The sequence below is a fragment of the Stegostoma tigrinum genome, chromosome 14 (assembly GCF_030684315.1).
Source record: "Stegostoma tigrinum isolate sSteTig4 chromosome 14, sSteTig4.hap1, whole genome shotgun sequence".
NCBI lineage: Eukaryota > Metazoa > Chordata > Chondrichthyes > Orectolobiformes > Stegostomatidae > Stegostoma > Stegostoma tigrinum.
In genome coordinates, this window is record NC_081367.1 from 45000163 (window position 1) to 45144341 (window position 144179).

The window sequence follows — 144179 nt, forward strand, 5'->3', positions numbered from 1 at the left end:
TCCGGTATCCTTTCACAGTCCAAAGATGTGCCGTTAGATGGATCAGCTATGCTATGCTAAATGAGGGGTTGTGGGGATACAATAGGGAGCTGGTTTGGAGTGGAACACTCTTTGGCAGGTTGGTGTGTGCTCAATGGGCCAAATCACCTTTTTTGCACTGCAGGGATTCTATGATTCTAGATGTTGTAGGCAAGAGATTGCCAAAATGAGGGGGTGGATGGAAAGTTTGAGGCAAGTGCAGGGATATAGCTTTGAGTGGTGCCATCTTTCTTGCAATGCTAGATACCTCAAATAAACACTGCATGCCTGTCAGCAAGAGGCACCGCTTCTGATGGCACGGGCAAATTTGGATGGCTTTCTGGATGCACTGAATGTTGTGTGGCTCATGCTAAATCTGAGCCACCACTAATTTCTGATAGGTTGAGGGAAATTCATTTTAATTGGGCTCATTAAATGAAGTTGGGTGTTAATATCGAGGCATCAAGTTCAAGCAAGGGTGCTGCAGTTGTCAATCCTTCTGTGGTGAGAAACTGTTACACTTCTCTAAAGTCTGAATTCCTGTGGCAATGTGCATCTGTTAGGATTTGGACTCTATACTAAAGCCTGGAGTAAGAAAGCAAGTTTTACCAATCACTAGCAGGGAAGTAGAAAGCAATTAAGCTGAAAGATTCAAGCAGAACTTCTTTTGCAGAGCAAGACTTCTTTTACTTGGGTATAACGGGAACAGTAGTGGCAGAAAACAGAATATTAGAGATCTGAAATAAAAACAAAATGCTGGAGAAATATATCAGATCTGGCAGCATCTAACAGGAGTGAAACAGAGTTAATGTTTCAGATGCAATGACTCTTCTTTGGAACTGAAGAGTCGATGGTTTGCTTCAGCAAAGCCAATTTTGACTTTTCACACATAGAAGACCATAAGATATAGGAGTGGAAGTAAGGCCATTCGGCCCATTGAGTCCACTCCATCGTTTAATCATGGCTGATTGGCATTTCAACTCCACTTTCCCACATTCGCCCCATAGCCCTTAATTCCTTGCAAGATCAAGAATTTATCAATCTCTGCCTTGAAGACATTTCATGCCCTGGCCTCCACTGTGCTCCATGGCAATGAATTCCACAGGCCCACCACTCTCTGGCTGAAGCAATGTCTCATTTCCATTCTAAATTGACCCCCTCTAATTCTAAGGCTGTGCCCACAGGTCCTAGTCTCCCCGCCTAACGGAAACAACTTCCCAGCGTCCACCCTTTCTAAGCCATGCATTATCTTGTAAGTTTCTATTAGATCTCCCCTCAACCTTCTAAATTCTAATGAATACAGTCCAGGATCCTCAGCCATTCATTGTATGTTAGGCCTACCATTCCAGGGATCATCCGTGAGAATCTCCGCTGGACACGGTCCGGTGCCAGTATGTCCTTCCTGAGGTGTGGGGCCCAAAATTGGACACAGTATTCCAAATGGGGCCTAACTAGAGCTTTATAAAGTCTCAGAAGCACATTGCTGCTTTTACAATCCAACCCTCTTGAGATAAGTGACAACATTACACTCGCTTTCTTAATCATAGACTCAACCTGCAGGTTAACCTTCAGAGAATCCTGGACTTGCACTCCCAGATCCCTTTGTACTTCGGCTTTATGAATTTTCTCACCATTTAGAAAATAGTCCATGCCTGTATTTTTTTTTCCAAAGTGCAAGACCTCACATATCTAAACATTTACTTTGCATCTCAATCTCTTTACTACCATTATCACCTACTTTGTCTTTGCAACTGTGCACCCTCACCATCTGTCTCACTGGCCCCTTCTACTCCGTCCACAGCATGGAAACTTATCATTTCCAAGGAGTCATTTACTCAAATTAACACTCACCCTCTCTCCGCAGATACTCCAAGCCTACCGAGTTTCACCAGCAATTTCTGTTTTTATTTCAGGTTTACAACATCTGCAATTCTTTGTTTCATACTTGGAGGAGATGTAGCAGTGAATTAAACACTCAAAAGCAAAATATTTCAGATCTTCAGCCTCTGCAGTAAGAAAAAGTTCTGGAGAAACTCAGCAAATCTGGTAGCATCTGTGGAAAGAATGCAGAGTTAACGTTGAGTCAGCTGATTCTTCAGAGTTAACAGTTGTCTTCCCCAGGTATGATCGACGAGTCAAAATTGCTGGAAAAATCAGCAGGTCGAGCAGCATCTGCCAACAGAAATCAGAGTTAATGTTTCAGGTCTGGTGGCCATTCCTCATAACCAGACCTGAAACGTTAACTCTGATTTCTCTTCACAGATGCTGCTAGACCTGCTGAGCTTTTCCAGCAACTTCTGCTTTTGTTTCTGAGTTACAGCACCTAGAGTTCTTGGTTTTTGTGTCCAACTAGAAGTTCTGCTCTTCTCTCCAATGGGATTTCAGTTTGAATCTAACAGCTTGTTCACACTCATTGCTTCCTATATCCTTCCTGGTGCTTGATAACAGTACCAATATTCACTTCCACAGGATTTCTCCTTCCTTAGTTACTGCCTCCAGCTTTGATTTGCCCCTCATAGATGGAACTTCAGTTGGAATCGTTCATGTTTCTAATCCACCCAGTATTACAGGTATTTCTGTGGCAAATAATGTTCCTTAGATAGTTCTCATCGCATTCTGGAATCCAGGCTCAGTGCCTTGTGTTCTATATGCATACTGTTAATCGCTCTCTTAGCTCTGCCTCATGCTACTCAAAACTGGCCTGGCCCTCAGCTCTGTTTCATTCATCTGATGTGAAAGGAAGATTAAAAGTTTCTTTACAAGTGTTAAAGAATACAAGCTTCAAAAACACTGACACCAATGCCCGTGTGGATGATTCCATTCCTTCACTTTCCTCTGACTCCACCCCTTTTATCCAATCCCAACTCTTCTTGTGTATTTGCTATGTACACATAAGGGAATGTCATTTACAGTGCTGATTCATGATCACAAAACATTCAGTAAACTGGAATGACAAGCAAATCAGGATGAACAGGAAGAGAGATACCCTGCCAACTACAATGGTCGGCTTAGGGCTGATTGTGGCAGGTGATCAGCTGCAATGTTACAATTTGGAGAATCATGGCACTGAATTGAAATGGCAAGAGCCGAAGAGAAAATAACAATTTGTTCAATGTGTAGGAGGGCTCACCTCTCATGGAGGCCTTAACATTTGGCACAATCATTAAACAGAAAACAAACTATACAGTAAAGTCCAAAGGGAGCATGCAGTCTGATGCTCCAGGTGCAATGCCCTCTTACAAAATTAAAAACAAATCGTATCCAAACTATGTGAAAAGCATAAGGCGTATAAATGTGGAATTATTATAATGTTGAGTGACCAAAATGCAAGCAGCATTGTGAAGATACCATCCAAATCCAGTGAGCCCAGAAGAGGAGTACTTCATAGAGTTGTTTGAACCTCTTCAGCGCAACTGTACTCAGGGCTTTCATATTGATATAAGCTCTTCTCTAAATCGAAGCTTTCTTACAGGAGTCAGACCTCCTTGCATTAACTGGTGGCTCCCTTATGGGCACCAGACCCTGGCATGAACCCTCAACCCTTCCATTAACTGGGGAAATGACTGAATTTTCACCATTTCTTACATACCTTCAAAACTACATGCTGCAAATTCATTGGGTCTCTATCACTGTAAAAAGATGAAAAGCCCACCAAGAACCTTCAACACTGCATGGATAGGAGCCAGGACTACAACTAGCACAGAGAAAATGGTAGCTCCCCTGGGACTACTCATGGCCTTGTTACTGATTTTCTAGGCTTTCTGATATTTGCCCATCTTATTCTGCTTCTTTTCTTTGGCCTCCTGGAGAGTACCAAATGGTTAAACATATCGCCCATCAGCTGGTCAAAAAGCAGAACAGCCAAAAATTTCCTTCATGACGACAGAGGGACTGGCCAGAATAACTGTTCTGAACCTATAAACTCAGGTTGAAATGCTTCCCACTCTTGCTGCTTCCTCAAACATAGATTCTGTATCTGGAGGAACTGCAAGTGCAGGAGGGAGGAAACCTGTGATTGAAGCTTCTGGAGCAGAGATGAGGGAGATAGAATCTGTAATTGGAGGACTAGCTGTGACTCCCACCCATGCTGCTCTTCCAAACATCTCAGAAGCCAGTTCTCGTTGTAATTGACTAGCAGCTGAGTTGGGTTAGCCTTGAAAATCAGAGCTTGCATCGAAATTAGCACATTTCTGAGATGCTGTGATAAATTTGCCAGACAGTGAAAATTTCTCATTTCTGGTGAACCCAATTGATAAAAGAGGGATCAAATGACAGTCACTGCAGAAAAGAAAAACATGAAATTTTGATGTTTTCTGCAAAAGCCAGGAGTTAAAGTGATTGTGAAATGTGATGGTCCAACTGGAAAGCAAACAACTCCTATTGGCATCCAGCCATTTGTTATGGCCAACACCAAAGGACTAATGATTAGTGCTAAGTATGATTTGCAAATCATCACACAAACATATCGCTCTTCAAAGCATAAAAAAAAATAAGCAATATGTCTGATACAAAATTGACATCTCTGAAGAACAATAAGTTGAAAGAGATCACACCTAATATCAGATGATATCCTACTTGGGACAGGAGACATTCACCATACTCAAGTGCCTATGTTGCATTCATTGGACATGACAGTGCCTAACAAATTAATAGAAAAGTTAAAATACATAGTAGCGTTACACCAGTTCAATATTCACCGACTGCTTAGATTAATTATGTTTCCCACATTGCTGTGTCCAATGTGCAGTGCTGATGAGATTTTTCTTTAAACAACTAGTTAAACTTCAGCAATACCCCTTTACATACAGGCAAGTTCCGAGCATGATTGTTGCTGATCTTATCTTTCAATCTCTGCAATTGTGTAACTAGAGTGTGTCCCAAAGAGTGTACTACTTTCAAAATAAAATCAGGAAAATGATTAATTTGTGTGGATTTCCCACTAAGTTAATTTGGAAAAATCAGATATCAAGTTGACAAAAATGAAAGGATGCCTATTAGTTTGCAAATTTGAAGAAACTGGATTAATCTACTGAGGATTCACTATTTTCTAAGTTTAAAATGCATTTGCAATTCACCCATTTTATGACTAGATTTTCTTCAAAGATCCTAGGCTTAATTCTTTGTGTCAAAAATTTTCTGGAATGGGTAATATTAGATGGTAGAAAACAGAGGGTTGTTAAGTCACAGGGCACCCCATCAAAACAGTGATGGAAGCACCATTAAAAAAGCAAGGAAAGGGGAAGAACAGGTGAATGGTATTAAACTCATTATCTTTTCAGAGAGCTAATGGATACAATGGGCTCTTCTTGTGCTACAAAGTTCCATGGAAAATACCAAAGCCTGAAAAAATTTGAGGGGCAGTTCAACCCCCAACTAAGGGAAAGCAGAAGAGAGAGGAAAATGACAATGACTCTGTTCAGCCAATTTTGCTTTTACCTAACATACTCATTTTCCAGCTGTGGTCATGAAATTGCAATCAAGCTTTTATTTTGCTTATCCTAGCTCAAGGTTATTCCTTGTTTCAGTGCAAGGTCAAAGTGAGAGATAATGTTCAGAATTCATGCTACATTGTACTTAAATAGGAGCAGAGTTCAAAAGTCTTGACACAGATACATGGTTGACAAATGAGAGGTGCTACCCATTCAGAGAAATGTGGGCCAATTAATCTGAAAGCTATGAATGGACTAATAGGGTTTTATTACACAGTTCCTTTTCAAACTGTATTGTCAATTAGCAATTGTGCAAAAGGAAGCATGTGACAGAATTTTTATTCACTGAAATTTCGCAGTCAATGTATAGCTGTTATCAGAATTAACCACAAAATCACATATAAGTAAACACAAGGATGCATCTCAAGGACTTTTGAGCACAAGTCAAAACATGTTATTCTAACCTTCGACAGATCACATTCAAGGTCATTTTTGATATTTTCCATCAGTCCAAAGAGCATTGGGCTGAGTAAGGAAATTCAATGCAGAGCTGCAATAATAGTAACCAGGCTTGGACTTCCAAGTTCCAAAATGGATCAGACCTAAATTGTGTTTTAGCACCGGATAGATCATTATGTTATACCAGAAGAGGTGAAAATGATAGGAAAACAAAATAGACAAAAATAAATGTAAATGTCCTCTAATGTCTTATATATAAAAGATATCTTTACTCAAGTAATGCAAAACCTAATGCAACATGTTTGAACAGTGACTTATGCTAGCAAGTTTTGAGATTTGTAGCTCAGGTTGAGGTTCTGGATGTGAGTTTGCTCGCTGAGCTGGAAGGTTAGTTTTCAGACGTTTTCGTCACCATTCTAGGTAACATCATCAGTGAGCCTCTGATGAAGCGCTGGTGTTATGTCCCACTTTCTATTTATCTGGTTAGGTTTCCTTGGGTTGGTGATGTCACTGCCTGTTCTTGAACAGGAAATGACATCACCAAACACGGGAAATGACATCACCAACCCAAGGAAATCTAAACAGATAAATAGAAAGTGGGACATAACACCAACGCTTCATCGGAGGCTCACTGATGATGTTACCTAGAATGGTGACGAAAACGTCTGAAAACTAACCTTCCAGCTCAGCGAGCAAACTCACATCCAGCAACTTATGCTGTATTAACTCTATGTACATCAGCAATCACAGGCTAAAATTATTCTCAACATTGCTTGGCTACAGAAGGAGCAAAAAGCAGCCCAAGTTCCTGATCCCACTGTGTCCCACTGGTTAGTGGGATACACGAACCAGGAATTGGAATGGGATCATAAGGGTCTCAACCACCTGCAGATGCCTCATGTTATGATTCTACTGACAAGTCAGAACCCAGAATGAAAACTGGCTTCATTGATTGTGTGTTTAAGGTGTAAATTAATTAACATGGTGGTTAGTAACAAACATTTACACAAGGTTGTAGGTATTTTTTAGTTAAAAAACTCCAAGTTTAATGACATTAAAGAAAACAGATTAAACTTTATGTAAGTGTAAGTGAGAAAGATTTTGATACAAACATTAAATAAAATTAACCTGTTTCCCATCATCGTACATTAGAGACAATTCCAGAGAAATTGTGCTCCTATCTGAACTTTTCAGCTTCCTACTGAAGTAATTCCTTCCAGGTTCTTTCCCACGGACTACAGAGACAATCTGATGATTCCCTTCAGTGTCAGCTGTTTCACAAATCAGAGTCTAAACTTCCTCGATTCTAATAATTTGCATATCTCCATCCAACTCTCTGAACCTGCAAGCTTCACAAATTAGACTCTTCTGCTGTGGTAACTGGCAATCTGGAACCCCTGTGAGAAAAGAAAAACTAAAAACTTGCTTCTGAACTCAACTCCACCATGCTCTGAACTGAAAAAAACTTGTTTCTCAACTGAAAATAATGCTAGTCACCTGAAATACATTTTAGTTTATCATAATCTCAACAGTGTAAACATTTTCCATGAACAGTACGGGGTCTAAAGTAGCATGCTTTGAGCAATATAGAATTTAGGTCACTATTCCTTAACAAATTGTTTGCCTGCGATTTAAAAAAAAACTTCACAGCAGTAACCAAAACACACTGCCTCTCTTAAAGCACCATAAATTCCAAAAATGCTACATATTAGACATCTTTTTTTCTGAAGAACGGTCTAGGCCAAAAACATCAGCCTTCCTGCTCCTCTGATGCTGCTTGGTCTGCTGTGTTTATCCAGTTCTACACCTTGTTATCTCTTATATCACCTTGGTCTGTGATTCGGTTTGCATATGAAGTCATGGTAGAACATTTACTCAGTTAAAAATCAACACAAGAGGGCAAGAGTTATGATCCCTACTGATATTATTACAGGACAAGACAGATTCCAGGCAGAAATCTGCCTTGCTAAACCCTTTTCTAAAATAAATTAACCTGGTAATCTTTCACTGAAACATAAGCATACAATATTGCAGATTTGGTTTTAATAAAACAGAAGTTTATTAAGCAAAAGAAATGATAAAATAGAATAATTCTAGGCATTTACATATAACATCACTTCAAAGATTGAAACACGATAAAATCTCATCCTCCCAACATCACCACATTATAGCACCAAAAGACCAGAGAGAGTTCACCCCTCAATCTTATCCATAGGCTTAACAGCTTATTTTAGTTCCCGGACTTGACAGTGTGGTAGATTAGTTCCTTGAGTATTGACGCAACTGAGCTCAGATCTTCTCTGCTTTGAATAACCCTTCAGGGTTCTAACCAAATGCTTCAGGTCTAGAATTTGCAAAGAAAATTCCTTACAGTGAGTTTGTCCATTTCCTTATAGTTCTAAACGATCTTCTCTCATCAGAAGAACCTATTTCACATACCTAACTTTCATTAAGAACTCTGAATTGAAAAGCAAAAGCTTTCAAAAGTATGGGTTCTTCCCCAGCCAAAAGAAAAATTCTGATTCTTTTAAACAGAAAGCAAGCTAAAGTTTCTCAATACTCCATCCGCTCAAAAATAAAGTTCCCATTATCAGCCAAGATGTTTTTCTCTCATATTGGTTAAAACTAAACATGGCTCCAGGAAACCAGACAAGCTGATCATTAAATCCCTTCATAAATACAGAGCAAAACCCACATCATTAGTTCAAATACAAAACTGTAAAATTAAATGATTTTTAAAAAATCTGTATACAAAACCACATGCCTTGCATCAAACAAGGCAGACAAAATTCTATTCATCGTGAAACAATGGTTTGTTTCTCACCAAGGTGGGAAAGCCCAATCTAACTGGAGTAGCAGAATGATGTTGAATAATAATAGTATGAGAATTAATTCAGTTTCAACTCATCACTCTTTCAGCACACCCATGGTACATTAAATAACTGAACTGTGAAAGGAGAAAGTCACTTTTATTCCACACAGTTATGTTCAGCACAACATGCAAGCACACAAACTTTAGAAATCAGCTATCACCTCCAAGTAATGGTGTACCTATCAATACCCTTTAATCCACTGCTACTAAGTCCAACATGAACATTTAATATTGTGTTTCAGTTTCAAGTCCCAGGGTTTGTGTGTAAACATGATGGCCTAAAATTTGTGGGACAAGGCATCAAGCTGTGTTCATAAATATGAGCTGATAATGACACAGTGAGATAATTGGTGAATGATCGAAACAACAAACCTACTTTTTAACCAAGTGGATTTAAAGATAGTGAAACGAAGGAAGGAGAGGCAAGAAAATGTGGTGAATTAGATTCAAATTCAATACAAGGAAATGAAGGAGGAGGAGGGAGAAAGTTTTAACAAAAATCCTCTAGGGCCAATTTACTATTCGCAGGAATGAAACTTCACACATTTTGTTGCGTCATTTCTGGGCTGGAGATTAAAAGGTCTTGCAGTAATATAAATCTCACCTTCAAAAGCTACTTACATTATTAAGTGCTAGCCACAACTTTCTGCCACGAGTTTTATTAATCTGAGCATTTATAAGCTAATAGCATTTTCTATAAGAAAATAATTTCTCTGGAATTAGAAGTTAAATTATGAATCTTTAATTTGTAGGTACTAACTGGAGAATATTTCACTTTGATGCAGAATTAAACCTGATTTGGCCATTTTCATATCCATATATACGTGAAAATTAACAATTACATCAAAAATGCTGCTTTCACAAATTACAGCATTCATACAGCAATGTGAATTCAATATTACATACAGAGAAGTCATAACATGCTCAAACTGATATAAGAGCTAGATCTTTTAGGAACAAAATTAGGAGACATTTATACTAAGAGTGGCAAAAAAATTGAATTTTCTTCAGTGAACAGCAATTTATGATAGATTAACTGCTCATTTTGAATCTGAGATTAATAACCAACAGGTATAAAATATATATAGAACAAAGGTAGAAACTGAGTCACAGATCAGCCACAATCTCAAAAGAATGGGGGAACAGGCTCAAGGAGTTAAGTAGCTGACTCCTGTTCCCTGTTTTCTATATCTTATCGTTATGTTAAGGAGTATAATGGGCAAGCCAGTAAAGAATGAAGTTTAAATTAGTTATTTTACATTCAGTATATTAGTCTACCATTTAAAATGCAATATAAGCATGAACAACTAATGCAAAAGACTACATTACAAATATCATTATTGGTGGTCAAGAAATAACTTTATTTAGATATTGCTGCTTCATAACAAAATTTAATGAAGTACATCCATCATGCGGTAAAGTAAATATAAAATACAGAAGTTCTGAACCAACATTTAAAACTGGCTCAAGGGCAGACTGATGGCCATATTTTATTCATGGACCCACAGTATTTTTTGAGAATGGATGGTGACTACTCTAAAAGAAACTCCATGTACAAAGCACCAAGAATTAACCACAAGCTACACACTATAATTAGGATTTTTGCGTAAAATGACAAACCCCTCAAGGATTGGAGTTAGCGGCACATACTCTTCTGTTGCCAATTCAGCTCTTTCGCCATGTGCTAACAGCACAGGTGTAGTGTGTGTCTGGAATCCTGTGATGGTCTTGGGCTTCCCTGCTTGGCCTACAACATCTACAGCCTGAAACACAACGAGAGGAATTAAGAGGTCTTTTCCAACAAATTAACACTCAATTTAGATTATTAGCCCTATGTCATCCAAGGTAAGAATTCAGTCAATCCAACAGTTCAAATGTTTCTAATATTATTGGCACTGGGTGATGTGGGAGAACTGCATAACGTAATTGCTTCTAAGTGTTAGAATTGTGCCTAAATCAACAACAGGAAGAGTAGATTTTGGCTAACACCAGTGCTACTGTTTAAAAAAGGATATAAGGAAAAGCCAAAGAACTACTGACCGGAGAGGCTTACATCAGTGGTGGTTAAGTTGTCGGATGAATTCTGAGAAATAGGATTTACACGCATTTGGTAACACAAAGCGTGATTAGGGATGGTCAACATGGCTGTGTGTTTGGGAAAGCATTGAGTTTTCTGAAGAGGTGACAAAGAAGATTGAAAAAGGCAGAGCAGTAGATATTTGTCTATATGGACTTCAGCAATGTATCTGAAAAGCTTCTGCATGGTATACTGGTTAGTAAGGTGAGACCACATGGGGTTCGGAGGAACTAGTCAATTGGGTACAAAATTGACGTGAATGTAGGAGTCAGAGTGGTGGTGGTGGTGGATTACTTTTCAGTCTAGAGATCTCTGACTATTGGTATGACACAAAGGTCGGTGCTGGGTCTACCTGCTTTCATAATTTAGTTAAATGATTTGGGTATGAATTTAAGAGGGATAATTACTAAGTTGAAGATGACATCAAAATAGGTGGTGGAGTAGACAGTGAAGAACATTACTTCAGATCACACCAGAACCTTGATCAGATGGGCCAATGGGCCGAGGAATGGCAAATGCAGTTCAACTTAGATAAATGTATGTGTTGCACTTTGGTAAGGCAAACCAGGGCAGAACTTGTGCAGTTAATGGCAGGGCCCTGGGGATGGTTGCCAAACAAAGAGACCTGGGGTGCAGGCACACAGTTCCTTGAAAGTGGAGTCACAAATAGATACTGCCGTGATGAAGGCTTTAGCACGCTTGCTTTTATTGGTTCAAACATTGAGTGTAGGGGTTGGGATGTCATTTTGAGGTCACAGGCTTAAACTGAGAGGGGAAAGATTTGAAAGGACTTGAGGCGTAACATTTTCATGTACAGCATGGTGCATGTGCGGAATGAGCTGCCAGAGGAAGTAGTGGAGATGGGTACAATCAGAACATTTAAAAGGCCTCTAGATGCGATATAGGAATAAGTAAGGTTTAGAAGGATATGGGCCAAATGCTGGCAAATGGGATTAGGTCAGATTGGGATGTGTGCTTGGTGCAGCTGAGTTGGGCCGAAGGCTCTTTTTTGTGTGTATTACTCTGACTCTATGGCATAATCAACTCTTTCCCTTGAATGTGCTGATAGTACATATGGTGTCTGAGTTGTTTTGCACAATGCTATCCACAAAAAAGTGCACCCTAAAGTTTTGCTTTTATTGGAATGAAAATTTTCCCAAACTTTTCAAATTTTCACCAGGTTTGCTGGGGGCTATTTGTATTGCTATGCTGCTTTCCAAAGGTTCTGGAGTATTAAAACATTTAAAGACTCAGAATTCTGAAATTGCCAATGTTTGAACCATCTTATCTTCCCTTTTGAGAATTTTGAGCAGTTAACTTGCTCAAAATTCTCAACTAATTTTTCCAGATGTAGTCATGAACTCAAGAGGATATGAAATCACATCCTTCTGTTCCAATGCAGATAGCACGAAACCAAAGCAATTGTAGCAGCATTCTTATGAATGCAGACAACTCAATACTGCTTTACTTTAGCATTTATATTTTGAATAGACTAAACACTCCCTTCACAAGAAAGTGAGTCATTTTGCTAATTAGTTTGCATTCTTGGAGATGATTACAAAATAAAATTCACAGCTTTAATTAATGTAACAAACTTTCAGTTTCATACCTGGCCAACACGAACTGACACTGGCAATGGTTGGAGCTCTTCATCAAATGTAACTAGCATACGAGGCTGCATTGCAGCAACCAGCCCGTAAAGAATATAATGGGACTTTCCAAGAATTACTGTAAATAAACAGATTCATTCTGAAATCATATTGCATATTAATTGCTAATTCCACAAATATTTTGATTTTCTACATTTTCCAACAAATGGAAATTTGAGTTAGTCAAGTCTGCATAAAGGTCTCTTCTTTCTTTTTCAATGGTTGCTGCCTAGTTAAATAAATAATGTTTATAAATTGTTTAAATTAATTGCAAAAGTCTGGGTTTAGTCCTTTACTTATTGGACTGTGAACTGGTGTTAAGTTCCTTTTTAACAATGTGTCTTCTAAATGTAAACCTTGTTTTAGTAACCAATTCAGCTACGTTATAAAAACTTTTCACTTTATTTTGGTTCAAATCCTTTAGATAATCAATGTAGCAAAATACTGTGGATGCTAAAAACTGAAATATAAACAGAAAACTGCATCTGAACTGATGAAAGTTCTGACAACCGTTATTGACCCGAAATGTTTGTATTGTTTTGTACATTGGAGGTTCAGATTTGTGAGGATTAAAATTTACCTATGTTAGATGTGACTACTGCTTTTAAAGCTGAAGAATAATTGTAGTGCTGTATTAAAATGAAGTAAATAACAAATGTATTTGATTATATGTAACAACTGACAGCATTTATACAGTACTGAAATTTCAATTCAGATTGTTCACTTCTTGCCAACCCTTTGCAAATGTTTAAACCAGATATGATAATAAAACAAAAGGAAAAAATTGAAAAGCTTGAAGCCTCAAGTAGGTCTGGCAGCAAATATGGGGAGAGAAAATAAAAGCTAAAATGTTCATCCAATTTTCTCTTTATAGTAACAAAATGAGGTGTGAATGCTTCTGAAAATTGAAAGTTACATACACACAGATGTGTATTAGGTGATTATGCCAATAAAAACACTTTAAAAACCAAGTACATTACCACTGAAAGGTGATACTAAATACATCAATTCTCATGTCAGGCTCAACCTGACAAATCTTCTCAAAACTCGCTCAACCTGACATCTTAGTGCTCTGGTGCACTAAAGAAAAGGCAAGTTTCTTTGGACCCCTGTGATGCAGTGCAAGTGGCAGGTCAAGGTTCAAGTCCTATGCATCCTGGATGTGTGTCATTACTTCATGTCCAAACAGGTTGATTAAAATAGCTATCAGGCTTGATAACAGATTGACAAAATATTCAGTGGGCGCATGTCATTAGGCTTAATCTACTGCACTGCTAGAACTGTCTAAATTTTGTTCCGATCCCAAATCGAAAAGGGAACAGATGAAAAGACTTGAAAAATTGCTAAAAAGGTGTTAATACATAACCTTTACTTCTCCCACAAAACTTCAAACTTTAAAAATTCTGTAAGAAAATGATACATACTAGTCATTAAAATGTTACTATGAATGCTATCAACCATGTAGAGCTCTGAAAATTAAACTGAACAAAACTTACTGTTCTTCACGTCAAGGAAAGAGACTAGTACAGTGAGAAGACCAGCCACTGCCACTTGGCTCATTAGTTGTCTGTCACTGTGATATGGACACAATGTGAGTGTTCCCTTTCCAAGGTGAGTCAAACCCTAGACACAGGAATACAAAACAAATTTGAGTTTTAAATACTTTATTTTCTTTTGATATATATTACTCAAATGAAATGTACAATACTGACAATTAACACAATTTCAGCTTTAGTCAAATGTGAAATAGTCATTCTGACTTTATATTAAGAAAATAGTTCTCACTGTAGTTTGACAAACAGCTGCCAAATGCTGTGTTGGCTTTCCTTGAGACAAAATGGCTACTATCATGTTCCCTTCCAGTCAATCAAGCTATTCCACTTATTGTCTTAATTAAGGAAGGAAGAAGCCATTACCATTAAAAATAAACATGTTCATAACTCCTGAACTCAAGTAAATAACCCATCAGACCACGGGGAAACTGCACATTTACTACTCATGGCATAATACTGGAAAATTAATCTTATAACTAATTGTCTTCTACTAACCATGTATAAAAGTTAATCTAGTCTAGTACAAAAAGTTAACAGTGGTTTCAGTTGCCTACCCCAGATAATTGTGTCATTTTCTGGAGGCACCTGACTTTGGCTACTGTATACTGTTTCACTGGGGCAACATACTAGCTTCTATGAGTTATTGCTGTAACTTCAAAGGGCTATTATTCACATGAATCTGGTCAATGAATGTTAGGAACCATTTGCCCATGGACCACTTCAAATGACCTGCTTCCACACTGTAGAGAATCTATGATTTTATCTTAAATGATAAATTAGTTTATAATTATGAACTGGAGTAATTGCATACCCACCTGTGCTATTCGAACCATAAAAAGGTTATTTGGATCCTTGGCATGATACTGTGCTAACTGTCTCAGCATGGCTGCCAACCTGGCATTATTAGTACCTGTAAATAGAAGGAATTGTCAACTTGAGAATTAACAGCTAATGTTTATAGAGCATTCCATAACACCTTCACCACCATGAAAAGCTTTTGAACTGCATTTTTTAATATTGGCAACTCAATTTGCATACAAGGTTCCTCAAACAGCCAAAGAATAAGCAACCAGATAATTTGAAAGAAATACTGCTATTCATTTAGTGAATTATGTCAGATGTCTCAGAATGCTTCATTGCTAAAGAACTTTTGAAACACTTAAATGGAGGAAACACACCAAACAATGTGTGCACATAAGCTCCCTCAACAGCAAAGTGATGACGATTGGGTAATTGTTCATCATGATGATGACTGAGCTATAAGTTTTGGCCAGTACATGGATACAATTTCTCTATTCCTTATCCTCAACAGACAATGCAGCTTACCTTCAGTGCTGCATTGTGTGTCAGCCTTTTTGGATGCCTTGCAGCTTGAACACACAACTTTGTAACTCAAAGAAATGAGCCATAGTTGACAATGGTAAATTCAGCTGAGGAAGAACTGGAAGCAAGGATACTGGCAAACTGTGCTGCTCCTCCTTGAATAGTGTTATTAGTTAATTCATATTCAACTAAACAGTCGGACCTAAAATTAAAACATCACCTGAAAACTACACCTCCGACAATTCAGTATTGCAACTACAATTCACCTAGATCACTTGCACAAGTCCATACTTGAAACTAACAAATGACCATCTAATTCAGATGGAAAGAGGTCAACTGAACTAAACCAAAAAAGTTACAGCAGCATTTAACAAATTTTACTTCTTTCAGAATGTGATAGGTACATCTAATTACAAATTACAGTGTTCAACCATCAATGTGTTACTATCAAAATATAATCTAGTGAGCTGTTTACAAAGGATTCCAGAACAAGTGGCCATTCCTTTGGTATGCATAATGGAACAACTAAGTAGAATTGTGCATAAGTAATGATTATAAATCGTTAGAGAGAAGAAGGTTGAGAGGTGACTGAATTGAAACACACAAAATAATCAGAGGGTTCGATAGGGTGGATAGGGAGAGCCTTTTTCCTAGATGGTGACGGCGAGCACAAGGGGGCATAAGCTTTAAATTGAGGGGTGAAAGATATAGGACAGATGTCAGAAGTAGTTTCTTTACTCAGAGAGTAGTAAGGGAGTGGAACGTTTTGCCTGCAACGGTAGTAGATTCGCCAACTTTAGGTACATTTAAGTCGTCATTGGGTAAGCATATGGATGTACATGGAATAGTGTAGGTTATACGGGCTTCAGATCGGTATGACAGGTCGGCACAACATTGAGGGCCGAAGGGCCTGTACTGTGCTGTAATGTTCTATGTTCTATAAAGTGGCACATGACAATTATAAATTCACCAAATACATGAATGGTTCTGTATATGCCATCAATAGAAAACCCAGAGTTATTCGTTCTCTGCTTGGTATGAGATTCAATTATGCACATCAAAGTGACTTTCACCTTGTCAGTGCATTGGCACACTGCACCTGCCAAACTGACTTATTTTAAATACAGTACTTTGTCACACCTCAAATAGCTTGGGCCATTAAAATAAATAAATAAGGGAGACTGCATTTTTCTCTATTCTCTCACAAGATGCAAACATTGCTGACAAGGCTAGAAGTTGTTGGTCAAGCTCAGCAGGTTTGGCAGCATCCGTGAGGAAAAAAAAAAATCAGAGTTAACGTTTTGGGTCCGGTGACCCTTCCTCAGAACTAATTACCCTTGAGCCGAACTGCTTCTTCGGCAAGTTCAGAGGGCAGTCAAGTGTTATCCATGTCAAGCTGGATGCACAATTTCAAGCTCAATTGAAGAAAGGATCAAGCTACCAACAAAAAAACCCTTTAAAGTGAAGAATGATCACTTGAATCAATACCAGAGATCTAATAGCAAAGGCAAATTGGTGTTTTAAACAAAAATTCGGCATTGATTTCAATGCTTCCTTTAGACCTGCATGATATACTTACTTTTGCTATTACTTAATAGGATGTGCAAGATAGTGATCAGAATTAATTTGTTATAGCTTGGCTTCCCAGACATCTTTAGTGCTTCATGAGACTGTTTAAATTTTAAGTATTTGGGCAGAAAACTGAGCTAGGTATAGTAAAGAGTAATTCACTGCACCCAAAACAGTAAGACAGGTCATCTCCATCACTTGTCCCGAGTCATAAGGATATTCCAGGAATAAGAACTCAAAGTTGTGGGTTGTGTACACCACAGGGTACAATTCCCTTTGCAAACAGAAAAAGAGTAGTACTTAGCACAGATCAACATGAAATGGTTCAAGGGATTCAAAGAGATGTTAGGATCAGACACAATTTAAGCCAAGATGCTCAATTTTCAGCTTCGGTCAAAAAGGGGCAGAATATCTCAAAGTTCTAAATACAATTGCTTTCATGAGGGAAAAGGTACTGGGAAAGTTATTCACACTAAAGGCAGAAGGCCTGAAGGCCTGTATCCTAAAGGTCTTAGGAGTTGCTATAGATATAATAGTGACATTGGTTATAACCTGCCAAAATTCCTTTTTTTGTAATGCATTCTTGGGATGTGGGCTTTGCTGGCTAGACCAGCATTTGTAGCCTATTCACAATAGTAGCGAGTTTTGAGAAGATTTGTAGCTCAGGTTGAGGTTCTGGATTGAGTTTGCTCGCTGAGCTGGAAGGTTAGTTTTCAGACGTTTCGTCACCATTCTAGGTAACATCATCAGTGAGCCTCCAACGAAGCGCTGGTGTTATGTCCCGCTTTCTATTTATCTGGTTAGGTTGGTGATGTCATTTCCTGTTCTTTTTCTCAGGGGATGGTAGATTGGCTCCAAGTCAATGTGTTTGTTGATGGAGTTCCGGTTGGAATGCCATGCTTCTAGGAATTCTCGTGCATGTCTCTGTTTGGCTTGTCCTAGGATGGATGTGTTGTCCCAATCAAAGTGGTGTCCTTCCTTATCTGTATGTAAGGATACGAGTGATAGTGGGTCATGTCGTTTTGTGGCTAGTTGATGTTCATGTACCCTGGTGGCTAGCTTCCTGCCAGTTTGTCCAATGTAGTGTTTGTCACAGTTCTTGCAAGGTATTTTGTAGATGATGTTTGTTTTGCTTGTTGTCTGTATAGGGTCTTTTAAGTTCATTAGCTGCTGTTTTAGTGTGTTGGTGGGTTTGTGGGCTACCCTGATGCCAAGGGGTCCGAGTAGTCTGGCAGTCATTTCGGAAATGTCTTTGATGTAGGGGAGAGTGGTTATGGTTTCTGAGCCCGTTTTGTCTGTTTGTTTGGGTTTGTTGCTGAGAAATTGGTGGACTGTGTTCATAGGGTACCCATTCTGTTTACTAGGGGCAGTAATGCAGAGACTCGAACAAACAGCTCTGCCAATCATCCAACCCAAACTCTGGGTCCGCTATGTGGATGACACCTTTGTCATCACTAAACAAAACAAATTAGAGGAAACATTCAAGACCATCAATAATACCCTTTACTGGCATAACATTCACAAAAGAGAAGGAAAACAACAACAAACTGCCATTCCTAGATGTCACAGTAGAGCGAACAGCCAATGGGGAACTTCAAACCAGTGTCTACAGGAAAACAACACATACGGACCAAATACTGAACTACAGGAGCAACCATCCCAACATCCACAAACGAAGCTGCATTAGAACATTATTCCAACGAGCCACCACACACTGCAGCACAGAGGAACTACGCAGAGCAGAGGAAAATCACCTATACAGCGTATTCAAAAAGAACGGGTACCCTATGAACACAGTCCACCGATTTCTCAGCAACAAACCCAAACAAACAGACAAAACGGGCTCAGAAACCATAACCACTCTCCCCTACATCAAAGACATTTCCGAAATGACTGCCAGACTACTCGGACCCCTTGGCATCAGGGTAGCCCACAAACCCACCAACACACTAAAACAGCAGCTAATGAACTTAAAAGACCCTATACAGACAACAAGCAAAACAAACATCATCTACAAAATACCTTGCAAGAACTGTGACAAACACTACATTGGACAAACTGGCAGGAAGCTAGCCACCAGGATATATGAACATCAACTAGCCACAAAGCGACATGACCCACTATCACTCGTATCCTTACATACAGATAAGGAAGGACACCACTTTGTTTGGGACAACACATCCATCCTAGGACAAGCCAAACAGAGACATGCACGAGAATTCCTAGAAGCATGGCATTCCAACCGGAATTCCATCAACAAACACATTGACTTGGAGCCAATCTACCATCCCCTGAGAAAAAGAACAGGAAATGACATCACCAACCCAAGGAAACCTAACCAGATAAATAGAAAGCGGGACATAACACCAGCGCTTCGTTGGAGGCTCACTGATGATGTTACCTAGAATGGTGACGAAACGTCTGAAAACTAACCTTCCAGCTCAGCGAGCAAACTCACATCCTGTTCCAATAGTACATGAAAAGATAGTAGTGAGCTGCCTTTCTTGAACCACTGCATATCTTGTGTCTTGTAAACACAGACGTGGGAGGGAATTCCAGGATTTTGACCCAATGACAATGAGGGAATGTTACATACTTCCAAGTCAGGATGGACAGTGGCTAGGAGGGGTACATGCAGATTTCATGTATCTGCTCCCTATGTCCTTCGAGCCAGAAGTGATCACTGTTTTGGAAGGAGTCTGATAGCAAGGTGGGTAAAGGAATTGCAGATGTGTGTGTGGACTTCCAAAACATTCTTGATGTCTTATTAAAGGTTACTACATAAAATAAGAGTTTGTGTTGTAGGGATAAAACATTGACATAGATTAAGAACCATTTAGCTAACAGGGACCAGAGGGCAGGGATACTGGATCTTTTTCAGCTTCGCATGCTATGACTATTAGAGTGCCATAGAAATCAGTGCTGAGAACTGTTTACAATCTTGGTCAATGATCACGATGAAGAGACCAAAATATGGTTATATATGTGATGACACCAAGGAAAGAAGATCAAGTTGTGAAGAGGACATGAGGAGTCTGCAAAGGGAAACTGAAGTGTGAGTGAGTGAAAATAATTTGTAGATGGAACATAAGAAAATGCAAACTTGCTCATTTTTCCAGAGAAACAGAAAAGCAGTTTATTATTGAAGCAGATGGATTGAGGAATTTAGTGGCACAGACGGGTCTAGGTATACTGGCTTTTTAGGACAAAATGGGAATTCTTTCCCTTTAGAAAGCAGTTAGTCTGTGGGATTCCCTTTCTCTCAAAACAATGTAGGCCGGGTCATTGAATTTATTCAAAGCTGTATTAGTTTAACGTCCTTGTCTATCAAAAATCTAAGATTTTACAACAAACAAGAAAACGAAGGTCAGGACCACAATCAGATCAGCCATGACATTAATGAATTGTTGGACAGGTTCAAAAGGCTGAATGACTTAGTCCTGCTCTTGAGTCTTATGTTCCCAGTTCTAAACCAAACAGCATCCTTTTTGAAACTTTAGCTAAAGGTATGCCCTCTGTTTTTTGAGTCTAATTAGTTGAAGTGTCAATGTTGGCTTGGTTGGTGGGACATTCTCCCAAGTCACCAGGTTGTGGGTTTATGTTCTGCTTCTTGAGCTGAGCAAAAATCAAAGATGACCTTCAGAATAGTACTCGGGGTGCCTTGAAATATTAGAGGCGTGGCCGTTTGAATCAGATGTTTCGTCAAGGCCCTGTCTGACCTCTCAAGTAGGTCTGAAAGATTGCCTTACACGATTTCTAACAGTTGAGGGGTTATCCCTCGTGCTCTGGCCAATACCTCTCTTTCAATCCAAAGAAAAGATTCATGATCACTATCATTTATGAAGTTCCTAGTATGTAAACTGGCTGCACATTTCCTACATTACAACAGATCCATGATGCATTAAATAGTTATAAAGTGGTTTGGGACATCCTGTAGCTTTAAAATTTAAAGCTTTTTAATAAAAAAAAACAGTTCCAAGTAGTTGCATCCAAATCAAGATCTTGGAACTATACAATGACAAACTATAAGCAAAAGAATTCAGATGATGTCCAGACCTGAAGGAATAAAAAACAAACCATTTCAAAAGCAAAAATGTTCCCAAATAATAAAACCTAACATTTAACATGACAGAAGTACAGTCTGATTTTTTATTAGGGACAAGAAATAATTCCCAAGGAGAACAGCTTGTGAGATTTGCAAGGTAGATGTTTTGCTGTCATGCCAGCAATAATTCGTGTCTTAAAAAAGTTATTGTTGTTAAAACTCCTATTGGTGAACTCAGTTTAATCTTGCATTGTGCTATGTGAATGAAGAATTTTAGGTATACAAAACAGTACGATGCCAAGCATTCGGATTTTAAATAAAAGGTGTCTAAATAATTTAAAGAACAGTGAAAACAATGGTATAGAATCAGAGTTTCAATTAAGTAATTATCTGTTGAGATAAACAACATAAGAAACATTTACTTTCATGAAATGGCAGCTTATACAAAACCTAATTTTGTCATTACTAAAAATTGACTTGGGATATTCCCATTAAGATTTCACACAGAGCTAGAAAACATTACTCACCACTTCCAACCATGCCCATTGCAAAGATAGAATTGTGAGACACTTCTGGGTCAGCATCATGAGAGAACTTGCTCAAAGTGTCCAGTATACTCAACCGTGGATTAGAGACCGAAATCAATGCCAGCGCTAACGGTACAGCACGTCTTAAAGTAGGTTCACCATATCTTAGCTGCCACAAAAAGAAAACAGTGATAAAAGCTTTAATATATACTGCTGTATAAAGTGCTATCTTCATAATACTGTACATTACACAGGCGATGTTCTAATCGACTAAGAAGGATGGTTAGCTACCAGGATGATCAAATAATCACTTCTGTGTTTCTTCAAATGCAATCTTCAACAGCTAAAGATTAGTACTGAACAGCTCAGAAGGGCTTCTAAATACATAACTACACATAACAAGTACAACTGACCCACTTGTTAACAGGTATTAGGGATTTTCAGCAAACTATAGAGAAGATTGGAATTTTCTTCTACCTCTGTCAAGAGAGGGACTGACATATGTATACACCATGGGAAAATGTGAGGACATGCACATTGATAGGAAGAAGAGGAGCTGAGCATTATTTAAACAAATACTGCAGTCTTACAGTCTGACACAGAAGCACAGGATGCCCTCATATAAAGCCAGGGTTGCATTCCTGAAATGTAAAGCACTAATTGCCCATGAGTCAAATATTAACATTAATTAGGCTCTGTACAGTCCTTTACTAGGAGAAAAGCTTTTAAAACATTACATCTGTTCCCACCAAGTTGAAACATAGCATGATCTATATTTTAAATGGCTAAATTCCTATATTGGTAAATTAAATAATTTAAAATAAATTTTCAAATATAGAAGAAAAATTAAACATTCTATGTATGATACGTCCTCTAATGGGCCTTCCAGGAGTACAGCCAAGGAGCTACTGCCCAGGGTCTGCACCAAATGGTTTTTTATAAGCCGCCTGGTGAGGCTGCCTCTGGTTCCTGATCACATCATTGCTGATGTCTGGTTGCACATTTCTGGGTGTTCTTACTGGCTCCCTCTGCTGGCAGGGGCAGAGGGGTGGGAGGTGCTGATTTTTACAACACAAGCTTCACAGATCTCCTTCAATTTCCTATCTCAGCTAGCCACTGCTGAGCTCAGCAGCTTTGCCCTTCCCCCTACAGTGTTTGAGGCAGTTCAAAGTAGGTTTACAAAAAAAAATACTGAAATGGGGTATTGTCTTACGAGGAAAAGTTGGACTGCTTGCATTTGTATCCACCATATTTTTGAAGAGTAAGAGGTGATTTGAGGGAAAAACAAGTCCTTGACAGAGTAGATGAGAAGGTGACATTTCTCTTATGGGAGAATCCAGAACCAGAGTCACTGTTTTAAAAAAATTCACGATCGGCCATTTAAAACACGGATGAGGCAATTTTTTTTCTCTAAGGTTCATGAGTCTTTGGAACTCCCTTCCTGAAAAGCAGAATCTGAATATTTGAAAGCAAAGGTAGATTAAGTTTTGTTAAGCAAGGGATGAAAGATTATCAGGAGAAGGCAGGAATGCAAATTTAAGATTACAATCAGATCAGTCATGATCTTATTAAATGATGGAGAAGACTTAAGGGACTGAAAAACCTACTCCTTCTTCTAATTCCTATGCGCATACATCTGGAAGGCAGCAGTCAGGACAACAGTGTTCTCTCAGTCCCAACAGTGCCATTAAAATGAAACAATACTAAAAGGGACAACTTTAATCATAGACTCTGTGAATTCATAACTGCTGTATCTAATCACTTTTTCCAGATTCAGATTAACTCATCAGATGATTATATAAATGATTTTACACGATTATATAAATGCAGTTGAAAAGCACTTCACATATAGAAATAGGTAAAGATGCTCCAGAAGTTTGACGAATAAGTTAATTTTGAGCATTTTCTGAGATTTTTTACTATAAAAGGAGGACAGGAATGATCTTGGTCCAAGGACATTGGGCTTACCTGCCAGAGTACTTGAATTTATATTAACTCAATTTGTTAATGGGTCAAATAAAGCTAGGGGCCAAAGTAGGGGACAAAAGGGTCACCCACTTGAATTTGGGGAGCATGTTGTATGTATGAAGTCTTTTACTTTCCCTCATAGGATCACTCGTACACAATAATATCCCAGAAATGGCATGGTGTAGTGAATGCTTGCAATCTTCCAATAGTGTTATGTACTTCAATGCAAAACTACAGAATCATTCCCAAAGCAAAATAAGATTTGATACAATAAGATTTTAAATATGTCTGGAGACACCTATGCTCACCTGTTCACCTTTAAGGAATCAAGACAGGATTTTGAAACAGAGGTTCTTAAATTGGATATGGTTCCCAGCTTTCTCTTTTCCCCTTCAAGAAACCGAGAATATGCAGAAAGAAAGGTGCTGAGTGCTTATGGGCTTTTCTTGCCCCAAAAGTAAAGATGAAGCACAGAAAACGTGATGCAGCAGAGCTGTTCATACAGGGAGAATTCCAGAGAGTGCAGCGCATGTAGCAGAAGAGACAGCATGATCAATGTGGATTTACAGAAGACCTCTGACAAGATGTTGCACAGGAGGCTGCTAAATAAGATAAGAGTCCATGATGTTTTGGCAGGGTATTGGCTGGGATAGGGAATTGGCTGACTGGCATATGTCAGAGAAGTGGGACAAAGGGGTCTTTTTCAGGAAGGACGTTGGTGACGAGTGGAGTTCTAGGGGGGTCAGTGTTGGGCCCACAACTATTCATGTTATACATTGACAATCCCGATAAAAAGTGGGGAGACTGCAGAAGGACTTGGACAGACTAGGAGAGTAGGCAAAGAAATGGCAAATGGAATACAATGTGAGAAAGTGAGAGTTTATGCACTTTGGCAAGAAGAATAAAAGTGTAGATAATTTTCTAAGGAAAAGGCTTCAGAAATGTACAGCACAAAGGGACTTAGAAGCCCTAGTTCAGGATTCTCTTAAGGTTTAAAATGCAGATTCAGTTGACAGTTAGCAAGGCAAATGAAATGTCACTACAAGGTTAGAATACAAAAGCAGGTATGTACAGCTGAGGCTCTACAAGGCTCCAGCCTGTCCGTTTTTGGAACATTGAGCAGGTTAGGGCCTCGTTTCTAAGATAAGATGTGCCGGCCTTGGAGGGGGTCCAGAGGAGGTTTACGAGATTGATTTCAGGAATGAACAGCTTGGTTGAAGATTCTGGGTATGTACTGGATAGCGTTTAGAAGGATGAAGGAATGGATCTTATTGAAACATAAGAAATGCTGAGAGGCTTGGATAGACTTGTAGGAGAGACTTGGACAGCCTCAGAGAGAAGAACTGAAGTAAGGAGGAATTTCTTCAGCCACAGGGTGAATCTGTGGAACTCTCTATCACAGAATGCTGAGGCCAACTCATCCAGCACATTTGAGGAGGAGATAGATCAGTTCTTGGTTAGTAAAATAGCATCAAACATTATGGGGAGGAGGCAGGAGAATGGGGTTGAGAAACATAGACATGATCAAATGGGAAAGCAGATTTGTTGGGCTAAATAGCCTAATGCTGCTCCTTTACCTTATGGGCTTATGCACAACAAAGTGCATGTGACATAGTTAAGCACTCAACAGGCATGCTGGGTACAGAATTAGAACTGAACAGTTAATAGGGTTTAACAAGATATTGGAGATTTCAAATAATTATAGCATATATTGACAAATTTTAAGAGTGAAAACCAAAAGAACATTGAGCTGATGAAACTATCAACACTGCAAAGATATTTCTGATCAATACTTGACGGTAAACATTAATTTCTCCTTGCATTACTGTACTAATAATTAAACAGCAAATATGGTAATATAACCACAATTTCAAAATGACCGATAGTTGTTAGGATCCTGTAAAAGTAATTTTCAAAAGCACAATTTTTTTTTACATCTCTCACAATAGATCTTACCAGGTGTCCAAATGTGCGTAGAGCCATTTCTGCTCCAATTTCTTCTCCCATGGCAATTAAAGCAATACCAAGCACTGCTACTCCCTACAAGTTACAAATGGTAAGTAATAGCTTTAGTGGTCGATCGTTACTAATGTAAAAGATTATAAAGCAAAGCAAGAAGCATACTTTCAAATTATACATTTTTCTATTTAACTCATTTCATTATAAAGTATAATATTTAAAAATAAAATTGTGTCAAAATTTGCTATACATAAAAATGTACATTTTGCACCCTCGGCCACTGGGAAACTCTTTTTGCCAAAACTTCAAATTAGAATTGCTAATGTAAAAACACATGGGCACCATTCTTGAAAAATAATTTTCACTCATTAAAAATCAAAGGCCCACCTTCTGATGGCCTGTTTGTTACTTCTGCAATGTGGATGGCAGTTGCACATTGGGATCCTGCAGAACCCCAACGTAGCAGACTCCAAGGGAACTGCTCAGGATATTGAAGATTCTGGTGATCATCTCCCCAATATCTGGAACCATTGAAAGTACTTAATTAAAAGCTTACAAAACTGGGAGGATTCTGCTGCAGTTAATACCCAGGAAATGTTACAATATGTATGAACTGAGTTAAACTCCCAGGTAATGGTTAAATGGACAATCACGAACTACACCAACTCAAGACTCATGATATCACCAGACCTTGAAGTGACACCATCCCTCTGCGCTACTGGGCTTGACAAAATCCTCTACACCTAGGACCCAACAATGCGTCCCCTGCCAAAAGATCTGACAATCATCTTTCCCCCCAGGACCCAATAACTGAACTCCGAGACTTGATGCTCCCACTTCCTTCTGGGATTCAAAAGTTAATCCTATTCCCCTTACCTTATGCCAAAACAGCTTGTCTACTTAGCATCCGAAGCTCATACTTGCCTTACAGACTTAACCTTTTACAGTAGCTGTCTAAGTGGCTGTCCATGCTGTTGGATATTTCAAATATAGAATAAGATCATAGATTCCCTACAGTGTGGAAACAGGCCCTCTGGCCCAGCAAATCCACAACATCTCTCAGATGTCCCACCTAGACTCATCCCTCCTTATGATCCACTTAATCTACACATCCCTGAACACTGGGCAATTTAACGGGAACAAACTGGAGCACTTGGAGGAACCCCAAGCAGACATGGGGAGAATGTGCAAACTCCACAGTCACCTGAAGATTGAATCAAACCAGGGCTCTTGGCGCTGTAAGGCAGCACTGCTAACCAGTGAGCCAGCGACAGTCTCATTAAGAAAAGGAAATGGGCCAAGTGGATCAAGTGCCAGTGGGAGAACATTTGAAAACTGTGATCACTGCACCATGATATTTTGGGTGACTATGGAGATGGATGCTGAACAATTCGGATGCTGAACAATTCAGATTAAAGAACAATTAATTGAGGGAAGGCCAACTTCAAAGAGACAAGAATGGATTTGGGTCAAATAAATTGGAGTCAAAGGTTGGAAGAAGAAACAACAGAATAGGCAGTTTAGACATAGTCATGGCATGTTCCCTCAAAACAGAAAAGTAAAACAAATAAATCCAGAGCCCCCGGATAATAAAAATCATAACAACTGCGATAAAGAAGAAAAAGTGTGTTTATGAAGGATGTCAGGTAGAAGATAAAATTTTGAACCAAGCTGAATATTTCGTGTTTAGGAGGGTGGTGAGTAAGCAAATAATAGAAGCCAAGGCAGAGTGTGAAAAGAGACTGGTATCTAAAATGAAAGGTGGTAACAGGAGGCGTGGTGGCTGAATAGGGACCACAATGGGGATTTACAGAGAGGGAGTGGCTGACATATCAATAAATATCTTGCATTTGTCTTTAGAAATGAAGATGCTGTTTCTAAGGCTACGATGAAAGCGGGGGGGGAATCAGTCATTGCAAGGGTTTAAAATTGATAAAGATGTATTGGCTAGGCTGCCTTTATTTAGCATTGATAAGGTGCCAGACAGAGTAAGATGTATCCAATGATACTGAGAGAACTGAGAATGGAAAGTGCAGAAACATTAGCAAATTTTTCTCAACATTCCTTAAATCCAAGTGTGGTCATGTTTAAAAAGGTAGCAAGGAAAGAAAAGCAATTGCAGACCAGTCTGTTTAACTTTTGGTGATTCAGAAACGTCTAGGAACAATAATTCAAGACAAAATGAATAGTAACATGACAAATGTTTGCTACTGAAGGAGAATCAGTTTGAATTTCTTAAAGGAAAGTCAAACTCAACTAACTTAGATTTTTTGATGAGGTATCAGTAGTTTGATCAGGACAAACTTGTTGATGTAGTGTACGTGGGCATTCCAGAAGGTATTAGATGCACTGTTGCATAGCAGACATTGTGAGCAAGTTACAGAATAAAAGGGATAGCAGCAATTTACTATAAAATTGGCTGAGAAATAGGAAATAAAGCAATGGTCACTTGATGTTGTTTGGGCTGGGGAAGATTTACAGTGGTGTTCCTCAGGGGTCAATGTCGTGATCTTTGCTTTTCCTGACATACATTCATGATCTAGTCCTTGAAGTAAAGGGCATAATTTCAAACTTCACAAATAATAAAAAAAAACTGGAAGCATTGTACACCAAGTTCAGATAGCACAGAACCTCTGAAGGACATGGACAAGTTGGCGTGAGGAGACTAGATGGCAGATAAAGTTCAATGCAGAGAAATGTGAGGTGATACATTCTGCTAAGAACCTAGAAACACAATTCAAAATACAGAGTACGACTCTAAAAGGTGTGCAGCAGCAGAAGGGCCAGGGTGTACATGTGCACAAGTCACTAAAGGTGATAAGACAGGTTGAGACAGTAGTTAGTAGAGCATACAGACTCCTTGATTTTATTAATCGGGACACAGAGTACGAGTGAGGAGGTTACATTGAACTTATATAAGATGCTAGTTCAACCTCAGCTGGAGTTCTATGTCCAGTTCTGGGCACCAAAGTTTAGGAAGGACATGAAAGCACTGGAGTGAAGAACAAGTTCATAAGAATTGTTCCACAGATGAAGAATCTCATTTATGAAGAAGATAAACGTGAGACGATGAGACTATTCTGCTTGGAGGAGAGGGCTAAGAGGAGATCTGACTGAAGTATTCAAAATCATGAGGGGTCTGAAAAATGTAAACAGACAGAAAATGTTCCCTTTCACGCAGGACCAAAATAAGTCTGCACATATTCAAGGTAAAAGAAGCAAAAGTGAGAAGCAAAGATCTTTTTACACAGCAAATGGTTAAGGTCTGGAATGCACTGTTAGTGTGTGTGTGTGTGTGTGTGTGTGTGTGACAGAAATAGATTCAATCCAGGAATTTGTATGTGTCACCTTGTAGGTGCTCCCTTCTGAACCTTGCGCCTCACCCGAGGCATGATGACCCTTGATTTAAGCCACCACAAGTTGTCTCTTTCTAAAAGCAATCAGCCCTTTAGCCCAGGTGGTCCATGGCAACATAACCTTTCGATGGTTATTTGAAATGGAACAATGGGCACCTTAAGAGAAGTCAGGGCATTAGCATTAGGTAAGATGGTGAACTTGGAGGGATGTCACAGGCACAATAGGCCACACGGCCTCCTCTGGAATTGCAGTGATTCTAAGATTCTGTGAAATAAATCATGGACATTCATCCAAAGCAATTACCTCATCCTGTTTTTGCCCCAACAACTATATCTAACTGCTGCATGAGAACATTCAACATTTTGACCTCAACTGCTTTCGGTGGCAGATAACTCTAAAGACTCACCACTCTCTGGGTGAAGAAATTTAACATCTCAAAAATTTGGTGTATTCCCATATCTTTAGACTATGACCTCTGGTTTCCCAGTCATCAGGAGCATCCTTCCTGCATTTACCCTGCTTAGTCCCAATAGAATTTTAAAGGTTTTGATGAGATTTCCTTGGTAGGTATTCCTGCTAGTAAACAGGCTACATAAAGGAAGCTGGGATCGCTTTAAGATATTTTGCTAGTATTTACTGTGGAGCATGGAGCATTTATCTGCTGTTAGAACATCAACAAGCTCTTCAAATTTCTAGAAAATAAAGACAAAAGGATGGCAAAATAGTCAGAAGAATCACTAAAACCACCAAGATCACAATGTCTTTCTGAATTTACACCAATATGCTTAGGCATCCTGTTATCAATGCAGTGTTTGGAAAAATAAAATGTTCTGGTCTTAAAATGAAAGGCATTTTAACCTCCAGATAAAGGTGGCCAATGGGGCAACGGTTATCCTGACATTCTAAGTAGGTGTTCCATGGTCAGTGGCCGACAGGATTCAAAGAAATCTATTAATACAGGCAAGACTGTCAGTCCAAAAAATAAAGTATATTAACAGAAGTTGGTAGAAAGGTAGTTATGGGGTCATCCAGGGGAACGAGACATAATCTCCTTCAGAAGAGACCATAAATTCACAAGAAAAACAAAGATTGTTACCACCAAAGACTATCAATCAAGGGCTGAGAAGTTTCAGAGACTGAAACCACACCACTCGAAACTATAACGGCGCACTGCCTCTGCTTCTCCATTCTATAGAATGGCTTTGGAACCAGTAAAGTAATTTAATCTGTCTTAGGTTGTGTTTCTCCTTTCTTTGTCTAGCAAAATAATGTGTTGTATCTAAACTGCAGTTTTTAATCTGATGCCTGCATCCAAGTAAACAAAACAAAAATCACAGAACTGTAAATTACCTATGATTCCCCTAATTATATTTCTGACAATTGAAACTATTCCATTTACATAGAATACATGAATTAATAGTTATAATTAGCAATTACTCAGTTACAATATAGAAACAATTTGATATTTAAATGTTTTTAATGTCCCATTTATAAGATTTGCAAAACAATGGATTTTCATCCTGCAACTGAAGCATCAGCCATTCAATGGTAGTATTTTCCAAATAGATTGCCAATATTTTCTGATTTGTATTATACCTGGTGTGCTCCCATATCTGCTGCATTTTCTTTTTTGTCCTTATCTTTCTCCTTCTTTTTATCTTTATCCTCTTCCTTCTCTTTTGAATCATAATGTTCACTGCAAATATGGAGTAACTGCTGGACCTTCAGTACATTTCCAGAACCTAGAGAATTATAAATGATAATGGAAACATAGAACATTGTCCACAAGCAAATTAAAATCATGCATGTCTAGGTCACTGTCTAATAAGAACTTGCACTTTTTTCCCCTCCCTTTTTTCCCCCTTTATGCTTGCACACTTGTTCAAATAGCGCCTTGACATTTGCTGCAGGGGAGTTCAAAACTACAGGGCATAATCTTAAGATGATAGGGGAAAGATTTAAGGATGACCTGAGGTACAATTTTTTCCACACAGAGGGTGGTGCGTATATAGAATGGACTGCCAGAGGAAGTGGCAGTAACAGGCACGGTTACAACATTTAAAGGATATTTGGACAGGTACATGAATAGGAAAGGTTTAGAGGGATATGAGTCAAATGCAGGCAAATGGGCTACATTACTTTGGGAAACACGGTTGGTACGCATGAGTTGGACCAGAGGGTCTGTTTCCATGCTCTATGATTCTAGCTGGTTTATTAGGAAATTTTAAGCTTAATTATGTTCTAGAGTATATATGTCTAATAATTATCTTTTCAACGGGAATATGTTTTGATAAAAATTAGGAAGTTAATGCACATTTGCTCATGGATATGATGCTATGCTACTGCATGCATTGCTACACAAATTCCTTTGTGAAGGAAGGAGATTGGATTTTCCCATGCTACATTGTCAAACAATCAGAAAGTTAAACAATGGAGAAAGATGGGCTGTGTCTCCCCATGGCTGAAGTCCTGCCTTGCCAATACCACCAGTAATCTTTCTAAGCATGTCAGCCATGCTCAGTAGCTAGCATTGTCATTTCAAACTTTAAACTGTTGTCAAAATATGAGAACTGTATTTTATTGTCAGGTGAATAAAGACACAGTGCCCAATCATAACCCCAAAAGGATGGTAGACACGATAGATTAGCCATACCAACCTGCATATGCACAGACATCTACCAGAGTATTAGCAAAACTGCGGAATGGCTCAGAAACCACTTCCAGGGCAGCCAAAATAGCCTCAATAGCTTCACCTTTTCCTGCGAATCAGAAATACATGACATCAAGTATCTTACACACGACACTAACTTCACTTTGAAGCATGGCATACGCAGACATTTTATACATACTTAAAAAGACCAAATTAGCAAGTCTAGTTTTGCTGCAAAAAACACACTTGGACACTAAATCAAATCTAAAAATTGCAATAAGTTGCTGGTGAATTATCAGTGTTTTGACCGGGAAAGGAAAGTTACATGTTGGCCTGGAACCAGAGTTCAAAAAGACAGTTAAGAGACTAAATATGCATGTATTACAACACAATAAAATCATTAGTTCAACTAGCTCACTCCACCGCTTATTCTCCATGCAAATAAGTACTTGTCATCACATTTATCATTTCTGCTTCATGTCAAACCTCTCCTCTTTTCCCTACATTCATGAATCCAACTTAATATTTGCTGTTGTATCGGTGATAATGGGAACTGCAGATGCTGGAGAATCCAAGATAATAAAATGTGAGGCTGGATGAACACAGCAGGCCCAGCAGCATCTCAGGAGCACAAAAGCTCTGTGCTCCTGAGATGCTGCTGGGCCTGCTGTGTTCATCCAGCCTCACAATTTATTATCTAATATTTGCTGTTGATGGTTTCAGCCTTGGCCTTCAACACAGGAATGAAATGTATAGCTTCACAACCCCATGCAGGGAATGTTTTTCTTAGTGTTAAGAATCTTGTAATTTTCCCCCATACTTCCCACAAGAAACTCTGCAAAAAAGACTTCTGACGTCCATATGCACCAAACCAAGTGCACTCAACCATCAATCATGGCTCTTAACTGGTCGAAAGAATTGCAAGAGGTTTATCACACATGATGGTCCTTTGGGATCCTCAGTGTTGGCTACTTGTATCTATTTTCTCTATCCAAATACAAAAAAAGTCCTTTCAATATAAAATCTTCCCCAACTCAGTTGTTTAGTTGTTTGACGTCTTTAATGACCAGGTTTTGTCAGGTCTCAGGACTGAGCCACCCTTTACCTAACATGCGTTGTCCAAAATTTTTCTCTTCACTGATGGTGCCTAACTCACTCTCAAACACTTCATAGAGTCTCTTCACTGATATGCTTCTGTTTAACATGGACTTACTGAATGCTGCCATTTTTATCGCCTGCAAATTAACAATCTCAAAGTCCACCCTGTCTTTCACAATTCTCCTTTCACTAATACAAATATAAAATACTTTACTTCTTTTTAAACTTCATTTTCATTTTTTTCCTCTTAGTTTTTATTGGCTCTCTTCACACTTGGTTGGGTTTTAAGTACTTTTTAATCACTCTGTCTAACCAGCAGTTCTCTTTTACTTAAAAAAAAATGGAATTTACTTAATTTGTAATGCTCCAATTTCTTACTAAACATATTTCACTATTACTCTGCAGAGCCCTGTGTCATATTCTCCTTTTACCTAACACAAAAAAGCAACGACTTTAGCAACATGAACTGCTAATTTAAGTGTATCAAATGATTTTACTCCACTCTGAAGCTGAGAGAAGCAAAACGTACTTCAGCACAATGCTGAAATGATTATGGCCCACATGCAGTCCTACTTTCAGCAAATCTATCCACCACAGGAGCCATCCATTTCTAAACCAGTTTTATCTCCCACCTAAAATAAAGAGTCAATGAATAGCAACCGGCTACAGAAAAATTATTTGTTACTTTTTAGCTCAGAGATAAGCAAGCCTACTTTTGCTCAAGCCGAGTTCAGTTAAATAAGCAGAGTGTTTATCTGAAGCCTCATTGGTATGCATTTCTGTTATCCACTTTCCCAAAGTCCAATTTAATTTTAAACCTAAAATGCAAAGTAATAAAGCTTTTACTGTAAGTGTACAACATTTACCAATGAATTAAGAGCAGATCCTCAAAAAATGTGTTGAAACGGCCTAATTTTGAGAAATTATGAACAAAAGAGAAATGGAAATTAAGAAAATGATTTAAAACAAACTATTTCATTGAATAGCTCTTGTGTTACTACAATATTTATTCTTACCCAAATGGTTGAGGCCTAGCCCCAAGGGTAGCCATCTCGCATAAGTGTCCTTCAACTCCTGCTCTGATTTCTCCATTATAGTTTCCAAGATGGTGGAGGTAACTTCACCATTGCACGAACCCACTGCAATCATGCCACATGCCAGAGCAGTCACACCTATAACCTGCAGGTTACATTTGAAACCAAAGCAATAGGTAATTACAAAAAACATACTAATGTCAATGAGTTAGCACCAGTAGCTGAATTGAAATAAAAAAGCCACAGCCAAGGAAGCTACTTTCAATAAAATAAATTATATGCAATGTTTAGAGATAACAAGGTGCAGAGCTGCATGAACACAGCAGGCCAAGTAGCATCAGAGGAGCAGGAAAGCTGAGGTTTCGGGTCTAGACCCTTCAGAAATACAACGTGTAAGTATTTTATTTAAGTTTCAATGGAATATTACTCAGACCCATGCATAAATTATTTGTAACAGGTGGCTGTTTGCTGTAGCCACATGAGCTTTCACCTTAATTTAGTTAGAAAATTCTGTGTCATTTTGACTAACAAAATATTCCTCTTTCTACAAAAACTCAAGTGTCAGTTATGACAATTTAAAGTTGGATCCCTGTTTAAATCAACTCCATGTATCTGTATTTATATCACCTCCAAATAAGTGTAGTTATTGTATTGTCAACCTTTGTAATGATATTGTTATTTGAGAACTTGAGCTATAAACATGAGGAAAAGTAGTCTTGAGTCTTAGTTCTGTGAAAATTTGACCTTTTAAGGTCAGAAAGTTATTTTGAGTAATAAATTCAAATCAGCTTTTACAAGAAGTCATGTGATTTTAGCTAAATGACCATCAAGCCACTGGGGAAATTATTAAAAAGTCTGCTGTCTTGAGTTTTGGTTGCTGATCAAAAGCGAGCGAGTGAGAAAAGGAGATGAGGGCTCAGAAGTAGGTTAATTCAGAGCGAAGTTCTTAATAACAGAACTGCTGTTTTTTAAAGTCAGGACTGGCGATAAATCCTCAGTTATTTAGACAGCAGAAAGTGATAGGTGTCAAAGAAGACAGCATCTTAGAAGGCTGTTGAACGCATCAGTTTAAGGGAACCAACACAGAGAAGTAACAGTGAAGTAAAATATCAAACATGCTAACTTTGATAATATCTTTGAGTAAATGCACAGAAATCTGTCGTCGTCAGCCAAGGAAGAAAAGCAGAGACTAAGATGATTCATTACTCAGGTTTGAATGTTCATAAGGTTACTGCTGTGGTGAAAGGGATGAATGTTTCTTTCTAATATTTGTAAGGAGATTATTCTAATAGTTATTATATAATGTAGTCTAGAATTAGTTTGTTTCTATTTCTTGTGTGATCAATGTTTGTGCAATGTTAAAAGTCCATAGGTAGCCCTTGTGAATATAATTATTGATTCACCTTCAGTCGCAAAATCAAAAAGTAAAACTTATGACTATCAAGCCAGATTTCAGTATTGGATTTGATCTCTCCAGTATTAGTACCAGCTGGGATCATAACGCTATGCTGCATCATTACAAATGCAATTAATCAATGGAATATGAAGGCACAAAACTCAGATTAACAAGCAAAGAAATAGGTTTGCCAAAATGGCTCTCTCTTGTAGTGGTTGTGATGGCGGACGGAATGTAAATATATTCAGACAGGTAATGAATTAATCCATTTTTTAAATGTTCTTGGAAAAACCAAAAAGAACAAATGCTCTGAGAATGGTGCCAAAAAAGTGTTCTGTTCACATATTGCTCACTTAAAAGACTCGAAAATGTTAACAAAATATTACTATCGAACCAACTCAATGTCATTTTGTTTCCAGCACTAATTTCACCTTTACTCGCAAGAGCAGTATCATATAAATCATATGGGGACACAAGCTGACACAATGACCAACTTACTTGACAGAGATCTGATGAACAGCGAGCAATATTTACTCCTATCAATCTATTTAAGACAAAGATTTACTACATCTACAGAACTAAGCAGCTGTTTGAGTGGCTTCGCAGTCACAATTCTACAGTTAAAATGTTTTTCAACATTCAATGTTAGGATTCCCCTCTGCTTAATCTAATGATCTCTAAAGATTTTCCAAGTGTTGCATTTGACAACACATTTTTTTTCCCCACATTTGCCAAAGTAAAAGTTTCTTTCCATTTCGATCACTCCAGTCTATTTCCTTGCTTTTGAATTTTGTTTCTATTTTGTTTTAGAGTCTGCCTTCACAAATTTAACGGGGTTTTCAAGATTATCTTCGCTTATTGTTCTGTGTTAGAAAACTTGGGCTTCAACTATTTAATTAAAAGCTTTTAAAACAAAATTAGCGGAAGTATCAGACCCAATGTAATAAATACATACTGCATTAATGTAAGATTTAAAATAATGTTTAAAATTGAATACAAGAGAAAATCATTTTGTTTGTTCATTATCATTCCATATAAACTTGTGACCAAAAATCACATCCTGAAATTCATTCATTATTGACTGCAGCCTGCACAATCCTATCCAGAATAGCATTCCAGGTATAAATAAGTTTTATTTTTGAAAGAGCTACCTAATTAGTGTTAAATCCAACTCTTTACTTCCACTTCTGTGTAATGTCTTTTAGTGAGAGTGAGAGAAATGTAGAATGCACACCATCTCAAACTTTTCTTTCCTCCTCCAGGCCATTCTGGGTTAATTAACCAAGGTTCCAAAGAAGGATCTTAATTTGATTTTAAACTCTCAGTTGCCAACAGCAACATATCTGTTTTCATGCAGATTTTAACAGGCAAAGTTTCTTCTTACCTCCATGCTGGATTTAGAATCTCGGGTCACAGGAAGAAGCAGAGCAAGTACATCTTCCCGATTCGAGCCTGCATAGGCAAGACCAAGCCTGCCAACCAAAAAGTCAAAGAAATCACACAAAGACATTGTTTACACAAACAATACACAATTATCAGAAAGACAGAACAAAAATTTTCACCTTAGGTTTAAAGTTATCTGTTCTGAGGAAGGGTCACAACTCAAAATATTAATTCTGATTTCTTTCTACAGATGCTGCCAGACCTGCTCAGCTTTTCTAGCAATTTCTATTTCTGTATGCTCTGACGCACATTTTGCCTCTAACACAGTATTTTTAACAGATGCAGCAATACTTATATTAACCCCTGTAACAAAGTGGATGTGGATAATGTGGTGTTCAAAAATCCAGACATTTATTTCAGCTAATATAAACAAATATTACATTAACTGGCAATTCCATGTCTGAGCTAGATTAAGCTACCTGGTTACAAAGAGGAGCAAGCAGTTATGTCATACTTCAGGTGACTCGTGGTAAGGTCAAGTCTGAAAACTTTACATTTTCATGCTATGATATGTTGATGAAATCATGAGCACTTCTCTGAATAATATGCTAACTGGGAGCAATGTAAAGTCACTATAGAGCTAAAGGGCCACAGGGCCATTCTCATTAGAAAGAGACTACTGGTGGAGAATTTAATCTGAAGGTCACCACACTACAGGCAATGGGCAAAGTTGAGAAAGTGAGGTCTTTGTGACAATCTCAGTCAGAGTGAGAATTGAACCCACACTGCTGGCTTCACTCCGGATTGCAAACTAGCCATGCAGCCAAATGAGTTAACTGATCCCCAACAGAGCATAATCAGTGTATAACAAAACATCATTCTCCACCCCCCCCGCCCAAAACGAAACAAAAATGATTAAACCTAAGCGCAGATTGATAATTCAATAATTAGAATCAGCACGATTAAAATTCAGAATTCAATATAATGCTTTGGAGGGTTGACAACTCAGCCTGCTTTGGTTTGGTATACACCTCAGGAGAGGTAAGTGTTGTCTGTTGTGTTGTTCTTATGTGATACTTAGTTGTGCTGCCACTGATTGCTGCCACCCAATAGCACCACACATTCATAGGCGTTTCCTGCCTCAATCTTTAAATGAATGGTGTGCTGTATCTCGGTCTGAGTTGGTTTCCGTTCCTTCGCAGTGAAGCACCACCATTGCTGCATACTGTAATAAACCTTGCTGGTATCAAAGTATTGTATTTGCATTTCCAACTCGCAATTAGACCCCATGCACAGTTGTGGTCATTTTTAGCTTGCTTGTCATGCATTCTTTCATTCTGTGTCTCGGAAAAAAAGTCTTGTGCCTCAGAATGGTTGCTGCGCAAGGGCGCTCACACTTGTCTTCCAAGCGTAACCTAAGCTGGAGATAATAGTCCATTTTCCATTGGTGTGACACAAAAATGCAGAAATGCACTGAAAATTATCCTCTCTTGTTGAGAAGATGACACTTGATCATTGATTTGGCAGCACCTATAACATTCTCTACGAGTGTTTCAGCATGGGATGACAACATGATACAGATCACTCCCATCTTAGCTGATATGCTTTAAATCATTTGAGTGAATTGCAGCTATTGTCAGATACTATCTATTCTGGTACGACGAATGAACTGAAAATAGTTAGCGGCGTTTGGGCTCATTGCATTATGGAATCACCAAATAAAGGCAAATATGGATAAGTAATCCATCACCAAGAATCTAATCTTCCCTATGCACTTTTCTTCTATTATCAAAGGAGCAACTGGAACAACTTGGCAGTGCAGAGGCTCCCTCAGCAGTTAAGGTTGATACATTTAGCAGGGCTAGCATGCGTTGAAGGACATTGAACATCCATATTCATCTCTGGCCTGTACAAGATTCATGTGCAAGCCGTCTTATGTCTTCAGATCCATGTTAGATTAGGGGCATATGAATATGATATCTTGAAGTACTACTTTCGGTATTAGGACTTCTTTGGCTTTGAAAATGATTTGCTGTAAGGTACCAGATTTGTCTGGTCAACATGAACTAATGCTGGTAAGTATTTCTGTAATACTGTTAGGTCATTTCTGGTAAATGTTTTGCACTCTTATGGGTGCTCATTTTTGGCAGTTGCTATCTGTAGCAATTCACAATGGCTCCAGCCAATGTGTAACAGATCACCTTTGAAAATGTCTTCAACTCAACTGATCTGACTTCCACACATGTTCTGCTCCAACAAAGCGAGTGCAATTTGAATTTCATGTTATGAACTACAATTCATGTATTATACCAAGATCTGTGCAAATTAGTAGTCCTGTTGCTATACTGTTCATATCTGATCAGTGAGGAGATTTCAGGAAGTGAAGTATACATTGGATGGCAGCCTGCTGTAGGTTATTTATGACTTGCTGAGGTGTGTCTTTCAGGATGCATTGCAATAATATGTCTGCAGTGGCTTGTGTGTCAATTGTAGCTTTTCAGGCTTGTTGGTTTACCATTTCAGGGCACATGATGTCATAAGAAGTATAAAAAAATGCACAGAGTGGCAAAGATTTGTGGAAAGCCACATGATTGGGGAAGTTTTAAAAGCAAATGACAAAAAAGAGTGAAGAGGCAGAAAATAAACTTTGAGGGTAATCATGCAAGTAATAGAGATGGACAGCAAGAATTTCTTGGAAGTATAAATAGGATGAGAGATGTCAAAGTGAACATAAGCCCCTTAGAGAATGAGTATGGGCAAATAATAATAGGGAATCAGGAAACGGCAGAGGAGTTGCCATCAGTCTGCATGGTAGAAGACATTAACACCATTCCAAAAGGTTAAGAAGAAATAAACATAGCAACTATCACTAGAGAAAAAGTATTAGGCAAACTAATGGAGCTAAAGCTTGGTAAGTACCCTGGAGCTGATTACTTGCATCTTTGGAAACTAAAGGAAGTACCTAATCAGATTGTGGAAGCACTGGCAACAACCTTCCAAGAATCCTTAGATTCTGGAAAAATTCCAAAGGATGTAACTTCTTTGTTTAAAAAGGGAAGGAGTCAAAAGCAGAAAACGACAGGCCAGTTACTTAACACCTGTTTTTGGGAAAATGTTAGACTCTATTAAAAAGAATGAAACAGTAGAGCATTTAGAAATACATAATCAAGTAGTCAGATAGATCCCCATCAAGGGAAAATTGTTCCTGACAAACATTAGAATTCTGTGGTGGTAACACACTGCTTGGATAAAAGGGAAGCAGTGGGCACAATATATCTGGGTTTCTAGAATGTGTTTGATGAGGTACCACATATTAGAGTCCAGTGTTGGAGGTGATATATTAGCATGGGTAGAGTATTGCCTAACTAGTAAAAGGCAAGGTTAAAATAAGGGGTCATTTTCAGGATGTCAACCTGTAATTAGTGGAGTGCCACATGGAGCAGTGCTTGGGCCACAATTATTTACAATACATATTAATGATTTCAATGAGGTAAGTGAATATAATACTGGGTAGTATAATTGGCTGACACAACACATCCATAATCGCACAAGCCAAACAGAAACACACCAGGGAATTCCTGGAGGCCTGGTATTCTTACGGAATTCCATCAAAAACACATTGAATTAGACCCTGTGTACAAACCACTGAGAAACAGAACTAGAAGTGGTACCAAACATCCCAACAAACTGAGGCATATAAATAACAAGCGAGACAGAACACTTCTGCGTCAGAGACGCACTGACGATGTTACTCAGCAGGGTGATGAAACGTCTGCAACCTGAACCTACCGGTTTGGCAAGTATTTCTACAACCTCATCCACAATCCAAACTACAAATCTTCTTGAAAACTTTGAATATAGTACTGTGAAGTTTGCAGATTACACAGAATAAGTGGTAAAACAAGTGGTGAAGATGACACAAAGTCTGCAGAGACATATATACAGGTTAAGACTTAGCACAAGGAATATAATGAGGGAAAATATAATGTGAGATTATGACATTTCGCAGAAAGAATACAGGCACTGAATATTATTAAAATCTGAAAAACGGCAGAAAGGGACAGCACTGGGGGTTTCAGGAGTCCTCGTGTATATATTACTAAATGCAAGAATATAATTTCGGCAGGTTAATAGGGAAAGCAAATGGAATGGTGGCCTTTTTTTCCAAAAAGGAATGGAGTATAAAAATACGGAATTCTTGCTGAAGCTGTACAAAGCACTAGTCAGACCACACCTAGAATACTGTGAACAACTTTAGTCCATTTATTTCAGGAAATACATATTAACAATGGATGCAGCCCAGATAAAGTTTACTAGGTCAAGCCTAGTGATTAAGTTTGAAGGGACTGTCTTCTAAGAGGTTGAGAGACCACTGGAGTTTAGAAGAAGAAGAGATGGTCTCTTATTGAAACATACAAGATTCTTATGGGACTAGACAGGGGTCATGCAAACTGATCACTTTCCCTTCTGGAAGAATTTAGGACTAAAGAACATAATCTCAAAATAAGGGGTCATCCATATAAGACAGAAGTGCTGTGAGGCAGCAATGATAACCACTGAGCCACCATGCCCTATTTTAAATTTAACATAAATTAAAGATAGTGTACAGAATATCAGCAAAATGATGACAGAAAGGAACAGGAAGCAACAAAACTAATATCTGAAATATTAATTTAAGGAACACAGATGAAAAGTTAAACTTTATCTGGCTCTGGGAGATCCGAATATCATAGCTGACTTCTAGTCTTCCTTTAGGTGCTTTATTACGTGATTCTAGTAACCCCTGCTGTCACTCCTTTGTATTAAGATTTTTGGTTAAGCATGACACAATGTATCGCCGCACAACTGCTTTTCTGAAATTTAGGCTTTTAATAATTTAAGTATATTCAGAAAGGTTGTATGTAACAGAAACAATGTCATTTTAAATTTTCTACATTTAAAAACAAAACACAAATTTCCAATGAAATTCCGGAGTGACATATTTCCTAATCTAGTGTGCTTAGTCAATTATTTTTAAAAACACAGCAGCAAAAAGAGACCTTTGTGTTCGGTTTGAAGAACAGTTTACAAATGCGTAAATTAAGAAAAAACTTACCCAAAGATGGCTCCAATTCTCATCGTATTACTGCTGTGAAGGACATAGTCTGAGAGAAGCGCAAGTGCTGGATCACATTCATTCCGGACACCAGAATTTACAATACCACATGCGAGCAAGGCACCAGACTGGAACAGAGTACATTGAGGATTAGCAGCTTGAACAAATCGACACGTATATGTAATATCACTGAGGATTTCGACTTTTCTGAGCACCATTTACAGGGGAAGGAGGCGAGGGATCCCACACGCTGCTCACATTACTGGACTAGTAAGTCCTAGAGTTACAAAAGAAAAGTTCACATCCTGCCATAGAGCTCAGGTTTTACAATTTCAACAAGTTTCAACTTTCACAAATGCAAAACTTTTCTAATCAAAAAATGGACAGGAAGAAAAATACAACTTCCAACACTGTAACAAACTACAACATCTCAGATCTTTAGGTCATTAAACATACAGACACATGATGCAGAATTTACATAAAGATGTAAATTGTTCAATGGAATTGGAAGAAAACAAATGGTTTTTCCCAAAATAAACTGATGGACTGAAAACTAGGAATGTTAACAAATTTGAGAAAGAAACAATTTAGCTAGTAGAAAAACCACGATTCTGATAACAATGGAAGCAACATTGGTGGTATAATCAAACAACTTAATTCTTTCTTTGAGCACAATAGTATATCTGACCATCTTCTCTTCAAAACACTTTAAATAGAAAATGCAAGTATATAAATTACTGTTCATAAACAGATCACTTAATTCATTAGTATAACTGGGCTAGCATGGTGGCTCAGCGTTTAGCACTGCAGCCTCACAACACCAGGAACCCAGGTTCAACTGCAGCCTTGGGCAAATGCCTGTGTGGAGTTTGCACATTCTCCCTGTGTCTGCGTGGGATTCCTCCGGTTTCCTCCCACAGTCCAAGGATATGCAGGTTTGGTAAACTGGCAAAGCTAAATTGCCCCTAGTGTCCAGGGATGTGCTGACTAAGTGGATTATCCATGGGAAATGCATGGTTACAGGGCCAGGTTAAACGGGTGGACCTGGGTGGGATGTTCTTCGGATGGTCAGTGTGAACTTAATGAGCCCGAAGGGCCTGTTTCCACGCTGTGGGGATTGAATGAACTGTATTAAAGTGGAATCTTTTTTTTAAAAAAAGTGCTGATGACAATAATTACCAACTGCGAAAAAGCAAAACAAGATGAATCTATCAAATAAGTTTAAACAAATTAAATATATTTTGAATACGTGACGCACCTTAATATAATCTTCTGAAGAATACAGGTACTTGTCAATTTGTGTTAAGCCACCATCAACATCCCAGAGTAGTATCATCCCTAATGACGCTGCAGCACTTAGCATACCTGAAAACAGACAAAACAAAATATAAGGCATGCAGCCAGCACACCATATTTGGCATTTTAACAGCTTTCAAGAGATACTCACCATGGTCTTTGTTTTTGTACAGCCATTTATTACCGTCTTCTGTCAACAATTTATCTTGTCCAAATGCAGCATTTACAAAACCATTGACAAACGAAGAAGCAAGGTTCATACGAGCAGAATCAATCTGGGAGCCAGTGCTACCAAAACCTATAACAAAAGCAAACTTCTGCTTTAATTTCTAAGCAGCCTTCCAAATGTAAAATAAAAGCAAAATACTGATGCCAGAAATCTGAAATAAAAACAGAAATGCTGGAGAAACTCAGCAGGTTGGCAGCATCAGTGGAAAGCAAAATAGTAAATAAAAACCAAAAGAACTGTGGATGCTGGAAATTCAAAACAAAAACCAAAACGCTGGAAAAGCTCAGCAAGCCTGACAGCATTTGTGGAGAGAAATTAGAGTTAATGTTTCAGGTCCATGACTTTTACTCAGAACTGGAAGTAGAGAGGTTGTTTTTTATGCAGACGAGTTTGTTGTGGGGGGGGGGGGGGGGGGGGGGGGGCAATGAGTAAGGAGTGAAGCTGCCAGCTTTGAGCTTTTCCGGCAATTTTAGATTTTTGTTTGGCACAGATTGGACTTAAAACATTAGCTCTGCTTCTCTCTCCACGAATGCTGACAGACCTCCAGAGTTTCTCCCACACTTTGTTTTTTATACCAAATGTAAAATTTAGCTTCAAGAGCAAAAACAGAAGTTGCTGGAAAAGCTCAGCAGGATGTGAGTTTGCTCGCTGAGCTGGAAGGTTAGTTTTCAGACGTTTCATCACCATTCTAGGTAACATCATCAGTGAGCCTCCGACGAAGCGCTGGTGTTATGTCCCGCTTTCTATTTATCTGGTTAGGTTTCCTTGGGTTGGTGATGTCATTTCCTGTTCTTTTTCTCAGGGGATGGTAGATTGGCTCCAAGTCAATGTGCTTGTCGATGGAGTTCCGGTTGGAATGCCATGCTTCTAGGAATTCTTGTGCATGTCTCTGTTTGGCTTGTCCTAGGATGGATGTGTCGTCCCAATCAAAGTGGTGTCCCTCCTTATCTGTATGTAAGGATACGAGTGATAGTGGGTCATAGCCACAAAACGACATGACCCACTATCACTCGTATCCTTACATACAGATAAGGAAGAACACCACTTTGATTGGGACGACACATCCATCCTAGGACAAGCCAAACAGAGACATGCACGAGAATTCCTAGAAGCATGGCATTCCAACCGGAATTCCATCAACAAACACATTGACTTGGAGCCAATCTACCATCCCCTGAGAAAAAGAACAGGAAATGACATCACCAACCCAAGGAAACCTAACCAGATAAATAGAAAGCGGGACATAACACCAGCGCTTCGTCGGAGGCTCACTGATGATGTTACCTAGAATGGTGACGAAACATCTGAAAACTAACCTTCCAGCTCAGTGAGCAAACTCACATCCAGAACCTCAACCTGAGCTACAAATCTTCTCAAAACTCGCTAAAGCTCAGCAGGTCTGGCAGCATCTATGAAGAAAAAAAATCAGAGTTAACATTTAGGGCCCGGTTCTGAAGGGTCACCGGACCCAAGATGTTAACTCTGTTATGAAATGTGAACTTCTGTTTTTGTTCCTGATTTACAGCATCCACAGTTCTTTCAGTTTATATGTAAAATTTAGTTTCTTTAGCCATTTTTTTTTCTTCTGCTGCACACTGCAATACTTCTAAATACATCATAAATAATGGAGTAAATGTTCTGCAAAAAGATGTCTCAATAACTTTTTGAAGATTACACCCTTGTGTTGAAATATTCATTTTTCTTCATATCAGGAGCCCAGCTGATGTGCGAATACTCGAAACACTACTGCCCTTCTAGAACCTTGCTTAAACAAATACCTTTTGTTTCTAAATCCATCAATGTCCACAGCCTATTAAGTCAGGACAATGTCACATGTAAGTACAATAGTGCCTTGTTGCAATATCTGCACATACATTATGCAGCTGGTTATTGGCAAGTGTGTGTCGCATATCTTGCTGACAACGATATTGTAAGCGACCCAGGGTGAATGAAATGAATAAGACACAGGTTGTGTGCTGGGTCAGGAACAGGGTCATCTATTTGGCATTTTTGCTGGAAAATATCTGAAAATCACAGCAACAGTATGTATGTTTGCATTTTGGCCATTGTCATAAGGAAGGAAATATTAATGGAGTATTACACACAGGAACAAGCAAACATTAAAGGTTATACTAAACTGATTTAATGTATTGCAAATGACAGCAGGAAAAGATCTTATACTTTCTGTCAATAAAATAAAATCAGTTATATGCATATTTTGCCTTCCCAGTAAGATTTTTTGACCTCCAGATGGTTACCATGCACATTTCTCATGGACAAATTAAACTTAACCCACTGGATGAAACTGAAAATACAAAGTTATTTACAATACATATACTCGTGAATGTAATCTCTATACATCTTTCTTAATTTGGCAGGAACAAAAAATGTGTTGTTCTACAGAAGCTGTTCAAGTGCTGACTCATTGAGAAAAAATACGCTAACTGAAATCAATTGACACTTAAATTAATTGAAAAGTTTTTCTATTTACTCAAATTGTACGTTGCTTTGTTGGAAACCTATATAAGCAAGTGATATTTTTTATTTAAAGAAGAAACATACAGGCACAGAAAATAATCAAGGAGCCAAATGGAATGCTGGCCTCCAAACCCAGAGGACTGGAGTGTAAGGACACAAAAATTATACTGCAGCTATACAGAACACAGGTTAGGTATTTTTAATCAACTTGGTCAGGAATGTTATGGCACACCTCTACAGCAGACTGGCCTTGATCCGGGGTCTTCTGAGCCAAAGGTAACAGCACTAAACACTGCCTTACAAGAGCCCAAGGCTCTGTTTTATAATAACTTTTTATATTATATTACTTAATTGAAACATATAATATAAAATAATCAGAGGGTTAGATAGGGTGGATAGGGAGAGCCTTTTTCCTAGGATGGGGACGGCGAGCACGAGGGGGCATAGCTTTAAATTGAGGGGTGAAAGATATAGGACAGATGTCAGAGGTAGTTTCTTTACTCAGAGAGTAGTAAGGGAATGGAACGCTTTGCCTGCAACGGTAGTAGATTCGCCAACTTTAGGTACATTTAAGTCGTCATTGGACAAGCATATGGACATGCATGGAATAGTGTAGGTTAGATGGGCTTGAGATTGGTATGACAGGTCGGCACAACATCGAGGGCTGAAGGGCCTGTACTGTGCTGTAATGTTCTATGTTCTATTATTAATGGGACAAGGCTGTCACAGACCAAGGAGCATTTATTGCCCATCCCTAATTGCCCAGAGGGCAGTTAAGAGTCAACCACATTGCTGTGGGCCTGGAGTCATATGTAGGCCAGACCAGATAAGGATAGCAGTTTCCTCCCCTAAAGGACATTTGTGAACCAGATGGGTTTTTCTGACAATTGACAATGGATTCACGATCATCGTTAGAGTCTTAATTCCACATATTTAATGTATTCAAATTCCACCATCTGCTGTGGCAGGATTTGAACCCATGTCCCCAGAACATTACCTGGGTCTCTGGATTAACAGTGCAGTAATAATACCACTAGATCATGCCTTCCCTAATCAACAGTTGAATGTTTATTAAAGTAAACTATTGGGTGGATATTTTTATTGCAATTCTATAACTGAGAAAACATATGATTGGCCGAATCAGGAACAGGGTAAAACAAATATATTTATTTTATGACCTATGGAATAATGGGACTGGAGAAAGACCATGCACTTCTGTCTTCATCATAGACACAAAACATCACAACAAACAGGCTGCACGAAAATATCTGGAGAATAGACATTGAAAAAATTACTTCAGGTTTACTCTTAAAATTCATGATAGCAGCTGAACTTCAATGTTTTACAGATTTACAAACACGCAAGCCTACACTAATAGAAACAAAAATTGTGAGGATTAAAATATCCCAGCTTCAAAACTAATACAACTTACGGTTGTTCTCCAAATGTGTCTTGTATATGTCTTCTGGCACTTTAGGCTCCATAATGTCCAACTGGAGAGAAAACAAATATTTCGCGCGTCTTAAAGTATAATTTAAAATGTTCACAGATTGTAGTTTCTCCCTTGGTTTATTTCCTTTGCTCCTAGAATAATATTCACCTTCCCATTCCCATCCCTAACCTTTTTAACATCCAGAAAATACATGCATCTTGTGCAAACTTCATCTTTTCACTCCACTGTTGTGACACTACCATCAGCTTTTACATACACTCGACAGTCAAAAGTTCATTTTGGCTCCATCCTCAAATTCTCTCCCATACCTTTCCAAAAACCTTTACAATTGACCTTAAATCCCACTTTTTCCCAGACTTCTGGTCCCTTCTTCTAACTTTCCTGCTTTGGATCAGTAACATTTTTCTTGACAGCACAGTGAGTGCCTTAGTATACTTTTCTACAGTAACCACTGTAAGAATCAAGCAATTGTTGATATAAATGACCACACAATCGAAGCAGAGCCCAGCTGAGCATTCTCAATCAAGCAACCATAAACCTAACATGACACTTTTCTAGGTGTGAAGCTGTTCACCAAACAGCTTCTGACTGAAGAATAACCTATCACTGCAGTGACAACATTTGACAGAGTGGGCATCAAAGGGCCCTAGTAAGACTGGAGTCAACAAGATTTAGGATAGAGGGAAAACTCTCCATTCACTGGAGGCTTCCCTAGCACAAAGGAATCTGAATGGAGTTCCATGACTTCAAGCACATGATATCACTGCAGGCATTTCCCAGGGCCTTTACAATTATAGGATTAGAGGTGGGGATGATCATTGACAACTGACAGTATGCAGTGATATTCATGACTCTTCATATACTAAAACATTCCATGACCAAATGCAGCAAGACATGAACAGCATTCAGACTAGTGCTAATAAGCGAGAATTAACATCCTTGCCACAATGCCAGGCAACAGCCATCTCCAATAAGAAAGAATTCAACCATCACACCAGGACATTCAATAGTATTACTATCACTGAAATTCTCCTTATTAACATCCTGGTGGGTTACCGTTGACAACAAACTGAATGGCACCAGCCTTATAAATGCTCCATCAAATTACTCACTTCCTGATCAGAGGTATAGATAGAGTGGACAGCCAGAGACTTTTTCCTAGGATGGAGGTAGCTATTACAAGGGGGCATAGTTTTAAAGTGAGTGGAGGTAGATATAAGGGAGACAACAGAGGTAGCTTCTTTACTCAGAGAGGGGTAGGGGCGTGGAATGCATTGCCGGAGAGGGTAGTAGAGTCGGCCTCATTAGGGGCATTTAAGCGGCTTTTAGACAGGCATATGGATGATAGTATAAGGTATGGGTGGAGGTTAGATAGACCTTAGGCTTAGGGTAAAAGTTCAGCACAACATTGTAGGCTGAAGGACCTGTACTGTGCTGTACTGTTCTATGTTTCTGACTACTCAAAACCTGTCCATCAGGTGGCTGCACTTCCAACAACACTTGAAGCTCAATGCCATTCAGGACAAAGCAGAGAATTTTGACTAGTGCCCCATCAACATCTTTAACATTCACAACCTACACAACCCTGGCAGCAATGTACACAATTCACAAGATGTAACTGGTTTGTTCCTTCTTTTCCTGCTTTTTTTGAGAAGGAGCCACCAACTTGAAGAGTTCTAGTCACTGTGGTGGTGTAGCTACATCCACAGTGCCATTAGGGAGGATTCTGAGGGTGCTTACCACACAGCAGAGAGGGAATGGTAACAGAGTTCCATGTAAAGGAGTCAAAGGCTGGAAATTCTGTAGCTAGTAACTCATCTCGTGACTCCATAACTGTACATCATCTACAAGTTACAAGCCGAGCTTAATGGAATACTCCTTTTGCCTGAGTGGGTGCCTTTCCAACAGCATTCAAGAAGCTCAACACCATCTAGAGCTTACGGTTTGGAGAGCAAGTAACGCTCACACACATTTGATCTTTCCCTACTAGGTGGCAGAGGTTAGGGATTTGGAAAGCGTTGCCCACGAGCCTTGATGAGTTACCACAACGCAACGATGATGAACAGACTGCTTAATTAAATAGGCTTTGCTTAGATGGTGTAGAGCTTCTTGAATGCTGTTGGAAAGGCACCCACCCAGGCAAATGGAGTATTCCATTAAGCTCGGCTTGTAGCTTGTAGATGGTGTACAGTTATGGAGTCACGGGATGAGTTACTAGCTACAGAATTTCCAGCCTTTGACTTCTTCCTTGGTGAAGATCATCAATGCCTGGCACTTATATGGCACAAAAGCAACTTATCAGTCCAAATGTGAATGCTGTCATGGTTTTGCTAAATATGGATATGGACTATTTCAGTATCTGAGAGATTACGAACAGTGCTGAACATTATGTAATCATCAGAGAACATCCTCACTCCTGATCTTAAGATAGAGGGCTTATTGAAAAAGTAGCCAAATATGCCCTGAGCAACTCCTGTGGCTTTGTCCTTCGACTGAGATAATTGACGTCCAACACCAACAACCACCTTCCTTTGTACCACATTTCAGTCCAACTAGAAGAATTGGTTTCATTCACACTGACTTCAGTTTTGCCAAAGGTCAATCTTACACTCAGTCAAATGTTCCTCGATAACAAGGACAGTCATTTCAGGTTCAGCTCTTTTGTCCGTGTTTGGACCAATGCTGTAATGAGGTTAGGAGTTGAGATACCCCGGTGAAATCCAACGTGAGAGTTAGCGAGCAGGCAAATGTTAATTAAGTATGGCCTGACAGCACCATCAGCAATCTCTTCTAGTATTTTGCAACGACTAAGCTAATGGGAAAGCACCATTGTTAGAATGCTGTCGGGTCCTATAACGATTATAGTGCCTTCAGCAATTTCTTGATATCACATGGAGTAAATCAAACTGGCTCACTGGCAGCTCTGATGCTGGAGACCCAAGAGGAAGAATCAATAGACCACCCACTTAGGCAACTCTGAAGAAGGCTGCAAATACTTCAGCCTAATCTTCTGAAAAGATGGGGAAGGCTTGCATGTCATTGAGGAACAATTTTTGCATTAAAGGTAACTGCAATTCACTCTACCTCAGAAGACTGTGATTTCTCTTTTCCACCACAGCATTAAACTGCATGCAAAGTTTCTAAAGTTTGGGTTTAAAGGGCTTTCCTGTGAATTTCCACCCAATTGAGGGGGGGCGGGGGCGCGGCGGTGTCAGCATTCATTATCCAGAATCCCTGGCTGCCAGCAAACTAATGTAATGACCAGAATACCCTAGCGCAATTCACTATTCTCTTTAAAAGGTCTTCACACTTAATCCAAATAACCCTCAACTTAGCAGCTACCAGCAGATCCCATTTATTAAATGACTCAGTCTTGCATGCACACACACCAAAGTCAATTTAACATCAGCCAAAAAATAGTAAATATAATGTTTATCTGCCAAACTGTAGGCTCCATAACAGACAACTGTTTTCTACAAGGACATAATATTTCACATTTGTTTAAGTTCAACATGGCACCAATACGACACTGCAGAACACTTATTTTTAACTACTTATAATTTTAAAAATTTTAATAATTTTAAAAAGAAACATTTGCCAAATTAAAATGTGGTTTACCTCTCGTGCAAGGGCCAGGAAGTTGCTGTTCAACTGAACATTTGACATTATCTCTGTCAGATCTTCATAGTCTTCCACATCCTCATTTAGCTCTACGAATACACCATGGCGACCCAACATAAATGCTACCTGTTTTTGAATAACACTGTAAACCAAGATAAAGGAACAATATTAAACATTAATTTGCATGGGATCCATGGTGAGCTGGCAAGTTGGATACAAAACTAACTTAGTCATAGAAGGTTAAGGGTGGTTGTAGGGGGGTGTTTTTCTGACTGGAGGTCTACAATCAGTGGTGTTCCACAAGGCTTAGTACTGGAACCTATAGTTTATATATATTAATGACTTGGATGAAAATATAGATGGTGTGATTGGTAAGTTAAGAAACACAAAAATTGATGGAATTGTGAAAAGTGGGAAAATTTATAAAATGCTGCAGTCAGATATGGATCAGTTGGGGGTGGGGAAATGGCAGATGGCGTATTATTCAATATAATCAATTTGAAAATGTCAAGAAAAGTCAGTCGGGTAAAATACCTGAAAAATGCAAACACGTGGAAAATCATAGCTTAGTACTTTTAAATTCAAAAGGAAAATATAAACAAATTTGTTGATAAAGAATCAGCTGACAGTAAAATGTGCTACTTTCTAGTCTGTATACAACTGTTTCCACAAGGGACCTTACATGATAGACTTTAACAATTAATCAAACAGACTGGTTTAAAACAACATACACATCTTTACAGGAAGTAAAAATATCTTCAACCAATTCCATATCATTTAACATCAGTGCAAGACGCAGAGCCTCAGGATAGCGATTGAATTTTCGGAATATACTAAGAGCACATCGAAGCAATGCTGAATTCTCTGGTTCAGGAACGTAACTGACACAGCTGAAAAATTGAAGAAAAAAGCCATTTGAAGAACAAGTTTGAAATCAATACACAATAAACAAGCATGCTAAAAGTTCAAATATTTAATCACAAGGTCTGAATTTTGCAAACTAAGTAAAAGAACACCTCATAAATTGTAACAAAAAAATTCCAGCACATTCTTTCCACAAACCTAACATGTTCAATTTATTAAACATATAATGGTGGTATATATACTACAATCAAGTACAACAAAAAAGTGAAGCACATACTGGTAGAATCTAAAGTGAGTTATATAAACCTTAATGAGTTGAACTAAAACTTAGTGAGGCAACATGTGCAGCATCAATTTCTTGTGTACAAGTTCCTGTTCACCTCCTAGAGCTGTATATGCACATGAACCTGAATTTCTTAACCAATCGGCAGAGAGAAAACACTAACTTTGTAACTTGCCACTGAGATATATAAAGTCAAGTTGAAATGCTACCTGCAAGGGAAAAGGAACTAGAAGTTGTGGGAATAATCATACTGGAGTCTTCTAGCATTTAGTCCTCAATTCCAAGTCACACATTTGATGTTTATAGTTCTTTGGCTGGCAACTGTGAAGTGGAGAAGTTAACTTGGTCTGGTATAGGAGTATTTTATAGGTGTTTTTCACAAACCTGTTCAGTTGTATTTTGACACACCTCTGGATCAGGTGGGACTTGAACCTGAGCCCTCTGCTAAAAAGTAGGGATGCTACTAACATGCCAAAAAACCCTCTGGGTGTTTGTTGTAATATTGGCCAAGGAGCTGTAACATACATTATCATTGAGATGTCTCCTTATTAGCTGAATGGCAGTAACAAGTTTGTACGGATTACTAACATAAAAGTTTACAGCAAAGGCATAAGAATTAATAGAAGATACCAAGTGTAAACTTAACATAACATGACACGTTGAAACAAATTTTATTTAAAACCTTTGATCCTATTGAGGAATCTTTCATCTTTCCAATAAGGCAGAAGCTAAAACTGTGCATATTGAGCAAATTCAGCGTGTATCTAAAGCTTTACATAGGGTAACTTACAACTAATTCATGTTATAACAGTTTCAGAATCATGACAACACACCTTGTCAAATATAAGCAGACTTTAGAATATGCATTTTCATCAATATAATCTTCCAGCATATTGAGATGTTCAATCTCCATGAGGAGGTCACATGCTTCATGCTCAGCATTATGAGCCATATTATAGGGGACTACCTCTTTTACCAGAGCAAGCAGTATTTCATGCTGAGCCTTATCATTTTCATCCACTTCCTGCCATTCTTTTGCAACCTCCCCTGCCAGATGCCTAGAAAAGGAAAATAACATTAAGGTACCAAAAAACTTACCAAACAAATGATCTGACCACATTTATCAGAATAACTATAATCCCTTCCTAAATAAAACTTGTTCAATGACAGCATAGAAAAGTAACATATCCACGTATGAAAAACAGGCTTCCATCAAACCCATATAAGAAAGCATAAAAAAACATGGAATAGTCAAAATAACATGAAGGCATGTCCAGATATGGGTATCAGTTACAATTCACCAGTCAAATTGATTATGTTATTTACAATGTCTCATTCAATTCCAAACGAATGTCATGCCTATGGGCTGGATAGTCTGATGTCAACAGTACAAATGCAAGGCAAATACTGAATCATCAGGAACAGAAGCAGATTGAAAACAATAGGCAAAAAAATTCCAAGAAAAACGGAGAAAAGGATCATCAAGGAAGCCAAAAAAATGCTGTTATGCAATTTTCAAACATGAGTATATAATACAGCCTAATTATGTTATTTTCCCTCCCAGGATACCCTACTTAAGAACACGTTACTTTGAAGTGTATATTTGCTTCCCTTTTTGTATTTATTGTTGTAGCATAATTTCCAATGTTCAGTGCTCAATTAAAGATGACTGTCAGGAAGGTCCACACCTCCTTATCCTTATAAGTGACAACATAGTGCCCAACAAGACATACAAAATGAAATGCCTTTTTCAAAGGGTCAGATGTGCCTATGGTCCTTTGTAGACTATGACTAAGTACTTATATCAGCAGCTTGAACATTGCACACTACAGGAGAAAATGGTAGAGTGTCAAAGAAAAACTCAAATATTTTCAATTCTCAAGTTTCCTCCCTCTTAAGATAATTACATTTATGTAGCACACTATCACAGCACTAAAATTATCCAAAGATTTTCATTATGATTTACTCTGAAGTATGACTGTCATTTCTTTACAAGGCAAATACTAGCTATTTTGTACATCGAGAACCCTTGAGTGAATAGCCACATTTAAAAAAGAATTACAGATGTTTAATAACAAATAAAGCAGTCCTGTCCTATCAGGTTGTAATAATTTTTTACAAAGGAAATTTAGCTCAAGTTACACTGTTAGTAGGCAGTATGCTTTAACTTTATCCTTCTAGAATAACCAGTTTGTCCCATTATCATTGCACGAGTTTAAAATTTTTAGTTTAGCTGCATTCATACAACATATGCCTTTCAAAATAGTTTACTCATCAAAGAACAAAAATTATATAATATCCTCAACCTACTTTGTAACCTATTCAACATTGGTAAAACGCACCTGACATATTCATGTCCCCATGATGCCAGTTCTTCCTGAGATCCCTGAAGCCTATATTTCAGACATTCACGGTCTCCACTCATAGTCATGGCTAATACTGACACAATGTCAGCACAAAATCGCTGCAAGAGAAAAAGGGCTTCCACTTTATTTAACATTCTGACTTTTCTCTGAAATTTACAATTCAAATAGTTCCTTGAACGACAGGAATGGAGGTTGAGGAAAATATGTTATTTCAACTTACAGAATATAATGTATTAATGCTTTATTTCTGATAAGGTAGGTTCTACAGAACCCAAGTAGAATTTCTATATTGGCTGTATTAGGAAGCGTAGATTCACTTAATGTTGTTTAACTGGCAAGTTACACGTTCACTAACTATACTACCAAAGAATTACTTAATCCAAAATTCCCTATTTTAAAAAGCCCAAGTTATGTTTTCTCCCTCCATATACTGCATGCTCAATTAATGGAAATGCTCCCTTAATGACACTGTTCATTTACACCCTTACATCTTCTACCTGCCTAATATTTCCATTAACCTCTCTACAGCTTTCTAATATATTTCTTAGGTTTACAAATCTGCTACTTTCACCCCTTCACCCAGGAATAAACATTCTATATACATACAAAACAAAAGCAAACCAGCATAGATTCAAGTATCAAATATCATTGTAAAGCTTTAGGAAAATTAAACTAAATTAATATGAAATATTCAAAACTGAGCTGTCACAAAATAAAAGTTATACGTGCAATACAGACTTCTTCAGCTGCTGTCAGAACTACTGAATTTCTCCAAAAGTTTCAAGCTATGCTTTTTGCATTTGAGAGAGTATTCTGATTTGTGGAAAAGTAGGAATAACATTTCCAAGATACAAGAGCAACAGACAGGAATGAGAATGATGTAATCTAGCGGGTTCTGAGAAGATTTGTAGCTCAGGTTGAGTTTCTGGATGTGAGTTTGCTCGCTGAGCTGGAAGGTTAGTTTTCAGACGTTTCGTCACCATTCTAGGTAACATCATCAATGAGCCTCTGATGAAGCGCTGGTGTTATTGTCCCGCTTTCTATTCATCTGTTTAGGTTTCCTTGGCTTGGTGATGTCATTTCCTGCATTGGTGATGTCATTTCCTGTTCTTTTTCTCAGGGGATGGTAGATTGGTTCCAAATCAATGTGTTTGTTGATGGAGTTCCCGTTGGAATGCCACGCTTCTAGGAATTCTCGTGCGTGTCTTTGTTTGGCTTGTCCTAGGATGGATGTGTTGTCCCAATCAAAGTGGTGTCCTTCCTCATCTGTATGTAAGGATACGAGTGATAGTGGGTCATGTCGTTTTGTGGCTAGTTGATGTTCATGTATCCTGGTGGCTAGCTTTCTGCCTGTTTGTCCAATGTAGTGTTTGTCACAGTTCTTGCAAGGTATTTTGTAGATGACATTCGTTTTGCTTGTTGTCTGTACAGGGTCTTTTAAGTTCATTAGCTGCTGTTTTAGTGTGTTGGTGGGTTGGTGGGCTACCCTGATGCCAAGAGGTCCGAGTAGTCTGGCAGTCATTTCGGAAATGTATTTGATGTAGGGGAGAGTGGTTATGGTTTCTGGGCCTGTTTTGTCTCTGTTTGTTTGGGTTTGTTGCTGAGAAATCGGCGGACTTTGTTCATTGGGTACCTGTCCTTTTTGAATACGCTGTATAGGTGATTTTCTTCTGCTCTTCGTAGTTCCTCTGTGCTGCAGTGTGTGGTGGCTCGTTGGAATAATGTTCTAATGCAGCTTCATTTGTGGGTGTTGGGATGGTGGCTCCTGTAGTTCAGTGTTAGAATATTATTCCAATACTGAACTACAGGAGCAACCATCCCAACACCCACAAATGAAGCTGCATTAGAACATTATTCCAACGAGCCACCAAACACTGCAGCACAGAAGAACTATGAAGAGCAGAAGAAAATCACCTATACAGCATACTCAAAAAGAACGGGTACCCAATGAACACAGTCCGCCGATTTCTCAGCAACAAACCCAAACAAACAGACAAAACGGGCTCAGAAACCATAACCACTCTCCCCTACATCAAAGGCATTTCCGAAATGACTGCCAGACTACTCGGACCTCTTGGCATCAGGGTAGCCCACAAACCCACCAACACACTAAAACAGCAGCTAATGAACTTAAAAGACCCTGTACAGACAACAAGCAAAACGAATGTCATCTACAAAATACCTTGTAAGAACTGTGACAAACACTACATTGGACAAACAGGCAGAAAGCTAGCCACCAGGATACATGAACATCAACTAGCCACAAAACGACATGACCCACTATCACTCGTATCCTTACATACAGATGAGGAAGGACACCACTTTGATTGGGACAACACATCCATCCTAGGACAAGCCAAACAAAGACACGCACGAGAATTCCTAGAAGCGTGGCATTCCAACCGGAACGCCATCAACAAACACATTGGCTCCAAATCATTCTACCATCCTCTGAGAAAAAGAACAGGAAATGACATCACCAAGCCAAGGAAACCTAAACAGATAAATAGAAAGTGGGACATAACACCAGCGCTTCAGCGGAGGCTCACTGATGATGTTACCTAGAATGGTGACGAAACGTCTGAAAACTAACCTTCCAGCTCAGCGAGCAAACTCACATCCAGAATGATGTAATCTGTTAGCAGTCAGGTCAGTATTTTGGACAAATATTTTTAACACCAGGAAGTGTGGAATCTTTACTACTGCATTCACATAGCCTGTGTGATGGACTAAGTAGACCACAACAGGATAGCTAAATTCACCACTCAAATTTAAAATCAGAAAATGACTTAATAATCTTATCGGTGATCAAGTTTAACTCATTTCATGGTGCATCTTGAAAATACATTTCAAAATGCTTACATCATAGGAGACAATTACAAGTTATGACAGCTAAGTACAGCAAGCTTCTCACTCACGCAGTGGAAATATCTAAATTATTTCAATAGACCAGATGTGATATTGTTGAACAAAGGGTTACCTTATTTTCTCCTGGTGGCATTTTTTCATAGATTTCTTTAAGCTTTTCATAATGTGGTCGAAGGAATTTAAGAGGTTTAGGGACAGATGTCATGGATGTTGTGGATGAACGAATCTGCCTCCTGAGCTCCTCCAAAGCTGCCCGATAAAGCTTTGTGTCAGGTTCCTAGTAAGAAGTTAAAATCGTCCTGACTTAGGAAGGGGGTTGCAGCAAGTGTTGTTTTAAACTAACATTTACAGTTCTACTCAAGGTGACTTCTATCTCAAGTTGCAAAGTACACATGTTGGATTCAAAGAAATTAAAGTATCAAAAACATTTAAGAGGGTTACTTGGTGAATAAAGGAATTTTGCAAATTTCAGCAAAACATAGTATGAGAACAGATCTTTACACGTTTGTCTCCAAAGTTAGTTATTTAAAACTTTACCATCAGGCATTTTAAAACTGCAAAAATGGGGACACAATTCACTGGTGGTGAACCAACCGAAGCAAAAGGGGAACAAAGTAAAAGTAACTTACACTCAGCCTTTCTACAAGCATCTCTAGCTCTTCCTGTAGCTGCTTATCTTCGTCAGACTAAAAAGAAATGAAATCAAGAATGGAAAATTTGCACACAAATGTTTTTATGTTTGTAAGTTTGACTTATTAAAGACCATACATTGGATGCATTGCAAAGAAAGAGAATTTAGTTCATAGCTAACATTAGGAAAAATCAAATTCATTGTGGAATTTCATAATGTTTACAGTAGATTTACTCAAGATGTTCTAAATGCTAGTAAATTTGAACAGAATATATAGTGATGCATTATCACTTTCCCAAAGAGCTGAGTTGAACAAATGTTACAATGTGAGCTTACTTCACTTTAAACTGTTTTTCAACATTGTATTCACACTACACATCTGTACAACCAAAATCCAACTGTGAACTGTCGATCTGCAATAGTTTGAACGTGCGATCTTACTTGTTTACTACGCCTTCTTAACTCCCACCGATCTCAAATGAAAATCTTAGTCCATGGAAGATACTAAAACACAACACTATAACGTTCTCAAGATCATCTACTTGGATGTTACTTTAATCAGCCTTTTCATTCAAGATTGGCGTCCACCCAGACATCACCGTATTCCATTAGTGCTTCTTGTGCAAAGTGATATTATCTGTTTGACGTCACATGAATGCCGAGGATGAGAAGAGTGCCTGTTCCCTCACATAGCTAAGCTGTGACATTACATACCAAGTGGACCATTTGCAGACTGGTGAGTCTATACTGAAGACTGCTGTGTTCTTGGGGCTATTAGTACTTTAAAAGCCATTCAGACATCCTAGATTTCCTTCTCTGCAAAATGGCACAATTCTCTCGTGGCTGAGGTACCAATCCACAACCTACTGGTCTTTAGTTCAAATACATGGTATGCCATGAGGCTACGAGCCTGATATTCCACACCACTGGTTGAAAGAAAGCTACGAGCACAACAAGGGATGTGCTCATTATCTTTTCTAGTATCGGAAAACGAAGAAACATCACAGAATTGAGCTCCAAATCCATTAAGCATTTCAACTGGTCGTAATAGTTCAGTCAGTTTTCATGCGATCTCGCGGCCTAAGAAAATCACGCAATAACAGTGCCATTTAAAGTAATGGAGATGGAAGGCATTATAGCCAATACAGGTAGGGAAAGTTCGCATTCTACAAGTATCATTCTATAATTCTTCAACTAAATTACTGTTGAAGAAATATGGATTGTATCGGAACCAACTGTACAAAAATACCTCAAAATAATTTGGATTTTTTTGCAGAAATTATACATCTCTGGACTTGGTTTACTTTGGGGCACAAGAAAAGGACAGATGAGAAGCTGTGAAATTCAATGAAAATATTGCATAAAATTGTAATAAAATGCGGGAATAATGCTGAGTGTTTCAAAGATGTAAAATGGCCTGGAGAGAAAGAATATCTGTAATTAATGTCTTATGATAGATTTTCAGTTTTAGTTGACTTTTAGCATTCAGACATCAATAGAATCACAATTTAAAATATATCCTTCTAATAAGAAAGCTGGATAGTAAGAGACTAAAGGAATAAAATCAAATATAGTGCATGTAAGACCCAGTTTTCACAGCAGAAGACACTAACAGCATTCCAGAATTACTAAATATCCAAAGGACAAAAGAAGGAATGAAAATAAATACAATATCACTGGAGAAAGTAAGCTATGGCAATCTGTAACTGGCAGTGTGCCACAGAGATCAGTGTTGCATCCAAAATTATTTACAGTACATGAGGCCAGAAAAGACCGATAAATATCCTGGGCTTCATGGGATGAATCCTAAGATAGGAAAGGTAGTGGCTTCCGAGGTAGTGGATAAACTGGTATTAATCATCAAGGAATCCTAAGACTCTGGAAAAGTTCCAAAGGATTGGAAAACTGTCAATGCAACACTTTCATTTAAAGAGGCAAGGAGACAAAAAAACATATCTATAGGCCAGTAATCTTAATATCTGTTATTGGGAACATAGTAGAGTCTGTTATCGAGAATGTAACATCAAAGCATTTAGAAATACATAATATATTCAAGCAGAGTCAACCTGGCTTCACAGAAGAAAAATTATGCCTGACAAATTTACTAGATTTCTTTGAGAAAGTAATAGAGCAGGATAGATTAAGGGGAAGCAGTGGATTAATATACCGTATTTGAATTTTCAGAAGGCATTTAATGAGGTGCCACACATTAGGCTATTTAATGAGACAACTGCCCAAGATGTTGGATGTAGTATATTGACATGAGTAGAAGATTTGTTAACGAGTTGGGATGATGGGGGTATTTTCAGGTTGGCAATCTGTAACTGGCAGTGTGCCACAGAGATCAGTGTTGCATCCAAAATTATTTACAGTACATACTGACAGCTTGAATGAGGAAATGTACTATAGCCAAGTTTGCAGATGACACAAAAATAAGTGAAAAAGCAGTGGTAAGGCTGACATAAAGTCTGCAGCACAACACAGACAGGCTAAGTAACAGACGGGATATAATGTGGGAAATGAGAAGTTATACACTTTGGCAGGAATAGGGGAGCTCAATATTATTTAAATGGACAGAAACTGCACAAAGCTACAAAGCAGAGGGGCTTGGGAGACCTTGTTCCTGAATCACATAGAACTAGCATGCAAGTTCATAGGGTAAGAGAGAAAATAAGTGGCCTTTATTTTAAAGCGTATAGAGTATAAAAGAAAGGAATGTTGCTAAAACTGTACAAGGCACTAGTCAGGCCACAGCTGGAATACTGCAAACAGTTTTGGGTACCTTATCTAAAGAGAGATCTAATGGCATTGGAGACAATCCAGAGAAAGTGGACTAGGCTGGTAGAGCCAGAGAGTTATACAGGACGGAAACAACCCTTTCGGTCCAACCAGCCCATGCCAACCATATTCCCAAACGAAACTATTCCCACCTGCCTGCTTCTGGCCCATATCCCTCCAAACCTTTCCTATTCATGTATCCATCCAAATGTCTTTTAAATGTTGTAACTGTACCTGCATCCACCAGTTCCTCAGGACGGTCATTCCATCTGCAAACCACCCTCCATGTAAAAGATTTGCCTCATGTCTTTTTTAAATGTCTGTCTTCTCACCTTTAAAATATGGCCCGTAGTCTTGAAATTTCCCAATTTACGGAAAAGACAACTACCAACTACTCTATCTTCACTTCTCATTATGTTATAAACTTCTGTATGGTCACCTGTCAACACCCAAGCTAAACTGAACAAAGTCTCAGCCTATTCTGCACTTCTTTATAACTCAAACCTTCCATACCTGACAACATACTGGTAAATCTCTTCTGAATCCTCGGCAGCGCGATAACATCGTTCCTGGACAACCAGAACTGGGTACATTCCAATGTCCTGACAAACCTCAACATAACGTCCCAACTCCTATACTCAAAAAAGCTGAGTAATGAAAGCAATCGTGCCAAAAGCCTTTTTAACTCTCCTGTCAATATGTGATGCAAACTTTAAAGAATTATGTACCTGCATCCTTAGGCCCCTCTGTTATACAACACTACCCAAGGCCCTACCATCAAATTGTATAAGCCCTACCCTGTTTGCTGTACCAAAACGCAATGCTTCACATTTATCCAAATTGAATACTATATGCATTTCTTCAACACACTGACCCATTTGATCAAGATCCCTTTATAATCTTCGAAAACCTTCATTGTCTTCAATGATGCCTCTGATGAAGGGTCTAGGCCCGAAACGTCAGCTTTTGTGCTCCTGAGATGCTGCTTGGCCTGCTGTGTTCATCCAGCCTCACATTTTATTATCTTGTCTTCAATGCTACCTATTTTGGTGTCATCCACAAATTTACAAACTGTGCCTTCTATGTTCTCATCCGAAACATTTATGTAACTGACAAACAAAACAGGGGTGGCACAGTGGTTGGCACTGCTGCCTCACAGCACCAGGAACCTAGATTCAATTCCAGCCTCGGGTGATCGCCTGTGTGGAGTCTGCACGTTCTTTCTGTGTCCGTGTGTGTTTCCTCCCACAATCCAAAGGTGTGCGGGTTAGGTGGATTGGCTAAATTGCCCATAGTTCCAGAGTGTCAAAGTTTGGTGGGTTAGCCATAGGAAATGTTGGGCTACAGGGACGAGGATAGTTCTGGGTGGGATGTTTTTCTGAGGGCTGGTGTAAACTTCTTGGGCCAAATGGCCTGTTTCCACACTGTCAGGATTCTATGAAAAGCGAACCCAGAACCAAACCCTGTAGAACACAGCTGGTTACAGGTTGCTGGTCTGCAAAGCAACCCTCCACAATTATTTTGTCTTTTGCCATTTAGCCAATTGGCCTAACTTTACTAATCAGTCTACCATGCAGAATCTTGTCAAAGACTTTACCAAAATCCGAAAGCATCTACTGCTCTTCCATCAATCTTTTTGCCAACTTCCTCAAAGAACGCAATCAAGTTTATGGGACACGAGTTTCCTCACACAAAACTATGCTGACTATGCCTAATTAATTTTTGCCTCTCTAAATGTCCATAAAATCTTATATAACCACCTCCAACTGACTCACACGTCTACAGTTCCCTGGTTTCTCCTTACAACCTTTCTTAAACAAGGTACAACATTAGCTACCCTCCAATCATCAGGCACCTCACCCATAATTATACACGATACAAATATTTCTGCAAGAGGTCTTGTAATTTTGTCCTTTACTTCCAACAACATGCTGGGACACATTAGATCAGATCTTGAAGATTTATCTGCCTTTATATTCTCTAAGACCTCTCCAGCTTCCGCTTTTGCACTGTGAACTGTTATTAAAACATCAAAATTTTATTTCTCTGCATTCTCTAGACTCCATTTCTTCTTCAACAGTAAAAAACTGATGTGAAATATTCATTTAGTATCTCTCCCAGCTCCTGGAGTTCAACACAAAGATGGCCACCTTGATCTTTAAGAGGTTCTACCCACTCCCTAGTTACCCTCTTGCTCTTAATGTATTTGTAGAACCTCCTTGGATTATCCTTAACCTTATCTGCCAATGCAAACTCATATTCCCTCTTTGCCTCCCTGATTTCTCTCTTAAGAATGCCCCTACACTCTTTATAGTGATTAAGAGATTCAATTGAACCAAAAATGATGCCAAGTAGAGTGGGATTGTCTTATGAATTCAGGTTAAGTATATTGGGTCCATACTGACTGGAACATAGAAGACTGAGAGGCAACCTTATTGAAACATATAAGATACTTAAGAGGACTTGACAGGGTAGATGTGGAACAGTTGATTCCCCTTGTGGAAGAACCTAAGACCAGAGAGCATTACCTCAGAATAAGGGGTCATACATTTAAGACAGATAAGAGAAAGAACTTCTCCCAAGGGTTGAGAATCTGTGGAATTCTTTATTACAGAGGGTTGTTAAGGTTGGATCATTCAATATTTTCAAGACTGATGTAGACAGATTTTAAATCAGCAAAGGAATCATGGGTTATAGGGAAGAGATAGGAAAGTAAGTAGTGTTGTGGATATCATTTCAGTAATGATCGCATTGATTGGTACAGCAGACTTGATGGGCTGAATGGTCTACTTATGGTCTCAAGTCATTAGACCAAAATGTTTCTTTTCTTGTATTAGCTCTAAATATCAATAATATTGGCACACTTGATTCAACCTACTCAACAGCTAAAGTTTCATGGATAAGTTTATTTGCATGGCAACCAATTTATTAAACTTCCAGTGGACAGAGGAAATATGCCATGAAAAAAAAAGACTGAGGAAACATTTAGGCACATTTAGTCTATATGCCATTCAATAAGTGCTGTCTTGAAGTTTAGTTTAATGTTCAGACAGCATACTTAGAAAACAAAGTCTTACACAATCAATGTTATTTGGTCAGTCATGCCATTTTGCCTTGTGAAAGCTGTCCAATTTAGTCCCATGCCCATTCTTTCACTATTAGTACAGAAATTTGTCCTCTTCAAGTATGACCAACTTTTGAACATTCCTACAGACTCCCATTTGAACTTTTTGGGGATTACAATCAAGAATCTCAACTACTATCTTTGGGGGGGAAAAAAAAAAAATCGATCTTTAATTTGTTTAGTTCTTTTCGCAATCATTTTATATCTATGATCTTTGACAATCAATTAACTGTCAGAAGCTATGTTTCATCCAATTACAAAAAGCATTAATCAGTTATCTCCTTGATATAGTCAGCACTCGATGAACAATCCCAGTTACTCCAATCTGTCCAACTAGCCCAAAGTTGATCATCCCCTCCATCAACCTGGTAAACCTTGATTCCTTCAGATCCTTCCTAAAAAAAGGAGCGATACTCAGAATTATGCACAACAGGTGAGCAGAAACAAGGATTTTAAAAGACTTAGCATGACTTTCTTGCTTTTGTATTCAATGTCCTAATTTTCAAAGCCAAATAAGCCATATACTTTCAAAGATTGACAGACATGGATCATAAAATCCCTCTGTTAATGACCCCCACAGAATGGTCCCATTCTGAGTATAGTGCCTCTTGTTTCTCCCAAGGTACATTACTGCATACAAATTTACTTTACTTGCCATGAGCCAGTCCATTTCACAGGTTTCAATATTCTCCACAACGTATTGCTATCCTTCTCACTATCTGCCACACTGCCAAGTTTTATATAATTCAAAAACTTGAGAATTTTAAGTGAAAGTAATGGTTGGTCTGTTAGTCATGATGGTAACAGAAACAACTTCTGGCAATGAACCAAAACTTCTTTTACATTATCTTTATGCAGACAGTTTCTGATGCTATGCTGCAAAGCAAATACGATAAGCTTGCTTTGATTGGCATTTAGTGAGGTCTTTTTAAAAACACAGGTGTTCCAGGCAAATCTGGCAAGTTCATACTCAAACTTCCAGTTGTACATAAAAATATCATCCAGTTTAAGCTTTAACCATGCAATATGAAAACAGCTCATCTGCATTAAACAGTTCATATCAAATCTGAAAGCAATGGCTCCCAAGCTTGGGTGAACTGAAATAACAACTGGGACGAGTCTCCTGTCCTTGAAAACTGTCCTTTTTGCCCAGCTGAACTCCCAATTATAGGACTATTCTGCTTTTCTAAAATCATGCGGGGAAGGAGGACTTATTATGATGAATATACAGTTAGTGGAGGAGACGGGTTAGTAAGTGATAAATGGCAGGCGCCATGGTATGACAACAAATACTTTTCACTGTATATTTTTCTATTTAAAAATACAACTGGCAATAAATGAATATTCTATTCTGAATTCAAGATCGGCAGGGAAGGGTTACAATAATACATCTTCTGCCACTGGGGAATAAGGAGGGTTTAGCTAAAAAGCTTATGAAGGCCAACGATAAAAATTATTGTATGTTTCATGCCATTTCAAACGCACTCGAATTTTGCTGGAGTGGGAGAAGCAAACTGCAGAACCACACAAGTTAAATGAGTTTTATTTTGAAGACATGTTTTACATATACTGGAATCCACACGAAACTGCGATCTCTGCAACTGTAAACACAACGTCTAAGCTGAAGTGCTGAGTGTTTGGGAGAGAAGTGTTTAAGGGGGGAGGAGGAAGGAAGACGGTGTTGGGTGCGGGGCGGGGGTAAAGAGTGTCGGTGTGGACAGTGTTGGGTATGTTGGTGAAGTGATAGCGGCGGGTGCGTGGGTTGGGAAAAGAGCGTGAAGGCCTCAGCCTGACTCCAGGTCCCGAGCCTCCGTGACTCTGCAGGAACCGGCATCATGCTGCCGGCCACACAGTGAACCGCCCAAACAACGCCCGCAGTGCCATTACCAACTCCTGTTCCTTGTCTTCGTTCTCTTTCTTGTCCTTTGCCCCCGCCGCCTTATCCTCGCCTTTCCGCGGTGGCGGCATCACCTGCTGCTGCTTCTGCTGGCCTTTCTTCGAGTTCTCCATGACGCCGCGCAGCTCCACACCCGCAGAACGCCGGGAAACCCCACCCACCGGCAACGTCACCGAGCCACGGCAACCGGCGGGCACCAAATCGCGATCTCGCCACAGCCGCTTCAAAACACCCGTCGCCCCGCCACCCCTCCCCCACCCCAAAGCACACATAGTATGGTTACATTCGAAACATCGAATCTGTCACTGACCATTTTCAACAAGAACATTTCAGCTTGTACTGTGCTCCTGCCTTTTCACTTTAAACTTGCACATGATTCCTTATTAAATAACCTTCCAAACAGTAGACCACTTCCAACGAGAAGGACAAGGGCAGCAGATATATGGGATCACCAGCACCCACAGGTTCCCCTTCAAACCTCTCACCACCCTGGCTTGGAAACATATCACTGTTCCTTCACTGTTGCTGGGTCAAAATCCTGGCATTTCCTCACTAAGAGCATAATCGGTCAACCTACAGCACATGGACTGCAGCAGTTCACCACCATCTTCTCAAGGGCATCGAGGGACAGGCAACAAATGTTGGCTGGTTAGCGATGCCCATATCCCACAGATGAATAAAAAAGCTCTCTTATGAATATGCCTTTGCCATACTGTCAGAAACAGCATTCCAGGCCCTAACCATTTGCAGGATGAAAATGTCTTTACACATGAATTACGTTCAATCTTTCATGAGTGAACATAGAATATTACAGCACAGCACAGGCCCTTCGGCCCTCGATGTTGTGCCAACCTGTCATACCGATCTCAAGCCCATCTAACCTACACTATTCCATGTACGTCCATATGCTTGACCAATGATAACTTAAATGTACTTAAAGTTGGCGTATCTACTACCGTTGTAGGCAAAGCGTTCCATTCCCTTACTACTCTCTGAGTAAAGAAACTACCTCTGACATCTGTTCTATATCTTTCACCCCTCAGTTTAACGCTATGCCCCCTCGTGCTCGCCGTCACCATCCTAGGAAAAAGGCTTTCCCTATCCACCCTATCTAACCCTCTGATTATTTTATATGTTTCAATTAAGTCACCTCTCAACCTTCTTCTCTCTAACGAAAACAGCCTCAAGTCCCTCAGCCTTTCCTCGTAAGATCTTCCCTCCATACCAGGCAACATCCTAGTAAATCTCCTCTGTACCCTTTCCAAAGCTTCCACATCCTTTTTATAATGCAGTGACCAGAACTGTACGCAATACTCCGAGTGCGGCGCACCTGAGTTTTGTACAGCTTCACCATAACCTCTTGGTTCCGGAACTTGATCCCTCTACTAATAAAAGCTAAAACACTGTATGCCTTCTTAACAGCCCTGTCAACCTGGGAGGCAACTTTCAAGGATCTGTGTACATGGACACCGAGATCTCTCTGCTCATCTTGACTACCAAGATCCTTACCGTTAGCCCAGTGCTTTGCCTGTATGTTCCCTGAGTTGGAATATTGTCTTCTTGTTTGTCTATATTTTGAATGCCTCAATGAGATCTCCACTTGGTTCTCTCTTCCCAGAAGAAAACAGTCTTAAATTCTCCAATCCATCTTCATAACTGAAATTCCTCACTGCTGGAACCATCCTCAACTGCATCTTGTGCATCCTCTCTAATGCCTTCAACTCTTTCCTAAAATACAATGTTCAGAATTGTACATGATACTTCAGATAAGACTGAAACAGTTTGTCATAATTGCATTACTTTTGTATTCTGTGCCTCTGTTGATAATGTTAAGGAATTCACATGACTATTTAATCACTTTTTCGTGTTGTCCTGCTACTTTCAGTGATGTGTATTCATATACCTTCAGGTGTTAACAAGGTGTAGAGCTGGATCAACACAGCAGGCCAAGCATCATCAGAGGAACAGGAAAGATGACGCTTCAGGTATACACCCTTCCTGCTCCTCTGATGCAGCTTGGTCTTCTGTGTACATCCAGCTCTGCATCTTGTTATCTCACCTTCAGGTATTTTTGTTTTCAAATCTCCTTTAGAATTGCACACACACTTTATGTTGCCTCTCCTCAATCTTCCAACCAGTATGGTGTCATCAGTCGTAGCAGCTTCGGCTCTGGATTTTGGAATTTGAGCGGAAGCTGGTGTCATCCACGAAGGTCAGATGTGATCATCCTATGATTTAAGGATACACATGGAGACAGGGAAAGGGTAATCATGGGCAAAAAGAAACAGGTAGGTAGCGAGGTGTCCCCTGAGGACATCCCATTTTCCAACCAGTGTTCAGTTTTGAATACAATGAAGGTAATAGCTCCACTGTGGGTACAGCCAGACCCAAGTCTGCAGAAGGTGGCAGCCTAGTGTATTATTGCAGCGCTGTTAACCTGGAGACACAGATAATGTTCTGATGACCTGGGTTCGAATACCACCATGGCAAATGATGGAACTTCAATTCAATACAATCTGGAATTAAGAGTCTAATGATGATCACAAATCCACCGCTGATTGTTGGAAAAACCTGTCTGCTTCACTAGAAATGTCATCTTTAACTGGTCTGGCCTATATGTGGCTTCAGACCAATGTAGTTGACTCTTAACTGACATCAGGGCAATAAATGCTGGCTGAACCAGTGGTGCTGCCATCCCTTGAATAAATTAACAAAATGTGTGGCTTTACAGGGAAGTACCAGGAAGACTAGTAGAGCAATAGTAGTAGGGGTTAGGGGAAGAGATGGATATTTTTGTGATCACAAACCTAATTATAGGATAGTATATTGCATCCTGGTATCAGGGTCATGGATATCACTGAGCAATTGCAGAATATTCTGGAGAGAAGGGTAAGCAAACGGAGATAATGGTCCATGTTGGTACCAATGACACAAATAGAAATATGGATGAGTTCCTATGTGCAGAGCTTAAAGAGTTCAGAAAGAGATTAAAAAGCAGGACCTCAAAGATAGAATCTCCAGATTACTCCCAGAGCCATGTGTTACTGAGCACAGAAACGGAAGGTTAAAGCAGGTGAAAGAGTGGCTGGAAAGAGTGTGCAGGATGTAGGGCTTAAGATTTCTGAGGTGTTGGTATCATTTGTTTGGGGGGTGGGGGAGGTGGGTGTGTGTTGGTGGTGGTGACCTAAGCAGGATGTTATGCATCTCAGTGATAAGATAACAAAGTGTGAAGCTGGATGAACACAGCAGGCCAAGCAGCATCTCAGGAGCACAAAAGCTGACGTTTCGGGCCTAGACCCTTCATCAGAGAGGTCTAGGCCATGTATTCTTACTGGGAGGTTTGCTTGTTCTGTCAGGGAGAGTTTAAACTAGTTTGACAGGGGAAAGGGAGCCTGAGGATGAATTCAGATGAGACAAAATCAAAAATGGATTCCATTTACAGAAATGCGTAAAATTAGTGAATTATTTGGGAAGAGAGTGGAAGCAAAGGTTAGAAAATTTTAAAACATGTTTTGCAACACTGAAGGGTACATCAGTGCGGGGAGTTTAGCAAATAAAACGGACAAGTTGATGGCGCATAGAAACGTGGCAGTATGATATCATAGCTGTTACAGAAACATGGTTTTAAAGAGGGACAGGAATGACAGCCTAATGGTCCTGTTAACAGAGGCTTTCAATCAAGATAGAGAGGGGTGTAAAAAAGGAGGCAGCATTGAGGGAACAATTAGAGTTGTGAGAAGCAATGATATGCTAGAAAAATCATTTCATTATCCTTCGAAAAAATCACAATAGTGCTGAATGACAAAAATGGAGTTGTCACATTTTTAGTATTATTCTATAGACCCCCAAACATCTGGAGGGAGATAGAAGAACAAATATGTATGCTGATGTTTGAGAAAAGGAAAAATAATAGAGCAGTAATATTAGAGGATGTTAAGTACCTCATATTAACTGCGAATTTTTTTAGTTTAAAAGGAATAAATGGAACAGAATTCATGAAGTGCATTCAGACGAATTAGTTTGGCCAGTATATAACAAGTCCAACAAAAGAATGTATAATTCTGAACTTGCTTTTAGGAAATTAAGCAGCTCAGGCAGAAGGAGTGGCATTGGGAGAGCATTCGAGTGGTCGTGATTAGGATTTTTTTAGTTTAAACATAATTATGGAAAATGACAAACATTGAGCAGGTGGTAAAGTTCTCAATTGGGATAAGTTCTAGGGGGATGTACAAAAGTGGACTAGAAACAGCTTCTTGAAAGTAAATCAGCAGTAAAGACACAAGGTAATACAGACCATAAAATATAGAAGCAGAATTAGAATTCTCAGGCTACTGAGTCTGCGCCTTCATTTGATTATGACTTGAATTCCATGGCTGTCTGCACAATTTGTTCCACAGATTAACCACTATCTGGCTGAAAAAAATTCTCTTCATCTCAGTTCCAAAGAGTCATCCTTTCACTCTGAGGCTGTGCCCTCAGGTTCTAATCTCTCTTACTAGTGGAGATGTCTTCTCCACATGCAATCTATGCAGGCCTCTCAGTATTGTTTAAATTTCAATAAGATCCCCCCGCTCATCCTTTAAACTCCATTGAGTACAGACCCAGAGTTCTCAACTGCTGTTCATACGATAAGTGCTTCATCGTTGGGATCATTCTTGTCAACTCTTCTAGAATTATTCCAATGCCAGCACAACCTTCCTCAGGAACAATGCCCAAAACTGCTCACAATATTCTAAATGTGGTTTGACCAGAGCCTTGTACAGCTTCAGCAGTACTGTTCTATTCTTGGGTAGGCTAAATCTTGTATCTATGTCAAGAAAAGGCAGAAAATGAAAACTTTCATCAGGCACCAAACAGTCAGGACTGTGGAAAGCCAAGAAGCTGTCAGGAATGCTGGACTTTTTGGAGATGCGAGGCGAGTTGTGAGTTCTTCCAGAAATGTTGAATAATAGGGCCAGAATCAGGCAGATGGGTTGCTTTAAGGGTGGCATAGGTGGTTAATGAGGTTGCGTTTGGTAAAATACAATGAGAAAACTTAATAGGCCTCTTGGAGAGAAACTCTCCATAAACTTGATAAAACTGACACTTAACCAAAAGAAATAGCAAGATGCACTCTATGTTTCAGAAAATGAAACTTTTTAAAAAATTGATTAATTAAGCCAATTTTCATTCTTGGATCTGACATGTCCAGCATTATCACCATTATCAGCATTATGACTTGAATTCCATGGCTGTCTGCACAATTTGTTCCTGGGATCAGAATAATCTGAAGAAGAGGAGTATACAGTGAGGTAGAATCAGGATGGGGGAATGGCAGTTTGTGTATTGCTCCTTAGGAAACTAGCACAGACACAACGGGTTGAATGACCTTCTGTGCTCTAATGATTCTATGTAATGAAAAGATTTAGAAGTAACCATTCAAATTATGAATGTGTTTGATAGGGTCAGTGTGGAGGAAACATTTCCATAGGTAGCATAACTCAAAATGATGGGCTATCAGTTGTATCTATAGGTTATGAGTGCAACACAGTTGTTAACAAATAAAGGCAATAACAGGGGAACTAATTGACACAGAAAGTGGTTAGAATGTGAAAATTGTTCCAGCAAGAAGTGTTTGAGTAAAGGAACTTTGTTGCCTTCAAGAGGGAGCTGGATGAACAAATGAGGGAGCAGGGAATTGAAAGGTTTGCTGAAAGAGCAATTTGAGGCAGCTGTAACTGAAGGAGAGTTGTGTGGTGTATAGGTAACAACAGAAAAAAATTGGATGAATTGTCTGTTCCTGTGTTCTATGTTCTTCTTAATAAGCCCAGCTAGTCACCTGCTCTGATGGTTTTGGGCCTGATGAAAGCTACTGTTGAGCACGATGTTAAGTATCAAAAATCTATTACTTTGAAGATTTAATAGGAATTTGAAACTTTAGCAGTTCTTAGAATAGATGGTAGCACAGCACATGAACATGGGAATTCAGATACTTTGAATAAGTATTCATTTCATCAAACTCACTCTTACTCGCCAAGTACAATATATCCTACTGTGCTCTATCTCGCCAATTTAATTTTCTAGAAGTAAACTTATTCACAAAGTAATCAAGAAAAAAACTTAATTATCAGACATTATAATATTACAATGTTAGAACCATTAACAATAAGAAAGCAGAAGTGTCCAGAGTTTAGGCCACAGTTCTATAAAGCAATAATGAGAATGGGATATCATGTAATAGAGTCATAGTCAAAGAGTCATAGTGTCATAGAGTCATATAGAATGGAAATAGACCCTTTGGTCCAACTCGTCCATGCCAACATGGTCCCAAATTAAACTAGCCCCACTTGCCTGCATTTGGTCTGTATTCTTCCAAACCTTTTCTATTCAAGCACTTGTCTACCATTTCCTTTGGCAGTTCATTTCACACACAAACCACTCTCTGTGTCAAAAGGTTGCCCCTCATGTCCTTTTTAAAACATTCTCCTCACACCTTAAAAATATGACCCCTGGTTTTGAACTCCCCTACCCTCGGGAAAAGACCTTTGCTATTCACCTTATCTATGCCCTGCATGATTTGTTAAACCTCTACAAGGTCACTAATCAACCTCCTTTGCTCCAAGGAAAAGGGTCCCAGCTTATCCAGCCTATTTTTATAACTCAAACACTTCATCCTTTATTCATTCAAGGGATGAGGGCGTCACTGACCAGGCAGCATTTATTACTGCCCCAGGCGGCAGTTAAGAGTCAAGTGTGTTGCTGTGGGCCTGGGGTCACACGTAGGCCAAACCAGGTAAGGATAGCAATTTCCTTCCCTAAAGGACATTAGTGAACCAGATGGGTTTGTCCTGACAATCGACAATGGAATCATGGTCATCAATAGATTCCTAATTCCAGGTATTTATTGAAATCAAATTTCACCATCTGCCATGGTGGGATTCGAACCCAGGGCTCCAGACAATTATCTGAGTCTCTGGATTAACAGTTCAGTGATAATACCACAAGGCCATCACCTCCTCATTCCTGGCAACACCCTGTCAAATCTTTCTGAACCCTTTCCAATTTAATAATATCCTTGCAATAGCAGGGCAACCAGAACTGCACACAACACCCTAGAGGAGGTCTCACCAACAACCTGTACAACCTTAATATGGCGTCCCAATCCTATACTCATAAGTCTAAGCAAAGAAAGCAAGTGTGCTAAACGCCTTCTTGACTATCTTGTCTATTTGTGACACAAATGTCAAAGAATTATGTACCTTATAACTCCCTATATTTTAAACCTTCCAATAGCAGTAACAGTGTTGTTATTCTCTTTTGCACCTCTTCCAGTTTAATACCATCCTTCCTATAGCAATTCAAACAGGATTGTACCAATTTTCCAAATATGGCCCGACCAATGCCTTGTACAGTCATAACATGATATGCCAACTCCCATATTCAATGCTCTGACTGATGAAGGCAAGCATGCTAAACTGACATTACAGAATAAAACCAAAATATCATTAGAATCAGTAAAGAGAAAAAAAAATGACAGATACCAAGTCACTGTAAGAAAGTTCATATCTTTACTTGAATTAAATTAATCATGTAATCTGATAACCATGAAACTGGTAAACCCCTGGGGCATGAGGAAACAAATGTTATAATTGAAAAGGAAAGAATGACAGGTGCTTATCAAGAATGTTGCCTCTGCACTTGCAGAGGAATGTGATGAAAAAAGATTTGTAGAACATCTGTGGATGATGCAGTGAAAACAATCAATAATTATAAATAATGAAAAGAAAATCGTATTAAAGGTGTTAATTGAAGCACATTGAGAAGTCACTATGTATGGAATATCTATATTTAATATGCTGAGGAACATTAGCAATGATTAATAGAGTCATTATTTTGTTAATCATTCATGGAATTTATGCCCTCCCCAATTGTCCTCAAGCTACCTTCTGGAACATCTGCAGTCCCTGTGGTGTAGGTGCACCATAGCACTGTTAGATAAAGAGTCCTAAGGTTTTGATCCAGCTTCCTTTTGAAGGCAATAAAGTTGCTTTACTCAAGCACTTTCTGTTGGAACAATTTTAATATTCTAACGACTTTCTGTGTCAATTAGTTCCCTGCTTATTGCCTTTATTTATTAATAACTGTGTTGCACTGGATGAACAAACGAGGGAGCAGGGAATTGAAAGGTTTGCTGAAAGAGAAATTTGAGGTAGCTGTAACTGAAGGAGAGTTGTGTGGTGTATAGGTAACAACAGAAAAAAATTGGATGAATTTTCTGTTCCTGTGTTCTATGTTCTTCTTAATAAGCCCAGCTAGTCACCTACTCTGATGGTTTTGGGCCTGATGAAAGCTACTGTTGAGCACGATGTTAAGTATCAAAAATCGATTACTTTGAAGATTTAATTGGAATTTGAAACTTTAGCAGTTCTTAGAATAGATGGTAGCACAGCACATGAACATGGGAATTCAGATACTTTGAATAAGTATTCATTTCATCAAACTCACTCTTACTCGCCAAGTACAATATATCCTACTGTGCTCTATCTCGCCAATTTAATTTTCTAAAAGTAAATTTGTTTACGAAGTAATCAAGAAAAAAACTTAATTATCAGACATTATAATATTACAATGTTAGAACAATTAACAATAAGAAAGCACAAGTGTCCAGAGTTTAGGCCACAGTTCTATAAAGCAATAATGAGAATGGGATATCATGTAATAGAGTCATAGTCAAAGAGTCATAGTGTCATTGAATCAGGACAGTATATCACTTGAAGGGAAACTAACAGCTGATGGTGTTCCCATGCACCTGTTGCTCTCATTCTTTTAGCAGCTAGAGGTTGGAGCCTTTGCAGGTGCTGTAGAAGAAGCACCTAGTAGAATTTTCCAAAATTCTTTGGAAACAGGAACTTTAGAACTAGAGGGTGCAAATGTTACATCTCCTTTCAAAAGACTGAAATAGACAATCCAGCTTAATGTAACTAAGTTACTTGCGTGTCAGCAATAGACTGTGTTTTGCATTGGTCATGATAATAAGATGCCTACAAAATTCCTATTTACCTTGCTGTTCTCTTAATTCCCCTCACTTCAAGAACTATTCGTTACAATACAATTTGGGGCGGCGCGGTGACTCAGTGGTTAGCACTGCAGCCTCACAGCGGCAGGGACCTGGGTTCGATTCCAGCCTCGGGTAACTGTCTGTGTGGAGTTTGCACATTCTCCCCGTGTCTGCTTGGGTTTCCTCCGGGTGCTCCGGTTTCCTCCCATGGCCCAAAGATGTGCAGGCTAGGTGGATTGGCCATGCTAAATAGCCCACAGTGTTCAGGTGTGTGTGGGTTATAGGGGGATGGGTCTGGGTGGAATGCTTCAAGGGGCGTTGTGGACTTGTTGGGCCAAAGGGCCTGTTTCCACACTGTAGGGAATCTAATCTAAAAAATATATAATTTCCAATACCTAGATCCCCTCTGCATGAAAGTCTCTATGAGTTGCTGCTTGGAGCAGATAAGGTGGATGACAAAGGTAGAATAATAGAGAGAAATGAAGCAGACAGTTGAGGAGAGGATGATTCTCATTATCCTTAAATGGGTAAAGAATTGCTTCTGCTTCATCATCATCATTATCTTCTTTTTCTTTAATACACACATACACTGTGCACATTGTTAAAACAGAGGATGAGGTAATTATTGGTGTAAGGTGCCTAGAGAGTGCAATAATGCACAGATAGCCCGAAGTAATATTGAAGCTTCTTTTTCCTTTGAAGTGGGATAGCAGGAACAAGCAATGCACATTGCATCCACTTATCACTTTTACACATGTTTCATCTCTTTGACTTCCATAGTTGTTTTGTGCTGCTTAGTTGCCCTATTTTTAATGTTTGTCTGCTCACTTATATGTAATCCCCAAATTACAGAGAAAGCAAAGTTAACATTTTGGGTCTAGTGACCTTTTTTCAGAAGAAGAGTCACTGGACCCGAAACATTAACTCTGCTTTGTCTCCAGATATGCTTCTAGACTGGTCCATCTTTTCAGAAATTTCTGATTTTGTTTCTGATTTCCAGTACCCACAGTCTATTTTCCCCTCATATTAGAGGTTTGCTATCCCAGGTATTCTGAGCCAGTTTCCCTTGGAACAATACCAAGAGCCGTAATGTGAAGATAATCATTTAAGGGAAATCTTCAAACTGGAAGCAGCCAACCAATGTCATTGAAATTTTCAAGTACTAGAAATATCCGTTAAATTAAAACATTTCAGTTGGATAGGATTGTTCATCTGGTAGTTGCAGTTGGAATAATTATAAAGCCAGTGAACAAAGATTGTTATTCTATTTAAGAAGTGGTGGTGATTAAGAAACAGGAAAGCACAAAGCGATCACAAAATGAAAAGCATTGCAGTATGCTTAACTTGACTTCCTCAGCCAGGTCCAGAGGCTTGGTCTGCTGTCCTTAGGGTCAAAACTATGGAATTGCATGCCATGGCCGTCAAAAATAACCTATTTGATTCACCGCTCACCCCTTTCACCTCCATAATTACAAATGTGATCATTTTAAGATCATTATAATCTACAATATATCCATGTGTGCTCTGTCTTAGTCTTTTCGCATTTGCCTCATTCACAGTTCTACAGTAACCGGTGATTCTGTGTCAGACTGGGGACTTTTTAAAACAGATATTTGGTATTGATTTTAGCAGATATTAATTCCTTTCCTGTTGGAAAAATTGTGAAGGACAGATGGGCCAAATTTTGTAGCATTACTATTATAATAAATTTTATTCAATTTTGTTAAAATGTAGTTAGTCTCCTTCATATGAAATTTATAATTTCTGAGCATTTTAATTACATAAAGGAAAACATTTTACTAGCTTAACAAATACAATATTTATCAAAAAAATGCATTAATAAAATTAATGATGTTCTTTGCAGCTGAAAGATTATTGGTCAATTCCATCTGTTGATTGCATCCAGTTCATTTGGGCTTAGTCTTCTATTTTATTCTCTATAAATCCGTAATCCAGCGGCGTCTCCTTATTATTAATGATACGTAGCTAATGTCAGGGAGATGAACTGTTGATAGGTTTGGCCCAGTGTACCACGCTTGGTTCTGAGACTGACGCTGTATATTCAAACTCTACTGCAGAGATTTTGAGCAAACAATCTAAGATGACACTGCAAGCATAACATTGAAGAAATTTTGCACTAGTCAATGTGCCATCCTTTGAAATGAGTTGGGCGTAAAGATTCCACAATAGACGTTAAATACCGCAGATACTAGAAATCTGAAATGAACACACAATGCTGGAATTACACAGCAGATCTGGCAGTATTTGTGGAAATATGCAAAAGATTAACGTCTCAGGTCGTGCCTTTTTTTAAAAATCAGAACTCCATCAATTTCCATGGTACAATTTTCAGCGACAAGCTGATGAGACTCCCCTTCGTGGTCAACTTTCATCCCGTAGCCAACATTCAAGAAATAAGCAAACACTAAGGTAAATTAAGCGACCTGGTTATTATAATTATAAATATTAATAATTTATTTACAGTCTGGAACATCGTAAACGCGTGAAAGGCGCTAGACATATTTCTTGCTTGATTATCTTAGTGGCTTTACAGCGACGGGGAATGCATTTTCAGTTAGGAAGGAGCTAATATATGAACAGAACAGCTGCTAAAATGCTTGATTGTGCACATCTGTGTAAATAAACAGATATAAGTTGTAAAACGCTTTTGTATCTTTGCTGGAATATTTTGGACATCTTGAATTAGCAAGAATAGCATTTGCAGATACCAGAAATGTCCACACAGCGACGCTCTCATTCTTCACGTTGAATACTGCTGCGAGCTACGCTTCGCTCGCATGTAAACTAAAATAAAACGTTGCGCTGAAGGTATGAAGAACATTTTGCTCATTGGCAGTTTAAAATTGTATAATTTTCTGCAGTAAAGAAGGAAAATGACATTGAAACTAGAGGTGGTTTTACTGTAAACCTCGTTTAACATTAAGACAACATTTGATGCATGATTTACCGAATGCATTTCCCTTGTTATGAATAAGCTAATAGGGCATTCGTTAAAATAATTTTCAGCAGAGATGGCTGGCCGTCTGAATCAGACAGCTGTCTATTGAACAGTTTGATTGCAAGAATATTTTCCCCTCCAATGATATGATTGAAAATCTTGGCTCGAAGCCAATCATGACATGCTTAAAGATTTGTTGATCTGCAAGGATACGTTACTTACTAAATGAACAAAAGTTTTATCTATTTTTGTGTTTTATTTATTTCATATATGCTTATGATTTCATGCAGCAACTCAAATTATACATAATGCCCTGCTCATATAGTTTTCTAAAATGTAACGAGTTTCTGTGTAACTTTGCAATCAATAAGAAAAGAATATAATTTCCAGGCTCTTCTGCCACAAGCTATTGTTATTACTATTGATTATGAGTAGTTATTATGAACTTGATCCGGATATGGCCTTAATATTATTTGTAATTTCCGTACTATTTTCTAACATGTTGAAAGTAAAACAATGTTATTCTGACAGTTCTATAGATTTCTAATACAGAAAGTACTATTAAACTGGAACACTCATGTACATTTGATCCCATTTGTATTGATTCCAAGCAAAGATATATACTTTATCCAGTTCTCTTCTGCTAAATTTAATAATATAACTATTTATCTTAAAACTGCACTATTTAAATGCCACAATCTTTCTATTGATCATTTCAACTTGCCATTTTTCTTCTTTTATGCTTTGTACTCACAATTCCCTACGTCATTTGATTCCACTTAAAATGATCTCCAAATAGTTATTGGCATCAAAAACACTAAAAACTACCTCTACAGCAGAATGATTTCAAACTTATTGCAGCAATTAACCAGCCAGCAGTTGAAAATGAAAATGAAGGCTAAGGTTTTCATCAGGTCCCTTCATCACAATCCTATTACTGCAGAACAGTTGTAACTTGAAAGTTGACTCTTTTTCAGTTAGATGCTAAAAAGTTAATCTCCTTTCCGTGAGAGGCTAAAATAAAATCAGTGCTATTTATTGGAAGAGCAGTGATGTTATCCCCTGTGTTATAGCAAAAACTCACTCAATATCACAAAAACAGACTCTCTGGTCAATACCACATTGCTATTTATGGCAGTTTACTGCCCATGTATTAACTACTATGTTTCCTGTGATCAGCAAACTATCCCTCAATTCAAGGTTGACCTTTACTAAGGTTTGCAAGCTTCTGCTGAGGATCTTTATGTGACTGATTGTGTTGGCTTTTGACTTCGAGATCTTGATGCACATGGGTCACAATTTCCCATGAGGTTGTGATCCAGAGCATAGGATTTGCTTCCTTTTCCTTACCTCATCATTAAGATGTGACTCAAAGCAATGATTCAATTCCATGGACTAGTTGTCAACATTTTGAGGATTAGTAGCAAGCTCACTCCAATTCTTAATGTCAATACTGCTGCACTTCAAAGAGAGGTTCAGAATGTCTTTGATGTACTTTCTTATCCGCTTCTGGGAAGATGTTTTTTGCAATTTGGACGCAATGTCCAGGCCATTGAAATTGACTTTGTTCAGTTTCTTTTTAAGTTTTTCTTGAATGTTTGGGGAGCTGGCTTCAAAAAGAACACTAGGATTTGTTCAATACTGTTTACCCTAGAATATTATGGCCTCCATCTCCAATTTTTATGCTCCAACCTTTGAATCCAATGAAGATGTCAGGAAAACAAAAGTTCAGTTTTGACCCTGGTCAACTCCTCACTGCCATCTAGCAGGAGAAAAGATCATCCTTCTGGGATCATTAATGCCAAAATTACCTGTCTTACGAACCACTGGGAAGAATAGGTGGGAGAAGTCAATGCAAATGTCATTATCCTGATGACAAAATGCACTCAATGTGGCCTTATTATAATAAGCACCATAATCTGTCAAAAGAACAAATACAAAATCATGTAAGGGCTTTGTAAATCAAAGCACTGGCACCTCCTGGGCTATGTCTTGTTCAGGTCAAAGGTCTAAATTAATGGCCATCCCACTTGATCTATGAAGTTGACTGAAGCCTGTTGGACAGATGATAGATCCCATTTACTTTTTCAAAACAGTAACTGCACCTTCCAAGTACTTTGTTGCTTATAAAGTGCTTTAGGATGATGTCAGTTCGTGAGATATGGTACATAAATGCAAATTATTATCACACAGGGGGATGATAACTCATGATTTCACTAGATTAGTCAACTTGAGACCCAGGCTAATGCTCTGAAGATGTGTTCAAACCCCACTCTAGTAGCTGGTGGGATTTAACTAAATTAATTAATGTAACTCATTGATAGTTAAAACCTGAAATTCAAAGCCATCACTATACTGTTGTCAATGAAACTATCACTGATTGCTGTAAAAGCCTATCTTGGTCACTAATGTCCTTTCCTTTCCTTTAGGAAAAGAAATCTATCCACCTAGGCTGGGATTGATGTGACTCCAAAGTCACACCAGCATGGTTGAATTAATGCTCTCACAGTCAGTTAAGGGGCAACAGATGTCAATAATGTCCACCTCCCATGAATGAATGAAAAAATGTATTTTAGTTGTAACATCAAGTCGATACACTACTGCAGTAGGTATTCTAAAGATGCACATGTTCTATTACAACACACTGGCATATTATTCCTGTTATGGACCATATCACACTCCCTCAAAATATATTAAGAAGGTAATTTACAACCTAACTTTTTCTTATTTTACATTTGAGTGTAAGGTGTTGTGTTCCAGATGCAATTTGATTGGTCAAACTACCAGGCTTGAAACAAAACATACTTTGTTCATACACTAAAATTAAAACGCAGAATAAATAAAAATAGAAGAAAATTGGCTTAACTGTAACTCTATCAAAATGCTTAATAAAATGACAGATATAAAACATTAGTAATTAACTGTTCCAACATAATAACATTGCATAAAACCATTCTTGGCAAAGGCAAATTGATTAAAATAGATTGTCAGTCATTCAATTCTAACAGCAGGAAGAGAACCCCAGCTTTTTGCTGTAACAGAGGGAGGAGGAAGAGCTTACACATCCAGCTTCAAGAACCCAGCAACTGTTTACTAAGTGCTCCACCAAAAAAAAATTTGGGTTTCGTGGGAGCTTGACCCCACCCATTCAGGCTGCTTCTATTGTTCCAACTTTAAAAACTAGCCCAAGGCCTCACAGACTTACTTTATTGTCTTTGGTGCATACTGCTGGACACCTCTGCCCTAACCTTTCTTCACAACTAAAGGACAAAATGCACCTCTTAAAAGCCATGTTGCATTCCATATTTTTGAACTTTACAAGTTTTAAAATTGTAATTTCCTCACATATAAATTAGTGGTTCTTTAGACTTTAATATCTAGATGCTAACCTAGAATCATAGGCTTAAGCCACATTCCAAATAACAGCACATCGTATTTTCCAGTGTCAGGTTAGTTAGAACTGGTCTAACAAGACATTGCAGAATATTTTTCGAAGCGTCAGATTTACCGTTCCCAGAATTTCCCAAGGCAATGATCAATTTCTAGTAAAGAAACCCATCAGCGCCTGTTTGACTTTCGGTGGGTCTGAATGATCCTACATCTATTACCGTTATGCATGAAGGCTGCTTGTTCATCAAACTATAAAGTGAACGGCGATTCCAGTTGCGTTCGCACTGAATTAATCATGACTAGAGTGGGTAGAATAAACTGCATATGCTTTTGCCACACCTGATGTTTGCCGGCCATCTCCGAGCTACAATAGATTTCTTGTCATAGTAACCAATGCGCAATATGTGATTGGAAGATCACCTCAGTACAGTGCCGGGCCTGCAAGGCGCGGCCATCCTCATTCTTGGCGTCTTCCTCTTCAAATATCAATAAGCGCGTCGCTGTTTTTGAAAAAAAAATCCCTATTATTCCGCCGGCTGCGATTGTGCAACAGACAATGATACTTATTGATGCTTTCATGACCAAAATGTTTGTGGCGTGATAGACCAAAAGACATTTACAGGATGAATGTGGCTTTACAAAATCTCAGCAATAACGTAAGTTCTAAACCGGCTTTGTTAACACTTGTGTGTATACAGTGCTAGATAATGTGATCAGAGCAAGCAATATTCGTGATGAGATCGTGCATGTTGGACAGTAATTAACCAAGTGAAAATAACACGAAAATTAAATCCAGGTTCTCATGCTTCTAATAACCCATTCGCCTGTGTGTTTCAAATTTGAGCTGTAAGTGGTATTTAAATAATCGTACGATTTCCATAAATGCTGTTTGCAATGACAATTCGTGACAAACAGGCGCCAGGAAGATTAAATGGAAAAGTACAGGGAACACGGGCAGGTCTGTTATTTCTGCGTTGAATATGAAAAAAGACCTTTTATGTGTTCTGGCTTTATTTTGAAATGTTTCCAAAGACGATCTTTTGCAAAAAAAAATGACATGCGGTATTGTTGTTGAACTCTGGACAAACAGGAAGGATGTGCTCCAGTTGCGGTTCGTTAATTTACCCAGTAGTTATAAAGTGGGCCGTAGTTCATTTCGCTGGACTGCGATACAACTGTTTTGTACATAGAACAGCTGATGTAGGAATGAAAAATAAAGTGTAGTGGCAAATTTCCTTTACATTTTGAATACAAATGACAATACACACTTTCGAACATATATCTTGACTTCAATCACGCCTGGGTACAAACTACCTTCGCTGAGAGAATATGGTTGTCACTGCGATCAGCTTCATGTAAACTGACGTGTTCCATTCCAGCGGAGACACAGATCAGTTTATTTACATTTACGTTGCTTTAACATTGCGGAACCTTTCTGCTCTCCTCTTCGGAGACCAGGTACGTTCTCCGAGATCAAAGTAAACTCGCACTATGTGAAGGGAGGATAGAAATATTGAACACGTAACAGGTGACTCTCTTTTAATTGTCAGTTTATTTCGCATTTTCAGATCCACAAAGTTAAATAAATATATTCTAGTTTGAAATGTGTTACCAACGTGCTTGGTCAACTTTTTTTTACAGGAATTCTGGGCGCTGATGTATAACTAGGACTTATAGAGGCTTTGGAGGATATGATTTTCCGGCTTAATTTTGAAGACAGGAGTTGTAAATTGATAGTCATGACTTTACTCTTTCCCTAAATTATCTGCGCCTGAGTTAGGGTATTTTGAGTTAGTAAGTGAACATCACTCTATTGCAAAATAAAGAACAATACAACTAAGGTGTAGATTTGGTTACAATATACAAAGAGTCCTGCACGTTCATGTTGTCCATTTAAATAGATTTTGGCAAATACCATGCCATGTGCGAGCATTGAAAAGACAAATGATTAACATTGTCCAAGTTTATTGGCTTGGAAAATATTGATTATTGTAACATTATTCCCAAAAATGGTTGACATTCAACTGAAATGGCTGGATAGTATTTATTTTATACTTGTAAGACTATACAACTCTTCCCAGCACAAAGATGCTGAGAATACTAATTTGAGAGTTCATTATTGTTATTAATCACAGTTCTCCTCTTTACAATCCTTCCTTGTGAAAAGATTTGTATATGAGAATTATACATACATGAGCAAATTGTTTCTTTAGGATCATGTGATCACATGACACATAGTCAACATTATAAGAGGAGATGATTATTTAATTAACTTTAATGAAAAAAATTATGGTAGCAGTCTGAATAAAATCAAAGGTCAACAATAGATAGCTCCCCAAAACATAGAAGGATGACAATGCAGTGTTACGCCATGCCTGTTTCCTCTGGACTGCCTGCTAAGTTACATGATTGTAATATGCAGTTGAATGCCAAATGGGCTGCTTGACTGACTGCTTGCCTCCGCAGGAGCCCCAGATTTGTGTGACTTATCGTCACTTAAAGCTATTTTTCACTACTTAAAATCATCTCCTAAAGGTGATGTATGTCATAATTGGAGCGGGTACTGAAAGTAGTCAGAAGAATGTCTGAGCAGGAAGAATAATGAATGGTGCAATAGGGCAAGGAACCATTCTTCCAGATATTCCAATGGAATCCCTGCCGCAGCAGGTGGAGAGATGTCCTCTATCCACAGGAGACTCCCCAGACAGACATTGTAAAGTCAGTGGGACCAGATGTGTTTGTGCTCAATACCAGAAGGCTTGACTCAAGGACCTGGATGGAGTACCATAAGAAGTCAGTGACCTCACACAAGAGTGCTAAATGTCAGTGAATACATCTTCGAGTTTCATACCCTACCAGCTGTGGAACTATCTTCATGCGCTGTTCAATTCATCCTATTATAGTCCCTCAGCTGGCTAACATCACTAGCAATCTGATACAGTCTTAACATTCAGAGCTTTACCTCACACTCATACACTTACACTAGTGTGAGAGAGCAGCCACATCTGCAGCTTCCATGCCTGATAGCTATTCAACCATGTCAGATGTAATACACAAATTGATTGCACAACACTCATTGACACATTTCCCTCTCTTGCAGAACAATATGAGGCATCACTGAAAGCAGAAGTACCTAATTCACAGGATATAGACTCTACTATAAGTCATAGAGTCATGGCCATAATGGAGAAGAGGGTTTTGGCCATCATTGGAGCAACCTTTATTGAGGCCTTGGGTAATGGTGGGACTGAAACCATCAAAGGTATGCGCATACCTCATTCTCTGTCTCCTCTCCTTTCAAGCTGCAATTCCCTAATCTACAAGCTGCAGTTAATGCCAATGTACACCTTCCAATTTTCCACCTATTTGCACACGACAACCCAAAGGTTGTATCTTTTTCCTTTCAGATACCCAAGGACTTCACCCTGCCAGGTGTAGCAGACAAGAAAGACGAAGGAGCATAAAGACAGTACTGAAGAAGAAACCCTGTAATCCCATCTCATAATGGCAGCCATCAGATGAGATACTGACACTTCATATTTTTAGAGGATAACTTAAAGAAAACTGAATGTTAACACACTGAAATTCTTGGTGCACCAGCAGACATGTTAGAAAGCCCCTAATCCATGTCCGGAAGTGCTGCAGAGTCTGACATCAACTTGATATAGTATTTTGCACAGACCTTGGAGCCTAGCTCTCTACTGTGGAAGGGTTGGCCAACTCTGTCATAATACTTGCAGATCTAACCATGGTATAGGATCTGATGACTGATGTCTCAGCTTTCATCTAAAACGAGTAGAACCTACCCCATGTCTAAGTGCTGCATTGTAAGCTCAAACCATAGTCACGCAAACTTAGCTTGCTGCTGTGCAGGCTCAAATTACTGTATTGCAGCAGTGGATACCAGTGTTAAGGGCTAACAGAATTGCAGAATGGTCCAGCAATCTATCCACTAATATAATGCAAAAAGAACTAAGCAATTTGGGATGGGCAATAAATGTGGCCTGCCCAAAGATGTTCACATCCTAATAATGAATATATTATACAAAATGGATAACAGGTGCACAGAAACATAGAAAATAGGAGCAAGAGGCTATTCACCCCATCAGGTCATCTCTATCATTCAATATAATCATGGCTGATCATCCAACACAGTACCCTGTTCCTGCTTTCTCCCCATACCCTTTGATCCCTTTAGTCCGAAGAAATGAATCCTTCTTGACCAGCTTCAATGTTTTGTTTTGGCAGAACTTTTTGCGGCTCAGTAGAATTTCATAGGCTCAGTAATATCTAGGTGAAGAAATTTCTCCTCATCTCAGTCCTAACTGGCCTACCCACATCCTTACACTGTTAGCCCTGGTCCTGGACTCCCCTGTCATTGGAAACATCTTTCTTGTGTTTACTCTGTCTAGTCCTGTGATAGGTTTCTAAAAGATCCCCCAAATTCTTCTGAACTCCAGTGAGGATAATCATAACTGAATCAGTCTCTCTTCACACATCAACACTATCACCCCAGAAATCATTCTGGTAAATCTTCGTTGCATTTTTTCCCAGCTAGAACATCCTTCCATAGGTATGGAGACCAAAACTGCACAAAATACTGCTGGCATGGTTTCAGTGGGGCTCTGTACAATTGCACCAAGACGTCCCTGGTCTTTTACTCAAATTCTCTCATTATGAAAACCAACATGCCTGTTTTAGTGTCTGTTGCATCTGCAAGCCTACTTTCAGTGACTGGTGCACAAGGCCATCCAGGGCTGGTTCTACCTTCCCCTTTACTGACATATTGACATTCAGATAACCTTCCTTCCTGCTTTTGCTACCAAAGTGGATAACTTCACATTTATCCACACAAGGCTTCATCTGACTTATATTTGCCCACTCACTCAACTTGTCCAAATCACACTGAAGCTTCTCTGTATTCTCCTCACAGCTGACCCTCCCGCCCAGCTTTATGTCATCTGCAAGCTTGGAGATATTGAATTTAGTTTCCTCATCTTAATCACTATTGGACAGTCTGAATAGCTGGTGTCCAAGCACTAATTCCCATGGTACCCCACTAGTCACTGCCTGCCACTTAGAAAAGTGCCTATTTGTTTCTACTGTTTTATTTCCTGTCTACCAACGAGTTCACTGTCTATGTCAATACACTATCCTTGATGTCATGCAGATTAATTTTGTGTGCTAATCTCTTATGTGGGATCTTATCAAAAGCCAACTGAAAGTCCCAATGAATCATATCAACTACAGGGGTGGCACAGTGGATCAGTGGCTAGCACGGTTGCCTCACAGGGCCAGGGACCCAGATTTGATTCTACCCTCAGGCAACTGTCTGTGTGAAGTTTGCGTGTTCTCCTGTGTCTGCATGGGTTTCTGCCTGGTGCTCTGGTTTCTTCCTGTAGTCCATATATGTCCAAGTTGGGTGGATCAGCAATGCTAAATTACTCATATTGTTCGGGGATGTGTAGATTAGGTGCATCAGCCAATCTAAATGATCCATAGTGTTCAGGAACGTGTGTGTTAGGTGTGTGAGCCATGGGAAATGCAAGGTTACAGGGATAGTTTTGGGTGATTTGTCCAGGAGGGATGCTCTTCAGAGGGTTAGTTTGGACTCATTGGGCCAAATGGCCTGTTTCCACACTGTAAGGCTTCTAAGGAGCTGGCTCTCCTTCATCAACTGAACAAATTACAACCTAAAAGAAATTCTGGTATGTTCGTCAAGCATGACTTACCATTTATAAATCCATGCTGACTTTGACTGATCCTGTCCTGTTTATCAGTGCACTGCTATTAAATATTTTCTAATAGACTCTAGCATTTTCTCCACTACTGATGTCAGGTCAAACTGTTTATAATTCCCTGTTTTCCCTGGGGGTCTATTAGCAGCCGTCCAATCCATAGGAACTGGTTCAGAATCTATAGAATCTTTAAAGATGGCCACAAGAGTATCCGATAATTCTAAGCCATTTCCTTACTTACTTTGGAATGTAAGTTAATGGGCCCTGGTACTTATCAGCCTTTAATCGCATCAGTTTCTCCAACACAATTTCCCTACTAATATTGATTTCCTTTCATTCCTGTCTCTGTCTAGACCCTGTGTTCCCCAACATTTTTGGGATGTTATTGCGTTCTTGTTTGTGAAGACAGACCTAAAGTAGTAGATATCTCTTTATTTCCATGATGTGGAGGTGCTAGTGTTGGATGAGGCTGGACAAGGTCAGAAGTCACAGGACACCAGGTTATAGTCCAACAGGTTTATTTGAAATCACAAGCTTTCAGATTGCTGCTACTTCGTCACCTGATGATGGAGCAGCTCATCGTTCCCAATGTAACTCACCATGTTTGTGACTGTAAGGGGTTTACATTCATCTTTGCTTTTCTTTTTCCAATCACATACCAACAGAAACTTTCACAATCTGTTTATATGCTCCCCCAAGCTTACTTTCATACTCTATATTTCCTCCTCTTACTCAATCCCTTTGTCCTTCTTTTCTGAAATCTAAACTGTTGCAACTCCTCAGGTCTGCTGCTTTTGTTTTATGCCCTTCCCCAATCTCCCTTATTAGCTATGGTTGGGCCCCTTTCCCATTTTGATTTTAAGCCGGAAAGGAATAAACAGTTGTGGTAGTTTCTCCATGCTTTCTGTGTTTGTGATTGCCTAGTCCTGCACTATTACATTAAGTAACGCTCCCTGATTTACCAGAGCCAGCTTATACCTCATACCATTGTAGTTTCCTTTCATTTGAATTCAAGATGCAGTGTCAGAATCAACCATGTCATTCTCCTCCTTAATAAAGAATCTGATTATACTATTTTCATTCTTCCACAAGAGATCTCCCACAGCTAGACTGCTAACTGTTCCTTTCTCATTTCATAATACCCAGTCTAGATGATCTGTTCTCCATTTGGTTCCTCAACACCATTGATACAAAAACCCATCAGATATACACTGTAGGAATTCCTCCTTTATGGTATTGCTACTGATTTGATTTGTCCATCTTTATGCAGATTATTGTTGCCCAAGATTCGAACTGTACCTTTTTGTTTGAGTCTCTAATTTCCTGTTTAATGCTTCCCTCAAAATTACCACTCCAGCACAACCACCAATATTGTTTCCTGCTTCTTGGTGTTTCTAAGCTCTACCCACACAGATTTCACTCCAATTGAGCCACTATCCTTCCTATTTATCACATCAATTTCCTCTTTAATGGGCAATGCTATCCCACCTCCTTTTCTTGTTTTCGTCTGTCCTTCCTAAAAACTGAATACCCCTGGACATTCAGTTCTCATTCTTGGCCATCCTTCAGCCACATCTCCATAACACCAACTGTATCATGCCCAATTATATATATTTGCACAAATAATTCATTCATTTTATTGCAAATGCATGGTAGTGTGCGTGAACACCACAACCTGCAGTCACATGCAATCATGGCATGAAAATTTATCCCATTCCTTCATAGTTGATGATCCATGAAAGTGGATGCTTAGAATCATAGAATCCCTACACTGTAGGAACAGGTGATTCAGCCCATCAAGTCCATACTGACCCTTCAAAGAGCATCCCACCCAGGCACACCCCACTTCCCACAGCTAATCCACCTAAACCACACATCCCTGGACACCACAGGCAATTTAGCATGGCCAATCCACTTAACCTGCATATCTTTGAACTGAGGGAAAAAAACGGACCATCCAGTGAGAACCCATGCAGACATGGGGAAAAAATGCAAACTCCACATAGACAGTTGTCCAAGGGTGGAATCAAACTCGGGTCCCTGGTGCTGTGAGGCAGCAGTGCTAATGATTGGGTCAAAATCCTGGAACTTCCACTCAGATTTTTATGGTATAAGAAGGTACTCACCATCACCTCCTCGGGGCAATTAAGAGATAACAATAAGTGATGGCTTTAGCAACAATGCACACAGCTTGTAAATACATTTTTTTTTAAAAAGCCTGCTGCGTGAGAGTCACTGGATCACAAAATAGACTAACTCTACAGCTTAATTCCTTGTGCTGGAAAAAGTGTTCAGTGTCCATTTGTTTCTTAAGATTGTTGCAAATATACAACAGTTCATACCATTTTGCTGGATTGGGGTATCTTGTAGCATGCTGCTTAGTAAGATACTTCTCTCATCCCTCAGCTTGAACCTTCTATTTCTTGTTTGCTGTTGAAAATGTGAGGTACCAATGATGCAGCAGGGACAACATGACATGTGTACCCTTGTTTAACAACAGGACCAATGTTCCATATTTTTAAATGTGAGATTTAAGGAGTAAAGTAATAAAAATATATTGATGGAAGAGTATAAATTAGAATTTAATGAGGTAAGGAAAGAGAAATGAAACTAAAGAAAGAAGTATGGGTTTAGAGAAAACTTCTTAAGAAAAGATTTTAGGTTTGGAATGCTTAAATACTTTGGTATCTGTAGGAATGATCTACTACACTTTAAATGGTTCCCTTTCGGAGAGGTTTTATGGCATTACAGGAACTTAATCTGCTTATTAAAATACTTGCACAACTTAATAAAATCCTGAACACATTGAAACCATGCATAAATGCAGGAAACTCATGAAAGGTCACAGATGTAGAAGGTTGAGAGTGAGTTACCATTTTGCACAAGCTACTGCCAGAGTGGCACAAATTATTCAGCAACCTGTGATGATTGGCAATTCATGTGGTATCTTTCTCCCTCCACATTGGTGGATGATCTTTATTACCAATAAACTTGGATATTTCAATTTAGGCTGACCTTCCATCATGTACCCTCCAGAAATTTTGAATGATCTAAACCGCTCACTGTCAATATCCTAACTTGTATTAAGTTCTGTTCACCATTGCTTCTGTATTTGCTTTCCTACATTGGCTTTCAGACTGCAAATACCTTCATTATAATTCTCAGCTTTGGTGTTAAGTAACGTCCACAGCCTCATTTTTTCCTTAGCAAAAACAGAAATTGCTGGAAAAACTCAACAGATTTGGCAGCATCTATGGAGAGAAAGCAGAGTTAACATTTCGGGTCCAATTGCCCTTCTTTAGAACTCACGTTTCCTTATCTTTGGAACCTCCCCTAATCAAACAACCCTGATTTTGTCAGTCTCTAATTTTGGCTTGCTGTACGTCCCTGATTTCTGTTGCATCACCGTCAGCAGCTATGCTAGTTCTCCATGGCTAATCTCCAGAATTCCCGAACTAAAGGTTTGCACCTTTCTCTCCTTTTTATACTTATTAAAACCTAGCTCTTTGACCAAGTTTTCAGCCATCTGTCTTAATATTCGTGTTTGGCTCAGTGCCAAATTCTATGCCATAAATTTTTAGAGAAGCACTTTCCAGCATTTTACTCAGCTAAGTGTGCAATATAATTGCAAGGTTGTTGGCCTTTCATGTTGAAAACATTTTTGATTCAGCATCATGTAATTACCATTACAATTTAGGTTTCACTTCCATTAGACTGGATCAGGAATACATGGCTGAATTACAAATGCCATGCTAGGCTGGTTTTGGTGGATAGGACTAGTACAATATGTTGAGTGTCTAGTCTACCATATTCCTGCTCACCCTTGAGCTGACCTGCATAATGGACTAGCTACTGCGATATGTAAATAGATAGTTAAATGGAATCACATTTTGGGGCAACTATGATCTTCTCTCTGCCCCACCCAGCACTCTCAGCAATGCCCACTGCTCGGGTCTAATGTGGCCACATTGACAGGAGTTGTAAACCAAATATGTTGACCAGCAGTTCCTGCAGGCAAAACTTCTCACCGAAAGATAGACATCCCACACTTTACCAACTTAGTCCACCCATAGCATGTTACAGTTGCAAGTCATACTTATTTCAGTTGGATTTGCTATGTTATGTCTGTTAGATGACAGTCAGTATGTCAGTATGTCCTTAGAAAACATGTACATGGCTTCACCACTAGCATGTGACCTGAGTATAAAACTGTCTGTTCCTCCATCTTACCTCAAGCAAGGGACTCTACTGGAAGAGTACCCCTCTCTTGTAATAATACAAATAACTTGGTACAAGCCCAGCTGTTCATATGCCCGAGGAACGAAACGTTTACAGGTAACAGTTGCAATAAATAACTGTTGGGTTTTCAATACCACAATGACTTCCTCAGTTTCTAATGTTAAAGGAATTTTCATAAGCCTTGCTGCTTCGGGTAAATTAGTTTGCTGGAGGCAATCTGATATCAAGCTTAAAGCTGACTTTCTTTCTGGGGGTTGCGGGGAATGACCAGTTAGTACCTTTGAAAAACGCAGCCCTTGGTGATAATTTCTGGGAGCCATGCCTCATATTGAGACATTGTGACACAAATTCACAAGAAAGTTACTAGGACTACAATCGTAGAGTATGAGGGCAGGTTGCATTTTTGTAATCTTTTGAATATAGAAGACTGGTATTCCATTAAGTGTAGGAAATTTAAGGAATCAGAATTGAAGGAGCACAGGAAGATTGTACGGCTGAAGGAGATGACAGAGCTAGGGATTGATGTCGTCATGGAAGGCTTTGAAAACAAAAATAAGAACTTAAAATTTTATCTTTGCTTCACTGAGAGTCAGTGTAGACCACCAAACATAAGAATAATGGATGAATATGTTGGTGTAAATTAGGAAACATTAAGCAAAGGTTCAGACAATTAGGAGCATGGAAGGCTGGCCAGGAAAGTGTTTGAGTCATCAAGAAGCAATAAAGACTAGAAGCAAGGATTTTAGTAGTAGATGAGCTGAGCCAGGTGTGAAATTCTTTGCAAACTCTGGAAGATTGAATATAAGATTGGATTCTGATATCTCAGAAATTCATCAGAGTTTCCAAAATTCGAAGAGGCCCACAAGATTCTAGGGAGCAGATTGAAGGCCTTAAAAAAAGCTTAGTGGAAAAATGTAATAAAATAAGCACAAAGATTAAAACATTATAATGAAGCGTTGAGATAGCGACTTGCTAGGTTGTTTGTATGATCTCCAAAATTCTTCAATCATTTCAGGAGTCACAGCATTTGGAAATATTTGAAATGAAGATCAATTCAAGCATATTCTCATGAATAGGTGTTTTGGAACACTGTTCGGAAGTTTTAATTTTAGCAGTCTCTCTTCATGAATGATGATTTGAATTTGATCAGATGCATTAGAAATGTATAAATTATTTTGCAATTTATTCATGCATGAAGTAATCCTTCAACTTTTCCAATATGTGATTTATACAAATCATTTAATCCAATGTCATTCACATTTCCATTGATGAATCATTTTATTCAACTGCATTGCATCCAGCCTGAGGGTATCATCAAAAGAAAATATTGATAAGGCACTGACTGTGTTGAACCTTCTGGCAAAGGCAAATAGGTTAAATGTGCCCAGAGAACAAAGTTCACATATGTTCCTAAGCAACGAGAATATCCTTCACTTGTAACTTGAAACTTGCCTGACATGCACCGTTCGGAAAAAGGTGAGGAAAATGCCAGTGTCTACTAACACCCAGATTTGCTTGAAACTGCGCAGGAAAATAAAACAGGAAGACAAGACATCAGCCATCAGGGGTCAAGTCCCCTCCCCCATCCACCACTATACCAAGCCAGAGCCTGCTGGAAGAGAGTGTGCATCTGCTTAATTAGGCCATTCCCAATGTCCACTCTGTTGACATTCAGCTGTTCTCTAGCAGGATTATATTACATAATAGCATGTAACATGCATTTGGCATTGGTGTAACAAAAGTCAGATGTTTTCTATAAGAGGCAACAAACTCACAACAGCAATTTTCCACCTGACATTGAAAATCTACTCCCAGCATTTTTTGTGAATATCTCCACTCGCCTTGATATTTAAGTAAATTTTCAGTAACGTACCCAAGTCATTGAGGAGAATAATTTTCCTGCTAGGGTTCATACCTTTATCACCTTTCACGGATATGTTCTGTCCATTGAAAGGATAAACGCATGACTGGCAGATCTCAGTGTTAGGCGACTGAGGGGAGGTGACACTAGGAAAACTCAACAATGATTCTGACCCCATGATAATTCACGGTTTCAGGCCAAATATGGGCAAGAAACCATTCTGTACATTGCCTGTATGCCCATTCTGAACTGATGAATTGATACATTCCATACAGATCAATACTTGGAGGAAGCTTTGAGCGTGACAAGGGAACAGAGTAGACCCTCGGTGGGAACTTCAACATCTCTCACCAGTGGTACTACCACTTCTTGAGCTGGTCAAGTTTAGAAGGACATAGTTACCAGTCTGGGCCTGAAGAGAACTGATAAGAAAGAATAACATTCTCAACCTTGTCCTCGCCAATCTATCAATATCTAACAGATATGACAACATTAATGTGTGAGCATTGCATAATCTTTGTCTTTACCAGTTTTTGTCTCTGTAGTGAGAATACCCTCCACCATTTAAGAACAACAGCTAAAAACTGACCACCCATGAGGCATCATGGGACCCGACCAGCAGCAGAATTGCATGCAACCACTCGGTTTGGCATCTTCCTCTGTCCCCCCATCACCCGTAACCTAACAAATCCAGCGTAATTCAATAAAGAATGTTGGTAAACATGCTGAATGCAGTATTAATGTATCTCAAATTGAGTTGCTAGCAAGTCATCCTTCAATACAGTACTATAGTGCATTCTGGTTAGTGAAAACATAGAACATAGAACATAGAACAGTACAGCACAGAACAGGCCCTTCAGCCCACGATGTTGTGCCAACCATTGATCCTCATGTATGCACCCTCAAATTTCTGTGACCATATGCATGTCCAGCAGTCTCTTAAATGTCCCCAATGACCTTGCTTCCACAACTGCTGCTGGCAACGCATTCCATGCTCTCACAACTCTCTGTGTAAAGAACCCCCCTCTGACATCCCCTCTATACTTTCCTCCAACCAGCTTCAAACTATGACCCCTCGTGTTAGCCATTTCTGCCCTGGGAAATAGTCTCTGGCTATCAACTCTATCTATGCCTCTCATGATCTTGTATACCTCAATTAGGTCCCCTCTCCTCCTCCTTTTCTCCAATGAAAGGAGTCCAAGCTCAGTCAACCTCTCTTCATAAGATAAGCCCTCCAGTCCAGGCAGCATCCTGGTAAACCTCCTCTGAACCCTCTCCAAAGCATCCACATCTTTCCTATAATAGGACAACCAGAACTGGACGCAGTACTCCAAGTGCGGTCTAACCAAAGTTTTATAGAGCTGCAACAAGATCTCATGACTCTTAAACTCAATCCCCCTGTTAATGAAAGCCAAAACACCATATGCTTTCTTAACAACCCTGTCCACTTGGGTGGCCATTTTAAGGGATCTATGTATCTGCACACCAAGATCCCTCTGTTCCTCCACACTGTTAAGAATCCTATCCTTAATCCTGTACTCAGCTTTCCAATTCGACCTTCCAAAATGCATCACCTCGCATTTATCCAGGTTGAACTCCATCTGCCACCTCTCACCCCATCTCTGCATCCTGTCAATGTCCCGCTGCTGCCTACAACAGCCCTCTATACTGTCAATGACACCTCCAACCTTCGTGTCGTCTGCAAACTTACTGACCCATCCTTCAATCCCCTCATCCAAGTCATTAATAAAAATTACAAACAGTAGAGGCCCAAGGACAGAGCCCTGTGGAACACCACTCACCACTGACTTCCAGGCAGAATATTTTCCTTCTACTACCACTCACTGTCTTCTGTTGGCCAGCCAGTTCTGTATCCAGACAGCTAAGTTCCCCTGTATCCCATTCCTCCTGACCTTCTGAATGAGCCTACCATGGGGAACCTTATCAAATGCCTTGCTGAAGTCCATATACACCACATCCACAGCTCGACCCTCATCAACTTTTCTAGTCACATCCTCAAAGAACTTGATAAGGTTTGTGAGGCATGACCTGCCCCTCACAAAGCCGTGTTGACTGCATTTAATCAGGCCATGCTCTTCCAGATGGTCATAAATCCTATCCCTCAGAATCCTTTCTAACACCTTGCAGACGACAGACGTGAGACTTACTGGTCTGTAATTGCCGGGGATTTCCCTACTTCCTTTCTTGAAGAGAGGAATTACATTTGCCTCTCTCCAGTCCTCAGGTACAACTCCAGTGGAGAGCGAGGATGCAAAGATCTTTGCAAGTGGCGAAGCAATTGCATTTCTCATTTCCCAAAGCAGCCGAGGACAAATCTGGTCCGGCCTGGTGACTTGTCAATCTTAACAGTGCCATATAAATGAAGATGTGCAATGCAGCAAGCATTGGACCAAGCCAAAGCTCTTACACACCCTGTCATGACTGCTCCTAATATAATCAAGTACAATTTTGCTGAATATTTTGGTAACTAAATACTCCCCTCCCTTTGAAAAGCAGCTTTCCTTAAAATAACTGCAGTGGTGACAGACATCCTGCCTTCTACATACCCTCCTTTCAACTTCCAACAATTAATAGATTGCATTTTAGGAGCTTGGCATTAATATGTCATTAGTTGACCGGAAAGGAGACACTGGTGTTCATTGCATGTCACTTGGGCAAGTACAAGACCTGCACTCCAGATGTTAGCTTTTGGGCCATTACGATCAAAACATGAGATTATAAACATCCAGTCATGAATGGTGATGGATAATTAAACAAACACACAAATATCCCCATCCAAAATGATAGGGCAACCCAGTATATCAGTGCACGTAAGACAAGGCTGAAGCCCTTGCAACCATCTTCAGTCAGAAGGGCCACTGGAGGATCAACTTTGGTCTCCTCCTGAGGTCCCAGCATCACAGATGTCAGTCCACAGTCAATTTGATTCACTCCATATGATATCAAGGAATGCCTGAGGCATCAGCTACTTATAGGAGGAGGTGATGGCCTAGTGGTATTATTGGCAGACGGTTAATCCAGAGACCCTGATAAAGCTGTCGGGACCAGGGTTCAAATCCCAACGGATGGTGTAATTTGAATTCAATAAATATCTGGGAATTAAGAATCAAATGATGACCATGAACCCATTGTTGGGGAAAAACCCATCTGGTTCATTAATATCCTTCAGGGAAGGAAACTGCCATCCTTACCTGGTTTGGCATACATGTGACGTCAGACCCACAGCAATGTGATTGACTTTTAAATGCCCTCTGGGCGACTAGAGATGAGAAATAAGTGCTGCCTAGCCAGCAATGCCCGCATCCCGGGAATGAATAAAGAATAAAAGACTAAGAGCTTTTGCAGCATTCCAGCAATTGTACAAAGATGTGCTCCAGATTTGGTTGCACAGCTAACCAAGCAGTCCTTGTACAGCTGCATGGACATGACAATATGAAAAATCAGCAAGGTAAATCCTGTCTATAAACAATAAAATAAATCCAGTTTTATGAATTACTACTCAGTTGATTCTTGACCATTGGCTTGGAAATCGAAATTGTCACTGACTGCCATCAATGATACTTGCACAGCAATAATCTCACAATGTTGTTCAGTTTGTATTTCTTCGTTCAGGGGTAATTCAGTAAATTTGATCATTTTGCTTTACCATTCTCCCTTGGGCTTGTAACAACATGACACCTCAAGTTTACAGTCTACAGAGACTGTAAAACAGGTTCATTTGAACATTCCAGCAGATAGAGCCATGGAGGGTTACAGCACGGAAACAGGCTCTTTGCCCAACTTGTCCATGCTGACTGGGTTTACTAAACTGAATTAGTTTGGTGTATATCCCTCCCAACCATTCCTATGCATGTAACTGTCCAAATGTCTTTTAAATGTTGCAATTGTACTTGCTTTTACCACTTTCTGTGGCAGCTCGTTCCATATACACAGCACCCTCTGTGAGAAAAAGTTGCTTCTCAGGTCCCTTTTAAATCTTTCCCCTCTCAGCTTAAACCTATGCTGTCTAGTTTTGGACTTCTCTACCCTGGGCTAAAGATCCTTGGCTATTCACCTTATCTCTGCCCCGCATGATTTTATAAACCTTTATAAGGTCGCCCTTCGGATGCCTATGCTCCAAGAAAAAAAGCCCCAGACTATCCAGCCTCTGCTTATAACTCAATCCTTTCAGTCTTGGTAGCATTCTTGTAAATCTTCTTTGTAAAACTTTCTGTTTCATAACATCCTTCAATAGCAGGGCAACCAGAATTGTACACAGTACTCCAAATGTGGCATTACCACTCTCTTGTACAGCTGTAACATGATGCCACAACTCCTCTACTCAAAGCTCTGACCAACGAAGGCAAGAACATCAAATGCCTTCTTCACTGCCCTCTCTATTTGGGATGCCACTTTCAAGGAACTGCATAAATGCACCCTTAGGTCTCTCTATTCGACAACATTCCCCAGGGCCCCGTCTTTTACTCTGTAAATCCAGCACTGGTTTACCTTATCAAAATGTAGTACCTCGCATTTATCTGAATTAGATCCATCTGCTGTTCCTTGGCCTACTTGATCAAATTGATCATGATTCTGTAGTACTCTTAGATAACCTTCTTCACCGTCCATGATACCATCAATTTTGGCACTTCATAGTCAGGATTCTCTCATAAGGGGTGGAGAGTTGAATGACTGACAGCACATCACCCCTCTTGACTCTTTGTGTCATTTCTTGGGTTGCTTTCCTCTTGGAATGAGAGAGTGCCATGTATTACAGAAGATATAAAGAGATCCTGAAGTTGTTACTACTAGTGCAGTTGGGGAGATGTTCCAAGTGAGTGAGTTAACAACACAGAGGGAATGCTGGGTCAGGGATTCAGGTAGGTGAGAGTGAATGAGGTGTGACAATGTTGTCACTGTCAAAAGATTATTTTGTTCTGGGTTTTTTTGAAGAAAGGTGCTAAAGGCAGAGGTGCTGAAGCGACAAGGGAGCTAGAAAGCAAAAACAGTTTAACAATGGAAGGAGAGTGGCCAGTTCTCCCCATTCAGGGTTTTCTAGTTTTTTTTAGCTGCAGCAGTCACAAGATGTTTTGAGTACCAGAAGAATTGCAAACCTCAGTAAAGGATTCCTAACTTACTTTCTCTGAAATCTCTTTTGATGTTATTCCCTCCTGCCTGTAAGAATCTGTACTTGAATTTACCTTTGGGCCAAAGGGTTTGTTTGTGGGATGTTGCTATATATCGGAACAGTTAATTAGTTAAGTTCATGTATTGGGTCATTTAAATTTTTCAATAATTAAGTTATTCTAAATTCTGCTTTCATTTGTTCGTGTTTCAACTGTAGTGTTTAAATAAATTCAGTTTTGCTTAAAGCTGAGTGGTCTGACCAGTTACATCACACCTGGAATGCCCAATTCACAGCACCTTTAAAATAAGAAAAAGTTAGGGTCTAGGCTATCTTCTTAAAATATTTTGAGAGTGTTTGGCCTGTCCATAACAGTGAGAAGATGTTGGAGGCAATAAGGGGATTTGTGGAGTATGAGCGTTGGTAGGAGCTGATTAAGTAGTAAATGTAGAGGAGTGTGAGTTATTGGAGAGAAGATAGTGGCACTTATGATGTAATTGACTTTCTTCCTACAGTACTATGCATTACTTCTTGGTTTTCTTTTGCTTTTCCTTGGAGCAGGCTAACATCAACATTCCCTCTAAGCAGCACAACTGTTCATGCATAATTTCTCTGAGGTTTTGCCCATGGCAATCGGCATGCCAGTGACATTCACAGCATTGACCTTTAGTTTCAGAAGGTCGTTGCCAAGTACAGATCTTGGACATAGGTGCAGAAGGGAAAAAAGTTAGTAGGAATGCTGGTTGATATGGTCTGGAATCATGGCGTCCGAATCTGGTAAGGGGAACAAAGAAATCTGGCCTGTTCAACACCCTGTCCGCCAGGTACTCCAGGATCCTGCCCATAAACCAGAGTGTCAGTCTTCCCCTGTCTGCCATGTCCAGGAACTGTACAGGGCAGCTCCAAATTAACAGTGCTTGTCTACAATGCCCATTTAGGATGATGCCTGCATCATGGATGCTAATGAATTCCAGGATATCTGGTGAGTGTTGAATTGTTGCAGGAATAGCACGTGGTAAGCTGGGTTGGAAATTGGATGCGATACATTCTATAGGGGCAGGAACAGTATTTAATGTAACGGATTCGGTTAGACTTGGCAAGAAAACTCACTCAGATGTGCAGCAAAAATCCCTCCAACAAACTTATGCAATTTGTTCTTAGTCGATAAAGAGTAAGATTCAGCCAATTTATGGAGTTGAGCTACCCAGTAAGGCTAATTCAATTCAATTATCAGCATGCTCATGTATAAGGTGAAAGTTTACACTACCGTGATTAAAGAAAGCAGCTCATCACTGTGGTCAATGGACATGGGCTCAAAATTGGACATTCAAAATTGACCCTCAGCCAGAGAAATCAGGCCTATCAGTATGTCGGCCAAACTAAATTAAACAGCAGCCAACAGCTATCAGCTATAGAAAACAGTGGAAACCAAGATACAAACAGCCCAAAGGTTGTGTATCCAATCAGATATTCTGGCATGTTGACTGCCTGCGCATGTGCACTTTACATGTATTGGCATAGCAACAGGGAAAGGTGTTAGCATGACCCCGTTGGATGATTTGAACCCAGCTCATTAGTAAAAGTTCACAGAACATTCTGACTGGTCTGGGCTATGGAGGGGATAGAAACACAGAACTGGGAGCCATCCCCTTGGTGAGGACTCAGTGAAGGTGTGGCGAAGACTCGCAGGGAAGACTCACAGCAAGACTTGTGGCAGAAGACCATGCAGCAACCCAAGAAGTTTCAGGAGAAGATTCACCCTGACCATCGAGAACCATCATTGTGGTAGAGAGCCAGCCGTATATCAGAGAGGAAGGAGATTCCAACTGCCCAGCTCAAAAGTGGATCGTTGTGGGTAATATCCTCTCTCAGACAGCCAGAGCTAGGTAGAGAGTAAATATTGAGAGAATTTGGTAAATGCTCACATACTGTTTTTAATAAGGATTATTTTGTCAATAAAACTGAGTTGTACCACCAATCTCACTGACAAGAACACTTGGTAAAATGTTTTTAATACATAAATTGGTTGAAAGGTCCAAAGCACAGACAACATTGGCGACACTGGGTCGACTTCGATTGGAAGTGTTTATATAAACTCTACACTCTTGACTTGTGTCACGTTGATTGTGAAGAGGCCCTGAGGAGTCAGGAAGCGAGTTACTCCCTGTGGGGTTGCTTGCCTCTGTAACCACACTAATTTTACGGTATTTAACTTTGTAAACTGATGTGCAAAAGAACAAGAGACAACATGAGGAAATGTCCTTGCACAAAAAGTAGTTATGATTAGTAGGAGTTGAATCCCACCAAATTTGAACTCCAGCCTGAGTCTGAATGAACAGGGCAGCTGCTCCATGTGATGGTCAGGATTCAAATAGGTGAAAGAGGGTGAAGCTTTCTGACCAGCGATTGGGCCATAAAGCAAGTGCTTTTAATGTGAGGAGGTCAAACACCTAGGGCTAGGACAGGACAAGGTTTGCACAGAAAACAGAGGCAAGGAAGCTGAATACAGAGTCAGAGCACACTCAGGGTGACAAGAAGCCAGATAATGGGAGTAGGGACACACAAAGTTACAGAGAAGCCAGAGTAGGTTTGGGAACCAACAAAGTAGGAGAAAGTGAAAACAGTCATGGATCTAGAATCGTAGAGAAGCAAAAAGCAGCTAATGTGGAGTCAGGGAATCATGAGACAGAGACAGCAGTAAGTTAAAAGAGAACGACAGAAGAAACGGCATTGTGCCGAGAGTGGGAAAAGGTAGGAAGAAAATACTAAAATAAGAAGTGACTCAGGTGGGTTGACCATTGCAGTGAGTAAATATTGAATCCAGGACCTGCAGAACAGAAATGTTAGGAGACGGAGCATAGGCTGAAGGCAAGTGCGCAAGGGTTTGACAGTTGCCAGCTACATGAAGCAGCTGACAGGTGGAGATTGGGAGACTCTGAAGCTGAGTAAGGACCTAGAGGAAGTGAAGCAGAAACTGGAGAAAGTAAAAGCCAAAGGAGCAGAGCAGGAGCAGAGGAACCAGGCAAATGTTGCACATTTGGACAGTTTCTCACCCAGTGCAATAGACCATACCAGGAGGCACAGCCTGTGGTCAGTGATCAGCCCAGAAAGCTATGGATAAGCTGAACGAGAAATTCAAAACCTTACAGGTTGCATTCAGAGTCCTGCAATAGGCAGGCAAAGAAAACAGTGCCAGCACTGCTGACCATTTGAAATGCCAAAGCAACATTGAAAATTTGAAGTCTTAACTTCCCATGCAAAATGTGTGCGTTTGGGACGATAGACTCAGAAGAGAACAGTGATTATGGATAGACTGAGAGGAAATGTAAGAACAAGCCCACTGCTATGCCAAGTGTGATGAAGATTGGGGACCCCCATCTCCCATTCCAAAGCGAGAAGATCTTTTAACACTCCCAGGATCTTACCTTGCTCTAATGAACCCACCGTACACAATCTGACAACATGGCCAGAACAATATTCAAATTACTTATACAATTGTGTTATGGTGGCGCAGTTGGTAGAGATGGTGAAAAAGATCCTTGTGTTTGAGCCCACAACTGACTCCTATCTTTTTCATCAGCACCGACCAACAATAGGTCCTGTATGGGTTTGACAATGACAAGGAGGTAAGACTGATATTAATATGCCTGAGCTCTGCAATCCATTCTGCCTTATCCAATCCTCGGAATGTGGGAGGAAGGGAGCTGCAGGCCATGAAAACAGCAACCCTAGCCACTGTAGGATACATTAGGAAGACCCTATGTTGTGGATTAAATAAGTGCAGGTAGCAAAAGGGAGAGCATCCAACTGCATTTGCCAGGCACCTATGGACACAGGTCATAGGAGTCTTTGGTAGCCTAGATCAGACTGCGCTGACACCCTTCTGGTAAATTGGACCTGAATGCTTGTCTCACGACAGGTGCAGCGAGGAAAGCTTGTGAAAATTTAACAATGGGTGATAAGGAGGTTAGACTGCACTTGGGAGAAAGAGATTTATGAGTCAGAATAACCCAAATCAGCTAATGAGGAAATATGCCCAGTAAAAGCCCCAGAGAGAAGAGGGTGGCTGAAACAAGAAGAGTTATTATCGGGGACATGTACCTCCATGCACCCATCCTGCAGTGAGATATAAGGATCAACAACAGGGTGTTCTGAGGCAGCAGCTGCCACTATAAGGGAAACGTGGGCACACATGTTACTTTACAAGGGGCTGCAGGGTAGCAGGCAGTTAGCGCCACCACAGGAGCAAGGCTCAAGACCCATTTCCATGCCGCTGGAAGGACTAGGAGAGACAAGCAGCAGTTCATTTGGTGAGGGAGATCATGTGGCCAAATTTTGTGTAGGAAATCCTGCCATCTAACTTCTTGTACTTCCAGTTGGTTATACTCCCTAAAATGTGATGGAGCCATTCCTCTCCTCAGTGGGTGTCCAGTGCCAGATGGGACAGTGTGGGACAACCCTTGATAGTGAGGTGGAAGGCCACCCTGTTGAGCTTTTATGGGACACAATAGAGCCCAGAATGATGCTTAATACATCCTGGGGTTTTGATAACACTGGTGCATGCGTGAAAAAATTTTTCTTAGTGGATTTTCAGGACAACTGTGAGGGGGTGGAGACAGAACCTATAGAATTTATACTGGAAGACATAGTCTGCCAACACCCAGCAGTGTTAGTTAATCTCCACATGGATGCCAAGCACATTTTAAACTCAGGCCTTATGAGGAAGTGTATTTTATCTTTTGACCTGGTAAATTGTTGTATCGGGCAAATGCTCAAGCTCGATAAGGCCCCACTGAAGATTGCAACATGCACATATACACAGAGAATTTGTACCTTGGGGGAAATGTGGATTGGACCCAGTAGCACAGGGAATTCTCACAGAGCGCGAGAGTACCATGCCAGTCACAAACATGACTGCAATGATACAGAGGTAATTATGGGCAGACTGGATCCAAAGCCACAAAGACAATACACTTTCACCAAGCATGGAGAGGGGGAGGTATCCAAGGTCATTAGAAGATGGAAAGAACTGCAGATGCCGGAGTCAGAGACACTGTAAGGAGTCCTGTGCCCTTTAATGTCTACCAATAATTCACCTATACGGCTGGTTAAGAAACTGTATGACTGATGACAGCTCACCATTCATTGGAGGGAAGTAAATAAAACTGTCCTAATCACAGTGACTAGACCCAAAACTATGATGAGGCAGGTCCATGGCCAAAATACTTATGGACATTAGTAATGGATTTTAATCCATCCCCCTTCGCTGGCATTGTCAATAGAAATTTACCTTCACATTTCAAGGTCAACAATACACATGGACCTGCTTCCCACAATGTTTTCATAATTCTGTCTCAGTATTTCATCAGAGGCTGGCTAATGGGCTGGAGAGGATTCCCCGACTAGGCTGCTTCATACAGTATGCGGACAATCTCCTTGTGCAGACAGATAAAAGGACTGAATGCTAACCCTCCTCACCACCCTAGGACAAAAGGTTAACCCCAAGAAAGCACAGATCATGAGGCCACAAGTCTCATACTTAGGAACTGTGATAGCTCAGGGGAAACACAAAATAGAAGAAAAGTGTATTAAGGTTGTAAAATGTGAGGCTGGATGAACACAGCAGGCCCAGCAGCATCCCAGGAGCACAAAAGCTGACGTTTCGGGCCTAGACCCTTCATCAGAGAGGGGGATGGGGTGAGGGTTCTGGAATAAATAGGGAGAGAGGGTGAGGCGGGCCGAAGATGGAGAGAAAAGAAGATAGGTGGAGAGGAGAGTATAGGTGGGGAGGTAGGGAGGGGATAGGTCAGTCCAGGGAAGACGGACAGGTCAAGGAGGTGGGATGAGGTTAGTAGGTAGGAGATGGAGGTGCGGCTTGGGATGGGAGGAAGGGATAGGTGAGAGGAAGACAGGTTAGGGAGGCAGAGACAGGTTGGACTGGTTTTGGGTTGCAGTGGGTGGAGGGGAAGAGCTGGGTTGGTTGTGTGGTGCAGTGGGGGGAGGGGACGAACTGGGCTGGTTTTGGGATGCGGTGGAGGAAGGGGAGATTTTGAAGCTGGTGAAGTCTACATTGATACCATTGGGCTGCAGGGTTCCCAAGCGGAATATGAGTTGCTGTTCCTGCAACCTTCGGGTGGCATCATTGTGGCACTGCAGGAGGCCCATGATGGACATGTCATCTAAAGAATGGGAGGGGGAGTGGAAATGGTTTGCTACTGGGAGGTGCAATTGTTTATTGCGAACCGAGTGGAGGTGTTCTGCAAAGCGGTCCCCAAGCCTCCGCTTGGTTTCCCCAATGTAGAGGAAGCCACACTGGGTACAGTGGTTGCAGTATTCCAAATTGGCAGGTGTGCAGATGCACATCCAGGTGCTCCCTCTCCCATTCTTTAGATGACATGTCCATCATGGGCCTCCTGCAGTGCCACAATGATGCCACCCGAAGGTTGCAGAACAGCAACTCATATTCCGCTTGGGAACCCTGCAGCCCAATGGTATCAATGTGGACTTCACCAGCTTCAAAATCTCCCCTTCCTCCACCGCATCCCAAAACCAGCCCAGTTCATCTCCTCCCCCCACTGCACCACACAACCAACCCAGCTCTTCCCCTCCACCCACTGCATCCCAAAACCAGTCCAACCTGTCTTTGCCTCCCTAACCTGTTCTTCCTCTCACCCATCCCTTCCTCCCACCCCAAGCCGCACCTCCATCTCCTACCTACTAACCTCATCCCACCTCCTTGACCTGTCCGTCTTCCCTGGACTGACCTATCCCCTCCCTACCTCCCCACCTATACTCTCCTCTCCACCTATCTTCTTTTCTCTCCATCTTTGGTCCGCCTCCCCCTCTCTCCCTATTTATTCCAGAACCCTCACCCCATCCCCCTCTCTGATGAAGGGTCTAGGCCCGAAACGTCAGCTTTTGTGCTCCTGAGATGCTGCTTGGCCTGCTGTGTTCATCCAGCCTCACACTTTATTATCTTGGATTCTCCAGCATCTGCAGTTCCCATTATCACTGTATTAAGGTTGTGCTGTTTTGCCATACAACAGGGATATGAGCCCTTTGTGTTCCTTTCTGGGTTCAGCAATCGTACTCCTTCAGGAACAACATAACAAAATTTGACTAGTAGCCCATGCCTCCCGGACTCTTTTACAAATGGAGCAGGGCTTCTCTATATTTGTTAGGCCCTTGCTAGCTGTGTTCTGGGCAGTACACATTTTGCCCATATTATCAGCCTGAACCCCTCAACCATTCTGATGTAGCACACCCCCATTCAATTTATGCTGGATGGCAGGATAAAATAAGTTATGGTCAGCTAAAATCACACAGCTCACTGGATCTTAATGTTCAGGGTTGCGACATTGCAGTCAAAGTGCTCGGCTTCTTACCAACAATTTGAGCTACAGAGGAAAATTCCATCAGTGTCAGGTAGAGGCAGTAGGTGAAACAAATGGCCCAAGGGTCCATTTGTGCCAAACAAAATGGGACAAGACCCAAGGGAACCTGGGGACCAGAAGAGAGAACTCCTGCTATAACAATATTTGTCAATGTGTCCTGTATGGTGGAGGATGGACACTGAATGACGGGATGTGGTATATGTACGGAGACCCATTGAGGTGAATCCCTAATAGAGTTAGTACTGAAGCTGCCCAACAAATTAGTGCTCAGGTCGCCAATCTGGCAGCTGTAGTCTACATGGTTGGCCACCTCAAAACATTTTCCCTTTCATTAGACATACACTTAAGATAGCATGTATTTCCTCCACCAGCAGATGTACCCTCAAAAAGTGTGCAACAGTTTAACAGACTTCCGGCCACTGTGAGATACAGCTCAGCAGATGGGAAACGTTTACTTGTTCAAATTTATTCTCCAAACTGCCCAAGGCCACGAAAATGGTATCATTAAGATTAGAGCCCACAGCCAAACTTCCCCAGCTGGGAACATAAGGACAAATAAGTTGGTCAAGCCGCGTGCCCGTGAAAGAGAATCCCACTGTAAAACAAATAGACACCATGGTTGTGAGCCAAAGCAAGGACAAAGATCTGGTACAGGCTCAGAACAATGATGCCAAGTTAAAGGAAGTACGGGAGAGAACAATCCTGCCTCATCTAATAAGTGAAAGGACATGTTGAGTACAATGGATGGACTTGTTCTCCAAGATGGATGGTATGTGGTACTAGTCCAGGACCAAATTTAAGTGATTTATCATTGTCATGATGTCCAGGGTCATCAAGGGATAGAAACAATAACTGATAGAATTAAAAGATTGTGTTGGTGGCGGAAATGGAATAGATTAAAGACAATATGTTAAGAATTGTATTGTCTGTGCCAAGGACAATCCAGACACGTATGCTAATTTAAGAGGAGTTACAGAATTCTAGACCAATAGCAGGGACATGGACTGACCTTCAAACAAATCTTGTTGGCCCCCCATCACCCTGGTCATCAATGGCATTTTTAAAGAAAGGGTAGAGGCAATCCCCACTTGAAAAACACTGGAGAGTTGCAGTGCAATCTTAATTCAGCACGTTTTCATTAGATGGGGTCTTCCCCACAGCATAGATTTAGACCAAAGAACCAGTTTCACAACCCAGATAATATAGGTGGTGATGAATATATTTGGTGCCCGGATCCACATTGCCTCCATCCTCAGTCCAGTGGAAATCACACCCTCAAAGGAATGGTGTGAAAAGTCATCCGTCGAAACAACTGGGCCTGGAATGTGGTTTTACTCTTTTGCCCCTGTCTGCTCATCAGAAACTCACCCTCCAGTTCAATTGAATTCACCCCCCTACCTGCAATATTCTAAAGACCAGACAACTCAAGAGAGGTTAATGGGACTGGGTTTGACAGAGGTCGAAGCCCACTGCCAGAGATTCTAAAACTTCTATTAGAAAGCGTACAGGCTGCATGCAAAGCAGCAGCCATAAGAAAGGCGAAAAGGAGAAAGTGGAGCAAGGCATACTTTGATGTGAAGATGAATCCCGTGGACTATGAGGTAGGGCAGTGTGTGATGTTACAAATTTTCCAGCCAGGAAATTTCCCGTTTCCCAGATATTTAGATCCCCACTCAGTGGAGAACAAGGCCAGCCTATCCGTGTACAGAATTTAGTTACATACAGGAAAATCTGGGTGGTAGCACATGTCCCAATTAAAGGCCTACAAAGCCCAAAGCAATAGCCACCAACTCCATGTGCTTCTAGGGAAATTGGGGTAAGTGGAACTTAATCTGAGTTTTGACCCAGACCCTGGACCCGTGATTGCTCCAGGCCCAATCCAAATTCCTGATCCCAAACCTGGACCAGCCTTAGTTACCGATTCAAGTCAGGATCCTGGACAAGCCCCAGACAACGTCCCTCTTGAAGCTTCAATATCAGGAACTGAACCACAGCTGCCCCACCGATTCCAGCCAGAAGAACCAGGCCTCAGCGCCCAGCAACCCTCAAGTGAAAGCATTAATTAGCGACAGCCTGTCTGCCATGGAGAAACAGTGCAAAAGCTAAAAGAAGGGAGCTGCTGATCTCTTGCTTAAGTTCCTGTTGCAGATCAGAACATCTAACTGGGCTTTGGGCCCTGTTTGTCAACTAGTCTAACTTATTGTGTCACTCTTTTTAGTGTTATATTGTTATGAAACAGTGATCAATATTCTGACTGCCAGACCAAACAAAATCATTTGAATTACTGCAACGCTCTGGATTCTTTTACCTGAGCACATTTAACTTTCTCTTTGAAACAAAAATCATTCCAAACATTTTTTTCTTTATGTAATCACTTGTTTCACATTGTCATATTGAATGAATCTGAGGTTTTGCTTTTCCAACGCAGCATGTCTTTTTCAATCACTGGAGAACAATGTCTTTTACATTTGTCAACTTCAAATTCCTTCGACTTCAATGCTCAGATTGTGTAGTTGCATTATCTCTTAACTCGGATTTCTCTGTTCTGAAAGACATATACATGATTTGTTGAAAACGTGAATTTTTTTAGAATTTTTAATACTGTTCATTCAACTGCAGCAGATCATAGACAATTGGAGATTGCAAGCAGCAAACATTACCCTTTTTCACTTTTTCTTCCCCTTTGCCTTGACTTATGGGGAAATTGCTCTACAAGGACCACTGCCCAAATGGTGGCTCCTTATGTATGAATCTGGAGCAAGCATTGACAGATTGTTCAACTCTGTGTGTGATTGCATGCAGAATCACTACTATATTTATCCAATTTCTATACTTCCAATGATCTCCTATGTTCTGCCAGGGTAGGTGCCACCATCTTCTCACTGCTATTTTGTACTCACAAAATCTCTGCTATTGCACACACCTCTCATCAAGGCTAATGTTCTACCACTGTCACTGTGGCATACAACATCTTCCCTCACATTTACTCACTATTACCTACCTGATTCCCTGCACAGCCTGTACACCTTCCTCTCATCACTCAGGGCACTTCACCACCTTTTCCACATCACACTACTTCTTAAATTAAAGAAAGAAAGAACTTGAAGTCATATAAGACTTTTCTGAATGTCGGATGGCCTGAAGTATTGTGCAGTGAATTCAATTTTTGAAATATAATAACCATTTTAATGTAGCAGCTAACTTGCATTCAGCAAAGCCTGACAAATTATAATAAGAATTATGATCAGATAACATTTTTTTTGGTGGTGTTCATTGAAAGCTAATCTTCACAATGCACCATGAAATATTTCTCATTTCTCTGAGAACACATGTAACCATGGTTAAAGTCGTAGCTGTGAGACAGCAGCTCTAATGTTTGCTGTACTCCTTCAATATTGCACTGAAGCGTGATCCTATATAACATACCCAAGCCTCTAGTGTGGGACTTGAAATCATGTCTCCTTTTCAGTTGCAAATGCACTGTGAATGAGCTAACATCAGCACACTTGAACAAAGAAGAAAGGCACATTTTCCTTGTTATTTGTATTTGTTCTCCACATTTTCACAGACTGTCATGCAATCCTTAAGATAAATGATCATTAATGACATAATTTCAAGGTGACTTCATAACCTTTTTGCAGTTTCTTACACCAGACCCTGCCAACCTGTTCAGAGGTTGCTGCCTAGGTCATTGTATTCTCAGCCATGTGGAGGAGCACCCCACAACACAGGATAAAGGTCAATGATCTCCTACGTTCTGCCAGGGTAGGTGCCACCATCTTCTCACTGCTATGTTGTACTCACAAAATCTTTGCTACTGCACACACCTCTCATCAAGGCTCATAACTCTCTCACTCTCACTGTAGCATTCAACATCTTCCCTCGCATTTACTCACTATTACCTACCCAATTCCCTGCATAACCTGTACACTTTCCTCTCATCACTCAGAGCACCTCACCACCTTTGGTATACCAGAATGGGTAGTGGAGTGCTGTTTAATCCCTACAAGGAGATGGTCTTGGCCCTGACCACCTGAAATAGCTGAATGACCGTAATGAATGAACTAATATTAGAGGCTGTTCTTGACTTACTATGCTAGGAACTGGGGGCATGTCCTGGCATGCAAATTATCCTTGTAGCAGCATTGTAATCATAGCTGATGGTGCAGACCAAAGCACAGTGTCAAAATGCAAAGTAAGTAGACAAATGATGCATCATGATGGTGCAGATTTGCGCAGAAGCTGATCACAGGGCATAATCTGAGATGGTGGTGACCAGTGTCCAAGATGTACTCCAGAGAAACAAGCAGCTCACTGGAGTTACCAAGTACCCACTCTGACTTTCATGGCAGAAATTTTCAGCATATTGTTTCTATTTGTCCCATGGTATGATAGTAAGCTGCTTATTAATGCAGTGAGATTTGCATTTATTGAAGACGATAACAAGTAATAATCCTCAATAATAGATCTCTCCCTGCTTAAATGCAAGAATCTCATCTTGACTCCCAGAACTATTGGAAAATGCAACCAGTTACTCCTGATGTGGAGAAAGTCCTTGTTTGATTTCTCACATGATTTCTTCCAGATTTATCATCGTAGCTCATGTCATCCAGTGCTATATAAAATTTCACCACTGATGTTAACTGGAGTTAGGATTTTGGACACAGCTATGCTTTTGGAATTGCTCTCAGTATTCTTCAAAAGAATATTGTGAAAACAGCCTTTATGGTTCTAATGGATGTTCAGCAGTAACACAAAATTGAAGATTCAACAATAATAGCAATATGACACCACCTGAATATAGGCTGAAAGTATCAAGGTGAAAGAAGAATCATAAATAAAATGAGTAAGATATTTCTGGCAATTATAACATTGAACTCGGGAACTTTAATGGAAGAAAGAACTCCAGGAGAGGAGTAGATATGTTAAGGAGGTGTTGTAGATGTGAGTCAAATTATCATAATGCAATTAATTGTCCTAACTGGAAATAGCGTGGTTTTCAAAATTACTCACAGCAGGTAAGATTTGGTGAAGATGGTGAGGTACGTAGAGTTTTACTTGTTACAAGAAGCTTCAGCCCAGTAATGAATGTTGAAGCTGCAAACTCGTGTAATTGCATTGTCTTAGACAGTGGACTCATATTCATGGTGTGGAAAGGATTGATTAAAGTATTGCCAAGATTCTTTAAGTAATAAGAACCAAAACAAGGTTATTGAATTTCACAGCTCTACCTGCTTTGGATTTAAGGATGATGGCATACTGAAATCATTAAAAAGAGTGGTAATTCCTTGTGAAATAGCTGGGATAAACTACTTTATCAGCACAGATGTGACATCAATTAAAATATGCCCACTTCTATGAAAAAGGCTCAAATGAAACTGGACATAGAACGTAACAGACAATTGGTTTTTGGAAGTCTTACATTTAGAGTTTACACAACCAAAACTTATTGTGTTCCTTCCATAATACCTAGCTTCTCTAATAATCATCTTGAGAAGGTTTTATTGGCATTAGGAGATTGGAGTTTAAAAGAAAATAGGAAAGTTATGTAAAAATTACTTCGGCAATTTGCCCATTCATTCAGTCCTACCTTTTCCAGAAGTGTGCCATAACATGTTGGATAACAAGGTGTAGAGCTGTATGAACACAGCAGGCCAAGCAGCATTAGAGGAGAAGGAAGGCTGACATTTTGGACCAAAACCCTTCTTCAGAAATTTCTGAAGAAGGGTCTAGGCCTGAAACGTCAGCCTTCTTGCTCTTCTCATGCTGCTTGGTGTGCTGTGTTCATCCAGCTCTACACCTTGTTATCTCAGATTCTCCAGCATTTGCAGTTCCTATTATCGGTGAAAAATATAGTCAAGTTTAGAAAGTAACTGCATCCTAAAACCAGCCCAGCTTGTCCCCGCCTCCCTAACCTGTCCTTCCTCCCACCTATCCACTCCACCCACCTCAAGCCGCACCCCTATTTCCTACCTACTAACCTCATTCCGCGCCCCCTGACCTGTCCATCCTCCCTGGACTGACCTATCCCCTCCCTAACTCCCCACCTACACTCACCTTTAAAAGTTCCATCCCCGCCTCTTTGACTGGTCTGTCTCCGCTCCCCATATCTTCTCCTCTATCCATCTTCTATTCACCTCCCCCGCTGCTTATTTATTTCAGAACCCCCTTCCCCTGCCCCATTTCTGAAGAAGGGTCTAGACTCAAAACATCAGCTTTCCTGCTCCTCTGATGCTGCTTGGCCTGCTGTGTTCATCCAGTTCTACACCTTGTTATCTCAGATTCTCCAGCATCTGCAGTTCCTACTATCCCCATAACATGTTGGAACAGGTTGACGAAAATATCTGGAAATTCTACTAGCGATTGCAGGAATAAGGGTGATGAATATCTTAAAAATTAATGAAGAGACAAATGATAAGTCTGATGTATTAAAAATTTGAGAGGTTATCCATAATACCAAAATGGCCTCATGCACGTACAGCTGTAGCTCATGACATTGGCTGGCTGCAGCAAAGCAGGCACAGGAAGTAACTGCATATGTGCCAATAATGTAGTGTGCTCTGTGCACAGTGATGTCTTCACTAGCACACACATTGCTCAAAAGGGGACTGAGGAAGCATGATGGAAGTTGGGGTCCCAGTGGGAACAGGGACAATGCCCAGTGCAGGAGTGAGGGTGTGGGAAGGTCTGTGCCAGGAAAAGGGATATCCAGCCTCCATTTGTCCATTTTGTGCACTAATTTAAAAAAAATTGAAAATCTGAAAAAGCTTTCTCTTGCATCATTATCATCATTAAGATTGATTGCTGTCTCTCATTGCTTACCAATGACATCACCTTTCTCTTTGTGTATACATGCTGTTTACGCCACCTACAGGTGGTTTTTGAATTAATCACAGCTCTAAAAATTACGGTAGAGAGAGAACAGCTGGGAGTTCCCTGACATTTCCTCCTCAGACCAGAAAGGAAGGTGCTCGGAGTGGAAATGAGAGTCATAGTCCCAAATGTTTCCATTGTCAAAGAATGGGGAACTTGCATTTATAACACTGGAACTTGTGAGGGAAGCCCATGGGACTTACTGAGGTTCATAACAGTGAGCCTGAAAAAGGAAACCAAAAGGAAAATACCATGGATCAGGTAAACACTGCTGTGCATACAGTCAAGGTGAATACAATAGATAAGAGATACAAAGGAGAGAAAGAGACACACGTATCCTCAGGTGCTAGGACTAAGTCCCTAAATATATTAATTGATACAGGAACTATGCAAGTTCATTTATTGGAGAAAGACCTAGTTTTTCCTCCAGAGAGTACACTGAAAGCCAAAGTTTGAATGAACTTAATTAGTGGGGAGTACATAGGAATGGCTATGTACAAAGTACACTTGAAATATGAATTGATGTCTGCAACAGTAGGAGTAGGAATTGTTCAAAAATTATCCATGGATGAAATTTATTCATTCCTTGGTGATGACTTGTTTTTTCTGAATGTTCTTGCTTTGAATCTTTATTATAGAACGGTTTAGTGAGATTAAAGGAACAAGTTGATGGTACTTTTCCGTCGTTCGTGGTGACCAGATCAATGGCTAAACAAAGTCCATCACGAGAGGTCACACTAATGTCACAAGGAGAAGTTAGAGTGACTGAAACTTTCTTCAAGGATGGGAATTATTGAAAACAAGTGTTTAGTACACCTTCTGTAGTTGAGGCTAAGCAAACAGACTTAAGAAATTTAACACAGCTCACACTGAAGTTGAGGCTGATGGAGTTACTGAGTATTATTTCATGGGGAGGTACGGGCAAGTATTGTTAACTTCAAGGGCTAAAGAGATACCAGCCACTGTTATACTAAATGGGTTATGCTAAGGTCGAGTTATGACATTTGTGTTTAAGAATGCCGAGCTACATTCCAAAGGCTTCTGAAATAATTGCTGCCAATGTGCTTAATTGTGTAGTTTACTTAGATGATTTTGTGATATCATTACAAAAAAAGTTGTGAGAAAGCCACGTCACTTCACTTCCTTTGCCTAGGATTCTGATCTGCAGAAATTCTGCATTTTTGCCCTTATTTGTCACCCATGATAATCCTGAAAAACGATTAAACAGAAAAAATGTACTGTCCTGTTTACCCTTTCTGTGTGAAGGAATGTGTGTATTTTTCAATTTAAAGGTGTGGTTGTTCAATTTACATATTAATAATTAATGATCTGTATTACCCACTTGATAGAGAATATGTTTGTATTGATTGGTTTATTTTTTATTTTCTTATTCATTGATGATACCTGGTGTGAATTTCTTTCACCTAAGACAGTGGTCACAATCAGGCATTATCCCACCCTAAAGATTAAATTTGTCAAATATCATATACATACAACCCATGGAATAGTGTAGCTTGATTTTCAGTGTACTGTTCTCACCAGGATTGAGACAGTAACTAGTAAGCGCAAATGAGTCAAATCCGTCTGAATTCCCCAGCTTTAAGTAGCATAGTGGTTAGCACTGCTGCCTCACAGTACCCGTTTGATTCCAGCCTTGGATGCAGTGATTTTTGTTGAGTTTCATCCTGAGCAGTTCTGTAAGGCAGGACTCTGTGCTCAGTAGGCTGTTTCCTGGGATGCAAAATGAGACAAACATTGAATGCACCTGGAAGACCATCAACTTGCTGAAAGACACTCTTTGATCTGGCTGAAACTTGTTGGTCTTCCAGTGCAAAGAGTTGAGCTTGACTGAGTATTGCAGACTGGCACATTCAAAGGTCCAGCACTATGTGCTGAGGGATGCACTGAAGCTTGGGGCAGCTGTCGCCAAGGCATAGTGGAAAAGATCAACATCCAAGGTCTTTCTGCCATAGTAGAATGAGGGTCCATTTGGTTACTGTCACAGTGCCTCAAATACATGTAAATAGTACTTTGCATAGTCAAGAACTGCCTTTGGATTTGTTGTAACTATAGAGAAAGTCAAACCCCAATGTTTGTTTGTCCTCAATATGCAAAGAATATACGGACCTGAGCTGCTTTAGTAAGCGTGTATATACACATAAATCATTTTTTTATGAATAACATCTATTTTTGCAAAAGAAAATTCTAACCTTGGGTGACTGTCTGTGTGGATTTTTCACATTTTCCCAGTATCTGTGTGGGTTTCTGCCAGGTGCTCCAGTTTCATTTCATAGTCTGAAGATGTTCAGGTTAGGTGGATTGGCCGTGCTAAATTTCCCTAAACCATGCAGGCTCGTTGGGGTTAACTATGCTAAGTGTAGGATTATGGGGAAAGGGTGAATTGCACTTCAGACAATAGACACAGACTTGATAGGCTGAATAGCCCCTATCGTCGCTGTAGAGATCCTCTGATTATAAGGGGCTTTTTTGGAGTGCTCAAGATGCAGTGAAACAGCCTGTCAGATTTTTCACTTGTCAAGACTGATCTCTTTGTGTCAGCTGTGTCAGCTTTCTGCCTGGTCAACCTATGTTGCAGAAACAACCATCAGAATATCTTGTCCACTATATTTGCTGGAATCACATAGAACTTAGGTTAGTTTACTGGTGGCTTAAAATACACTTGAGAGAACCAATCATTTCATAAGATCACAATTATACTGCAATTTTAACAAAAAATGTAATTTTACAGGGAATTGGTCAAAGGGCTCGCTCAGACAGTAGGGTTCAACATATTTGTATTAAACCAGATATAATTTTGTACTGAAAAAATGCAGAGAGGCAGATAGACCAAACATGCCCCGCTGAATCCAGCACATAATCATTAACAGCTAGGAAATTTACTGCACGTTTTTTGAGAATTAGGAAGGCGTTTACTGATATGTTATACCTACAGGAGGTAAGGGAGAAGATATACTGCTGTAGTGATAGTTGCTCTGGCATTTCTGTTAAAGCTCAAGATATATTCTGGGCTCAAGATGACTGATACTTTCTTTAATTTGTTTGAAGTTACTTCAAACTGTGCTACCTGGTTCTAAGCTGCAAGAATGGATTAGTTACCTATTGTAAAACCTACTAATGCATTTAGTTGATCTCCATTTCTACAGAGACAACTGAAGTGCTGCTGTAGAAGTGTATAACTTGTTGCATACTGCAAGTACTTCCATTCTTCGGAAAATCTTCATAATCACTAGCTAGTCCCTTCCTGTAGTTGTGGATCTTTCATAGGAGCGGCACTGAGAGAATAGGGACTTGCTGATATGCTGCCTCATTTACTAAAATGCTGTCATTGGATACCAGATCATTCCAACAAAGTTTGGAAAGCTCTGAACTATGGTGGTGTTAAGGTTTCTTGCAAGAATCTATTTAAAAGTCATAGCTGCCACTCTGGAGGCAACAATAACTCACTGACCAGTTTCACCACCCTTCCTCCAAGAGTGGACATCTCCTAAACTGTTGCATTATGTAGGCTGCTCTGCACATTACTGAAAACATCTCACATTTTGGGTCTAGGCCCAAAACATCAGCTTTTGTGCTCCTAAGATGCTGCTTGGCCTGCTGTGTTCATCTAGCTCTACGCTTTGTTATCACGGCTTGTAAATGGCAGGCCTCTTTGCTGCCCACCTCTGACCTGTTTCCTATTTTACAGGAGATAGTGACAAATTAATTATGATTTAAAGGCTTCAGTTCACCCTCGCTGTTATTTTATCCATCGCATGGGAAGGTCTATGGGATGGGAGTGACCCAGAAACTTTTACTAGGCAAGCTGATGTTGGACAAGAAGGTAGGGACACTATATTTATCAAAGGCATCCCAACATCATACTTTCCCTTGAACCCTCCCCACATACCTTTCTCACCCTTACCTCTTGCTGAGCCCTGTCAGTCAATCCCTGCTGATACAGTGGACTTACTTTAAGTTTGGTTTCCATAAGCTACTCAGCTTTGGGTTCTGGCCAAAGTCCCAGCAGTGGCCACCACTGGATGTGGCTCCGCTGTACTGTCAAAACTGCAAGTCAATAGGATTGCCTGGCAGCTCTCCTTTTTGACGTTCCTCCCAAGATTGGGTAAGAATAACTGTATAAAACACTGGTTAGAATACAATTGGAGTACTGCATGCAGTTCGGGTTACCATATCACAGCAAGGCTACCATTGCACTAGAGAGCACGCACAGCAGATTTACCAATATGCTACCTGGGGTGGAAGGTGTGAACTATGAGGAAGGATTGGATAGGCATGAGTTGTTTTCCTTGGAGCAGCTTGAGAGGGGATTCGATAAATTTGTACAAAGTTATGACAGGTATAGATAGGGTGGATAGGAAGGCATATTTCCATTTAGTACAGGAGTCAATAACTTAGGGGTAATAAAATGTGAGGCTGGACGAACACAGCAGGCCAAGCAGCATCTCAGGAGCACAAAAGCTGACGTTTCGGGCCTTGACCCTTCATCAGAGAGGGGGATGGGGGGAGGGAACTGGAATAAATAGGGAGAGAGGGGGAGGCGGACCGATCCGCCCTCTCTCCCTATTTATTCCAGTTCCCTCCCCCCATCCCCCTCTCTGATGAAGGGTCTAGGCCCGAAACGTCAGCTTTTGTGCTCCTGAGATGCTGCTTGGCCTGCTGTGTTCGTCCAGCCTCACATTTTATTATCTTGGAATCTCCAGCTTCTGCAGTTCCCATCATCTCCAATAACTTAGGGGCATAGGTTTAAAGTAAGAGATAGAAAGCCAAGAAGGGAAGTTGAAGAAAGATGTTTTTCCAATCAGAATATGGTGTGATCTGTAACTTACTGACCAAAACAACTCTGGTGACATTTAAGCAGCACTTAGATATTCACTTGAGTTGCTCTAGCCTTCAGAAATAGGGCCAAAAGCTAGAAAATGGGGGATCAATATAGTCAGATCTTTGTGACCAGCATGGACATGATGGGCTGAACAGCCTACTTCTATGGTGAAATCGTCTACAGTAATGTGAAATATCACCTTGAGATAATCTACACACTTTCAAATTGCAGTGGCACAATCAATGTTCCAGTATTGAGCTAGTGATCAATATTTGGAAACACAGAAAGTAGGAGTAGGCCATTTGGTCATTCAAGTCTGTTCCACCATTCAAAATAATCATGGCTGATCATCCAATTCACTGCCCTGTTTCTGCTTTCTCCCCATACCCTTTGATCCTTTTAGTCATAAGAGCAATATCAAATCCTTCTTAAAAACATGTTTTGGGCTCGACTACTTTCTGCGGCAGAGAATTCCACAGGCTCATCACTGTAGGTGAAGAAATTTCTCCTCATCTCAGCCCTAAATGACCTACCCTGTATCCTTAGACTGCAGCCCTGGTTCGAGACTCTCCAGTCATCATGAACATCCTTCCAGCGGTTACTCTGTCTAGTTCTGTTAGAATTTTATAGCTTTCTGTGAGATCCTCTTTTCGTTCTTCTAAACTCCAATGAATATATTCTTAACTAATTCAATGTCTCTTCATAGATCAGTCCTGCCATCCCAGGAATCAGTCTGCGAAACTTTGATTGTACTCCCTCCGTAGCCAGAACATCTTCCTTCAGATAAGGAGACCAAAATTGTGCACAATATTTTAGATGTGACCTCACTAAGGTCCCGTACAATTGCAACGAAACATCCCTACTCTTGTCCTCATATGCTTTCACCATGAAGGCCAACATACCAATTACCTTCTCCACTGCCCAGTGCACTTGTGTGTTTACCTTCAGCAACTGGTGTAAAAGGACACCCACCTCCCCTTTCCCATCTATATCCATTTAGACGATAACCTGCCTTCCTGTTTTTACCACCAAGATGGATAACCTCACTTTTATCCACATTATACCTCATCTGCAGTGCACTTTTCCATTCACTCAACATATCTATATCACATTGAAGTATCTCTGTGTTCTCTTCACCATTCACCCTCCCACCTAGACATGTATCAACTCTAAAGTTGGAGAGATGTTACATTCAGTTTCCGCTTCAAAGTCATTAATATTTTAGTTAGATTGTGGGGAATATGGGGCCCTGTAACACTTAGCCCGAAGAGGCGATCTTTCCTATACTCAACCACTGGAAGCTATTGATCATATTGTCCAACCTTTTCACATGGGAGTCACCTTTTAATTGTTCTTTTCACTCTGCAGGCACTGAAAAGAATGTTTCAGAAAGATAAGAACAATAAACTTCTGGGTGTGAGTTTGCTCGCTGAGCTGGAAGGTTCGTTTTCAGACGTTTTGTCACCATTCTAGGTAACATCATCAGTGAGCCTCCAACGAAGTGCTGGTGTTATGTCCTGCTTTGTATTTATCTGGTTAGGTTTCCTTGGCTTGGTGATGTCATTTCCTGTGTTGGTGATGTCATTTCCTGTTCTTTTTCTCAGGGGGTGGTAGATTGGCTCCAAATCAATGTGTTTGTTGATGGAGTTCCCGTTGGAATGCCATGCTTCTAGGAATTCTCATGTGTGTCTCTATTTGGCTTGTCCTAGGAAGGATGTGTTGTTCCAATCAAAGTGGTGTCCTTCCTCATCTATATGTAAGGATACGAGTGATAGTGGGTCATGTCGTTTTGTGGCTAGTTGATGTTCATGTATCCTGGTGGCTAGCTTTCTGCCAGTTTGTCCAATGTAGTGTTTGTCACAGTTCTTGCAAGGTATTTTGTAGATGACGTTCGTTTTATTTGTTGTCTGTATAGGGTCTTTTAAGTTCATTAGCTGCTGTTTTAGTGTGTTGGTGGGTTTGTGGGCTACCCTCACACCCAGAACCTCAACCTGAGCTACAAATCTTTTCAAAACTCGCTAACAATAAACTTACATTTCGAAGAAAAAATGATGCCAATGCAATTGATAATTTTGATGAGTAATTAATAAAGATCACCAGTACCAGTGCCAAGCAGAAAAGCTTACTAATAAAACATTGTTTTCCCTGTCTGGTTAAGAAGTAGAGCAAGAGAGGGATAAAATAGGCCCAAGTCCAAGTCACCACTGTAGTTTGTCTGGTGAGATTCATTAGGAGCTGGCCTAGGCAGAATTATTATGGAAATGTGTGTTGAAAGTGGACATTAGAGATGGGCTGCCTTTCAGCAATGGTTTTTCTGCTCTCCTTTTCTGCTTAGCTTTGTTTTAGGAGAGAGGAGAAAGAGGGAAAGGATGCCTGTGCAAAAACAAAATAGTGGAAACTTGAAAAAAAATGCAGAAAATGCTGGAAAAACTCAGCGGGTGTCTCAGCATTTGTGGAGAGAGATTTTAATCTGGTATGACTCTTCTTCACCAATCTTCACCTTAAAAGCCAAAATTTTGTTTCTGCTCAGCCATGTCTTGACACCATGTAGAATAATTTAAGGCTAACTTCTGCAATCATGAGAATCTGAGGAGGAGAGGGAAAACCTGGCACTTCTGATTGAAGCTGGTTGTAAATGTTTACCTTAATTTTTGCACTGCTGTCATTGAAGATGAGGATGTTCATGAAACTGGTTCTCCTCATGAATTGTTCAATGGCCTATCACTATTCATGACTGATATTGTGAACTGCAAAGCTTTGGTCTGATTTGTTGATTATAGGGTGCTTATTCCAGCTGTAGCATGTGTTTCATCGTTTAGTCAAGAAAGAGACCTGCGTTGTAGCTTTAGGCAATAATGTTAGAGTGAGAAAGATGCTGAGCCATGTGACTAGGTTATGGCGGAATACAGTTTTTCTGCTGCTGATGGCTCATAGCATATCATGGATATCCAGTTTTGAGCTGCTAGATCTATTCTGAATCCACACTACAACACAACACAATGAAGTGCTCTCAGTGCGAGGGCTAAATGTATTTTCCACAATGACTCTGCAATGGTCACTGCTATCAGTAGAGTAATGGACAAATGCGTTTTTTCCCTTCATTCGATCTTGAGATGTGGGGGTCACAGGCAAATGCATGATTTGTTGCTCATCTCTTATTGCCCTTGGCTGACTAGCTATTTCAGAAGAACAGTTCAGAGTTAACCACATTTCTGTAAATCTGAAGTCATGTGTAGACCAGACCAGGTAAGGTTGGCAGGTTTCCTTCCCTAGAGGGTACTAGTGAATCAGATGAGTTTTTAGGCTAGCCTTTCATTCTAGAATTGTTAATCAAATTTAAAATCTACAATTTGCCATAATAAGATTTAAACGCATGTCCCCAGGCCATTAGCCTGGACCCTTAGATTACTAACCCAGTGACATTACCACTATATTACTATGAGAACCTTCAGGACAGCAGTAGCACTCAGTTCCTTTATTAGCTTGGCTTTGGTTAGAGGTTTGTAGGCCATGTGATTTTTCATTGTTTTCCACCGGCTTCCTGGACAGAACAAGTGGGAAGTTAGCCAGCAGAATTAGAGTGAGATCTGGGAATTAAAATAATCTGGTTGTCAATTGACAATCAGGTAAATTTCTAGCTCCCACCTCTACTCATCCACCAAAAACTGGGTCAAAATCCACAACAAGTTAATACGCCTGTGGGAGTTAGCAGTAAGAAGACATAAAATTACTCCTTAAGCTTCAGACTGCAGCCTTTTCCATGACTGCTTCTGTTGCAATTCTATAATTAGCTGGTATACTTGTCCCAACGTGAGATTAGCAGCATGTGTTTTTTCCTGCCAGAAATCTGTTGATATGCTGCTACTAGATGTTTCCGTTGATGAAACCAAGGAAACACATTGCAACAGTGCCTTGCAGATGTTTTTATATTATTTCATGTTGAATAATGTTTGAGTTTAAATATGCTGCAGATTTTGGTGCTCCTGGAATTGGGAGTAAAAAACACTGTCAGGGATCTGTGCCCACAGTCAAGTCTAGTCCTTAGCAATCTGCATATTTTGAAGGGTGAAAGGGCAGGTGTATTGTGCGTGTGCTGGCAACATGTGAGTGTAGGGTGGAATGTCAGTCAACACTGATTTGGAGAGCAAGCTGCCATTTTAGACCTTGTCACCTATTAATTCTCTCTGTTAAATGTATGGCTGCCATATATCCAATGCATGAGGGAGTATTCACCCAGCAAAGCAATTTTAAAAAGTAATTATTTAACATGCAACTGAGATGCTTTTCACTTTCTCCCATGGCTGCTGAGTTATTGGAAGTTTTGTGTATTGTGTTGTCAGAGAGTTTGTCACCAGTTCTTTCAGACTGAATTGTTGCCATTTTGCTAAAGTTGCAGTCTCTCAGGTTTCAGCATGACAGAAATCCAGAATCATGGAATCCCAACAAAGCAGGTAGAGGCCATTTGGCCCACCAAGTCTGCACTAACTCCCCTGAAGAGAAATCTACCCAGACCTATTGCGCCCCCCCCCACCCCCATTTCCATAACCCTGCATTTCTCATGGCTAATCCACCTAGTCTGCACGTTCCTGGTTATTATTGGCAATTTAGCATGGCCAATACACTTAACCTGCATTTCTTTGAACTATGGGAGTAAACTGGAGCACTTGGAAGAAACCCACACAGACATGGGAGAGCTTGCAAACTCCACACATCCAGTCGCCGGAGGCTGTAATCGAACCTGGATCCCTGGCACAGCAGGGCAGCAGCACTAATCACTTGTGTTACCATGTCACCCTCGGGCGGTTTAGGGGTGGTGTGTCCTGTTTGCATCTTCCAGTTTGACTTTACATCATTTTCTGTTGTTTTGCATCGCTGTTGCATGTGTAATTTTGTATAATTTCACATTATCACTTTGCATTGATTTGGCTTTGGGGGCTTATGACTCAATTGGCACCATTCTGAAGCTATTGGAGGAGCTCGTTCACAATTGAGGAAACTACAAATTATTCTTCAAACAGCTCCAAAGCAAAGTTTTCAAGAATATCCAAAAAAAAAATTTCTTGAAAGAAAGAAATTGAAGGCTGTGCTGCTCATTTTTGTGCATAAGAGGCTCAATACTTAACTCTAAGTTGATTTTTGTTTTGTAGGCTCAAGTGTGTGTGCTATAGAGTTACACAAAAAATAAGGTGGAGAGACATTTTAAAATCGATGAAAGCGGTGAGAGCCATTTGTTATTGTACATGGGTAAAATTGATTTTGTCTCAAGAATTGTTTGAGTGAAAAATAAAAGATGCAACACTTACACTTTAGGAGCTTGATTCTACAATCTTTTGATTAATCGTGGAGTTCCAAGTCTGACCTTTCTACAAATTTCCATCAGGTGAGGCAAAAGTCAATGAGAGAGGCATTTGCTGGAGGTGACAAACCAATATACTTTAGGTTGAGGTGCTCATCACTCACCACTAAAATACTTTCAGAAAGTCCTCGAAGCATCCCTGAAGAAGTCAAACATTTCTACACAGTGGCCAACTAAACCAAGAGGAAGTTAATTCATGAAGGCAGCAAATACAGAGTTCATTGGACGTAGGGCCAAAGTGGCAGAGAGAGTGTAAAAACCTTTAGACCATGTACCTAACGATCCTCTCAGCAATACTTGATCCACATGCACAGTAGCAGAGTTTGGACTTCTTAGCCATCTCAAAACTTATCGAATTGGCATGGAACAATTCATCCCTAAAACAAAGGTACAGATTAAGAAGACAGTTTGATGAGTGTTATCAAGTTTGAATTTATACAGCGTCACTTTTATATTTAGTGAGTTATTTTGTTTTACAAAATATTTCAGCCAGCTATGCACAATACTATATATTTACTGTGCAGTATTTCAACGTGTATATTGTTTTTTCTGTGCCAGGAATGCCTGAAAGAACCCACCTGTGATTTTAATACTGATTCCTATGATTCATTTGAAGTTGTTTCACTTAGTTGCGATTTTACAGAATGTGCCTGCAACTTTAAATGAGGTCTTACTATACTTGAATCCTTCTGGACAAAATCTAACAACGATTTGCCTTCCTAATTGCTTGTTGTACCAACATACTTACTTTGTGTGATTCATATATATGGACAGATCAAATATTTCCAAGTCTATTACATTAAAAATATATTTTGCCTTTTCCTTATTTAATAGACACGAACATATTATCATCCTGAGCAGTGTCACTTAGCCCATTTGCCACAGACTCATTGACAGCTGCAGCAATAATGTTGAATATTGTCTTCCCCACAGCGATGAGGTCATGTGGCATTCCTGTTCCCAACTGATTCATTACTGCTGTCTCCTGTTATTTGCCATCTTGTCCTGCAAGAGACACGTAATGACGGTGTGTGTATATGTCTGTATATACGTATGTGCAATGTAGCAAGGAGTACGTGGAGACTGAGATGTGTGTTTATAAGGCTTGCTGCTGTGGTGAGTGTGTGAGGGCAAGATAGAGCTTGTGAATGCCAGACATTGGTCCTATTTGCTAGAGGTTGTTGATGGGTGTGTGATAGGGTATGGCACATTGTGAGAGTTTGGTGGTACATTGGGTAGATGTTGTCATTTGAATGTGCATTTGCTAATAATCACTACTTGTATGAAGTCATTGGACTTTTTCCAACATTGTAACCAGATCCTTGGTGCTATATTGCTTGCATTGACCTTTGTGATTAGGTGTACCCATTGCCTTCATATTGAATGACTGGATAGCCTCCTGGTTCAGTCGAAATATGACCTATTTCCTTCCTCTTTTCACGTTCTGCACAATGGCCTTTGGTACTGCATCAGAAACCTGGGAGAACTCTCTGGTCTGTTACTCCATTGCTTCAGAATCTTCCTGCTCAAAGTCTTTGCAATTAATTTCCAACATCTGTAGCAATGAAAATGCACCTCATCATTCAAATAGCAAGTTGGCTAAAGAAGTGCGGACCAACTTAATTGGCATCAAACACAGTGTATCGTCGATAAACTCAGCAGGTGTGGCAGCATTTGTGGAGATTGACACAAAGTTAATGTTTTGAGTCCAGTATGACTCTTCTCTGTAACTACAATTCTATCAGACACTAGGAGGGAAATAGAATTCAATGAAGGTGAATATGTTGTTGGAGAGAAGAGCAGAACTTCTTCAAGATGGGCATATCTTGAAGAGAAGTCATCTTGAAGAGAAGTGCCAGTGAATTAAATATTCAAATAGGTTCTGAAGAAGAGTGATACTAGACTGAAAATATTAACTTTTCTGTCTCCACAGGTGCTTCCAAACCTGTTGAGTTTCTCAAGCATTTTCTATGCCTGTTTCAGATTTCCATTGTCCGTTGTATTTTGTTTTTATACAAGCTTAATTATGTTAGGTTTGTTTTTGCCTGGGCCGCCTGCTAAGATGCAGCCACTTAGCAGCATGTTTTCACACTGCTCTGTATGCCACCAGCATGAAGATGAGCAGGCAACAAGAAAATTTGTGTTCCTTGTGTCACATCCATCGGGCACAGGATAATTGGGCAGCCATTGTAATCCCTGTGTTTGACAACGAGCTTTATCCAACTTTAAACCCTGAAGTGTAAACACATCCAGGAAATAGTTCTGCACTTGGCTAAATTCACAGCTAAAACCTGAATCTGAGAATTTAGAAAAATAGCAATATCCCTGAATTGGCAGTGGACTAATCAACGCAAGGACTCCTAAACGTGAAATGATAAGGTAAATTTGAGGTTGTTGACTTGCTTGCCTAGCTGGCTTATTTTTGTTCAGATGTTTCATCACCATGCTAGGTGACATCATCAGTGGAACCTCTGATGAAGCGATGTTATTCTATTCCACTTGGACTTCATACTGTTTGGCCTGTTACTGTGAGTTGTGTCATTTCTGTTTTTAATCAATATAGGTTTTATATGGGGCCCAATTCTATATGTTTGTTGATTGAATTACTGAGTGGAGAACCATGCCTCTAAGAATTCCCATGCATGTCTGTGTTTGGCTTGGGCTACTATGGTTACTTTGTCTCAGTTAAACTGATGGCCATTATTGTCTGAGTGTATTGATATTAAGGATAGTTCATTGCGCTGTTTTGTTGCTAGCTGATGCTCATGTATTCTGATGGCTAGTTTCCTTCCTGTCTGTCCAATGTAATGTTTGTGGCAGTCGTTACATGATATTTTGTAAACCACATTGGTTTGGCATGTTGTGTGAATGAGTCTTTAATCCTTGTAAGTGTTTGTCAAAGAGTGGCTGTGAGTCTGCCATTGGCCTCCTACTTTCAAGAGCCACCAGCTATCTTTAAATAAATGACAAGTGTCTTTGGCCACTAATCGGCTAATTGAAAATCAATCCCAGGTGACTATTTACTACAATGCCAGTTTGTGACCCTATTTGACCTTGACATTGTGGTACTGATCCAAAATCCTGTTCCGTGTCTCCTGTCAATATCTTGTACTCCCAACAAACCATTTGCGATAAGTTGTTGACACCAGATATTGGCCATAGTTTTGTGTAGCAATGAATGACTTGAGACTGTGTCCCAGGTTGAGTTTTTCTGACCCTTTAATAGCTTAAACATCTCTTTAAAACTATCTCTTAGTTGCTGTCATTAAGCTTAAATATACCAAGTTTCCCCAGTCTTCCCTTATAGTTCAATCTTCTTGAGAATAGTGATCAGCTTCTTAATTCCTTTCACTACCCTTGCAGAACCTGCAGGATCAAAATATAACACAGTACTCCAGATGCAATCTTGCCAGACAGCAATACATTTTAGTATTAGTTTTTTTTTAGCATGTACACTACTATTACTTTGATTCTGTTTGCTTTGATAATTGCTATTCTACTGTGACTGGACTTCTGAAGCACTGAGTCATTGCTCAACTCCCTGAAATTATCCCCTGAGATATTAACATAGGAATGTTCACTGTGTCCACCTGAAATTCCTTTCTTTACAATTTTGGTGGGAACATGAGGCAGTTTAAACCAAATTATTTAACATCCCTGCTCAAATATTGGAGACAGAAATTTCAAACAAACCTATCAAGTTTTTCTACATTGGTATCTCACAACATAACTTTATAGCTCAGATCTCTTTTAGCTTCCTCCTGAGAAAAACTCAACCTGGGACAGAGTCTCAATATCTGGTGCCCTCAACATCATTCATAAATGTATGATGCATGTAAGAAAAATACATTTATTTATAATCCATACTGAATTGCACGTATATCATCTAATAATACAATTTCCATATTGTTTCCACCTTAATTATAAGTTTTTTTGCTTATACTGGAGATATTAATAGAGATAAAAGATGATAATTCCCACTACCCAATATTCTACATCCCAGAGTGTTAAGGAAGTGACTGTACAGATAATTGTTGCTTTGGTGATTATCTTACAAAATTCTAAGGGCTGTGTAATGATTCCTGCAGATTGGAAGGTAGTGAATGTCTTCCCACTATTTATGAAGGGAGTAAGAGAGGAAACAGGGAACTACAGACCCTGTTAGTGTTATATCAGTAGCAGGGAAAATGTTAGAATCTGTTATAAAGGATGAAGAAAATGGGCACCAGGTTGATAACAACCTGGGCATAGTCAGCATGTTTTTGTGAATGGGAAATTGTGCTGGCTGAATTGGTTGACACTTTTTGAAGATGTTACTCACAAAATTGAAGAAGGAGAGCCATTGGACATAATATACTTAGACCTTCAGGAGACATTTGATAAAGTCCCCTACAAGAGGCTGGTTAGAAAAATTAAAGCACATGGGATAGTAAGTAACATACTGGAGTGGATTAATGACTGGCTAACAGAAAACAGAGTGGGAATAATTGGATCATTTTTACATTGACAGACTTTGACTAGGAGGATACTGCAAGAATCCATACTTGGTCCTCAACTTTTCACAATATATATCAATGATTTGGGGAATCAAATGTAATATTTCCAAATCTATGGATGATACATTGTTCAGTGGGAATGTATGTTGTGAGAACGATGTATAGTGGCATCAGGAGGATTTGGACATGCTTAGTAAGTGGGCTAGAATGTGACAGATGGAACACAATGTGGAAAAAGGTTATTCATTTTGGTCAGAGAACTGGATATATGGAGTATTTGTTAAATGGTGAGAGATTGGGAAGGGTAGATATAGAAAAGGATCTAGGTGCCCTTGTCTGTTAAGTCAATGAAGGCTAACATGCAGCTGCAGCAAGTTGTTAGGAAGGTAAGTAGAATGTTAGCCTTTATGGTAAAAGGAGTTAAGTACAGATTTGGGCACAGGAGTAGTGAAGTCTCGCTTTACTTTTACAGGAGCTTGTTTAGACTGCACCTGGAAAACTGTGTGCAGTTTTGGTTTCCTTATCTCAGGAAAAATGTCATTGCAATAGAGTCAGTGCAATGAAGATTCACCAGACTTGTTCCAAAGATCAGATGGGGTGGCTCAATGGTTAGTACTGTTGCTTTACAGCGCCAGGGACCTGGGTTCAATTCCAGCCTTAGGTGACTTGTCTGTGTGGAGCTTGCACATTCTTGCCATGTCTGCATAGGTTTCGTCCCACAATCTGAAGATGTACAGGTTAAGTTGATTGACCATGCTAAATTGCCCCACAGTGTCCAGGCTAGGTGGGTTAGCCAGTAGTAATTGTGGGGATAGTGTTGGTTTGGGAAGATTCTATTTTGGAGATTGTGCAGACTTGACCGGTCAAATGGCCACTTTCTGCACTGAAGGGATTCTATGGTTCTATGATGAGTTAATGAAAAGAAATTGGTCAAACTGTGCCTGTATTATCTAGAGTTTTGAAGATTGAGAGGTGGTCTCATTGAAACTTATGAGTACTTGAAGGGTAGATGCAGGTAAGATGTTTACTCAGTTGGAGAGTCTAGAACCAGGGGGTACAATCTAAAAATAGGGGGAATCTATTTAGATTCAAGGTGAGGATACATTTGATTTTACTCAGAGTGGACCTTTAGAGCTCTCTACCACAGAGCACCATGGAAGCTCAGTCTTTGAATATGTTTAAGGCAGAAATTGATAGATTTCTGATTACCAGTGGGGAATAGGGTTGCAGGGGTTGGGTGTGTAAATGGAATTGAAGTGTATAATTAACTCCAATTTGAGTGAATTGCAAGGTAGGTTTGTTGGGCTGAATATTTCTTCCTGTTCTATGTTCTCAGCCATGCAGTCACTCTATTCTTGTTTGCTGTGTGTTCTGTTCCCGATCCTTGACTCACCATTAAATACCAAGTAATAAAAGGACATTTGTAGAGAACTGCAGGCAGAAAATATCCCTCCTAAAAACATTTCTACAATTTTTATGGTTATCTGCAGCAGCCACAAACCCTAAAACAAGAATAAAAGGCTATTTGTTCTCTAAATAAAACTATATGCTTACCTAATTGCTGCTGTGGACACATTTAAAGAATACTAGTACAACAGTACTCTTGACTGTTCCATCCTGATTGTATGTAGTTTTAGGTTAGCTGAATTCAGTGCTCAGAAAATTAGAAAAGGCAGAAGGTTCCATAAAGAAATTCAGGCCCAAATTTCTGGCGTGGATGACAAAAATGTGGCTGACTCTTACCAATGGTCCTCTGGTATAAGAAATCCTCATGCGAGATATGGAGGTTTGGTACCTGTTTGCCAGAGCTAAAGGGTGGCTTTAAACTTAAAACCTTTTTCAATATTTTGGACCTGAATTGATAAAGGCTTAAATTATTACGAAGGGTATGAGATGACAAGCATAAGACAGTACATATGCATCATTTTTATATGCTGTAAATATTTAGTATATCTGCTGATAATCTTCCTTTTACAGAAATATACTCCCTTGTGGACTGCATCATTTTACTGAAATAGTGCAAGAAAATAACTTTATCGGTTCCTAATCGTTTGTTCAAATTGATGTTGTATAACCCAAAGCAGTTCCAGTAAACTGACACCTTGAGAGTCACAGAAATAACAGTTAATTGACAAAGCACAAGGCTGCAGGTTTTAATCCACAATCTTAATTCCATAGTCTCATGGTAAATAATGTTTCTGTGTTTCTACAAATACTTCTAATTGCTCACTTGGTACCTGTAGTGAAAATAGTTTGTTAGTCAGATATAATGTATCAATCTTCAAACATCTTGGAATTTTTTTAAAATGAAGGTGCTATGTAAATATAAATTGGTTTTTCAGTCTGAAAGAAATCATGCATTTGTACAACACTTCGCTGTTGTCACATTGTCAGGACGAAGTTTGTTAAATTTTAAGGTAATGTTGTATATGTTATCTCTTGTACTTAGAATTCTGAATAAAATGTTATTGTTTGTTTTGTTGAAGAACATACAGGTGATAGTGAACCTTAAAAGCTACATGTACTGTCATTGCTCACATCAGACGACAGTTCTCAGAACAAAGATATATCCTAGTAAAGAAGAAGGATTCTAGGAAGGGGATAAGCCAACCATAGTTAACCAAGAAAGTTAAGGATAGTATCAAATTGAAAGAAAAGAAATATAAATGTGCCAAAAATTAGTGATAAACCAAGGGGTGGGAAAATAAATTCTGAGGGCAAATGAGTAAGTAACATAGAAACAGACAGTAAGAGCTTCATTAAATGTTTAAAAAGGAAGAGAGAGGCCAGTGTGAGCATAAGACCCCTTGAGAATGAGGCTAGAGAAATAATCATGGACAACTCAGAAATGGCAGAGCAATTGAATAAATAATATTGACTAGTCTTCTCAGTAGAAGACATTAATAGCATTTTAAAATAATGAAATAATCAAGGAGCTAAGGGAGATAGGCCAAATAAATGCAATAACTGTCATTAGACAACACGTACCAGAGAGACTAATGGGATTAAAGGCCAATAAGCTTTCTGAACCTTATGGGCTTCATCCTAGAATTTTAGAAAAAGTAGATGCAGGATAATGGATACAGCAGTAGCAATCTTCCAAGAATCCTTAGATTTTGGTAAATTCCTAGAAGGTTGGAAAACTGCCATTGTAACACCCTTATTTAATAAGACACGAAAGGAAAACAGTAACCATGGGCTATTTAACTTAATAACTGTAATTGGGAACGTATGGAATCTATTATAAAGGATGTAATAGTAGAGCATTTAGAAATACATAATATAATCAAGCAGAGCCAACATGACTTCATAAAGGGGAAATCATGCCCGAAAATCCATTGGGAATTTAATGAGGAGGTAATAAGCAGGGTGGATAAAGGATTTTCAAGAGGCGTTGAATAAGGTACTACACATGAGACTAGTTACATGAAAGCCACCTATGCTGTTCAGATGAGTATATTACAAAGTCTAGATGTTTGGCTAACTAATAGAAGACAGTGATTTGGAATAAAGGGGGCATTTTCAGGACAGCAATTTATAACTCATGGAGTGGCTGGAACACAGTTATTTACTATATAAATTAATGAGTTGGATGATGTAAATGAATGTACTATCATCTGTTTGAGGATGACAAAAAAATAGGTGGCAAGACAACCAGTGAGGATTAGCCAAAGTGTGGCATCTTGTAAGGGTTTGAGCAGTGTTTTCTATAGCAGAATCAGGCGACAAGTGCAGAGAGATCCATTTTGATGTTGAGATTATCTTGTTCCATCTTCTGTGATTTCACAAGTGGCATGGTCAGATTCTCTCTAGGGAGTGAAAGATGGGCTAACACTTGTTAAATTCCTTGTTCGTGCCACAACTCACCTCACTAATATCTAGACTCCTTGTTAGCAACCAAACTTGCCAAAAAGGCTAGACATCTGGAAAACCCAACAAGGAAATCTGAAAGTGTATTTGGCATATTCAACTTAATGCTTGTTCGGAATGGCTTCCATGTTAGACAGTGGTCAAGAACAGTTTGATCCAAGGGCTCTAGGCACATTCCCTCATCTACAGACATTGCTACCTAGCATCTGCCAACCCATAACAACTGTCATAGCACCTCACTGCCTGTACATTCAATCAAATAGCCTGTTGGAAAATGGTGTGGTATAGCCTTCAGCGCAGTCAATGGGGGCCCCTGTCAGTCAGGGAGTCCCAGTTCTGTTGGGCAGGGACACAGTCCATGTACAGCCCAGAGGTATTAGCCCTGTCACTTTTGGATGCTTATTTAGAGGATCTGTCCCAGTGTCATCCAGGGAATGTTCATCAGTCCTGTAGGATCAGCACAAGTAGTCAGGGGAATCACATATGGTTAGTCAGGACGTTGTGGACACAACAGTCTTGGCTTTGGGTAGTCATGTCCAGGGACTGATTGTCAAAGTTGATCATATTGTCTGGAGTTGATACAATCTTGGTTCAAGACTGTTAATCTTGTTGGATTGATCAAAGTGGGAGTCTGTGGGGCCTGTTTGGGGTTTTATGGCAGAATGGGTGATGTCAAAGCTTGGTGGTGGGTGGGAAGCAGAGGCACTTATCGATAAGGACAGTGATGAGGATGGGGCTGAATCTCTAGTTCAGTGTGCAGAATTTGGAAAACAATTGGAGACATGTTACCTTATGGGAATGAAGGTTATTGACTGATGGGAGAGGATAAAGGAACAGGTGGGCATCAACACAGTGTGATGCTGGAGTTCAAGGGGCAGGGAAGACAGTGTTAAATGTAGTTAAAAGTGATGTGTTAGGGAATGGGTTGAAATGGTTTGTTAGGATATTGCAAGCTAATGAAGGAGATGCAGTCTCAGGGAAGTACCCGGGATCCAGTGCTGATGGTACTCAGCACGATCTGCATTCCCTGAAATTACTTCTTCCTTGCTCTCAATGTAAATTGTTCTTACAATGTGGCTAGAACAAGATGAGCAGAGTAAATGTCAGTTCGATGGTTGAACGCATGAGATTTATAGGTGCACCATCGAAAGCATTCTATCTGTATGCATCACAGCTTGGTACAGCAACTGCTTTGTTCAGGACTGTAAGAAACTGCAGAGTTGTAAACACAGCCTGGTCCATCACGCAAGTCAACCTTCCAACCATTGACTCCATCTACAGTTCTTGATGCTTCAGAAAGGCAGCTGACATCACCAAAGACCCCTCCCACCCAGAGTATAATCTCTTCCAACCCACTGTTATTAGACTTCTGAATTGACCTCTCAAATTTCAAATATAATGTTGGTCTTGCTTTTTATGCACCTTCTTTGCGACCATAACTTTGTATTCCTTGCTCTGTTCAATCTTTGATCTGCCTGTGCAGTGTGCAAAACAAAACTTTTCACTGTGCCTAGGTACAGCTGACAACAATCAAATCAAATCAAGTTTGCTGGATGGCATGACGTTGCACTGACAAATATGTGAAGCTACATGCTTGCAAATTAAACCTGGGCATCTTGATATGTTGAAGGTAACAGCAATGACAATAGAAAACGCCATTGGCAGCTAAAGGAAAACCACCATTCATTCCACTTCTAGTGGTCCTCTGCAAACACCACAAGTTTGAATCCTCATAATCATTTAAATATAATGATTCTATCATGGCAGCTGTCACGATTCCTACACCCTGCAGCACCTTTATGCACTTCATGCATTTGAGGTTCTAGGAGCCCTGCTGCTGGTTACTGAGGGTGAAGGGGGGCGGGGTGGAAGGCACAGACTGCTCATGACACCATCGTACAATCCCTGACTGATGGGAAGGTGCAAGTTTATGCTGTCTATGCCTACACCAGGTTTGTGGTTGTCATGAGACAGCTCAGCTACTTTGGGCCACTAAACTCCTCTGCTGACTTCACTTCTATTGCCCTTCTATTAGTATAAACAAAAGCTCATGTTCATATTTGTATTTATCCAATTGCTTAACATAATGATGGTTCCCTCCTGCACAATGACGAGCTATGAGTGTCCAGTGGGCATTAGGGACACAGTAATGCTGAACAGTGTTCACATGGGATGTAGCTAAGGACAGGTAAGGTTACCATGGGGTCTTGAGTGCATTATTTTAACCCTCAAACTTCATTTTAATTTGTTGGTGGGTAATTGATTCTAAGATGTACAGATAAAGTGTATGACTTGGTGGTTAACCAACAATTTTGTAAGTGAACGGAATTGTACACGCGAGGGATTATCAGACATGTCAGCTATGTATGACTTAGTGGCTGCTATGTCATTACATTGCTGGTGGGGAGCAACGCTGGACTGCCAATACCTGTCCAAGTGCACAGCGACCTTTCACGGATGGCAAGGAATGACAGTGCTTCAGCAGATATACACTGAGTAGTGAGTTATTCCAGGATTGGTACCTGGTAAGACACAGTGGAAATTGGATGCTAGAGATGTCTTTGATGCAGGATGGCATTTAATGCAGTGAGTATATGGGTGAGCAAATTTGCTAGAACTTATGACACAAAACCCTGCCTGAACCTTATTGCAACTCAGATTTAACTAAAACAATGTGAGATTCAGCTCACAGAGTCTTCACAGGATATAGGCAGGTTGAGTGATAGGTGAAAACTTATTAGATATAATGTAACGTAGGAAAATATGAAGTTTGGCTGGAAGAATAGAAGAGCTCAATATTAATTACATGGGGAGAGGCTGAAGAAAGCTGCAGCACAGCAGGATTTTGGGGTCCTTGAGCATGTGGTGAGATGAAAGTGACTGCTTCGACACGAAGGCCAATTTGAGCCAAGTTTGGCATCAGGGAGCCCTAGCGTTGGAAGGCATTAGCCAAATCAAACCTTCGGTCGAGTAGGTTGTAACAAGCATTTTATTTAAGCTTGTACCAACGCAGCACGGGAGAGGCCTCAGAGTCAATCTCTAATACAACTCAAAATAACATATTTATACATTTCCATATCACAATTGTTGCATGCAGTGTTGGCATAAAACAAACAATAAGTCAGTCCTTCACTGCAAAGAAAGAATGCAGCTTACTTTCTTGTGAGGTGCAGAGTCCTCTAATGTCAACAGAATTTCCACTTCTGTGTTATCTTCAGGGCTTATCTGTTTCTGTCATTTGCTCCTAGTACTGAAACCTTCCCTTATGATTAATATTTGCATGACTATCTCAAGCTATACAGATGGTCACTGGATCCCAGGCAACTGCTAACTGTATTGTGAAATGCTAATAACCTAGGGGTCTAGGGGTCCTTCTTGTCAAACACAAATAACGACTACTCCTTCAGTTAATTGCTAATTGTTCCCACTTCTGGATATGCAGCTAAACTACCTGAAATACACTATTTCCTTATATGGATGTATCTCAGCAAGCTGCTTGCCTAAGTTGCTTGCTGTCCCCCACATATCGTACTCCCGCACATTTTGTACACTACATTACTGCAACCTTGTACCTGTCTACCCTTCTTCACCTGGTAAAGCTGGAGTCAATTGAAAAGTTGGTGGGGTGGGGACCGCAGGATTAAGGGAAACATTCTATTGGTTGTAGTCATATCTGGCACAAAGGAAGACAGTTAAGGTTGTGGAGGTCAGTCATCTCAGTTCCAGGACAACTGCTCAGGACATCCACAGGAGTGTGTCCTTAACCTAACCATCTACATCTGCTTCATCAGTGACCTCACCCCCATTGTAAGGTCAGAAGTGGGGATGTTTACTGATCACTGAACAATGTTCAACACCATTTGCAACTTCACAGGTACTGAAATAGTCCATATCCAAAATCAACAAGACCTGGACAATGTCTAGGTTTAGGTTGACATATGGTTGACACAAAGATAGGTGGAGGGATAGATAGTGTCGAGGAAGTGGGAAGACTGCAGAAGGACTTGGAGAGGCAAGGCGAGTGGGCAAATAAATAGCAGATGAAATACAATATGGGAAAGTGTACTTTAGCAGGAAGCATAGAAGCATAGTCTATTTTCTAAACAGGAAAGGCTTCAGAAATTTGAAGCAAATAGGGAATCAGGAGTCCTTATTCATTCCGCTAACGGGCAGGTTCACTTGGCAGTTAGGAAGGCAATTGCAATGTTAGCATTCAAGAAGGCTAGAATACAACAGCAGAGCTCTACTGCTGAGGCTGCATAAGGCTCTGGTCTGACCTGTATTTGGAATATTGTGAACAGTTTTGGGCTAGAAGGATGTGCTGGCATTGGAAGGGGTCTAGAGGTGGTTTACAAGAATGATCCCATGTCTAATGAGGAGCGTTGAGGACTCTGTCTGTACTCGATAGAGTTTAGAAGGATTGGGGGTATCTGATTGAAACATACAAAATACTGAGAGGCCTGCATGAGCGGACGAGGAGAAGATGTTTCCATCAGTAGGGGAGACTAGGATCCAAGGGCACAGCCTAGGACCTTAAGGGACAGCCATTTAGAACTGAGATGGGGAGGAATTTCTTCAGTCAGAGGATCGTGAATCTGTGGAACTCATTGGTGCAAAAGCCCAAGTCATTGAGTGTACTTAAGTCAGAGATGGATAGATTTTTGATTCGCAAGAAGATCAAGGGCGGCAGGAAGACAGCAGGAGAATGGATTAAGAAACGTATGAGCAATAGCAGACTTGATGGATCAAATGGCCTATTTCTATGCCTTTTTTTATGGTCGAAGAAACATTTGTGCTGCACAAGTGGCAGGCAATGAACATCTCCAACAAGAGTGAAATTAACCATTACTGAATCCCCCACTATCAACATCCTGAGAGTTACCATTGACCAGAAATTGAACTGGACTCTCCATATAAATACTGTGGCTGTGTGCTCTTGTGGCACAGTGGAACTGCCTCTACCTCTGAGCCAAAAGACCTCGGTTCAAGTCTCACCTGTTGCAGAGGTATTTAAGAACATGCATGAGCAGGTTGGTTAGAAAACATTTATAAATACTGTGACTACAAAAGCAGATCATAGGGTAGCAATCTTAAAGTGACTATGTCACCTCCTGAATTCCCAGCTACAAGATAATGTCAGGAATATGACGGAAAACTTTCCACTTGCCTGGATGAGTGTTGCTCCAATACCACTCAAGAAGCTCAATACCATCCAACACAAAGCAGCCTGCTTGATTGGAATCACATCCGCAACATTCAATCCCTCCATCACTGATGCTCATTAGCAGTGTTTTGTGCTATCTACAAGACGCATGGCAGAAATTCACCAAAACTTCTTTACTAGCACATTCCAAACCCACCACCACTACCATCTGGAAAGAAAGGGCTGTTGATACAGGGAAACACTAATACCTGCAAATCCCCTTCAAGTCACTCACCATCCTGACTTGGAAGTACATAACCATTGTTCAGCATTGCTGGGTCAAAATTTTGGAACTCCTTAATGGCATTTTGGTCAATCTACAGCAAATAAATTCGGTGTTCAAGAAGACAGTTCACCACCATCACCTCCTCAAGGACAACTCGCAATTTATTTTAATGCTGTCTTAGCTAGTGATGCTCACATCCTATGAATCACTAAATAAATCATAAAAGGCTACCAAACATGTTCAGTAGGTAATAGGCAAATGGACTGTTGGCCTTTATTTCAAAGGGAGTGGAATATAAAAATAAGGATGTTTTTCTAAAATTATACAAGACACTAGTCACATCTTGAGTACTGCGAACAGTTTCGGTCCCCACGTCTATGGAAAGATATACTGGCATAGGAGGCAGTTCAGAGAAGATTCACCAGGTTGGTCTTGGGTATGGAAGTATTTTTTATGAGGAGAGGTTGAGTTGGTTGGGCTTGTACTCATTGGAGTTTAGAAGAATGAGAGGAGACCTTATTGAAATATATAAGATTCTTAAGGGATTAGATATAGAAATGTTGTTTCCCCCTGTGAAAGCATCAAGGACCAGAAGGCATAATCTCAGATTAAGAGGTTACCAATTTGAGACAAACATGAGACAAAAACAGAAATTGCTGGGAAAACTCAGCAGGTCTGGCAGCATCCACAGAGAGAAAGCAGAGTTAACATTTTGGATTCAGTGACCCTTCTTCAGATCTGCTCTCACAGCAATTTCTGTTTTTCAGCATTCACAGTACTTTTGTATTGTTTGAGGCAAAGATGAGGATCATGTCAGAGGGTAGTGAGCGTGTTGAATCTTTACTGCAGAGACTTGTTGAAATTGGATCAGTGATAATGGGAACTGCAGATGCTGGAGAATCCAAGATAATAAAATGTGAGGCTGGATGAACACAGCAGGCCCAGCAGCATCTCAGGAGCACAAAAAGCTTCCGGGAATTGACCTTGTGAACCTACGCTGCACTCCCTCAATAGCCAGAACATCCTTCCTCAATTTGGAGACCAAAACTGCACACAATACTCCAGGTGTGGTCTCACCAGGGCCCTGTACAGCTGCAGAAGGACCTCTTTGCTCCGATACTCAATTCCTCTTGTTATGAAGGCCAGCATGCCATTAGCTTTCTTCACTGCCTGCTGTACCTGCATGCTTGCTTTTATTGACTGATGTACAAGAACACCCAGATCTCGTTGAACTTCCCCTTTACCTAACTTGACTCCATTTAGATAGTAATCTGCCTTCCTGTTCTTGCCACCAAAGTGGATAACCACACATTTATCCACATTAAACTGCATCTGCCATGCATCCATCCACTCACCTAGCCTGTCCAAGTCACCCTGTATTCTCATAACATCCTCCTCACATTTCACACTGCCACCCAGCTTTGTGTCATTAGCAAATTTACTAATATTGCTTTTAATGCCTTCGTCTATATCATTAATATATATTATAAATAGCTGCGGTCCCAGCACCGAACCTTGTGGAACGCCACTGGTCACTACCTGCCTTTCCGAAAGGGACCCGTTTATCACTACTCTTTGCTTCCTGTCAGCCAGCCAATTTTCAATCCAAGCCAGTATTTAGCCCCCAATACCATGTGCCCTAATTTTACTCACTAATCTCCTATGAGGGACTTTATCAAAGGCTTTCTGAAAGTCCAGGTATACTACATCCACTGGCTCTCCCTTCTCCGTCTTCATAGTTACATCCTCAAAATCTCCAAAAGATTAGTCAAGCACAATTTCCCCTTCGTAAATCCATGCTGACTCTGACCTATCCTACATAGACATAGAACATAGAACATTACAGCACAGTACAGGCCCTTCGGTCCTCGATGTTGTGCCGACCTGTCATAACAATCTCAAGCCCATCTAACCTACACTATTCCATGTACGTCCATATGCTTATCCAATGACGACTTAAATGTACCTAAAATTGGTGAATCTACTACTGTTGCAATTTCATCTTTTATAATTGACTCCAGCATCTTTCCCACCACTGACGTCAGGCTAACCGGTCTATAATTCCCTGTTTTCTCTCTCCCTCCTTTCTTGAAAAGTGGGACAACATTAGCCACCCTCCAGTCCACAGGAACTGATCCTGAGGAAAATAATTACCAATGCATCCACGATTTGTAGAGCCACCTCCTTAAGTGCCCTGGGATGCAGACCATCAGGTCCCGGGGACTTATCAGCCTTCAGACCTAACAATCTATCCAACACCATTTCCTGCCTAATATAAATTCCCTTCAGTTCATTAATTACACTAGGTTCTTCAACCACTATAATATCTGGGAGATTGCTTGTGTCTTCCCTAGTGAAGACAGATCCAAAGTACCTATTTAACTCATCTGCCATTTCCTTGTTCCTCATAATAAATTCACCCGTTTCTGTCTTCAAGGGCCCAATTTTAGTCTTAACCATTTTTTTTCTTTTCACATACCTAAAAAAGCTGATAACCCTCTAATTTCCGGCCTTAACCCTATAGACTTGATCCTGTTCCTGACCAAATCTGTGTCAGCTTTGAAATCAAAAAACAATCCAATTTCAATAAGATAATAAAATGTGAGGCTGGATGAACACAGCAGGCCCAGCAGCATCTCAGGAGCACAAAAGCTGACGTTTCGGGCCTCCTCTCTGATGAAGGGTCTAGGCCCGAAACGAGGGTGGCTAATGTTGTCCCACTTTTCAAGAAAGGAGGGAGAGAGAAAACAGGGAATTATAGACTGGTTAGCCTGACGTCAGTGGTGGGAAAGATGCTGGAGTCAATTATAAAAGATGAAATTACGAATCATTTGGATCGCGGTAACAGGATAGGTCAGAGTCAGCATGGATTTACGAAGGGGAAATCGTGCTTGACTAATCTTTTGGAGATTTTGAGGATGTAACTATGAAGATGGAGAAGGGAGAGCCAGTGGATGTAGTATACCTGGACTTTCAGAAAGCCTTTGATAAAGTCCCTCATAGGAGATTAGTGAGTAAAATTAGGGCACATGGTATTGGGGGCTAAATACTGGCTTGGATTGAAAATTGGCTGGCTGACAGGAAGCAAAGAGTAGTGATAAACGGGTCCCTTTCGGAAAGGCAGGCAGTGACCAGTGGCGTTCCACAAGGTTCGGTGCTGGGACCGCAGCTGTTTCTAATATATATTAATGATATAGACGAAGGCATTAAAAGCAATATTAGTAAATTTGCTAATGACACAAAGCTGGGTGGCAGTGTGAAATGTGAGGAGGATGTTATGAGAATACAGGGTGACTTGGACAGGCTAGGTGAGTGGATGGATGCATGGCAGATGCAGTTTAATGTGGATAAATGTGTGGTTATCCACTTTGGTGGCAAGAACAGGAAGGCAGATTACTATCTAAATGGAGTCAAGTTAGGTAAAGGGGAAGTTCAACGAGATCTGGGTGTTCTTGTACATCAGTCAATGAAAGCAAGCATGCAGGTACAGCAGGCCTTGAAGAAAGCTAATGGCATGCTGGCCTTCATAACAAGAGGAATTGAGTATCGGAGCAAAGAGGTCCTTCTGCAGCTGTACAGGGCCCTGGTGAGACCGCACCTGGAGTATTGTGTGCAGTTTTGGTCTCCAAATTGAGGAAGGATGTTCTGGCTATTGAGGGAGTGCAGCGTAGGTTCACAAGGTCAATTCCCGGAATGGCGGGACTATCATATGTTGAAAGATTGGAGCGACTGGGCTTGTATACATTTGAGCTTAGGAGGATGAGAGGGGATCTGATTGAGACGTATAAGATTATTAAGGGATTGGACACTCTGGAGACCGGAAGCATGTTCCAGTTGATGGGGGAGTCCAGAACCAGAGGACACAGTTTAAAAATAAGGGGTAGGCCATTTAGAACAGAGTTGAAGAGAAACTTCTTCTCCCAGAGAGTGGTGGATATATGGAATGGTCTGCCCCAGAAGGCAGTGGAGGCCAAGTCTCTGGATAGTTCCAAGAAAGAGATAGATAGAGCTCTTAAAGATAGTGGTATCAAGGGTTATGGGGATAAGGCAGGAACAGGATACTGATTGTGGATGATCAGCCATGATCATAATGAATGGTGGTGCTGGCTCGAAGGGCCGAATGGCCTACTCCTGCACCGATTGTCTATTGTCTATCAGTCAAGATTTACTTGTCAATGAGTCAAATGGCCTACTTCTGCTCCTATGTTTTATGAATCTTATGGAGCAGTTAATATATTTACTTATTCTCAACAACAATAAAAACAAAGTTGCTGGAAAAGCTCAGCAGGCTTTCAGTTTTTGTTTAATTAGCTTGTACGTGATGGGAGAAGAACTCCCTCCAGTTGATTATTTTGCTTTGCATGGGATGCATTGGGCATTGTACTATTCTTCTTGGTACCTTCTTTTAGGTAGACACTGTCTGTGTGCAATCCACAGTGTTTTTTCTACTGCCTCTCTTCAGGCTGCAAACTCAACTGGTCCATAAACTTGGTGGTGAATAACATGGACTCGTCCAGTCCTACAATAAGCACAATCATACTCAATTATTATTAGCATAAATGCACCAATTTTGGCGTGAATTTTATGAGATTGTAGCATTAAAACAGACTCTGGTCCACAAATAACTTACTTTGTAAAGTATACAGAAAAATAACGCAATAAACACATAAATGCTGATCGGTTGACTTCGGTTCCCAGGTTGGACAATTTTAATGGACACGATGTCCAAAAGATAGTTTTGAACTTAATTTGTGGTGCATTTTGAATCATTCGTTACTCGACTGAACAAAGAGTATTTTCCTGTTCTGAGGGCATCCTCCCTTTAAGAGGACAGATTGTTTCTGGAGAGCTGTCCTTTACTTCGCAGCCCATTGGATGAGTCTGAGGAGCCGGGATTAGGATTTTCGGTTCTCTTTGTTTGCCTCAAGTAAGTAAAAGGCATTGGGCCAAGCCAAACCCGTTTTGGGGTCAGCTGAGTTATTTCGAAACAGCTGCTGTGAGGAATTTGTAAATATTCCTTCGTGTCAGTACCTGGAGCAAGAACAGCAACGCTGTTTGGATCCAGAATTCCGGAACCAGTTCAAGACGGTAAGCGGAGAGATCACCTGTCATAGGGACCATTTTATTAATTTTATACAGATTTTATTATCAATGCGTGAGTGATATTAAACAAGAATACGTTGTTTCAGAAATACCGTACATTTGGCTGTTTTGCTTTCAACATTTTGTTTTTCTCAGTGAAGCTTGGCTTTTTCTTTTCGCTTGTCTTCGAGAGTGGCTATAACCGCGACTGGGAACTTGCCACCTTTATACAAGATAATAAAGCACAGTTGTCATGGGGTTAGAGCCTTCGCATGAACACAACAGACTGTCATTTGAACAGGCGCCGGTCAGAAACAAAATTGAGGACATTTTGAAAAGGAAAGCAGGCTCGTGTGAAAAATATTAACATTATTTGACTCAGCATTCAACGCAGCCCAAAAGATCAGGAGACAGAGGATGAATTGTAAAAATAAACCATATTTGTCCTGCCCTGGTTTCCCTTGAGTACTGATTCCCTCAGTGGTAACGGGAGAGTGAGGACCCCGTTATCATGTTTCCTGGGAGACCCGGAGCACGGATTTTCCAGTGTATTTAAGTTCTCACACGTATCTTTAGTCACGAAGCGCTTGTTCCTTACAATTCTTGTGTAAGGGCTTCCCCGGGGGCGATGAACCACCGAGGGGGAACAATAAAGAGCCCCCGATGCCAAATCGGAAACCCCACCAGCAGCGGCGAAGCCGCATTATTTATCTTAAAAATTCCCTGAACTGTGACGAGCTCGAGGTCACAAAACTGAATCGGGAAAAGAAATCAACGTGTTGCCTGTATTTTATTTCTCTGCTTCTTCTGCCACTTTCGAGCTCTGGCTCTGTATTTGTGAACGTTTGAAGTGCCATGTTTTCTGTTCAGTCTCTGCCCCCAGTTTGGGGGACATCTACTGCATGCGAAGGTATTGCTCCTGAAGCATTTGATGACGATTGGCTACCCTGGGCTCTGATCATACAGGTTATTCTCCCACCTCCTCTTCTCACCTCCCCCCCCCCCTCCCCCAGCCCCTTCTGTGTAAACATGCGGTAACAGGAAGGATGTTTGTGGAATGCAGTTAGTGTCTGCAGGCGTGTGGATAGGCTGTTGGCATTAGCGAATGATCTGCTCTCTCTCTCTCTCTCACCCACACACCACAAGCCGAGCGGCTAGCCTTTTTATTTTTCGGAAGGGCTGATGCGGTAGGGAGAAAGGGACTTATCGTCGTCGCGACAATAGGGATCTGGCTTAATTGCTCGTCAGGAAAACTTCCACCATCTCAGTGGCTGTTCCCGCGAGCCCGCTCTGACAACCAGCAATGAAGACGGCGGGAAAAGGCTAATTAGCAGCTGTGCCGTGTCAATCGGTTCTTGCTGGGTTTTTACACTGCTCCGGATGCAGCTGTCTACGGAGGAAAGTTTTGTAGCACCGCTTATGGTAATACACTTGCAACCATTTGGATCGATTTGGTCGATTTCACTAGTATTTCGATCTCGTGCTCTGAAATTCCAATCGTATTTAGTCTCTTCGTCCTGCTGCCGACACTGGTCTTGCGACGATATTTGTAAAAGTTTTTATTAGTTTCGTTTGCGAAACAGTCAACTACAAATTCCATGCATTAATTTTGCTGGGGGTGCTTTTAAGGCAGATTCACTGGTTTATCATTTAGTGACACGCGTGGGCTGGGGTGGATGCTTCAGTATCGATAGGTAAGCGCGATGTTTTCTTTAGCAAAACAAATCTTTTGGAGTTTTCTGTTTCATGGGAAACAGTAGCTAAAACACCAACCCCATAGTAGTCCACCTGGTCTTCCAGTATCTTTGTGCCTGATGGGGATCGGTTAGCTCATTTGGCTGGAAGACTTGTCTGGTATGCACAGTGATCCCAACAGCGCTGGCTGAAGGTTACCACAAAGGACTTTCCATCTCGACCTCTCCCATCATCTGAGGCACAGTGACCCTCAAGTTACATCATAAAATTCTTCATAGAATTCCTGTAGTGTAGAAACAGGCCATTCAGCCCAACGAGTCCACACCAACTCTTCAAAGAGCATCCCACCTCGACCCATCCCTCCTACCTTATCTCTGTAACCCTGCATTTCCCATGGCTAACACACCTAATCTACACATTCCTGAACATTATGGATAATATAGCATGGACAATCCACTTAATTTGCACATCTTTGGATTGTGGTAGGAAACCGTAGTACCTGGAGTAAACCCACGCAGACCCTGGGAGAATGTGCTGACATCACGCAGATAGCAAACCACCACCTTTCTTTAATGAGAGATCAGCCCTCTGGTCTGGGAGGACTACAGGTGACTATTTCATACCTAAGAACAGAGATGGATGTGATAATGTTTGGCTGGGCCTGAAACATCTGCATTCCAGAAAATACAGTTAGATCGAAGAAGGGCCACAACCTCTTGCATTTATACAGCATCTTTTAACACAGTAAAAAATACCAAGGCACTCAACAGTGGATCAGTGAATAGATTTTGACATTGAACCACAAAAGGAAGTAGAAGGTAGCTGAGCAATGCTTGGTCAAAAAGATAGATCTTGAGGAACATCTTCAAGGAAGAAGGATAAGTTGAGATTTTTTAGGGGTGGATTTTAAGAGTATAGGGCCTTGGTAATTGAAGACCAGAAATGGAACAATTAATATTTGGGACGCTGGAGGTCAGAATTGGAGGCATGTAAGGATCCTAAAGTGTTTTAGGATTTGAAATATAGATATACAAAATGTAATGGGTGATAATTATGTTGAAGGGTAATTTTGAGCCCCTGCATAATGTATCATTCTCTGTCTTGACATCCGTTTCTATCTAACTGCACAGAGATGCAATGGTTTGGGTTTTCTACTTTTAAGATGAGCGCAAGGTTTTTGTGCAGAGAAATCTACAACATAAGCTCTTAGGTCCCACATAGAGAGGAAAATAGAACAGTTAAGCATAACATTTTAGTGTGGAAAAGAAAACCCCTCAGCTCATTGTGCCTACATTGGCTATTGGCTAGATCAAAGTTATGGAATTGTTCCTTGAAACCTTTTATTTTCTTGAGTGAGGAGTTAAGTTGATTCCTCCCACAAAATTGTCCTTGAAAAGAGAATGAAGGTTTCATCATCTTGTAAGCCTACTATTATTTGTGACTTAA

General features: G+C 40.1%; 2 protein-coding genes across 9 annotated transcripts in view; one reads left to right on the forward strand and one right to left on the reverse strand.

Moving 5' to 3' along the window:
- Nucleotides 1–7941: 7941 nt before the first annotated feature.
- Nucleotides 7942–65521, reverse strand: psmd2 (proteasome 26S subunit ubiquitin receptor, non-ATPase 2). The gene is made up of 21 exons (XM_048542135.2): nt 65340–65521; nt 57549–57605; nt 57032–57196; nt 54028–54149; nt 52519–52743; nt 51270–51428; nt 50536–50680; nt 46897–46957; nt 42909–43055; nt 42720–42826; nt 41462–41589; nt 36368–36455; nt 33570–33732; nt 31463–31564; nt 30402–30547; nt 25446–25529; nt 21522–21690; nt 14873–14967; nt 14001–14127; nt 12465–12583; nt 7942–10541 (listed from the first exon to the last, which is right to left on the reverse strand). Exons 1-21 carry the CDS (start codon nt 65460–65462, stop codon nt 10359–10361), a joined length of 2715 nt encoding a protein of 904 aa, XP_048398092.1. The 5' UTR covers nt 65463–65521; the 3' UTR covers nt 7942–10358.
- Nucleotides 65522–76489: 10968 nt separating this feature from the next.
- LOC125457582 (endothelin-converting enzyme 2-like) overlaps nt 76490–144179 on the forward strand; it is a 173168-nt gene continuing 105478 nt past the window's right edge. The window contains exons 1-2 of one of the 8 annotated variants that reach the window (XM_048541991.2): nt 141888–141948; nt 143220–143341. In XM_048541991.2, the coding sequence (XP_048397948.1) occupies nt 141894–141948; nt 143220–143341 (177 nt within the window). In that variant the 5' untranslated portion in view covers nt 141888–141893. The other 7 variants (XM_048541996.2, XM_048541993.2, XM_048541998.2 and 4 more) reach the window with 7 other exon arrangements.

What these genes read in the sequence shown, in the direction of transcription:
- psmd2 (XM_048542135.2), bottom strand. Translation starts at nt 65,462, where the DNA reads ATGGAGAACTCGAAGAAAGGCCAGCAGAAGCAGCAGCAGGTGATGCCG. An exon ending in TCCTGGCCCTTGCACGAGAG is followed by an intron (nt 46,958 to 50,535) that starts GTAAACCACATT and finishes TTTTCTCTCCAG; the next exon opens with TTGGACATTATGGAGCCTAA. An exon ending in TGTCAGTTCGTGTTGGCCAG is followed by an intron (nt 10,542 to 12,464) that starts GTATGAAACTGA and finishes GTTGTGTTTCAG; the next exon opens with GCTGTAGATGTTGTAGGCCA.